At 35.4% G+C, this 105,050-nt stretch overlaps 8 protein-coding genes across 12 annotated transcripts; 1 reads left to right on the top strand and 7 right to left on the bottom strand.

Annotated features, from left to right (window-relative positions):
- Positions 1-13,645: 13,645 nt before the first annotated feature.
- On the bottom strand, positions 13,646-17,316 carry LOC120336235 (monocarboxylate transporter 2-like). The gene is made up of 4 exons (XM_039403863.2): positions 16,895-17,316; positions 16,184-16,327; positions 14,438-15,316; positions 13,646-14,010 (listed from the first exon to the last, which is right to left on the bottom strand). The coding sequence occupies exons 1-4, from the start codon at positions 17,121-17,123 to the stop codon at positions 13,856-13,858; spliced, it is 1,407 nt and encodes a 468-aa protein (XP_039259797.2). The 5' UTR covers positions 17,124-17,316; the 3' UTR covers positions 13,646-13,855.
- Positions 17,317-17,440: 124 nt separating this feature from the next.
- LOC120336646 (carbohydrate sulfotransferase 9-like) lies at positions 17,441-23,622 on the bottom strand. The gene is made up of 4 exons (XM_039404370.2): positions 23,485-23,622; positions 21,718-21,772; positions 19,684-19,844; positions 17,441-19,143 (listed from the first exon to the last, which is right to left on the bottom strand). The coding sequence occupies exons 1-4, from the start codon at positions 23,569-23,571 to the stop codon at positions 18,472-18,474; spliced, it is 975 nt and encodes a 324-aa protein (XP_039260304.2). The 5' UTR covers positions 23,572-23,622; the 3' UTR covers positions 17,441-18,471.
- Positions 23,623-25,150: 1,528 nt separating this feature from the next.
- On the bottom strand, positions 25,151-29,182 carry LOC120336082 (carbohydrate sulfotransferase 11-like). Its single transcript, XM_039403683.2, has 4 exons — positions 28,515-29,182; positions 27,377-27,428; positions 26,696-26,844; positions 25,151-25,990 (listed from the first exon to the last, which is right to left on the bottom strand). Exons 1-4 carry the CDS (start codon positions 28,602-28,604, stop codon positions 25,310-25,312), a joined length of 972 nt encoding a protein of 323 aa, XP_039259617.2. The 5' UTR covers positions 28,605-29,182; the 3' UTR covers positions 25,151-25,309.
- A 354-nt stretch (positions 29,183-29,536) lies between these two features.
- LOC120336208 (carbohydrate sulfotransferase 9-like) lies at positions 29,537-33,341 on the bottom strand. Its single transcript, XM_039403830.2, has 4 exons — positions 33,059-33,341; positions 32,449-32,596; positions 31,761-31,924; positions 29,537-31,420 (listed from the first exon to the last, which is right to left on the bottom strand). The coding sequence occupies exons 1-4, from the start codon at positions 33,146-33,148 to the stop codon at positions 30,728-30,730; spliced, it is 1,095 nt and encodes a 364-aa protein (XP_039259764.2). The 5' UTR covers positions 33,149-33,341; the 3' UTR covers positions 29,537-30,727.
- Positions 33,342-35,453: 2,112 nt separating this feature from the next.
- LOC120336429 (uncharacterized) lies at positions 35,454-41,160 on the top strand. Its single transcript, XM_039404109.2, has 4 exons — positions 35,454-35,682; positions 36,100-36,372; positions 40,349-40,555; positions 40,932-41,160. The coding sequence occupies exons 1-4, from the start codon at positions 35,509-35,511 to the stop codon at positions 41,010-41,012; spliced, it is 735 nt and encodes a 244-aa protein (XP_039260043.2). The 5' UTR covers positions 35,454-35,508; the 3' UTR covers positions 41,013-41,160.
- A 1,154-nt stretch (positions 41,161-42,314) lies between these two features.
- LOC120335975 (meiosis regulator and mRNA stability factor 1-like) lies at positions 42,315-70,564 on the bottom strand. Of its 2 annotated transcripts, XM_078119481.1 has the most exons (38): positions 69,479-70,564; positions 68,817-69,015; positions 67,952-68,361; positions 66,559-67,158; positions 65,935-66,024; positions 65,092-65,166; positions 64,774-64,887; positions 64,339-64,465; positions 64,007-64,089; positions 62,967-63,084; positions 62,351-62,451; positions 61,958-62,026; positions 61,198-61,373; positions 60,861-61,035; positions 60,039-60,372; positions 59,227-59,333; positions 58,380-58,570; positions 57,535-57,615; positions 56,472-56,582; positions 55,890-56,006; positions 55,537-55,650; positions 54,880-55,058; positions 54,179-54,270; positions 53,490-53,627; positions 52,435-52,577; positions 52,144-52,277; positions 51,505-51,707; positions 50,564-50,854; positions 49,809-49,957; positions 49,137-49,221; positions 48,954-49,057; positions 48,446-48,606; positions 48,174-48,259; positions 47,128-47,302; positions 46,612-46,702; positions 46,243-46,369; positions 45,335-45,561; positions 42,315-45,003 (listed from the first exon to the last, which is right to left on the bottom strand). In XM_078119481.1, the coding sequence occupies exons 1-38, from the start codon at positions 70,103-70,105 to the stop codon at positions 44,823-44,825; spliced, it is 6,585 nt and encodes a 2,194-aa protein (XP_077975607.1). In that variant the 5' UTR covers positions 70,106-70,564; the 3' UTR covers positions 42,315-44,822. The 2 variants fall into 2 exon arrangements, with proteins under 2 accessions (XP_077975607.1, XP_077975609.1); XM_078119483.1 differs by lacking the exon at positions 66,559-67,158 and having other exon boundaries at positions 69,479-70,563.
- A 525-nt stretch (positions 70,565-71,089) lies between these two features.
- LOC120335700 (protein transport protein Sec23A-like) lies at positions 71,090-81,394 on the bottom strand. Its single transcript, XM_039403280.2, has 18 exons — positions 81,091-81,394; positions 80,821-80,878; positions 80,434-80,589; positions 79,799-79,966; positions 79,594-79,694; positions 79,221-79,365; positions 78,749-78,907; positions 77,711-77,826; positions 77,283-77,406; positions 76,761-76,931; positions 75,615-75,721; positions 74,826-74,979; positions 74,392-74,469; positions 73,744-73,905; positions 73,172-73,258; positions 72,833-72,957; positions 72,356-72,452; positions 71,090-72,221 (listed from the first exon to the last, which is right to left on the bottom strand). Exons 1-18 carry the CDS (start codon positions 81,309-81,311, stop codon positions 72,132-72,134), a joined length of 2,319 nt encoding a protein of 772 aa, XP_039259214.2. The 5' UTR covers positions 81,312-81,394; the 3' UTR covers positions 71,090-72,131.
- Positions 81,395-87,627: 6,233 nt separating this feature from the next.
- Positions 87,628-90,912, bottom strand: LOC120336133 (uncharacterized). Of its 4 annotated transcripts, none has more exons than XM_078109712.1 (3): positions 89,453-90,912; positions 88,970-89,062; positions 87,628-88,520 (listed from the first exon to the last, which is right to left on the bottom strand). In XM_078109712.1, exons 1-3 carry the CDS (start codon positions 89,511-89,513, stop codon positions 87,748-87,750), a joined length of 927 nt encoding a protein of 308 aa, XP_077965838.1. In that variant the 5' UTR covers positions 89,514-90,912; the 3' UTR covers positions 87,628-87,747. The 4 variants fall into 4 exon arrangements, with proteins under 4 accessions (XP_077965838.1, XP_039259670.2, XP_039259671.2 ...); XM_039403736.2 differs by having other exon boundaries at positions 88,970-89,074; positions 89,453-90,908; XM_039403737.2 differs by having other exon boundaries at positions 87,628-88,497; positions 88,970-89,074; positions 89,453-89,482.
- Positions 90,913-105,050: the final 14,138 nt, after the last annotated feature.

Here is a 105,050-nt window from a genome sequence, read left to right on the forward strand (position 1 = left end):
GCCATATTTCAGGGTGAAGGAGACGCGAGAAACCAATACTGGTTATCGAGCAGCGGCACCTATAAAATAAGTCTAACACTATAATTTAAAAAACAAAAAAACGAACTAAGTTTAAATAAATTGAGGAAAAAAATACATAAAATATCTCGAGACGATCTGCTGTAACCAGCAATCGCTCGCTTCAACCAAAGTGACTATAATAGTCACTTAGGCTTCAACAAAAGAAAAGACAACTCCGAACACCACTGATTCGGTAGCCATGGAGATGGCGTTAGTGGATTGTGTCACAACAATGCTATTGTGATGCCCATTAGCTAACAATGGGCAATAAATGTCAAATTCTGATGGCGCATGGTTATTGGTTACAGTGGAACCCATGGTTTGCTGAGGGCGACAACAGGATCAGCAACGAATAAACCATACCTTTATGCTAGAAAGGAATTGAGGTACCTGTTAATGGGATCTAGTGATTGGCAGCTGGAGTCAGGGCTTCACATACCGTTACAGGAAATATAAAATCAGGGAAGACATGGAATATCAAAATGTGAAAGATATTCCATAACAGTCATTCAAAACGAATGTAACCTAGTATCAACATTCACAGTGGGAAACTAGATAGACTACAAGACATGAAACAGCAAAACTAAGAAGAGTCAAGTACCGTAGACTAATAGTTGAGTGAACCAATGAAGCAAAGTTTAAAAGTACATAAAAAAAATATTATTTATCAGGTAATACTTTTACAATGTTATATAAGAGTATAATGACAATCAGATAAACAATTTAGGCTTTACTGACTGCAAGAGAAAACAAGTCACAATGTTATGCTAATTAACCAAGATCTTGAGCAGATGGGCTTAGAATTTCAATGTGGTTAAATTCGTACAAAGCTTCATGAACCATCTCAAACATAAGAAAAGTAGTTTACTATATTGTGCAGGTTACGAACAAATACAGGTCATGCAATTAGCATGGCACACTTTACATAATTCAAATCACTGGCAAGAATGCAATAAGATAAGGACATGAAAAAATTGAAAAAAAAAAAAAGTATTATTATTACAGGTATAGGCCTAGCGGAGCAAGCGGGAAAGAGTGCCGAGGCCACATCATTTGGATGCAATCACAGCAGACTGGTAAGGTGACAGCAAGAATTTTTTATATTTTGTTTTGAAAGTTTCATAAGAAGAGTCACGTAAGATTTGGGGAATACTATTCCAAATTACAACACCCTTATACTTCAAGGAGTTTTGGGACTTGCTTAGCGAAAATCTGGGAACAAAAAAATTCGATTTTGTCGAAGAGCGTGTGTTATGCTCATGCACATTACTGAGAACAGTGAAATAATCAGCGAAAGCTGCAGGCAATTGGTTGTTGTGGAACTGGTGCATAATCTTAGAAATTTCTAATTTATAGATGTCAGACAATTTTAGCACCCTGGCTTTATGATATAGGGTGTTTATGTTTGAACGAACTGGTGCTCCGGAGAGAATTTTAACAGCCCTATTTTGTAAAATCTCTAATTTACGCAAGCTAGTTTGAGTAGCGGAGCCCCATGCAGCTAAGGCGTATTGGATATGTGATTGAAAAAGAGCAAAGTAAATAGTCCGCAGAGTTGGGCTCGGCACATAATACTTGAGTTTTCCCAGAATCCCTACTGATCTGGAGAGTTTCTTGTACATTTCAGTGATGTGGCTGTTCCATTTGAGTTGATGGTCAATATGAAGCCCAAGATATCTATAAGACTGGACGATTTCTAGTGGAATACCATTAATTTTAATTGAAAGACTTGAATTTCTAGTCCGGCTTTTAGGGCTGAATAACATGACTTTGGATTTTTCCACATTTACAGTGAGTTTATTGCATATCATCCACTCATATACTTTATTAATTCCAGTGTTCACTTTGGCTTGGAGTGTGATCAAATCCTTCGCACTATCGAGAAGGCAGGCATCATCGGCAAACAATTTTGTCAGGAAATTAGAGCTGTTCGATAAATCGTTTATAAAAAGTAAGAAACCAAGAGGTCCTAATACACTACCCTGTGGAATTCCATACTGGATGGGCAACATTGGAGATTTATGAGAATTGACCTCTACATATTGGTACCGACAAGACAGGTAATCAGTTAATAAGTTGCCTGAAACACCTCGAAAGCCATAATGTCTTAGTTTATGAGAAAGAATATGATGATCGACAGTATCAAAGGCTTTTTTTAAATCTAGAAAAGTACAACAAACAAATTCCCCCTTGTCAAGTTTGTCATAAATGGACGAAATTAAATCTAGAATAGCATGGTTGGTAGAGTGTTTGGTCTGAAATCCAAATTGGCACTTGTCGATCAAGTTAAATTTTGAACAAAAATTAATCATTCTCTTATACAATAATTTTTCTAGAATAATGCCGATTGCTGGTAGAATGGAAATGGGTCGGTAATTAGATGGATCATTTCTTTTGCCATTTTTAAATATAGGGATCACTCTAGCTATCTTAAGTGAGGAGGGAAAAATACCTAATCTAAATGAAGAGTTGAAAAAATGGCTTAGCGCTGGGGATATGATGTCTGCGACTATTTTTAAGAAGTGAGATGGAATACCATCAGGACCAACTGCTTTACCCTTTTTCAGATTCGAGATTATTTGAAGAATCTCTGTGGTTGACGTCGACTCAAGATAGAAAGAGTTTCCTAGGGGAACACCCAAGAAATCTGTGATTGTATTAGAGCTCTGAGAGATTTTTCTTGCAAGTCTCTCACCAACTGTTGAGAAGAATTTATTGAATTCATTGGCCACCAAGACAGGATCTGACACTGAGGTACCATTTTCAAGTTTTAATTCTAAGATGGAAATATCATCTCTGGACTTGATCTTAATAATGTCGTTAATAGTTTTCCATGTGCGTTTAACATCTCCTCGGTTATTCTCAAGGACGTTTTGGTAATATAATTGTTTTGATTTTCTCTGCAAGTGAGTAAGGATATTTTTATACTTTTTAAAATGGGAGCGCTGGTTTAAATTGCCCTGCAAGTACATTTTTTTGAACATATTGTTCTTGTGCCGAATTGACCTACGAATTCCTCTAGTGATCCACGGCTTGGAAAATAATTTATTTTCTTTACGTGATAAAGGACGTAAGGGGGCGTGTTTATTTATTAACCATTTTAAATGGCCAATGAAGGAGTCAAGAGAGAGATTGAAATTTTCTTTAGTTAGAGAAACACCCATATAATTATCACACATCGACTCAATTTCCGATCTGAAAGAGTCGCTACAAAAGTTTTTCATATCGCGCCTCATTCTGATTTTTGTTTTGGGGCCAACATTCATGCCCGAAATAGTACACATTACTGGAAAGTGGTCAGTTATATCGCTAAGCAAAATAAAGGTAGAGGAGAGAAGATTTATGGTATTTGTGTAAATATGATCTATGAGGGTGTGGGAGGATGGAGTGACTCTAGTTGGTTTTGTTATTACTGGCATTACAAAGTGGGATATTAGCATGTTGAAATAGTTGGTAGTGGAATTGTCGCAGGTGTCAAGTAAGTTGATATTGAAGTCACCTAACAGTACAAATTTCTTTTTCGCCACTGCCAGCTTCTCAAATACACCAGCCATTGCTTTAGTGAATGATGGAGTACTACATTTGGGATGTTTGTAAATCACACCGATTACAAGGCTCTGGTTGTTGGAATTTAGCCTTGTCTCAATCCACAAATCCTCACAATTTGGCAAAGTTAGATCAAATTCTTGGATCACTTGATATTCTAAATTGTTTCTTGTATAAAGTCCAACGCCACCTGCCATGGTTGGAGTGGGGACATGAAAAAATGCGTAACCAGGGATGTCTATATTGGTAACCGAAGACCCATCTTTTAATCTGGTTTCACTGAGAGCGATTATATGCGGAAGGACATAAAAATAAGATGCCAATTCAATAAGGCTATCAACATATTTTGACAGAGATCTGATATTAAGATGCATTAAAATTAACTCTGATGGTAGGAACATAGATGAAGTCTCATTTATCTCACTTATTTGGAGATATTGACACTGTGTTAAGCTAAAATGACTGTTAAGATTGGCAGATTCCCAGTTTATATTTGGGGGGTAGGAGGTTAAATTATTTACAGGCAACATTGATAATTGGACTTGGGATAATAAAAGTGCATATAAGCAATCGATTATGGGTCAGTAAATAAAACTTCAATGTAGAAGGGCCACAAGCAGTTACTCCACATATAAAATGACGAGCAGTTACGGATATTAGACTTTGAGTGAGGTCTGAGACAAGTGAAAAATGGCTTGAATTAGCCATAAATAGACAAATGGTTGAGACAATGAAGGCACTTATCTGATTTTTTTTAAGTCTTCTTCGTCAGATATTGATAGGGGACTGGTGTCCTTGTTTTTTTTCACTAGCACTCTTCCATTAGAAGTCCAAAGAAAAGCGTATCCGCATTGCTTTTTGAGGATTTTAGCTTGATAGAAAAGATTTTTGTTTTTTTCAGTTAGGTTTTCCACAATAAAAGCTTTTGATAAGTTTTTTGTTAATGGTCTATTGGCAGCAGTTCTGATAAGGTGCCGATTTTTCAGAATTTTGCTCCGTATTTTTCTGTTAGTAAACTTGACTATAATAGGTTTGTGAATATTAGTATTGTGAGTTGGACTACGGTGAGTGACAGAGATGTCTGAGGGTTTGATATCGACATGGATGGATTTGCCAATCTCCATTATTATTTTGTCTGTGTCTTCATTCACTGTAGGAGGAAGACCGTGAAACTCAAGGTTGTCGAGTCTGGATCGCCTTTCTTGTTCCTCGAGTTTTTCGGTGACAAAATAAAGATCTTCTTCGAGATCATATACTAATTCTTCAAGTTCGCGTATTCTTTTACTGCATGTTGTTAATTTAACATCCATTGATTTTTGTTTTGCAGAGAGATCATCATACATATCTGAATGAAAACTCTGAGATTCCTTAATTGATGTGATGTCATGTTTCAACTCGTTTATGGACAGCGTTTGCTCTTCCATACACTCTTTAAGCCCAGGGCTCAATGGTATGTAATCCGAAGTAAGGTTTGCCGGGTTAAATTTATCTTCGAGACACTTGGCAATTAAAGCTGGAAGCTGGATCTCGATTTGTCTCTGAATTACTTCTTGCAGGTTCCCTGGTCGTAGAAAGTTAATTCGAGGTTTAGCATGTAGAATAAATGCTAGGGATGGGCCGGGATACGGATCCGGACTCGGATTCGAGTCGAATCCAGGCATTTTTTGGACTCGGATTCGATTTCGAGTCCACGTCGTTTTTACCGAGTCTATAATCAATTCTGTTTTTACTAATTTACGCCTTTGTTCGTACTTTTACCCCTATAAATCTCACTACATACCTTAACTAATTAAAATTCGAGGTCAAATATGTAACAATATCACTCATGTGTAATATAAACACTCGTAATAAAAACGACGACAGATATCCAGATAATATAACCCAAGTTAAAAATTATTGATAGCTTATAACAATGATGCGCCAGTCACCTTCAAACTATCTATCCTTTTTGGTATACATGTGCTATACAATAAAATATGTGTTAGCGCAATATTTTTGAGTTTTCGATTCGCGTAAATAAATATGAAAGATGCGCAGATTCAACCCAAGGGGGAATTTCATCAATACCTCTTTTAAATCGAGTTTATTACGTGCAATCCTTTTCTCTAAAAAGGGAGCAATGGAATGCATCGAGCGTTTTAGAACGTTTTCTTGAACTACTGAATTGCAAGCATTGTGTTGACGACGAGTGGCATCTCTCTACCATTTACACACGCGACATAGTAAATTTAGGGCTAGAAATATTTGGAATTATGGGAAAGCATTGTAGTCAAAAGCTTTTTATTTTCATTTTATCATATTGACATGTAAGAATTTCTAAAAAGCCGCCCAGAATTGAAGCAAGGTGGTGGGCTGGAGATCCAGTTCACAGCCGAGGCGCACATTGACCCACGTTTACGTTTGTATTATGGCCGCCAAAAAAGAAGAAAAATATATTTTTAAATTGATCAAACAGCTATCTGCGGAACCTTTAGACAAAAAATATGAGCTACAACGTATGTTTGTGAGCGCGCGATGCTGTAGTATGGTCAAAAACGTGTTTTTCTACTTTTACATTGTGAGGTCACGGACTCGAAGGATTCGACTCGAGTCCTTGACCTATTACTCGGATTCGCCGAATCTCTGTAATGTCGGACTCGTCCCATCCCTAATAAATGCCAATGCACCTACGGTGAAAAAATTAACGAGTTAAAAAAAAAAATTGGTTTTTGTTTTATAGCGGTTTGAATGAAATCGTCCGCAGATTGGCTACACCGCCCTAGGCCTGGTGGGTGAGTTGTCCGTGTAGTCCAGGCCTGCACAACATACGGCCAGCGAAGCCTTTTATTGCGGCCCTCAAAATGGTTTCATGTGATATTATTAAAGCTAAAGAAAATTTCTTTTTAGCAATATATGTTTGTGTATTTGTATTGTGATGCGAGTGTCTGATACTATTGTGTGTATGTACGTAAAACGGGAATCTATGGTGCGTGCGTGTTTGACCAAAGACTCTCAGTTCTCATTAGTTCATTGTGATGAACAATTGGTGGTTTGACAAACATTTTCGCTTTCAGTTTATTTGACAGCAGTAAAATAGTAGTAGACTCAAAAATACTGTGTTTAGTTTGCCGAAACGTGGTTTCAGTTTCAAAAGAATATAATCTTAAGACGCCATTTTGAAACCAATCACCCGAACCTCGCTAACCTAAATGCAAATGAAAAGCGACTTGAAGCCGAAAGTTTACGAACCAATCGCTCTGAACAAATTCTTTTAAAACTTCCAAGCAATGATAGTGCTACTGCTACCAGAGTTAGCTTCGAAATTTCAAGGGAAATTGCTGCTGCGGGAAAGAGTTTTACTGAAGGAGACTTCATTAAAAATGCATGTTAAGTTAGGCTTACCATACGTCCCGGTTTAGCCGGGACAGTCCCGGTTTTGACGAGCTGTCCCGGCCGGTTGACTCAAATGTCCCGGTTTGTCAGCACGACTGTCGTGGGTAAAAAATTCATATTCATTATTATTACAATTTTTTTTAACGGTGGCAGCCCATTTACCACTGATTTGCGACACACTTCGCTAGTTCAGAGAGAGAGAAATTGCTCTATTGTTATGTCACAATCGGTATATGTTTTACTATCACACTGCTATTCATGGCCAAAGTTTTGACTGCACCTCTAAATTAATTTTTTTTAGCCTAAATTTGCGTTAACTTGTAAATATACACAGTTAGAATTTCTGATGTCCGCTGTCTGATAAGCGGATTCGCTGATTTTGCACGTTTAGCCAGAAATAAATGAGAGTCGGTGATTTTTAATTGCATTGTTCCGCTGTTCTCCTCTGAACCTAATGATGATTTACTTTAAACCAGTTTCGTATCAGTAACCTTTGATGCATCAAACAGAAAAAATTTAAAGCTTGTTCCAGTTGTGGTTCGTTATTTTTACCTGATGTTGGTGTGAAGATAAAACTATTAGAATTCAAATCTTTACCCGGGGAAACCGCCAAAACTTTTACTAAATCCTTGCTCTCTGTTCTTGGAAAAGTTGTTGGATTCTGTGCGGATAACTGCAACACCCACTTTGGAGGCGTAAAAAGACGAAAAACAAATAAGGCTTTTTTTTCAAACTAAAAGAAGTATAACCGGTATAGATTGTGCGGCTCATGTAGTTCAACACTGCACTGCTATGCCCTTTCCAACATGCCGTATATACTTTGCCTGTTTGTGTTGATGTGCGAATGTATGATAATATCTTACATTCACACTGTCCGAGTAAGAGAGCAGAAACCATTCTGCGATTTTGTTGATATTGAATATCAACGGCTATTACAGCATGGCAACACTCGGTTTCTCCTTTTATTACCTGCTTTGCAAAGGATTACGGAAATGTTTGAAAGCTTGATAAATTATTCGAATACTCAAGAAGGATGTCCTACTCTTATGCTTAAATGTTCCAACGTACGAACTTCACTTGAAATTTGTCCTTTGCCAGCTCACCTACTTCAACAAAATTATTTTAATTTTGGAAAAAGATAATAGTAATGCCGTAGATCAGGGGTCGGCAACCTACGGCCCCCGGGCCGGATCCGGCCCGCAGAGTATTATAATCCGGCTCGTGACGCTTCACTGAATTATAGTAACAAAACAGCGGTTTTGACGATTATATTTTTCAAACTAAATTATATTATAACCTTACAAGTATATAATTCACAATTACTCGTTTAATGTGCCTATAATTTAATTATAATTAGACAAATGGCAACAAAACGCAGAAAAGTTGATGTTAAGTGCAAATGGTTCAATGGCGCTGAAAATATTCAAATGGAATTTTTTGAGATGCAATGAAGAAATAAATCTATATTCTATTCGAGAGATGTATTACTGTTTGATTTTTATTATAAAAAGTATCATCCGTTCGGTTTCAGCTTTCTAAAAATATGTGCGGCCCGCCAATGACTCGCAACCCCTAATTTTGGCCCGCGATCGACAAAAGGTTACCGATCCCTGCCGTAGATGTCAGAGGTGAAGCTAAATTTGAAGGAAAAAGGGTAAAGTCTGTTAATTCCGTCGCAATCACTTGTACTTCTGGAATCCTTGGAACGCTCTGACGAAATCGACGTAACTCTATTTAAAAAGAATGTTTGCGATTTTTACGAGAAATGTCTATCGTAGCTGCATGATGAAGCCTACAATGCTGTCAGGCCAAACATATGAACAAATTTGAAGGGTGAAATAAACTGGACTGAAGTGTTTGGTCTTCAAAATTGATAAATGATATATATGTTTGGTTGGCTAGTCAGATTTTGAATAGCGATGCACTTTTCGACAAATACCGATGTAGAGATATTTATCTGAGCATGGTCCAAATCAATTTGGCTTGTTTAAGATGTTTAACGTTTTTTCTAACAGAAATATTAGCATTTCGAATTTGCAGAAACTCGTAGATTTTGTTTGCCGGAACATCGGCATCTGTTGAACGGATTTTCTCCATTGTTAAAAATTTTTGATCCGAAAGCAGGTTCAGAATGCCAGAAGAATATATAAAAGCACTCGTGAAGTGCAAATTTAATGGTGATGTCTCTTGTTATCAGTTTTATGAAAAAATCAGAACATGAATTTTTGAGAAGGGTTCCATCAGCGGACAATACTTTTGGTCTAAATAAATAATACAAACTATTTTTTTGTGTTTTTCCAAATTCAATGATCAGTAGAGATTTACAGCCGTATATACCCTTAATGACATGGTAGACGTTTCAATATTACAAAGACTGGCAATCGACCGAATGTTTGCCAAATTGCACCGTCCCGGTTTTTTGTTTCAGATTTATGGTAAGCCTATGTTAAGTGCAGTTTCTTTAATCTGCCCACGTGAGGAAGAAAGAAAAGTTTCAAAACGTAAGTCTTTCACGCACGACCGTACAACAAAGAATTGAAGATATTTCGGAGAATATAACTAAACAGTTGGACCACAAAGCAATGGAATTTTTATATTATTTTTTGGCTATTGATACAGCACAGCTTTTGCCTTTTAGTGTTTGTAAGAGGTATTGACGATAACTTTGACGCATCTGAGGAGCTTGCTAGTATGCAGTCTATGCAAGGTCGGACTACTGAAAAAGATATCTGCAGCGCTATTATAGATTGTGTTACCAAAAAGCTATCTAGTGATTTTGAAAAATTGGTTGGATTGTGCACTGACGGTGCTCCAGCTATGTGCGGAAAAAGAAATGGAGTCGCGGCTTTAATTACCGTCACGATTATGATATTCGTAACTTGATTTTTGAAATAAAAAATTAAAACAATGAATGTTTGTTTTTAGATAATATTTAGTGAAAAATCTATTTTTGATAAATAAACACAAAGGGACCTCCTGAAGTATGCGCACCAAGATGGCGCACAACCTGAACCAAGGTTGGGGTTCAGGTTGTGCGACATCTTGGTGCGCATATTCCAGGAGTACCCACAAAAGATCACTTTCAAAAAAAACATCGTGTTATTCTTTAAAAGAAAATAAATCTAAATTTCGGGGAAACACAGTAAGAAGTGCTGTACAGTGTACAAAACTGCTATGCGTAAAAAAGCCACATGGTTATTCTTTGTGTAGCAAATTTTTGTTCCTTCAAGAAGATCGTAAAAAGGAAACTTTCACAGACTAGAATTTCAATTTCTTCTGTTTTTTCGAAGATTTACGTATTCGAGTCGCCACTGATCCTAATAACCAGTATAATTAACCAAAGCTTTCTACTTTTCACCACCCACTAAGATTCCTCGGGCTAATCACCTGTTGTAGACTTTCAGTGTGTAAAATGATTCATGAAATTTTGGCTGATCCACTGCAGTCTTTTGTCTCCAGATGTTTCAGAGGGATTAGATTTCCGTTTTTAAGGTAGGCCACGTTTGTAGTGCTGCTGCATATGCCAAGAAAGGTATTCTGCAGTTTGCAATACTTGGCAGTTGCGACAAATTCAGACATTTCCAAAATCTCAGAAACAGATGCAGGAAGAACCTATAAAGAAAAATTTCCATCGGTTCATCTGTTATTAATGACCTGAATAATGTTGGTAATTTTAGAAAACATAATCATGCTCCAAGTACTTAAATGCTCAATAGGAGATAGATCCAATAAAAAAAAAAAAAATTAATATCTAAAACAATATTTTGTGCTATACCTCTGCTGAATATTTAACAGACATTTTTGTCAAGCTGTTGAGTTAAACCAACCCCATGTAACTCCCGATATTTGGTCCCGATGTTGGATTCGCCGTCACGCCCGACTAGGCGCAGACAGATTATTGCTTCTAAAATCACCGTGCGTTTTCCTTTGTTCTGACGGCGTTGTCTCACGACAAGATTAAGTGAGTGTCTTTATAAATATTCAAATTAGTTGTGCATCAACATTAATAAGGATTTTATTATAGAATGCAGATTACAAAACAAAATAGAAAAGCAATCATTTGAGAGGGAAGACCCTAGCACTTGAAAGCATGTTGACAAATTACAGTCTGAAGATTTTAAATTCACCTCAAGGCTCCAATGAGTAGATGTCGTAGAGAATCACTTTGTGCTACGATTGTTCAGCATAAAAAGAGTAAGTTGTGAATGTCCTAGGTAGCCAATACAGTAATGATTTGCCAAAGAATGTAAATTTTGATAAGAGATCAAGATATTATGTAACCTAATATGTATATTTTCAGGAAGAAAAGGATCAAAAAAAGTTGCAGTGTGAGGATTTATGCTGTGTAGCAGTAAGCAAGGATATAAATTGACTAATAGGTGATGATTTATCTCAAAAATCAGAATCAACTTACACCATTCAGCCATATCAATGAAAATTTTTGATTGAGGAACTAAAACTTTCGGCAAAAAAGATATATGGTGAACGATACCACCCTGTAATTGTAAGGTCGGTATGAAAACATAAATTGAACACACCTATTTTAACTCCAAATAATGAGTGTTTTATGATGGATTTTTTTTCATTCATTCTGTCATTGTATACGAAGTCACCAGCTGCATATGACAACTTGAGAGGTGCTTTACGTTTGTCATGTGAATCCATTTTGCTTGATTTCAGGATATACCCTTATTCACATAAATTGGATACCTATCATTGCTATTATCTAAACATGGCTTCAACATATATATATTCATAATTTTAGATATGCCAAAATAATTTTGCATTTTTTTGTCGAGTGTTTTTAAATTATTGATTTGTGATAAATAGCAAGAACTTTTTGCTACTGCAAAATCCACCACATTCATTGAATGCATGAATATTTCTTCTGGAACCGTTACATTTTATTAATTCCAATTTGTTTTATGAGGTATTCACATTTTTGTTTCAAATAACACTTTGTCAAAGTGGCTGTTATACTTATATATATATAAAAACACGCGTGCTTAGATGGTAGACAAGGCCCAAGCTCCAATTGTTGTAGGCAATTTATTTCAAAATATCTTAACTAAAATAAAAAATTTTGCAGACTGCTCGAAACTCACTTTTGAAGAATGATTTGCTGTCACCAGATGGGATTTTGGCATGGAAACACATCTATAGGGAATTTATGAAGATATGTCTACAAAAACATTTGAAACAGCCATGTAAACTAACAGACCAACATGTTTAACCGTAAATATATACTACATGAGAATTTTAGATTTAGCATGGAAAGTATTTGCTGCAGCTTTTGAATTGTCCGTGACAAACAAAGTTTGATGCTGCACTGGAAAGCAATTGGCAATCAAAGCAATATATATCCGTCCGGTACGTTTGCACAAACGAATGGAACCGCTGAAACATCATTTCTTTCATTTCCCTCGTTATGATCTACAATATGCCAATGCAGTGACATTGTCGCCACATATCGCAAAGCATACTACATCGAAATCTCGTTTTTCGCGCCGAAACTGAAAGGTAATATTAAGTACCCCCATCATGTTATAACTCGATCCCCCTGATAGAAACAGAGAGAATTATCCAATGTTTCTGACACACAGCCTGCCGGCATATTCTCATCCTAACTTTGAGGTTCCGACGACAACTGCTGTTGCCAGTTTTATTACGCAACTCAGTTGGTTGATTTAAAAATTAAGTTGGAAATCCGTAAAAACAAAGGCTACTTCTAATATAACTATTTTTATCTTGTGCGTGTGCGTTTTGTAATGTGAGACCAAAACTGATATTCATTCAGGGGATCTGCTCGTTTGAAAATATTTAGTGGCCGCCTCCGTAAGTGGAATTATTTTTCCCGATACTGGCACAGCGATACAGGCCAACATTTCAAATTTTTCAGCTATCATTTAGGCTGCTAAGTATGATTACTCAAAAGTATTCGATTCCTCGACATGGATTACCGAGAAACACACCACCTAAACAATACCATATGGAATAAAAAAACTGCTGTCAAATCAAAAATTTCATTTCGTTTTCATGTTTCCTGTGAGCAATTTGGAGTCGGTAAGTAGAGCTAAATGCTTCTTCCGATGCAGCGAATGTTGCTGGACCCGAAGTATTTTTAGACAACAATTGCGATAGTTGTAATTTTTCTTGTTTTATTTTGGAAAAACTTTTCGCGATGCCTCGAATCACCCTCGCGAAACAAGAAGTCGATGAACGCGCGCACAAATCAAAAGATTTGTCTCGTTCGAGCGTAGCAAGTCTAAACAAGAACGATCTGGAGCAAGTCTTGAAACCCAGATGATATGCAGCAACCGATAACGTGCGAGATGAAAAGTTAAGAGACATCACTAAGTCTCATTCACAATGAATAGGAGGTATGACGCAATAATTGAGAGGAAAAAAACGAATGATCCAAATGTGGCACGTACCCTTGACACGCACAAACGAGCGAGTGGGAGGGTAGTACGGAATTATAGCGAAGTTTGCGGCATCGTAGCAACTCATAGCGATACATATATCTGAAGGAACTGTCACGAAACGATGTACCTTGTTTGCAATCCAAGTTTTAGCATTAAGAATCGATTCCGCCATCCCTAGCTATCCTTAATAACTTTGAGCAATATTAAATGCAATTTTTATGTATATAAACTTTTTATTAGAAGCGATTACAAGAGGAATTGTTAATAACAAGATGAATGTCTCAGTGAGACAATATACCATGTCAAGTGCAAATAGTGCGTCAATAGGCATAGAATGTTGACTCAATATGGTTCTCTATTCCCGTGCTCATGAAATAAGTTCTGATTGGTTTGGAGAATGCCGTAAACTTTCATTAGTAAAATCCGCGCACATTTGTGCGTGAATATCAGTGTCACTTTGCCCTTTGTGATCTGTGTTCTGGAAGGACTGCACCGAGTTTTTGTACACATATTCCGCTAATTAGGAGTAGGAAAGAAGTCAATATGGAGCATCCCATTGAATAAAAATAAGCAGCTTTGTACGTTTCGTAGATGTCTACCAGATGTCCTGCAAAATTAAAGCAAATCATACTTTTAGTAAAAAGCTAACATCCAAACAGGGGGTTGCAAGATTATTAGAATGCAAATATCTGAATGTTGAAATTAGCTACGGCCTACGGGTAGCAGTATTTGATCAACATCTACTTGCTACAAAGTCGTAGGAAGAATTGAGTCCGGATTGTCAAGTCAAAACCTGTTTGGGGAATATCAGAAAACAAAACATTTCGAAAATAGAGACCTAAATAAATCTTAGGCTACTTGAGTGAAAATTTTGAAATATTTTGACCCTAAGCCTTTATGCAGAATATGACTCGGACATGTTGGTACGAAGTAAAACGATCTGATTTGATACATTATATCCACCCGTGCTGCAATTAACCAACTATGCCTAATCCCATACACCACAATGCAAAGTTAATCAAAAATAAACTTACCCGCAAGAGGCGCACTTATGGCGGCTGCCACTCCACCTGTTAGCAAAATCGGGCCAATGAATTTCACTACATTTTCTATTCCAAAGAGTGCTGGAATCGCTGTCGCATTTGTGGTAACAAACATTCCGAACAGACAACCATAACATATTGCAAAAATTGAAAGACTTTCGAAACCGGTCGCAAAAAGTACCATTGCACATATTCCAGCTTTAGCCAAGAAAATGAATCCCATTATAAATAAAATTTTTGTTTCCATGTTTTGATAACAAGAAAGCAAAAACCCGCTAAGTGGCCTGCATATCGCATCTCCGATTGCTGTCATGAACAGGAGTAACACAGCTTGTTCATTAGTACATCCCAAATCTTTTGCGAACGGGACCATAAAAATGATCGGGTGATAACCACAAAGTCCTATTCCAAATTCCGCACATGCAAGAAGCATGAGGAGCCAATAGTCATTTAACAATTTTAACACTCTGGCAGCTTTTGACTTGTTGACATCCACTACGTTTTGCTCTTCTGCTTGTTGAATGTAATCCAGAACTTCCAATGAAACAGTCATTGCCTGGATTTCATCGAGATTTGTAGCTTTATCAGCATATTGTAAATTTTTATATTTTGGCATCTGCTTTGCTGTGACCGTACTAATAGGTCTTACCAGAGACGCAAACACACAAATATTCAATTCAATGCCGGCGAAAACTATTAGAGCACCTCTCCATCCATACGTATAAATAAGATACTGCGCAAGAATGGGAATGAGCATCGAACCTACTGAACTTCCAGTAGCTGCGATTCCGTTAGCAATTCCTCTCCATCGACAGAAATATATGTTTATTTGGGCCATTATGGAAGAGTATGACCAACTGAATCCAATTCCTAAACCAAAAAATAAGTTTTAGTGGATTTCATGACAAAACTGAAGACAATAAAATGTAATAATGTAATATTCCTTTCGCGAAAAACGACATTTCCATTTTATTTACTCTACACTAGATTGAATTGTTTATTGGTGTCATAGAACTTTGTAGAAAACCTACAACATTACATAATATGTTATACACGAGGTAGGCTACTGGTGGGGTCTTAGGTATGAGGCAAATAATTGGAGACCCCGAAGAATGTGCACCAAGATGGCGCACAACCTGAACACATTATGTGTACCCAGTTAGAGTTCAGGTTGTGCGCCATCTTGGTGCACATACTCCGGTAGCGCCAAGTATTTTAATAAGATAACATCGGAATTTTTTTTACCATAGAGGGAAATAAAAATAACTTGACACAGAAATAACATGAATCCATAGCTGACATGGGCAAACTACGGCCCGCGCGCCAAATCCGGCCCGTGGAGTAATTCAATCTGGCCCGCCTGATGCTGCCACAACCAAACTAAAACCAAATTTCGATGTTTTAGCTGAAAAATAGCTGAAAGACTTGTTGAGATATCGAAAAATTTTAGCATTGGCGTGAGGCTTATTGTTTTCCACTTCTGCTTTTGTAACACTCTAAATATTGTTCATAAAAGGTAACTTTTTTTGCCACACAACTGACATGACCCAGTGGCCAGTGTAGGTGAGCAACATTTTTGGCCCCTAGACCGAAACCTTGCCCACCACCAATTTATAGACTATCATCAAGGCATGCCACATAATGTTATTATCAAAGTCAGTCTAGTATCGGTACTACGAAAATACGCTACCGGTGCAATTTCATTATTTACGCGGTAGGAATGTCGTAGTTATCTACCCCAGATTATGCCAACGCCCAAGTAAGCGGTCCATATGCCACTGCCAAATCCTGTCAGCAGTAGTCCAAGACAACACAGAACACCAGATGTCAGTAAAACTTTTCTGCCTCCAAACTTTCTCATCAATATACCTGCGATGGGAGCTGAAAGCAGAAAAATATTTGTGAATATGTCCTGAAGTTAGCAATTTGTCATTTATAAAGCCTATTTGAAATCTTTTATAAGATGTAAAAACCAGACATTATGAGTAGGATTAGATTCAAACTTAAAATTGTAAAAATATTTGATCAATTTAATATAATTCCGCCGTATATCCGCTTGCTAACGAAACTTATATGCATTTAACTCCAAAGCATTCATTTCTAATATTCCGGTTTCCGGATATAGTCAACTTGTCAGAATTCAAGTCCTAAGTGGCCTACTGCTCTATCACTGCATAAATTAATATGGTACTCCTGAAGTATGCGCACCAAGATGTCGCATAACCTTAACCTGGTACACAACCTGAGTTCAGGTTGTGCGCCATCTTGGTGCGCATACTTCAGGAGGTTCATAAACATGTATAGATAGCTCTTCACACGTCAAGCTGGTATGAAACTATGGCGATGTCCCTACTTTTTAGAGGTTTTGCGGTTTTCTGGAAAAATTAGAGAACTTCAATTTTAAAAATATTCTCTTCATAACACATCAAGCCCTAAGATTATTCAAACCTGCTAGTCCCATCATCGCGGCGGCCATTGAAGTTATTAATGAGGTCTGACTGTTTGTTGCATCGTACGATTCCATAAAATCATTGTAAAAAAGTCCCAAGCTTCGAATCCATGCAATCCCCATCCATTGGAGGAAGAAGGCAGAGACGAGGACAACCCAAGCCCAGCCACCATCTGGGGAATTGTGATACAAGACCTTTCCCCCCACTGTCCTTACAATTAACGTCATATTTTGGCTTTACGGGACTGACTGACTGACTAAACGAATATGCACGTACATATGAAGAACTATACTAAGCGATTGCTTGCATCCCTTTAAATCGGACCGGTGACGAAAGCTTGTTTTAATGATTAACTCCAGCTACTTTTATATATATTTTGTTCATTGACTAATTATGATCAATAGATTCATTCATTCGTATATTGCTAGAAATATAGAAGAAAATGGATAATTCACTCGGATTTCGCAGTAATTTATTTGTACTTTTCAAATGAAAAATGACTCATAACAGAGGTTGTTTCTCGAATTGCGGTTGTGGTAAAAATAATTGGCAGTTTGGAGGCGGACTGTCGTTTTTCAAGTAGAATATACTGTAATTTTATACTATATCAATTTAGTTGCTTTGACAAATTACACACAGTTAGTATTTGCTGATGCTGCTAGAAAATCTCGTTAAAGCTCGTTCCATCATTCACTGTACAGAGTTGCCAAACGCATTCTTGCATAATTTTGATTCGTCAGTGTTACCAAACTGTTTGCTCTGTATGTTTAAAGTTTTGAATTTACGTTAGGTTTCAATCTCACAATGTGATATATTTTCCGCTTTTACAAACGTTGGTGAAATGAGGAATATACTCGTATATACTTGATTCAGTAAAGAATATAGACTTATGTTTGACAGTGAGCCAGCACACCAATTTTTAAAGTACTGAAATAAATAAATGAAATACACATAAAATTATGAATAAATAACGTTTTATCAATTGGACTAATATTTGTTACTGAATATCATGCTGTAATTGGACTTGGGAATCAAAAATTTTCTATGTTACTCAGTTAATCTATAAATCTATGTAGGCTACGTTACTCCGCTTTCCAGAGAAGGATATCTCTGTACATATTAACTCTCTTCTTGCCTATGAAATATATTGAATCAATAATCTCACAAATTCTAAGTTACATGAACGTCAATCGCTATAGAGAAGGTCAACAGGAAATACTTTGATGAGCAAGGATACGACAACGCGCAAACACACGACTTCAATGATGTGTATCGTTTTCAATAACTGATTGATTCAATTTCATAGGTGCGTGTTTACTTTTTGCTCGTTATATAAAACGAGGACGGAACCCCCGAATCGTCACTGAATCAACACTATTACAATTTCTCTTCCCGGGGGCATATTGTATTTGGTTTTTCTTAACTTTCACACTGAGTAATTTTAGCAATACTATATCAGTACGAGATTTCAATTTTATCTTAAATCAAATGGGAAACTGAGAATGACACTTAATCGTGTGGCAAACTACGATCCATCGGTACGTCATCAAAGCAAAAGTATGTGCAGATTTGTTTTCAGAATAATGGAGGATACCCGAATAACTCAGAGTCATATTTGTATTTTTTAACTAATAATCCTCTTAAATCTGGTATTTCTTTGAAATATGTCTCAAGTTTTTCATCGTCGGTTCGTTTCTGAGGGGGATAATTTTGAGGAAATGTCATGTTGCTCATTCCAATGGTATTCATGATGAAAGGCATGTCGTCAGAAATTGTTTCTAGCTTAGCAATGAAATCGTATTTTACTGCACATGGCGAACATAGCTTGTAGAAAAGTTGCCAGTGTTCATTGTTGTCATCTGTTGAACTGACGTGAGTGGCAAATTCTTTAAAACTCAACAACGGTGAAGATTTGTCTGTCGGAATACTTGAATTTGAATATTTCTCGTGCAATTTTTTTGCCATTCTCTTGAAAAATTCGTTTTTGGAATTTTCAAATTTATTACGATACGCTGAAAGCATTCGATGTAGGGGTTCTCTGACCATGATGATTTTATAATAAGTATTCAGTCGATGCTTAATTTCTTTGACGTCACCCAAAGTTTGCAGATGCAAATTGAGATTTGCAATATCATGGATATCTCCGGATAACTCAGTGGCATCTGATGCATTCACAAGACCTTCTGCGACAAGTAATACCTTCTTGAAATTTGTGCAACCAACTTTGGGGATCAGGCAAGCCAGTAACTGTATTAAAAGTAAATGTTAGTTTTTCCTGTTCGATATTCTTATATCGCAGCCGCTCGCTAAATTTGGGACGATTGTCAAAATGGCAACACGTTATTCCGGCAGATAAGTGAATGCAATCGCAATGAACTGTTTAATGTGTATATATACTTCGATAATCAGAAAAATAAGGCTGCTTCATTCCATCGTGAATCCGTGCAAGAAGTTGCTTTCAATGCGTAGTTTTTGTTGCTAAACCAACGTCCAATATCTTTTACAATATTGGATTTGGTATAGGCTTATATTGCTGGATCAAAAAGAATTCCAGAATCATTGCTAAATCATCAGATCAACTTTGGACAAGAATGCGAACATCGCTACTCTCTCTGAAGTAATTTTGTGACTTATATATTGAATTAATGCAAGATGATGTACTATTTTTCAAACAACCCTCAAAGCCCCTATAGTAGAGCCGTTTTGAAAAGAAATGTTTCTTGAAAAATGTACATGTAAGTTACATAAATGTACTCAGCCGCTTCGAAACTGATTTAGATCATTTACCTTGTATTTGTCTGAAAAGTACAATTTCGTTTTACTGATGAACTTTATAAAACCTTTGTCATCTTTTGGAATGATTTTATTTATTTTCAATTTCCGACAGGACTTCTCTAAAGTTTGGAATCTTAGTTTTTGCTCTTCGACAACCGAATTTGGAGGGAAATCTAAAAAGAATAGGATAATATGGTATTTGCTTATTGTTGTCCTTCGAACTTAAAGATATATATGATATAGGAGTATAGGGTTTCAATCAATTTATCTATTTATTCCATATTTACAAAAGCGCTTCGATAAAATATAAAAAGGTATTCTGTCAGTGTTCGTGCGAATTTCATTTTTTAAAAATACATTGAAAACTTTCATATACTATAAGGAGAGAGAGACTCTTAGGGATAAAGACTACCCACCCCATGTATGTAAAGTTCGATTCCCGCGTTATTAGATTGACACGCGTTATGGAATGTGACTCCAATCTGAATTCCTTCAGACGTTAATGAGCACCACACTGAGCGAGGGAAATAAATCATGAAAGAAATGAATTAGAGCAACGACCTTGTTTCAGGCAAATAACATGTACTATTAACAATACGCGGTAAAAATATTGAAATACACAGTAACCTCGCTACAATACCAAACTTATGAATCACAGTTTTGAACTAATTAGGTAATAAACATCTACAGCAGTGGTTCCCAACCAGGGTGCCGCGGCACATTAGTGTGTCGCAAAAATATTTTGGTGTGCCGCGAAAAGATTTCATTTTTGAATTTATTTCAACTGATTCCATTCTCTTGAATTCCACAAGAATTACCCCACGGCTCTTGCTAACAAACAGAAACGACAAATTTGAGAAGTCGTATTTCAGGTATTTGGGTATTGTTTAAATCCCGAATTCACTCTTTATTAGCCAACCGTCTTTAACATATGTCGCCCATATGAACGCATAGTTCTCCCAGGAATATAAAACCAAACGTTGCGTAAAAAGTAGTACTTGTAAAAAAAGAGAGAACGGGCGGAAATAACTCACCAACATTAGAATGCCTAGCATTCTGGATGTCCGTTGTATGTGTATTAAAAATACCCGATATTCGACAATTCGTTAAGAGTATTCTAATTATTCGATTCGATAAGAATATTCTATTTCGCTCACCCTTGCGAACGGTAATTATGGTAAATCTGGCATGGTAACATAAACACTGATGCACTATTTCACGAAAGCGTGGTAGAATTGGCGACTATTACATATCTCGAACACAGAAACGGTTATTTTTCGGATAGCTTTTGCGGTCTGAAAAGTCGAATAAGCGGATCGACATAATAACTGCTACGATCTTCCCCATCAGATTAAGCTCGAGCCTTGCACGAAATTCATAACATGAAAAGATGATCGATTAAAATAGTTTATAACAACTTTAAACCTATTCAGTATTTTTAGCGATAATAAATAATTGTTGTAATGAAATACGGTTTGTTTGTCTCTTTCATATCTCTCGCAAGTGCCGACAATAACACTATTGAATGCTTTTGGCAATGAAGAAACATATTGAATTGTAACAAAAATGAAATAGGTTGTGCGAGATTGGAATACTTGTGATAATAATAAGGCGTAACATGGAACGGCGAAGGGCGAGAAAAACCAAAGCGTATTAGCGTCACGTATTACCCGTGCGGCCACGCATCTTTTACAATAATGGAATAATTACTATTAACCATTCAGGGTATGTTGTATTAACAAGAATAGATTTTCCCTCATCTGATCTTCTATGTTTTTTTTATTATTTTATAGCTAAATGGCTTCACGTGTATAGGATACGTTCCTATTTTGTGATATATGTGCCGCGAAAATTTAAATAGCTCAATAGTGTGACGCGAAATAAAAAAAGTTGCGAACCGCTGATCTACAGAGTAGACTGACAAGAAGTTCCCATCTTTAGAAATTTGAATTCTCGCAACTGACAACTCTGGGTCGACATTAAAACGTTTTTTTTTTTTTTGAATCGTTTATTAATTTATAATCTAATATTATGCATCCAAAATACCTGATTCTGAAAGTGATGATTTCTTGAAATACTGTATCTTTGTGTAGAATTCATTCTGTCAGAAACATGAGATATTCGAATTTATTACTCTTGCTAATTTGAATATCGTCACATTTATAAATTGCCAATGTCACTTTTAGTCGATTTGGAAAATTTGGTATCGCTGGATTTGTTGTACAAGGACGTGAGATATTCGAATTTATTACTGTTATCTGTTTCAAATATTATTCATCTAGGTGCATTACTAAACTCGGTTGATTGTTGGCGTATATATCATTTGTGTTGCTGTCCTATCTTTAATAATATGTCCGTTCGATAAAGATTATTGATGCGCATTGCGCTTGAAAGAAGCAAAATTTCGTTCAAAGTCAGTTTGCTTCTTTTCAAACGAACGAAGCATAAGCCACCGAATATAAGTGAATACATTGTATCGAAATATACCTTCTGTGATAAGTCAACGAGGCGATAATGCGCCTTTCTATCTAAAAGTGGCACCGAGTAAAGTCACACACAACCATTTATGATGATCACTTTTTATTCATACACTGAAATTCAAACGCCTTGAATCGTTATAATTATACATCATTATTTTGACATTCCCGCAGTGCTGGTGATTTTATTTTCCAACTCCATCGAAACATAGTTATTTAAACATTTGTAATTTCATAAGTATACAGGGTGTCTCAAAAGAAATATATACACTTTTAAATTTGATTTCCTTTTTAGGTACTCATCATAGAGCTTTCATTCTTTCAGAAAACATATTATGAATAAGTAGTAAAATTTAGGTATTGTTTGCATTTTTCATCAATCCACAGAATGTAAAAGAGATTAACTCAAGAAATGAGGTGCAAAATTGCTGTTTGACCTAAGCATATAAGCCAGTGCGGCAAACACAGCGTCTCTTACTCTCTTTAACAGAGAATTTGAAATTAATTCGGCTCCTACACGACGAACAATTCATGGAAACTGGATCTGTAGTTGATATAAATATATCAGAAAGACCAAGGAGCGGACGCTCTGAGGAAAACATTTAGCACCGAATTAATTCCAAATTTTCTGTTAAAGAGGCGCTGAGTTTGTCATACTGATTTATACGCTTCTTGCCAAACAGCAAGTTTGCACCTCATTTCTTGGGTTAATCACCTGGCCATTCTGTGGTTTGTTGAAAAATGCAAACAATACCCAAATTTTACTACTTATAAGTTTTCTGAAGAAATGACCGCTCTATGATTAGTAACTAAGAAAAAAATTAAAATTGAAAGTGTATACTTAGTACTTTATTTTGAGATACCCTGTATCAATGTAGGATCATTGGGATTGCCCATCCACGTGGAAAACATTCTTAAGGTAAGACTGAAAGTAGGGAGGCGGGGCAATATTCAGAGTTCTATTTATTCTTATACATAATAACGTATTAAATCATACAGCGCACAAATAGTGGTTTCTAATATGTCAGCAAAAAATTTAGGGAAGCAAATTCAATTCGATGTCAAGAAAGCTTTTATCAAACTATATTACAGTAAATGAAGCATGATCGTAACATTTAAAACATATCACATATAGTTCGGAAGAATTCATAGTATCTCAGTATCTTGTTAACTTGCAGACACTCCTTCCTATACTTCATTACATATTAGCACCAATTAAAAACTGTCAACTCCACATATATATATATATAAGAAAATCAGGGATACCAGATAATGATACTCAACGTTATTAAAAGAGCCAATTTCTTTATAGCAATGACCTGATTATCTAGTTTACCTGTAATATATTCGAGCTTAGTAATCCATACAATAAGATGCAAATTGCTGATGTGGCAATTGTAATAGCCAGATATATTCTTGCCATTCTTCATCAGTCGCACTTCAAAGCTGTTTGACATTATACAAGAACTGACGATTACGCCTCTCTTTTCTATTTTAATACATTTTCATTGAAGCGTTATAATGATTGTATATAGATAATCCGGACACAATAAATAAATATAAAATAAATTTCTGTGAATAAGCTTTAAGTTTACCTTTTCTGCATTTCTAATTCTATTTTTTTTTTGCAAAATTATGACTCTAGTAAATAAGTAATTATTTGAATTTTGAAATGACGTCGATTTTCAACATAATATAGAGAAGACGCATGTATGTTATTTCTCCTTAAAATATAACAACATCTGCCTAATAAATAATTATTATAGAGAAAGGATACGTGTACAAAACCTTACTGGCCTAAGATACAGTTGGGCAACATGTGCCATTCATAAATTTAATAACAACAGTTTGAGACTGTTACGTTATAATAGGACAATATGAACGAAATGCCGAATACATTCTGGTAAAACTCTAGCACGATATATACTCTCTTGAAATCTCTTTTTGCTGGCTAATGTCCGAATGAGCCTCGTTCATTAGGTCAAATGCAACTTGCTTCTTCGATGCCGTTGAACTGAGCTTCAAATAACGCTAATATAACATTAATCTCTGAGCCAGATGCGTTTTTAGGATTCTAAACTAAATGAATGAGACATCTCTTGACATAATTGACCAAGTTCATGTTATTTCGAAGAAAACCCCACGAATAAACTGACTTTATGTAACAACAGTGCAAAAATCACAGTATGTGGTTTATACATTAGAAAATATTGGAAAATCAATAAAAGTTTGAACACTCGAGTATATGATTGAAAAAAGACTGTTTATTCAACAACGAAAATGCACGATGTCATGGCTTACTTTTACGGACAAGTGCAGGCGTTCTTTGTATTTTTTTAGTCCGAGTCGGGTAAAGTGAAGGCTATAACCATATGATTCCAGACTTTTATACTTCCAAATGTGACTAGCGATAATGTGAATCTCTCTCTGCGATGACACGAAGACAAATAAATATCTTGAAATTTTGCATTCATCGATCAGCTTTGGGAAAGATGGAGACAATCCGATACTGACGCTTATTACGACGACCCTAGTATTAAGCAATTGCCATACAGCAGGGGTCGGCAACCTTTTATCGCTCGCGGGCCAAAGTTAAGGTTGCAAGTCATTGGCGCGCCGCACATATTTTTAGAAAGTTGAAAAACCGAACGGATGGTACTTTTTATAATAAAAATCAAGCAATGATACATCTCTCGAATAGAATATAGATTTATTTTCTCATTGCATCTCATAAAATTCCTTTGAATATTTTCAGCGCCATTGAACCCTTTGCACTTAGCATCAACTTTTTTGCGTTTTGTTGCCATTTGTCTGATTATAATTAAATTATATGCTCATTAAACGAGTAATTGTGAATTATATAATTGTTAAGTTATAATATAATTTAGTCTAAAGAATATATTCGTCAAAACGGATGTTTTGTTACTATAATTTAGTGAAGCGTCGCGGGCCGGATTATAGTGCTCCGCGGGCCGGATCCGGCCCGCGGGCCGTAGGTTGCCGACCCCTGCCATACAGTGTCCACTATTAAAGAAATCTTGGGGTTTCGCTTTACCAAAAAGGTTGAAAACCACTGATCTACAGTAACATCTATGTTTACATTTGAATATATGTAACAATTCTGTGAAATCATCCAATGAATTGAAAATATTTGAAAACTGTTATTTCAATTTCGGCGAATACCCAAATAATTCAAAATCGTATTTGTATTTTCGAATTAAAGATTTTTTCAGTTCTGGTAAATTTTTAAAATATTCAGCAACTTTTTTGTCGTTTGTTCGTTTTTGAGGGGGATAATTTTGTGGGAAACTTTTATTTGTCATTCCAACTTTGTCCATAATATAATCCATGTCTTCATCTACTGTTTCTAACTTAGCAATATAGTCGTATTTTATTATACACGGGGAACATAGCCTGTAGTAAAACTCCCAATGTCTATTATTAATCTTTGTTGAACTCATTTGCGAAACAAAATTTGCGAATTCTTCGAAGCTAATTGATTGAGATGAATTATCTATTTGCTCATGTGAATTTGTAAACTTGGAATGAATTTTATTTGCCATTTTCTGAAAAATAGGGTCCATATTACCCAGAAATTTGTCTCGGTAAGCTGAAAGTACACGATGCAAAGGCTCTCGAACCATCATCACTTTATAGTATGTCAATAACCGATGTTTGATTTCTGTGATATCTCCGAGATTCGATAAAAGTAGAAGCCTATTTGCTGTATCGTGAACGCCTTTTATTTTCTTCGGGTTTGTTTCATTTGTCAAACTCTCCGACATGAGTAAAACCTTCTTGAAGCTTGTACATCCAACTTTAGGGATGAGACATGCGAGAAGCTGAAAAAAAAATTCAATCATAACTTTATGCAGTGGAAAGTGGCAATTACCTTGAAGAATAGGATGCAATGACGATACGTTAGACGTAAGGATGGATATACTGTACCAATCGCCATCAAGGATAGGAGAGGAGGGGGGGAGGAATATCAATGAGAATAATCATATGACGAGCCACGGCCTCTCGTCCGGTTACCAGTCCATGCCGAGTAAGGTATTAGGTTTATCAGTTATATGTTTCGGACGCAGGAACTTTAAATGGCCCTTCTTTTCTGTAGATTGCTTATTGGGCTGCCATATAGACATGGGGTTTCATGTTCAGAGCTGCACAACACAAGACGGATAACAAGAGCAAAAGACTTGTTTTTTAAAGTGTTCCCAATTATCTAGCACTGCTTCGAAAAAAAAAATTTGTACAGTAACAGTGTCTCTGTCGCCAAGTGAATACACCCCCTGCCCATAGGCTTCAGTCCAGAGTAGGCGAACAAGATTAAATACATCATATTGGTACACACACTTCTGGAGCGCCCTTCAGACAATGTAATCCACCTATTTTCGATACAGCGATAGGAGTTCGTCAAGTAGAATTCAGTCCAAATCGGAGACACTAATTAGGCCAAAAATAAAAGGATCTAGTCTATTCTAGTTTATAAATCAAGCTTTCTAATTTCAAATCGAATCTTGAACTCAGCGGAAATTCAGATTTACCTTATATCGATCAGAGAAATACAATCTAGTTCTTCGAATGAGTTTCATAAATTCCTTGTTCTTCAGTGGTTTCTTCTTGTTTAATTTCAGATTCCTGCATGCACGTTCAAGTGTACTTTGCCTGAGCTGTTGTTCGATAGTTTTTTTTTCTAGATATAAAATCATTTTGTTCCTTGTAAGAAAACGCGAGTATGAAAATATCAGAAACAAATAAATAACATGACCTCCGCACTACAGGGCTTTACGTTGGGTTGCGAATTACATCTCCGAAATTACAAACAATCTCGTCCGGATATAAATGTTTCAAAACTGATTTCAGTTGTAAAAATCTTTTACACATCTATTACGCCGTTTCATCATTAATAAATTCAATTTCAGAAACAAATTGATTTTGTTATAACTGAAGCCTATAGCCTTATGCCTATCCAATAAATATGTTTTTAAAACACAAATGGCATTACAAGCATCGAAAATTTGATATGTTCGACTCGCTGAAACTTTTCGAGCACTACAGGTCATTTCTTTGGAAGTGCGGCTTGCAAATACATGATGTCGTAGACCGTTGGGCAGGTGTTTACCACCAATTTTAGCGTTAAGCCTTTGCTCCCAATTTTAATGTACAAGTTTAGACACGATCCTTAGAAGTAGTGCACACAAGTCAACTTAAAAATCTAATATCACCTGGAACTTTCGACGAATATTCGAAGTATCTTGTTTTTGTCGGGATGTTTTCCTAGCAAAACAAATAATCGGTATTAAGTTTGGTCAGAATCATTTTCCTGAGCATGGACATGTTCAACATAAAACAAAGCTAGATTAATGTCTACATCAAATCAGAAAATGGAGTTTCATGGTATATTCCTATCCATGATTCAACAATAGGCTCGACCCGAAACAACGGAATAATAATATGAATTATAAAGCAATTACTGGATCTTTTATACAAATACCCCGCCAAAAAATCCCGACAACTCTCAAAATAAAAAAAATTAGTAGTTATCTAGTTAAAGTTAGGAATACAAATTGCGCTGGAAATTCAAATTTCCGGATCATTCTGAACCCTAACCCCAATTGGATAATTACTAATTTGTTATTTTAAAACATGGCGGAAGTGTTTTTCTCAAATCTCACATTTTTGCATTATGGACAGTGGCTTTGTACAAAAGGTCCCAATTACTTTATCACGCAAAGTATCGTTAAACATTGTGATAACTGATAACTTGAAGTCAAATGTACTGAATACTATCTAGTTAGGCCAGTGGTTTTCAACCTTCTTGGTGGGGCGGAACCACAATGAAGATTAAAAATAGTTGCAAACCTGATATATCTGATCATAATTAAACAACATACATATCTCAGATTTAAATGGAAACATGTGGAATATGTGGACTGTAGCGGCGGAACCCCAGGTTGCCGCGGAACCCAGATTCGGGCGCAATGAGTTAGGCTGATAGTATCTAATCGAGTCACATGCCACTCATTGATTGCACCGTCATTATTTTCATTGAAATCCACATATCTGCACGAGTATATGTTAAACAGGATATTTTTCTGAATCATATTTCTATTATTAAACCTTGATCTAACTAAATGGAATCGACAATCGATCGATTACGATATTTCGTTTGTTTCGAATCTACTCAGGAAACGTGTTGTTTCGTATTCGAGTGAGACTGAATGAAGATCACAGAATGCAAGCTTGCGCAATTCTGCTTGGGAACGAAAGTAATAAGGTTATCAAAAGGAACCAATTCCATGTTCCAATAATAAGTAGTACGTTTCTTGCGGTCTGCTGCATGTAATTAGGCCTGATGATTACCTGATTTAGTGACAGTTTCTTGAACGATCCATATATTAGTATACTTGACGCTGCACAAAACATCAATAGAACAATCGAACGTTTGACCATTTTCTCATCATATTATCACGCACATAAGCTTTCCAAGGTAGATTGGTACTAAAATACTATACCTTGAAATTTGATATCACACAAATAGTGTACTTTTTAGTTTATAACTTTTATCTAAGTATTGTTTCGGTATAACTTTTTACGTGAATAAACTATATAATTCCAATGTTATCAAAAAAAAGAACTCACAAGCCCATGAGTATCATTTTTTGATGTTTATCTCTTAAAAAAAAACTGGAACATTTCATTTTACCGTACAAATGAATAAAAAAAAAACATCTAAGTTAAAGCAGTCTTTTCCTATTAAACATATCGGTGGGCCAATCTGCTTTCTTACCTTGGTAACTAAAATGATATGTAAAATTGAATGCAAACATCGAACATGAACCGTGCCTATACGCCAGCTTCTGTATAATGCCTCCCGATAGATATGATATAAAACTTAACAAACATATTAGCAAGGGAATCTAAGCTTTCGCCAAAACTTGTCTTTTTCCTACAATGCTAAAGTATTCTCCATCACATACCTACTTGTTCGATAACTTTTATATAGTCTAACTCCAACAACATTTCCTTGTTTAGCAACGCCAGCACGAAAATACCATCTTACAATCATTTCCGAAACATGTGAAAATTGAACTGTCATATTGCATTCAGCAATTGTTTGTATCAAGTTTCGCTTTACGCATGTGCTGACATGTTAAAATCATGTCACGATTTATGTCAAACGTATGTTGATGTCGTCAAATGAATCAGAAATATGTGATGGCCTTTTCACAATTAATATAATCATTTTTCTTCGCCTGTGCCAACTGAAAAAACTGCAGTTCAATAATAAATCTAAGTTGTGACGTGATTGTTGTACAGGTCGCTCACATACTAACAAGCGTAGCTAGGAAAAAACAACAGGATCAATATGCAACAAATACCATTGCATAACAAATCCGTTTCAGATATTTTTTACTTCACAGTACTAAGCTATTGACTCTACCTAAACATAATTCTTGCTTGTTAGGAAAAAAAACATAAAGCTTCTCAATCTTCGAATGGTAAAACCTGAAAAGCAACTAATTTAATACTAATAACACATATAGTGGCATTTTCTGTCAGCTATTGATCAATAATACTAGAAATTGAATATACGCGATGAACTTTAAACACAGTTTCATTTGTATCATTACATTAATATTGTCGTTATATCGACATGACATTTCAAACTGTAGTGTTTAATATTTGAATAAACATTTTTTGCCTTAATCAATTTTTTTTTCCGAATTACATTATTTTGGTCGAAAATAACAAATGAGATTTTTATGTCGATTTTGTAAAAATTAACTTATATTTGTATTTTCGTAATTTGAAGTTTTTTTTATATTTATGTATAATAAAAAAACGAGAAAATAGTCAAGCAATATAATAATACAGTCATACAACTTCTACCATCAAGATATTTTAACGGCCTAAATAGGTAAATAGGGCGGGTAAATAGTATTTTCCCCAAATAAAACAATAAGTATGATTTCATAGCAACATAAATACATCAGCGGCGATTGGACTCAATGTACTGGCACTTCACAGAAGCACTTAAGTATTTCACTTTTGGGCGCTCCAGAATTGTGTGTACCAATATGGAGGTAACTAATTTTGTTTGCCTATTTTACATCAGGTCGTGTAAAGGGACTGAAACCTATGGGCTATATATTCACTTGGTTAACACACTCAGTCTCCGAACTCGTTGTAGATCTAAAAAAAGGAAAATCGAAATAAAATTTCGGCGAAACCCTGACCTGGTACACACACTACGGGAGTACCCACTTTTGTGTAAGAAAATAAGTAAGTATTGAACAATTAAAAATATCATTTCATTAAATATATCATTGATTTTTGTTTTATTCGGTTTCATTCTTGATACCAGTTATTTTTCGTAGCATTGGCTCTTAAATTGATGGTTCTCCGTGGCTCTGAGCAAGAAATCATAAAATATTCAAATTATCTGATTTACTTTAAAAATATACTCTACCATGAGTCAGATGAATCAGATAGAATAAGATCAAATAGAGATACGTGCTATTAAAAAGTTCTATGAACAATTTAGTATATTTAAAATTTTAACGGTAATAAATTTAGGATTTTCCGTTATTTAGTGAATATCCAAATAACTCATAATCATTTTTATATCTTGAAATCAAATTTTTAGTTATATTTGATAATCCCTTAAAATATTTCGACACTTTTTCATCTGTAGTCCTCTGTGACACCGGATAATTTTGCGGGTATGTAATATTTTGTATTCCGACTGTTTGCATGACGTAATTCATGTCATCATCAACGGTCTCTAACTTGGCAATAAAATTGTATTTGATGGCACAAGGTGAACAAAGTTTATAATAATGATCCCAGTGCGGGTCATCAATATAAGTATCATCGCCCGAGTTCAAATATTTCACAAATTCCACGAAACTTAATTTATAAGAAGATTTTTCTTTCAAAAAGTTAGATTTGGATAAAAATAAATGTATTTCTCTTGCAATTTTAGAGTAATATTTATTGTCTGGAGCTTCAAACTTGTTTCTATATGCTGAAAGCACTCGATGCAATGGATCCCGAACCATCACGACTTTATAATAATTATTTAATCGACGTTTGATTTCTGTGACGTCACCAAGATTCTTCAGCTGCAGGACACGGTTTGCAATATCATGCGTGACGTGCCCAGATAACTCCTTCGGATTTGTATTGTTGACTAAACCTTCAGCTACTAATAGTACTTTCTTGAAATTAGTGCAACCGACTTTGGGTATTTGGCATGCAATCAGCTGTGGTAAAGAATAATATTGATGAATAGACATTCATAGTTTTAAAGTTTCCGTTCTTTGCAATTTGGGTGAATCTTTGGGGACTTTTCGCTGGGTAATCACAATATAATACAGAAGTATAGTTTAATTAAAAATGGTCTCCGTACATAAAATGGCACAATCAATGCTTTAATATATACTCTGTAAATAATATTGACTCTAAAATTACCAAATGTAGCCTATTACAGTATACTGATCGTATGGATAATAGTAATACTATCGACGGCGATAAACACTGATATCTACTGTCTATACTAAGTCGATGCTTGCTACTTTTAAATTAAATCATTATGATAATCACCTTGTATTTGTCAGAGAAGAATAACTTTGTTCTGTTTATGAATTCTAAAAATTCTTCGTCATTTTGTGGAATACTTCTAGTTAGATGCAACCTGGAACAGGATCGTTGAAGTGTTTCTTGTCTCGTTTTTTGCTCGTCAACCACCGAGTATTTCATAGTTGTTTCTGAAATAATAAAATGTTGCACGTTACACTACAAGCAATGGAGCTTAGATAGAAATATAGTGTTTTCGAACTAATTACTTCGTTGTGTTTGATCGCGTTGGTTTTTTCAAATGATATCGTATAAGTCTAAAATTCTCTAAAGTTTAAAAAAAATAATGCACTTGTAAAAATTATCTTATAATGAATTTGGTTTCTAGACACATTGTGTACAAGCTATTTAACACTTGGCCTATTTATCAAAACGCTTCACAAAAGACTACGTCACACAGATCCGGATACATGAGCTTAATGATTTGCGGTTTAAAGGCAAATATCCATCTCACTTTTTCAGACAGTCTAGCTAGACTAAGATAGTGCTTTCTTGCGCTGTGAATTTCATAACTTGGCCTTGGTAAATTTATGCTATATTTGTATATTTGTTCGTATCATATGCCAAGCCACATTCCCTCTCTTCCGAGGCGGCCCAAATGAAATATTCTATCCAGTTTTATTTACCGAAACATTAACTAAGACGATAATATTACCTTGCGTTGTTGGTATGGACGTTAGCGCAAGTGTTGGACTCGTTCGTTCCTTGTGTTCGTTTGTCGTATTCGCAATAGGTTTTACTGTTGGTAATGGCATTGACAAACTCATAAACTCGTGGGAGGTTTGCGAATATCTGTAACCTTTCTGAAAATATATGCATAATGGAAGAGTGCAATTTCGAAATATATCGTCTGCAAAGGATCAACTTCAAATTTGGATTGCAATCTCAGTATCACTAAACGATCGATCCCGAAATGAAGATCATTTTCATAATACTTATCCCTTATTGTCATCGTGATACTGATATATATGAACAGTTAGTGAGAACGGCGCTCCAGAAGTGTGTGTACCAATATGGAGGTAACTAATTTTATTTGCCTACTTTACATCAAGTTGTGTAAAGGGACTGAAACATATATATATATTCACTTGGATAACACAGACAGTCCCTGAACTCGTAATAGAACTAAAATGAGGAAAATCGAAAAAAATTATGGCCTAACCCTAACCTGGTACACACACTACCGGAGTACCTAAATAACACTGGCTTCCAATGCAAAAAACACGTCGTTTATAAAATCTAGTATGAAATAGTAAAATCGTCACCTGAATAACAAGATGCGAAGACGATGAATAGAACATCAGTGTGAATATTGCTATCAGAATGACTGCAAACATAACTGATTTCTTTTCCATTTTGATACCCTCGGTTTCTTCAGCGAGTCTAGTCACCTTACATAGCTTTCTTCAACAGGTAAATCCGTCAATGCCCATTTCATACAGAGCATCTAAACTCAGAAGCTACGTGGAAGCCATTCCCATCATTCGTCAATAGGTCACTATTTTGTTCATCATTTAACGCTTCAGAAAATTTTGTTTGATTTCGCCCTCATTTCAAACAAAAAAATCCGGGTTTGCGAGTGACGCCTGGGCGTGAAATTCCATTCTTCGCTTGTAAAGCTGAACAACAATCGAGGAAGACTCTTGTGGGTCACTCTTGACAGAAATTGTTGTAAATATATCAATCATTAACACTATCATTCAGTGTTAGACAATGCTAATGTTTAAAATTTCAAAACTCATGATATGAATGGCCAAGTTATATTTCCTGCTATAATACATGATTGTTTTTGGACGAGAAATGGCCATATGTATCGATTTGCTAAATAGTTGTTGTTGTTTGGCGATTTTTTTCCGGGAGGGGGAGATGAAATTGATGTCTCACTGTAATACTGCACATTCCGACAATTTCTCTCTGGAACGAAAGGTCAATTCATCATAAGTTATGTAGTTATTTTGTATATATTTTCGTGTTCACATATTTGAGCATTGCTCACTTGTTATTACTTCTGATTGGGCTATTGTGATATTGCTAATACTTAGTAAAACGCGTTTTTGAAGTAAATAAAATATTTTCTGGACTAATATTTTAACAAATATATATGATTTTTAAGAATAATTATGGTTGGAGAACAATGGTAAATAATTTATTAATCAGCATTTTAAAAATACTAAAAAGTTTCATAACACCATACCATATATGGGCATCCGAAACTGGCTGGCTAACTAATCACATACATGAGAATGGACTGGTAACCGGAAAATAGGCCGTGGTACGCCATGTGATTAGACCGTCTTATCGGCTTTCCTCTGCCGAGATAAATATGAAAATCTTATCCAGAAAATTTTCACCAACAAATTCACACAGCTGGCTTTTAACCATTTTTAACACTTTTGTTTAAAGTCCCAGTCGAGGAAAATGTCAATATACTGTTCTGCATTATAGAAATCAATGAGATTGTTTTAACATACAACGGAGCGACTTCCACCATATTAAACTCTGAATCGTAATGAAAGTTCAATACAGCAAACGTCTTCGTAGACGCCTTAATCAAACACCTTTATGTACAGAACCGACTATAGTTCCATACACGCCCATTTGATAAATACTAACTCTACAGGTTGTTTAATGTCAATATTATTCGAACGAGAGAAATAGTTTGCGACAGATTGATATGGGTTCAAAGCCTTATGATACTGCAGTTTAGTTAAGAGTGTAATATGGATGCGAATTTAAGCCTACAAAGTTTTGTAAACCTTGCCGCTACTATGCTCATATGTGCAAGATACTGTTAGGGATAGTGTGCTCGCTTTGAGAAAATATTCATGAAATGTTATTATTTTTCTCTGAAGTATGTCGCAGCTGAGCTTTGTGGCGAAGTTGAGTAATTAAGTGAAATGAGAAAAATTAAATTGATAAAATCTTTCCGATCGAAAAGTTATGAATTTGTAATTTTATTGCGAGTACTGTCAACCAAAGGAGTGAGACAATATTCAGAGTGGGCCAAGGTATTGAATGGTTCTCGAATGAAATAGCTTATAAAGCTAGTACGAATGGAAGTGGAATATCTGATGTGAATATAGAAGTTGAAACGGTCTTACAAGGTTCTTGTCAACATCTAACGTTAGTTGGTTTTTACAGCCTTGAAATAGTGGCATCACAAGTTCAAACGGTTACGACAGTAAAGGTTGTCTCAACATGTTTCTACGTTATTACATAAATTCTGCTGGAAACATTTCATTGGACGATAATGTTTGATTTTATGGAGTACAATTACAGCTGGGTGATTTGGATCGAGCTGGTTCTTATCACAATTTTTTTCGAAACTGTGATGATTTGACCAATTGAATTGCAAGTGCGTGAGCAGCCAGCCGCAGACTACTATGTTTTAAAAGTCGACCCAACGTAGCCCACCAAATGGTTACAGGTGTTACACTGTGGTTGAGGTGCTGTATATAGTTTGAACCACAGCATTCTTTCCACAGGAGAGGTCAATGGCTGTACGATAGGAACCGAAAACGTTTGTGCTATGTTGGATTCGATTATAATACATCTAGTTTCTACGATTCCTATTTTTCGGCCGCATGTATTGTAATTTATATATATATTTTTTTTTAAGCTTCGTATTGAAACAAAGTTTACAGTGGATGACAGTCCGCATAACTCCTTTTTCGATTTATTATGATTATTTGTTTCGCAGAATATACTTGAAGATATGAAATTGAATTTATTAATATCCTGTATAGTTGTTGTGTGCGGAGTCGCACATTCCTGGTATCAACAGGATGACGAACTGGTTGACCTGATATCAAGACGAGTGGTTGACATAATGGAAGAAGAAATGAAAATTCCGTTAGTTTACCTGCACACTTTGAAAATGGAAAAAGAGGTCAATATACTGTCGTTACAGTCAGTTTTTCTCGCTTGGTAGCTTACTGAAGGATAAATTTAATTAGAACTAACCGAGTCAAATCATATTTTAGATAACTGTAGCCCAAGTCTAACCAATCTTCAAACTAGGCTACACCTTCAGACTTCTCCGGCGGGCGGTTTATGACTTGAATTTAGTCCAAGTCAAATTATTTTTAAGTCCTAAAGTTAGCAGTGATGTAAAAGGTATTCGTACAAAAGACTACAAGGGTGATTTCCCGCGACACGCTTCGAGATAATCCACCTTTTATGACCAACCAAATAAATCAATTCGAATTCTAATAGAAACTTAATGACTCCTTTTTTTGTTCAACTTGTTCAATTTTTCGCGAGTATATCCTGGTTTTATATTAACCTGATCAAATCTTTCATTTAGGCAAAGCTCGGGGATGGTTCCCGATTCTTTCTCACATTTGAAGTGGCATCTCCAATAGATGGAAATAAGATATGCGATGCCGTGTATGTGGAAGACACCAAATCAGTACCTTATTACGAGTGTTATGAACCAGAAGAGATTGACGAGCCTGAGGAGGGAATCGACGATTCAGATCCTTTCGTGTACGAAAGGGATGACATTCCTCTTGATGACGGGGAGGCTGACGACGATGATGATTCCCAATATGATGATTGCTCGAGTGAAGACAGAGCGGTGAGTTTAAAATAGAAAAAAAAGAGTTCTGCTGCTTGCTTCCTCCCAAATCGACGAATCCTTCTTTTATTGCGATTTCAATTCATTACAGCATGATATACTCAATGGACAGCATAATAAATATGATATACTTTTGGAATGTAGCGATATCCACGAACCCGTTCTTGGAATGTTGCGGTATCAGCGAACCCGTTTTTGTTTTAGACGTTAGACGACCGCGGTGACCATACATTTGAACCCACGTACATTTGAACCCATGTGTATATCCGCGGGTTCAAAAACCCGTGGGTTAGGTTAGTATGGGTTCAAATATCCGCAAAACAAAAAAAATTTCCATAGGTGCAATAGTATGCAGGTGCAATTGTCGTGGGTTCAAATGTACGTGGGTTCAAATGTACGGGAACCGACGACCGCAGATGTCGGATAGCGTTATATTTGGCGTTTCAAAAGTTTTAGATTTATCTAAATATTCTAAAGCGTGCTATGTTAATGCAGCTTACGCGGTGACATGCGTATAGTTTCTGAAACGATAGAACCAATTGTTAGTGAGTTCCATATAAAAAAGAGCCCGTCCTTGAAATATTTGAATCCCACCACTGAATACAGTTGACTGAAGCGAGCCTGTTGGAGTAATAGCAATGCTTGCGACAGGATCCAACAACATTATAAATTGATTTAAAATACTGTTTTAGAATACATTGCCCATCTTCTGATGAAAATCATGACCGTCATAAGTTAAAATATAATCATTTTATAAATGAATAAACCCACATTTTTTCTCATCCACATATAATAATTGAGGATACATATATATATATATATATTAAGATTGAACTTGCTTTATATGTTGTATTTTTAATCGACGATTTCATATGTAAGGTACTGCGGTTGACATTCACCCGAACATCCTAAAACATAGATATATATAAAAAAAAAAATATCGCAAGCACTTTGGTATGTGGCATATATTGCTTTGCACCATTACGTTAAAAATGCAGTTCATTCGCTGTGAATTTACTTCACATTATTTCAATACTGTTTTAATAGTACCATAAAATGAAAAACAAGAAGACAAATATAACTGAATCTGCTTTTATGTTTTAAATTGTAAGTGTAAACTACCAAATTTTTTTTCGATGCCTTCCTCCAGGAGTAAAAACCATTTTAGAACAGATTTAATCAGAGTTGTGGAGTTTGGCATATTTTCACTGCAGTCACTGCCGGAATCGTTTTTGAATTCTTGAATTTTGAATTCTCCGGAGTCGGAATTTAGAACTTTCAATAGTGGTAGAAATCCCATTCGAAAACCATTAATTACACTGTGCAACACTAAAAAAAGTACAGGGTATCTGCAGCAATTTTTGTATACATAATAACTTAGAAAATTTGTTTCTGGCTTTCTTTTTGTTGAATTAGGTATAGTTTTTGCAAAATTGACACAGTCGTGAATTTCAGTAAAAACGTCAAAAATGGGTTACTGCCGTCTTTGCGGTCACATAATATGTGTATTATATTATAAATCTTGAGAGAAAAACACAGTTTAATATACACATATTATGTACATTATTTATTATTTGCAAAACACAACAGCCTGTTTCAACCAAAAGTCCATCAGGTGTTTTTTATTCAAATAGAATTGTAGTAGAATTTGTGTACATTAAACTGGCAGGGTAGTAACTAGCTGTAATGAGTTTACAACAGTGTAGCACCAAAAGAAAGTTTGTATGCTTAATGTTATACTTTTCTAGTTTCAGTTTATTGAATTATGTGACTTACCAGTTTGCAACAAATTACTACTCATAGCTAGGCCCCACTGCTACTACTGGAAAGACCTACCCTGATGTGCAGATGTAACATAAGTACTAGAGTGGAAGGCAAGGGTTATAGTATAGGCTTTGACGATGACTTCAAGACAGTGCAAAAATGATCCAAGCAAATTCTGCTACATATATGGCGAATTAACATTTGCTAAAGAAAGGCGCAGCATTACCAGCCATATCAAGAAATTGTACAAGGCGTACTTTCATTGTCATATAGGAGACCAAGACAAATCATGGGCTCCTCATGCCTGTTGCCTTACATGTGTGAAAACATTGAGCGCATGGTATGCAAAAAAGAATGTTCACATGAAGTTTGGTGTGCCAATGATTTGGCGAGAGCAGAAAGATCATTCTAATGATTGCTATTTTTGTCAGCAGGACTATACCGGCTGTACAACAGCAAAAAAGAAGAAACACATCGTTTACCCAAATTTGCAGTCAGCAATACGCCCAGTTGGGCACTCAAAAGAATTACCTGTACCAAAACCCCCTGATCAGGAAATGTGGAGTTCAAGCAGTGGGGATGAACATTGCAGTGATGGAACAGTAGGATTTTCTGATTCAGAAAGCAATGATAAACCAATACTATTTTCTCAAGATGCTCTAAATGACTTATGCAGAGATCTTTATTTAACCAAAGACAAAAGTGAACTTCTTGCATCAAGGCCTAAAGAACGAAATCTTCTTGGAAAAGGGGTGAAAATAACATTATACAGAAAACGTGCACAAAACTTGCATGTTTATTTCACTCTGGCAGATGATTTATGCTTCTGCAATGACATTGTTGGACTTTTTGAACAACTGGAAATACCATATGATAACACCAACTGGCGACTTTTCTTAGACGCATCCAAAGAAAGCATAAAAGCTGTTTTGCTCCACAATGGTAACACCCTGCCATCTGTTCCTACAGCTTACAGCACAACTATGAAAGAATCATATGAAAATTAAAAACAATTTTAACAAGCATACAGTATAACGTCTATAAATGGCATGTTTGTGCAGATTTCAGGGTTATAGCCATGCTCACTGGCCTTCAGTCAGGCTATACTAAATTTTGTTGCTTCTTGTGCTTATGGGACTCTAGAGCAAGAGTTGAACACTATGTACGCAAGCACTGGCCCGCTAGAGATGAAATTGAGCAAGGAAAACATAACATCAAACACAAACCACTTCTGCAAAGTGATAGAATCCATTTACCACCTTTGCATATTAAACTCGGTTTGTTCAAGCAGTTTGTGAAAGCACTGGACAAGGATTCCTTTGCATTTGCATATCTTGCAGAAAAGTTTCCTTCCTTAAGCCGAGCTAAAATAAAAGAAGGTATCTTCATAGGTCCCCAAATTCGAAAAATTGTTCTTGATGAAACTTTTGACACACATCTCACGAGAAAAGAAAAATGTGCCTTTGAGTCATTCAAGAAAGTTTGTGATAACTTCCTGAGAAAACATCGTTCAGAAGACTATGTGCAAGTTGTGAATGATCTAATGCGTCATTTTCATGATATTGGATGTAACATGTCTCTAAAAGTTCATGTGCTCCACTCTCATTTGGATTTTTTTGCTGCGAATCTTGGCAATGTGAGTGATGAACATGGCGAAAGATTCCATCAGGATATTTCAATAATAGAGAAACGTTTTAAAGGAAAATGGAACACTGGCATGTTGGCAGACTACTGCTGGAATTTAAAAAAGGATGCTGCCACTCTACACAAGAGGGTTAAGAGTACAAATGTTGTTTAAACTGGTGAATTCGGTTTTTTTTTTTCAAAATAAATATTAATAAAATACATGAAAATGGTACCTAATCCAGAGAAATAAATGTCAGATTTGGAATCAACATACTTTTCTTACACCGAGACAGGTCTTATATATCTTGTACTTTTTTTTCACTTCAAATTTGTTGCACAGTGTTATTTTAACTAAGCGTTCATATCAGAGGCAATGGACTTGTCAATCAAAATTTGATTTTTTCGGATTTCGGATCTAGAAAGGGAGTCAATTTTTATACCTCAAGTCGGAGTCTATTCTTGATTTCCCGGTTCCAAAGCCCTGATCATAATTTTAAAGTAGTTCTTAGTTTGTTCTTTCTTGCATTCAAAATAATGCATGTTGTTTAGGCTGCTTTATTTGGGCTTCGGCTGTAATTTTTTTTAGAGCTTGCTCAGGGAAATTGTGCACGACTTAAATAAACAAGTTGACGAAACAAACGATGAATTTGATATGCCGGATCCACTTGGAATGGATATGGGCAATTTCAAACAAGGTCATTTCGAAGGTGCATCGATATCATCGTGCAAAAAGATGGAAGTACAAGATGGAATGAAATACAAAGTAGAGATGAAGGCAAAACAAGACCACGTGGTGAGTGTGATGGCAAAATCAGAAGCTAGTTTTTCCTATCTTTATTAAATATACATTCTCTAAGCCAAATCCATGACTCTCAATCAAACAAATTGGTTAACTAATGGCTGAAAATCATATCATAAGCGCTATAAGCAGACAATGGACATGACCATTTGTTATTCAGCTCACTAACTGGCAAAACTTTCTCAGTTGATAACTACATCGCGACCTGGTTTTACTAGTGGACTATACATGTTTAGTTCGCTTTCGTTTTTATTAACTTAACAATCGGAAATAAAGATCTAGTGGCAAACCAAGCGTAATAACAAAGAAAATAGCACACGATGGGAATGTAAACTGGTTTACTTCATATTTGTATTAACAATATTTACAGAAGGAGACATGTCAAATCATTCTGGTAGGAAAAATCAATGCACTCAAGATCACCAAAAACCAGTGCCAAGGCCAGAACTGAGAACATGAAGATGGCGAAGATTTATTTTGTAGTGGATTTTGATCAGTGTTCAGAAGCCATTTTTTTAATTCTAACTATTAATCATTAGCATTAACATGACAAAATACATAATAATTCAAGATGCTGCTAATACATATAAACTATGTGATTATGAGTTTTAACTTTGAGGTTTGTTCAGTACTAGTCTAGAATAAAGCATTTTTATACGACTCACGACTCTGAGCTACTCCTTACTTAAACAAGGCAATGCTCAAATGTGCTGACACAAAAGCCAGAACGAAGTAGTATTTATTAAATCTTTTACAGTTCAAAGTAAAAAACGAATCCCACAGATCGCAAATTTTTTTTTAAATAAGTATAGTAATGGCCTTCTAACGACAACAGCAATCCTTAACCACTGAAAATTGGTCCAGTAGCTGAAGAGAAAGGTGAATTTTTTCGCAACAACAAGAAGAATACTAACTACAAACAATAATACTAACAAAACGATCCATAGATCCACTTTGTGTCTCAAAAACTCGCCTGTAATCGTTACTGGAACTTACGGATAACAAAATTTCGGTGAGCCGAAGCTGTTGAGGCGGAGAAGAGTTCCATCGTACTCTGAACTGTTATGAAAACTATGTCAAACATGAACCCATATGAAGTCATGGGTCAGATTGAAAATTGCGAATGAGAGTAGCTGAGATGAACACTTACAAGCATCAATGTTTAAGCAGTCAACATTTTGACATGCGGAGTCGGAAGTTAAATTTTCAATATGTCGGGACCGAAATTCCCCTGGATCCGACTACACCGATAGCAAGTCTGAAATCAAAACACAATCGATATTGAATGCAAAGTTCTTACGAATTCAAGCGGAGCTGCTCAGACTGACGAGCTGATTGCTACCACGCAATCGGAGATGTAATTTTCTCACAGCGTACCGTTTTCGGATTACAACCGTTTTAGTAATCATCAAATTCGGATTGTGCAATCGCGCAATCAAATTCTGATCGAAGAATCACCTCGACAACAGCCGTCAGAAGACTAAGATTAACTTGCTTGTTTTTAGCTTTACATATCCCAGGATTTGATATAACCAATAAAAATTCCCAACTAGAATGGCTCCACACACGAGCCTAGCACATTTTCATTGGAGTTTTAGCCCGATCATTTTTCTTAAATCCAATGAGTGGCAATTTCCAATTCCCGACGACCTTGCTACGGCGATGAGTCCATGAATCGTCTAGCACCCGATTGTTTTATGAATATGCGATATTTGAATACCAAAATCCACCCTAGACCACAATAAAACACATGTTCTTAATTTGATGGTTTTTCTTTTGCGATAATTCAGTTTAACAACAACGCTTCAGGTCACACTCGATCGACCAAGCACGAAAGAAAAGCTGGCAGAATCAAACATGCTTGATCGAGCACTGAAGCGTGAGAGATTGTAATCAAATAATGCAAAAAGCTCGAAGTTGTTGTACATAAGTACATTTTCGCCTTAAAAATACGATTCTGACAAATTCTTACTCAATAAAACACGAAACAAAGAAGTGAAGAAGATATTTAGATCAAAAAAGTTGCTACAATATGTCGACAAAAATAGAGAATTTCAGTATAAATGATATGGAGAAAAAGTAGACTTGGAAAAAGGGGGTATATTTGATCAACTACAAAAACTTTTCTGACAAATCTGCAAAGATGATTACGCAAATATAGTACCATGATTCAAACATATTCATCCAGATACAAAATTCTGAATCTCATACACATACACAGGGTGAAGGAGACAAGCCTGCCCTATCTATGCGCCATGCCTGGCATACAGGAGTTATATATGATATCAGCTTGATCTTGTAAGATAATCTTTCACTGATGAAAAAAAGTAGTTACTGATTTTATCAAAATATTGAAGAAAAAAGAAAATAATAAAATTCAAAGTGTGAACACCATGCTAATGGAAGAAGAAAAATAAATAGCTTGAATAGTAAAAAACAGCCACGCAAGTACAGCACTCTCATATTCATACAGACAAAAAATTTAGAGCAATAATCATGAAAAATTGTCACATTTCTTGAATACAAAATCTCTTCAATTTCCAAACAAATTGGAAAAAGTCCAAATTTGATTTTAAAATAAGAAAATACAGATTCAAAATATTACCCTAAAACAACATCATTTCCAGTGACTCATACAAGAGACATATTTTAATAGCAAATTAAGTTTTAAGGGTATGATGATTAAGAATAATGTCAAACTGAAAATATCCCTTCGAAAACCCAGTAGTTCCCTACGAAATAAAAGCTATGCTTGGAACAACAGCATGAAAAATTTTCCAGGAAGATACATAGCTGTCAACAATTTAACAGCGTATGTCCAGATTTTTTTGCATAACAAAAAATTATTGAAAAAATTGAAAAAGCTCTAACCTGGCTTTTGTGTATTGAGGTTACTAGCAATGATATAACTTGCTCGATCATACAACATGCACAGATTATTTGAATCTATGAAGGATACATTTATAAAAAGTGACACAGGAACAGAGTGGAAATATAGAAAAAGTTACAAAACAGCAGCAATGTAATATATTCGCTCCTGAAAAAGTGAGCAAATTGTCACCTTGTTCATGCTTGAGCAACAGTAGAACAATAGATGTTTAGAACAGCAATGATGCTTAAGTTAATCTTGGTTAATTGGTTAATTGAAGTCTATTTTCCATGTTGACATAAATATTTTTCAACATTTAATTCAAAAACTGACTAGGTACATTGGGCAAGAGATAACATTGGTTTCAAATTTAGAATGAACCAAATTGTTGCGGATGAACAAAGTTTTGAGTAAAAAATACACATCATAGGAGATAAAATATTACTACATTATGTCAATTATATCAGAAGTGTGAAATACATTTCTTGGAATATTTTTTTAAAATACATATAATTATTTTACGATTTAAATGAAAAGATGATGATTTCTTGACACAGTAAATTAGAAAATGATTTGAAAAACAAATGTAAACACCAATTCCCACATACCTACACCTCAGAATAAATAAAATAAATTTTTAACCAACACCAAAGTAGGAAAAAGTGCACAAAATGGAATGTGGCAGATTTGTATAGCAAAGCAAGCATAGAAAAAAATTGAAAATTTAATATAATTAACAAGTTATTCAACACTTCTTCCTAAAAATGCAATCCAATATCACATTGGATCACCTGGAAGATTGTTTCTGATAAAAAATATGTGCTAGGCACAATACTTGTGGAAAACAGCAAAATTTGCATTGAAAAAAGTGGAAACTCCCATACACTCACTTGCTCCAAAATTTTTACAATTTCTAAAAACTAAGATTTTTGTGATTCTGATCTATACGTGAAATTTTCTTTCTGATCACAAACTCTCCAGAAAGATGTCAATATTGAAATAATTCGAAATTCTGCCATGCGTGTGATTCAAATTCAAATAATATATGTTGCAAATACTTCAGAAGTCACAGAGAAATTAAGAGTCTTCAAAAAACATCATTTATTACAAAAAATACAGAATCTGACCAATGACCATGACCACAATAAATTTCTGGGTCATCAAAAATGATTTCCAAAATAATCAGGCTGGCAGGTGGTTGAAATTTGAAATCAAATTTATAGTTATGGAAAATGTAAACCAACTAGAGACCACCAACCCGCGAAGACACTCTTTTTCCAGTGCAAGAGTTTGAAAATGATCTACACATGATATTTCATAAAAAAACTTGTTATATATGGTGTATTCCGTACATAATTTGAAACAAATGCACCGAATCTCCATGATATTGTCTTACGTTTGTGAAAGTGTGGGGAAAGATGCTGCAAGTTGAAGTTGTCCAGGACTGCCGTGATCTGAACCTGTATGTCGATGATGATTACTTCTCATAGAAGGTAGAGGACCAACATACGCAGTCGCAGTTATTCTCCCAAACGGTGAATTTGGTAAACTGGAAATGCCATTGTTATTCAATCTGAAAAATGGAATGTAACGCAGTATAATTCACTTGTAAATTAATGATAATGCTTAATACAATCTCATAAAAAGTGTCTGTCATTACTTAAAACTATATTGCTATACTTATTACATCGTTCCTGAACAAAAGAATTTCCCAAATTACTTTTTTGACTGAAAATGATTCAAAATTAGTAATTTTAGTGTATTTGATCTCTACACTCAATGCATAATTATGGAACTAATCACCAACAAATACCAACAGCAAGATATAAAAAAGGCAATGCTGGCTCCCACCATTTTTTTCACCTACAAATAATATAATTCAATTCTAAAAGTCAAACACTTACTTCGGAAAATCATTGTTTAAAATAGCATTTTGCGATGGATAACTTTCATCTGATGAACAAATTCCATCCTCTGAATATTCCACAGATGATTCAGATGATCGACAACTCTTAGGAGTTGACTCAGAACTACATGAAGATGTTGATGCAATGGGTGTGCTGCCATTCGGAAGAGTGATTACACTGACACTTACACCTCGTCGAACTGGGGTACCCTGGTTTTCTTGGGACTTGAAAATAAAAGTTTAATTGAAATTGTGATGATTACTCATGTTATAGTGTGAATCATATTTTTCAAGATATACCGCAACAAATGATAAAAACATAGAAAGTAGAAATTTCAGAAAAATAAAATACTTGTATATACAGGAGCCTATCAACTTGAAAAAAAAAATGATATTGATGGCATTCCCATATCCTTAATGAAATATTTGCCAATTCATTGTCATTATCAATTCCATATCATGCCGAAATCTATGATGTGTAAGCAATATAAGAATTCTTTTTATCACAGAAAATGAAAACATGCAAAATACCACCAAACAAGATGTGCAATATGCAACAATTGATTGCATAAAATTACATCTTTTCATGGCCAAAAGAATTAGTAATCAGGAATCTAGGGTGCAAAAATAGGTACTCTGGAAGTATGTGAACCAAGATGGCGGACACCGGAACGTAGTATGTGTACCAGGTTAGGGTTACGCCATCTTGGTTCACATACTACGGGAGCACCCAAAATTATTTGTAATACATGGGACATTCCCATCTTTGACTTCAATTCAAACAGTAAAATTATAAGCAAAGTAATCCCTGCATTGAAAGGAAGAACAAAAAAGGCTCTGTCGCTGCTAGAATATAAAGATTCAAAATTTCAAGTCGAACTATTTTCTGTTATTGTTTTCACTTACCGAACTAGTATCGTTTGAATTTGATTCTCCAATAATGAAATTACACATTGAAGATGAAGTCGTGACCGGTGACGAATTTGTCTCATAATGACGTGACTTTGCAAATGTGTTCATAGGATGAGGTAGTCTACAAAAAATTAAAACGAGTTGTACATGAAGAAAAACACTTTCCACTGCATGAAAAAAACTATTTCATGGAGTACATGGATAGAGAAAATCAGTTTTAATATCAGAATACTTCAGTTTACTTGTATTCGATTTTGCTCATATCTGCTAAAAACGCAAGACCATGTTTAAAAATGTATTAAACCCGGGTAAATTAATTTGAACTTTCCCTGATACTTACATTACAAGACTTACATCACATACCTTGGTTTGGAATACTGAAATTGGAAAGAAGGTCCAGAATACAGTGGAACAGTGGGCCGAGTGGACGGGAGCCAGTTTGGAGCTGACCGCTCTGAAAATAAAGAATGAATCATACAAAAAAGGATCACGAATAAATACAAAAAAAAATGAGAAAATCTTGAGAAACATAAAACTAACGCTATTCATATCACTGTACATACACCCATTATAAAAACTCTAAACTGTGCAAAAATCGGAATACAAGTCTCGAGTATCCCTTGGTAATTAGCTATTCAAGATTGAACAACAAATATACCTAAACATAATGCGTAGTGAGGGAATAATGAAGAGTTTCAAAATAGACATTAAGAGGAATCTATCAAAAAAGGGTAACATAAGTTGTTTTATTAGGAAAATTAAATAACCACAATTGCATAATTCCTAATTGTAATTAACTATAAAATTCAATTGCAATGCGAACCAAAATGTTAATATCAGTATTGTCACCATGGTGATTAATAATAATAGGATATTTACCTGGATCCATTCTCTCTCTTCTTTTATTTTCTTCTTCAGATTTGAAATCTCCCATACTTGCAGAATTGACTAAATTCTTCTCATGTTTCCTACTGTTACCCCGTGCAAATTTCATCACATTTTGTGATACAATCGGAGCAGAGGATACAGAATTGAACTGAGATGAATCCATTGCCTTAAAAAAGTTTAAGCATTAGTCAAGATTAGCAATACGATACTAATTTAATATAATAAATCAATGGTTCTCGGACTTTTCAGGCCGGGCACCCTTTTTAGAATTTGTCAAGTATCCTCCCCACCTTCAAAAATAATTAGCTAACAATTGGCTACAAATAACAGATAGTAAGGCGAAAGTAAGCTTTATTCAAAAAACATGTTGGAAATACGTGGATGTAACGTAAATGTCCAAAATAAGACTGGCAAGATCAAATATAACTTTATTTTTAATTAGCTTCATGCCCCCTCAAAAAATTGTGGGACGCGCCCCAGTGTCTGAGAACCCCTGTAATAAATTATATTGGATAGGGTTTCTCAAACTGGATCCTTTGAGCACTAGGGAGACACTGAGTGGTCCTCTGAGGGGCATGAGTAAAGACCTTCACTGGGTGCAGTTCTCCATTGCTACATTAATTTTACATGAAGTAACTGAGAAATGCATTAAAGGCAAAACTAAGTATTTTTTAAAAAAAAGGGCAGGGAGGCCACTTGAAAGTTTGAGAAACACTGCTATGGGATAACAAAATATCTACAACCAATATTTGGCGTTTTCAAGTTACAGATAGAAATTTCTGTAAAAACTTTCTATAATTATGTTCAAAATTCATAATTGTCGAGCTCCATATTTAGGCAATCAAATAGCAAAGGCAAATGGTTACAGAATACCATATTGGGTCATCCAAATTTTCACTAATATTCTCCCAAAATATATGGAAACTGCTCCAAGACAAAATAATTTTTTTCTGCGATTTATTAAAAACAATAAATTCCCACTTTTCCAGCTGTTCAGCAAACTTTAAGTTAAAATATTCGGTGAATATAATTCGAACCTGCAAATCATCCATGCTAGCCGATCCACAAATAGTTTTTTCATTTGATTTATCTCCTCTGACTGATGTTGCTGTCAGGGGACCAACTAAGATAAAAAAAAAATAGTCAGAATCAGAAATATTTCTGTCTTTCCGAATTATACTAGCTCGTGAGTCGTGACATAATGTTTGATATTAGTGTCTGAATGCCGAGAAAATGGAACGAATAAGTGTAAAAAACTGTATTTGGAAAAAGCAAATTTATAAGACAAAGAATGAAGATGAAAACTCACACTGCATATGATTTCTCAGAGTCAATGTTCGATTGGCACCAAATCCTTTGACAACAAGAACGTTTGGTAAAGCACGAAGCAGAGATTCAAATGTAGGAAATCCATATCTTTCAAAATCAACTGGTCTTTGAAATGTTGTCAAGTATGCAAAATTGAATTCTCTGAAATAAACCCAAAGAGTGAAGTTAATGTTTGATTACTAAGATTTGTAAAAATTAACATATTTCAATATCATTTCAAGTTCCTGATTTGTCTCCATTTCAATTACTTTTTATGATTTGCCGAGGAAAAATTCTATTAATTAGTTTTTTGGAATTTTTTAATGTAAAAGAGTATAAGGTTATAGTATATATAAGGTGTGAAAATACAATATAACTGGCAAAATTGTGAAACGCTACTTTGCACTATATTTACTTTCAAAATTGATCATATAGTACTATCACGACTTTGTATTCAACTTAGAGAAGGATTTCATCATGAAACACAATTCTAGAAAAAAATCCATTACCCCATATTCATTGTTCCATTATTTTTCAGTAATACGGATCTGATAGATCTTGCTTCATTATAAAGTGGTTTCAAATGAAGGCATTCAGGTGCATCCAAATCCATCTGCAATAGAAATAAAAAGGATTAAATTAAATTAGTTCATTAAATTTTAAAAAATTGATAAAATCCGGAATACAAATACCTTTACTACTCCAGGTAATGCTTTTCTTATGATGTCAGAAAACAAAAGAAATCCGTATTCTGATGGATCGATATTCTCCTTGAATCTGAACAAGATGAAAAAAAAAAGATTTATATTTCCTATCCACAATTCAACATTGATATAAATTATATAACGATGAATAGATCACTGTAATAACGAAGATAGTTTTAACAAAAAATCAAAGAAATTGCAATAATTCACCAACAGAGTTGAGTTAGTCATAGTAACAATAGCATAAAACATTTTCAGGAAATGACTATGTTTGGATCTGACAGAATGAACTGACAGATATTATTAATAGGGGCAATGCTTGATAAGCTAACCAGTATCGCAGTAGATTGGCTAAGAGTGTGTGATATTGAATGCATGGTAATAAATATATCAATTACTGATTACCAGAAAGAAAACAATTTTGATTATCTTCAGAGTTATGAAGTTTAGAATTCCAATAAATAATAGTTCAGATTGAAATAATTAAGAAAGCTTGGCGATTTTATTAGTTTCCTTCATATGTTATGATATTGCAGAATACTAAAATATCAATATTGTGTACTTGATAAAAAGTTAATCATAAAGAAGAGAAGTCTAAAATAAATATTAATCAGAAACTATGATAACACAGGTGTAATGATCACCAAACTTCAGTCTTACCTTTCCATATACATTGTGTGCAGATGTTCAACATCAAGTTGATCTGATGTCTGATCAAGTAATAATGCAAGTAACTGAGCAGATAGAAGACGAATTGGTTTACGTTCTGCAAGTTTCACCATTTTATCTCCGGCTTTGTTGACAACAACCTGAAAGACATGAAATTTTGATAACTCAAATCATCACAATTTTACGGGAAAAAAATATAATGGGCATGCCGGAAAACAAATAAAATTCGGAGTCCTCAGTCAAGTTTCCATACATATATTTCAAGCTCGGATACTTCTAAAACAGTGCTCCACAAACGGTGGGGCGCAACCCAATAGGGAGGCGTAGACAATTTTTTGAGAAGGCGTAAAGCTAATTAAAAATATTTGTTAAATATGATCTTGCGTGCCGTATTTTTGATATTTACATTTCTTTATATTGGATATATTTAGTTTCATCCACGCATTTTCAACATATTTTTGAATAAAACATACTTTTGTTCTACTATATGGAATTTGTAGCCTATTGTTAGCTAGTTATTTTTGAGGTGGGGCGCGAAACTCAGTAAATTCTAAAAAAGGGGCGCGGCTTGAAAAGTTTGAGAACTGTTCCAAAATATGCAGTATGATTCAAACACTTTATATTCCACACAAAAAAAGGATATGTATATAAGTGTATTCACAACAAAATCAGAATGACATATTTTATGTGTCAGGGACAAAGGGATAGTTCGACATAGAAAGCAATACAACTTGAAATTCACAAACCTTAATCGCATGAGATAATTTTTTCATCAAATCATCAATGTCAACGGCATTAAAATCCTGTGGAACGAGAGGAAATCCATATTTTTGCTGAAATAGAGCTGGAACGCAAGCTAATGGCAATGTAGGTCCATCGAGATTATTTTTATGGCTGTTATCAGTAGAACGATTTGGAAGCATTGATAAGGCTGGCGGAATTTGTGCTCTCAATATACTGGTTATTTGAATGCTCAATATCTTTTGTTGTTCCGTATCGGTCAGCGCAATAAGCTTTTCAGTCCCCCTTTCTAAAACCTGAAAAATAAGTTGGATAAATGTGAACGGACCTTGCCACTAGGGCTGGTCATTTTGAATCGAATCGAATAGTAAATTATTCGAATCGCTCCAGGCAAAGATTTTAAATCACCGACATCTTGTTTTTATTTGGCCGCCAAACGTTAAGGTGAATTCCTCAATTTTTTTTACTGAAGTCATGTTTAAACGATGCAATTCAGACACATGATTCTATTCTTTCTAGCGAATTATCGATGTAACATGTTTCTTATTGTGTGTGAATGTTCAGCAAACTGTCTGGGTGATTGGTTCTATGTTTTCAATAATGTATATGCTTTTTGTGTGCCACCAAAATAGACTTGCCACCCAATTTACTGTGTGACATATAAACTTATAGCTATTTTGGTAAAATGTCGTAAATAAATCTCTTTATTCCGATTGCTAAACCGCAAGCCCCCATATTCTAAATAACGGGAATCCAAAAAAAAAATATTCCAAATATTCTTAAAATGAAGTTAAAAAAAAATTTTTGAGAAGTTGAATACGAATTCAAGCTTTTATCAAGTACTCTGATTTCTACCCATATTTTCATTCCAGAATTTCATTACGGATTACTAATACCTAAATTATTTTGAATATCGCTAGTTTCTACATTCAGTATCCAGACTTACCTGCACAACATGCGGTAAAGCTTCAAACAAATCTATCAATTTTGTAAATCCATAATTAGCAAGTTTACATTGTCGTCCAAACTGTCTGTGATAAGTCGGCACAAAATCAGTGAACGGCATACAATAATGAGGACGAGTTCGCAATATTTTGACAACTTCTCTTGCAAATTGATTTGTTCTCTCTTTCTCTTCGTGGGTTCGCTCTGAATTTTTTTTAAACATTTATATAAAAGATTTAAATATAACCTTTAGCCTTTTGTAAGACTAATCAAAACATGAGAATCTCTCCATTCAGTGTTTAATAGGTCAATGAGTAACAAGTCAAGGGAGCACAAAGTATAAGTATGCTAATCGTAGTCACATTTTTAGAGGTAGAAAACTTTTTTATGAGAATACTAGACATAAGGCAAGCATGTAAGATATTATACTCTTTTTCTTCTTTTCTCCACATCATTAACATATAGTTCGCAACATCGAAAAAAAATAAAAAAAATTTTGCAGTGGCAGACCTATTGATTGTTCTGGTAACATCAAATCAAATGCGCACAAACTTCGATTTCTATTTACAAATATTTGGTGCTCAAATAATCACTAAAACAAATTTTTGGTACTGGTACGAAATTAAGCAATTATATTTACCTCTGATTGGCAGTGATAAGACAATATTATCTCCTTCGCCTGTTGTACAAATATGACCTTCTGGAATATCATCAAGTAAATCAGATAGAACACTAACTCCATAATCACGATGACGCCAAGCTCGATTAAATGTCCTAAACAACAAAAAACTCCATTATCAAGAGATACTGTGTTCCAGTAGCGAACTGCCAATACTTTGTTCTATTTTCATGTACTTAATGATTTATATTTATCACCTCTGGGTTTGCGCATTCGAAGATCATTGTTAAAATCTTGAATAAAAAAATCTACCTGTTATATAGTTCAGGCATCTGAGCAACTAATATAGCTCGATCTGGCGTCGATTTTAAGATTTTAACAACTTCTTGCGTGAATCTTTTCACTTGAGCTCGATGTGTCAACGTCAGTATTCGGTTTGACAAACTTCCCATTATCTGGAATGCAGATGAAAACACAAATTAAAAGAACGAGCAATAATAAACAACATCTCGATATCTTGATGGCTTCTGCATATTTTGTACCTTTTTAGGAGATTTGGACTTGATCGACTCAAATTCAAAATATTTTTTTCCCAGTCTGAGCGGAATCAAAAATTTTGAATTCGTCAGGAGGACGCGCATAGTTCTAAAACCAGTGTGAATCTGTGTGACTCTACAGCTGACATGGGCAAACTATGGCCCACGGGCCAAATCCGGCCCGTTGGGTACATCAATCTGGCCCGCTTGATGCTGCCACAACCAAACTAAAAACAATTTTTGATGTTTTAATTAAAAATAGCTCAGGGAATTTGTTGAAATTGCAATTAAATTTAGTTTTTGCACGAGGCTTATTGTTTCCCATTTTGCTTCTGTGACACTGTAAATATTGGCCATAAAATGTAACTTTTTGCGTCACACTCACATGGCCAGTCTAGATGGGCAAAATTTTTGGCCCCTGGTCATAGAACCTTGCCCATTCCTGCTATACAGCCTTGTATATTAACTTGTTTACTACAATAAAAGCCCAAGGGGCTCCCGAAGTATGCGAACCAAGATGGCGGACATCGGAATGTAATATGTGTACTAGGTTAGGGTTAGGCCATAATTTTAGGTACGGGAGCCTCTGGGCTAGTCTTCGAACTGATAATAGGACTAAAATAAGCAAAATTGGAAAAAAACTATCGCCCAACCTTGGTTCGCATACTTCGGGAGCACCCAAGTTTCAAAAATGTAATATCATTTTCATATTAATAACTTTCATAGATTGTTAACAAATGAGCATAAGTTCTCGTCGAGGAAAATTCCAAAAAAAAACATTCTCACACCGCCTTTATTCACTGGTTATCGATAAGAAAGTTTGAAAACTACCTGTAAAACATGAGGAATTGCTGCAAGTAAGTCAGACAATCTTGTGAATCCATATTCAGCTACTCTGCATGCATGTCCGAATGTTCTTTGATAAGTTGAATTAAATTTATCATATGGCAGACAACAGTATGGCAGATCCTGAAAAATATAATACCACTGAATGATTGAAGTGGATCAAAGGCTCAGTGGATCAAAATAAAACTCCAACAGGTATGCAATGCTGAGCCAGAAGGATTCTGTTCCTTCCCAATAATAGAAGTTCCTTACATAACGATAGATATCAGTGACAGTGGTATAAGGCCCTACACTAACAGCTACTGATAAAGCCTTGTTTCGAGGGAAAGGCGTGTATTAAGCACTATATAAAATAAGAAAACAAAATTCTGATCTTCAGAAGCACAGTGAGGTGGATACAGTTGTGTAACTTGGAAGACATTTTTGAATTTTTAGGATCCTAAAATAAATTTTGTTATTTTTTATTCCAATTACCCGAATACACTTCTAAGGGCAATTTGATCAGAATTTCGACCTTAACTTGGGTCATTTTGCTAGTAACACCTCAGTCAAGAAACCCAAGAAAAATTGACCACTGACTTTTTAGGATAAGTTTGACTTGAGCCCAAAATTGATGATTTGATGCAAACCTGCCTGGAGTAGAAACATAGAAATCAACAGAGAAAGTAACTCACCTTGAGTAGTTCTACGACTTCTCGACTAAAATGAATTAAATTCGGACTTTTCCATCTTGAAGCTCCAGATGTGTCACTTGCCGTGTCTGACCCTGCCGCCGAAATAAAAACAAAATTTCAATATATAATTACTTAGTCTAAAGTCTGTGCTTGGGTTACAGTCTGATCGTATTCATAAATAGCAGTGATTCCCAAAGTTGATTGGCTGGGGGCCAAAATTAGAAGCGGAAGGATTTTTGCGGGCCAAGAGAGGGGAGCGCCCGCAGGGCGTCGATACCTAGCTAAGATACTGGTTCTATCAAATTGTTAGGAATATACATAACTATGATAATGTCTAAACAATTGGCAGAATCTTAAACGTAAAGAGGAATGGTTTAAACTATTTCACTCGAGTTCGGCGGGCCATATTAAATTGTTACACAGGCCATAATTGGCCGCAGTTTGGGAACCACTGATCTATAATATTAAAAATGTGTTTAGAGTTAGTCAGTAGGTTTTAAGATCTGTGAGTTGTATCATTCTAGGCCTAGTATGGCTATTGATAAACGAAATTTCAATGAACAAAAAGTAATCAGGATTAAAAGTTTTGCGTAAGAATTGCTATTATTGCAGGCCATTTACTGGGTAGCCCTATTTAAAATAATAGCAAAATTATTCTTGAATACTAAACTATTCACATTGCTGGTAAACAATATAAATACCTGTGTCACTTTGTGGTTGAGCCCATACTATTGCTTTTACTCCAAGGCAATGAGGCTGAGATGTGATGATTTGAACTCCTGGTACATATGATGCTTGGTGTTCTACAATAACACCTCCTTCTTCCATGTCAGCAGGAAATGGAAATATTCCATATTCAGCACGATAACAGTGTTCAAAACTAAAAGATTAACAGCGATGGTAAAGAAATGTCATGAATGTAAATGTTTATATTTATCCTGAAAAAAGAAATCAAAATAAGGGCTCAATCATATAGTGAACCTGCCTCTTGCCAGTCCATGGCAGGTGTGGGAAATAGTCAATCAGTTATTTGTTTCAGATACTTGAAATACTATAAAACGAGAATATGATAGTATTTACATAGTTATTTCGAAAGAGAGGAAAGGCGATAAGTGAGCTTAACCATATGAGGAATCACAACATGTCGACCGGTTTATGGGAAATGGGAAAAAGTTGATCAATTATTTGTTTCAAATGCATGGATTTGATGGTGGAGGAAGCCATAACCGACCAGCAGTTATGTGGACGACCATACGATCATGAGGCTAGCAATTCCCTCGCTCGTAATAATCCGCCCTCGTTTCGAACCTGCACCGAATATTCAAATGTGATGGAATGTGTGTATTGAACGAACTCACCCATCTAATTGAAGAATTCCATTATGGGAATGAAGTAATGCATGAAGTTTGGCAGAAAATTCTCGAAGACCCATCTCAATTTTCAATAAATCTCCACTTTCACCAGATGGTGGTCTACAAAGGTATAAATGTATATTAGTTCACATTCAATCACTAGCAAGACATTCATAACAACTGCAATCAGCGGAAAATCAAGATTTTTTCCATGAAGATTAAATAAAATTCCATATTTATATTTCTTGTATCAGTAATTAACCTCAAATACAAAAATAAGAAGACTGTTTCATAAGTATTGAAGTAAAAGTACTATAATATGAAAAAAAAAGTGTATTACCGTATATATAATCATATACCTGGGAGTATCAGTAGGATAATGCAATTTACAAACAGGCAGAAGAAAATCATGATTAATGTCAGGTGTGCTTCTTCCACTACGTGGACAAGATGTGATTATTTGTCCAAGAGATGACCTGAAAAATATATCTTTTTAGAAAAATTTCATCCAATCCAGCCAGACAGTATAAAATAATTACATTCATCCACTCCAGGTACATTTTTATAGACTAATAGGGTCAGGCTCAAAATTTCAGAAAAATACGGTAATTTTCAGCAAATGGGCAAAAAAATATCATTAGAATCTTTAAAGATCAGAGTGCAAAACCTCTGCATAAATATTTTGTGCCACAGCTGATTTAGAGCAGAATTCATGCATATAGATTGGATTTTATGATATGTCCTGAATTGCCATTGTAGGTAAAAACTTGTTAGTGTAGATCCTGATTTCAGTTCAAATATATTCAAAGTTTTGATATTGAATTCAATATTGCAAACTGTTCATTCCAAAACCATTTTCATTAGATAACTTCAGGCAATAAATTGTAAACTCTGGCTTTACTAACTCAAGTATAAAAGGAGACATAACAAGACCAACATACTCATCCTTAATTTGAGGATTGATATAAATTTCTCTTCCAGACGATCCATCACGAAACAGAACAACATCTGGTATTTGTTTCAATTCATCTAACCTTATCTTGTGTTCGAATCTGTAAAAATATATTCTCGTTTAATAAGGCACTTTCACATATTCAATCCATTTATTCACATTCATTCATTCTGTATATCTACAGTCTCTGATATGTAATGGTATTTTCAGTAAGAATCTTTATTTTGTCATTTCCTCCCCCATTTACTTAAAAGGTGAGATGATGAGCATTGGGTTCAAACAAGAGTAGCCAGCTAACTTTTCTACAATAAGTTCAATGTCCAAACAAGCGGATAAATATTATTTCTTCTAGAATCAACAATAGCTCATAATAAGCAACAAAAAACAGTTAGAGAAACAAGTACTGGCATGCAACATCATTTAGATTTTGAGCAATTGTAACAGAAAACGCAGCATGGCTTATACAATAAAATTTTACTGTAAATTTACCTTAAGCTCTGAAATTTTTTTGGTAATAATTAAAATCGATAACAAGTCTGTAATCATAAGATATATACAGGGTGATCAGACCAAGTGTACACAAATTGGCAAAAACATGTCCGCTTTGTTTTAGGTGGACAGTAACGGGTGAGAGCGATAAAAGACTAGAACTGGTAGTGCTATAAAGGCCGTTTAGCGAATACAAAAGTTAATTGTTGCAATAATTCAAAGCTGCTTTCATACCACTTGAAAAGCTTCGTGTATCGCTAGTGGTTTGCATAACTCAGATTGAGACAACTGCTCTAAGGAATAGATTGATGACTTGTTGGGACAAAATTTCAGAAAAAACCATACGAGCCTCGTGCAGTCAAGTTCCAAACAGATTGAGGCGTGTAGTGAAGGCAAAGGGAGGATATATCGAAAAATGACAATGTACTATATTATTTATCTCTATAATGCTATTTTCTAAAAAATAATTTTTTTCTCTCTCACATTTATATAGTAGGTAGATATTTTAATAAACATTTGTCTACACTTGGTCTGATCACCCTGTATTTATGAACACTAATTACCTCTTTTCATATAAATTGAAAAATCTGTACAAAGCCATTCTTCTTCCAACACAATCTTTCAGTAAGATGTAACAATCTCTCCTGAGAAATATCAACAAATATCAGTCCAGTTAAGCTTAACACATAATTTGCTACTAAAAAAATTGGAATGGGAACATACCTCCTGAAGTATGCGCACCAAGATGGCACACAACCTGAACTCGGGTTGTGTACCAGGTTAGGGTTCAGGTTATGCGACATCTTGGTGCGCATACTTCAGGAGTACCATGGCAACCATACAAAAATTACGAAATACAGGTGCTATTTTGAACTGAGAGTCTGAACTCAGAACTTTTCGTTCAGTTCACAGAGAATACGCTTTGCACTATTCAAATTCTCTCAGAAGTCAGAATTCTCATGATTCATCTTATCATTATATAATGAAAAAAAAAATCTCTTGCTGGCTTGAAGCAATCTATTAAAATTTGGAATTCATATAGATTAGTACCAAGTTTAAGTTATACTGATGTATTATAAGTGTAGGAAATTTTGGTAAAAAATGAAAGATAAAATTGGCAATAGCATGAAAAATAAACATTGCATTGCCCAATACTCAAATGATGCTTTTGCGCTGGCGAAGTTCAAACATATCTTTATCGATTAACCACATCGAGCTTTTATCACCTATTAAATTATCATTCAACATATGACAGGTGTTCCATTCACTGGATATTAACAAAGTTCTTTGGTAGCCACTTGGAAGAATCTAGATGGATCCACACAGCCTACTCAACTTATATACACTTCATGAGGTGAACAATGAATTATTTAGAATAAAATTTGCTGCAAGGAAACCATGAACTCACTTAAGACAAGATGCTTCTTCTGGTCCAAATTCTTCTCCATTTTGCTGTGCGAGAGTCACGAGAACACGTTTCGTACCAATCTTCTGCCTTTGTAAATGTTGTAAAACTCTTGACGCATCTTGAACGTGTGGTACAATGACATCACAAACAACAGTAAAACGATTGTGAGGGCGCACTTTCATATTCAATATCTAAAAAAATGATCATTTTTAAATCGGAATAAATTTATAGGAATTCTATAAAGACTTGCAACCAGGTAAGTAGTCAACCTACCATTGTTTCTGAGGTGAAGTTGTGAAATTGTGAATCAAAGAATATGGCAAATATAACGCAGTCAGTTACGATACCTAGGGCATGCCCACCAATGGACATGGACACTAATACAACAATTATTAACGTCTTTTCACTCTGAACGAGCCATATACAAAGCACCACTGATATTTAATAATATGCTAATACGATTTGGAAGAGTCCGAAGATGCCAACACAAGATGCCAAGTCAAATGCTTCAACCAGTGGGCTATCGCACAGCCCAAATTTTTATTAGGATTTCACTATAATATTATGCACAATCAGATTGAAGTTTTCAGAGTGATAAGTACTATATATATTCAATACATCTTCCTGTGATGTATTTTCTGACTAAAACCGGTCTTTTGAACTGATTTAATTCGAAAATGTTTTAAGGAATCGCTAAAAATCACAACTGAATTGTTCTGTACATACAAGTCATTTCTACCATTTTTGCAATTTTGGAAATTGTAAATAATTGCACAATCGTTTCCTTACCATTTGTTAAACATATCTCTATCCTTGTCTTTCATAAAAATCCTAAAATCAGTTTTACCTTGCAATGATCGGTTATCTGTTTCAGAAGACAATCTTGAATAGAGTTGATACCAATCTGAGCATCGATGTTACTTATAGTCAGTTTTACTCCAATGTCTTGGTTATCTGAAAAAAAGAGAATGAGCATTATAGCGTGGCTAGAACTAAATAAAAAGTTCATAAAAATAGCAAAAGATTATGCTCAAATGCAAAATAGTATCTATTGCTTTTATGGTCACTGAATCAAATTACTAATAGAAAACAATCTTTTTCACCAGAAATGACTTCAAAGTTGTACTAGTGCGAGAGTCACGATAAGCAAGTTTTTGAAATCATGGTATGGCTCTACCTAAGCATACCATAGCAAAATAGATGCTGTCAAGTTTTTGCGCCCTGATTCTTATATATACAATTATTGGTACTCCCGAAGTTTGTGAACCAAGATGGCGGATACGAAAGCGTAGTATGTGTACCAGGTTAGGGTATGGCTATAATTTTATTCCAATTTTCCTTATTTTAGTTCTATTACGAGTTCGGGGACTAGCCAAGTGACTCCCGTAGTATTTGTACCTGAAATTATGGCTTAATCCTAACCTGGTACACATACTACGTTCCGGCGTCCGCCATCTTGGTTCACATATTTCGGGAGTACCCAATTATTAGGTAACAGTTCAATATTGAATAAAAAACAAACAAGTAACATGATAGAAAATAAAAATAATAACTTTTATGTTGTTATTAAAAAGCATGAGACTCAAGAGATTCTCAGGAGGCTCAACGTTGCCCCATAACAGTTCAAAACAAGTATAAATATTAAAAATATTAACCCACCTATGATTTTTCGTTCTGGATTTGGGGGTTGAAATAGTTGAGGCTGGGGTGGCGGGGGAGGCATGGGGTTATAATCTGAATGTTGATAAACAGGGGAATGCCTTACCCGGTGGTACGGGACAGGTGGTGGGTTTAGTACAGGAGGCATAGGGAAGGGTGGTGGACCCATGCTACCAGGTGTCTGGTAATGGGGATGGGGCTGAAAAGGTGGTCTGAGATTTGCTGGCAGATCACAATGACCTGGAGTAAGATTCATAGTTGGTTTGATTTGATGATCAGAAGTAGGAACAATTGATTCAGATCTTTCTTGAATGTTGAAATTATCAATTCGATTCTGAATCAAAAAATATAGTATATTATCCTTTTACATTTTCTAAATTAAAGTATCTATGTCACCATATCAAAGCCATAAATTGGAGTCCAGATTTTCAGTTGTGACTCATGAGACAACCATTACGAAACGAAACATCGGCGCTCGAGAAGTATGTGTACCACTATGGAGGTAACTAATTTTGTTTGCCTACTTTACATCAAGTTGTGTAGAGGGACTGAAAAACCTATGGGAATGGGGGTATATTCATTTAACTAACACAGACAGTCCCCGAACTCGTAATAGAACTAAAATGAGGAAAATTGGAATAAACATATGCCCTAACCCTAACCTGGTACACACTCTACAATGAGTACCAAAATATCTATTTGTTATTACATGTCTAACGACCATTTTAGTGGTATTCTTGACTTGTCTGACAACCATTTTGTCTCTATTCATAATTTACTACGATGCTGGTCAATTTTGAGAATAAATGTACTTATGTTTACCTTTGGCTTGCTATGATATCCATTGTTATAATGTCGTGCTGGTGAAAAGTTGGAAAAGTTACTTTGATACGGTTTCCCATTCTTGAAAGCATTCATGTTTGGTGGACTTTGATGAAGAACTGAGACTTTGATGGAATGACCAAAAACATCTTCTCCGTCAAGTCTCTTGAGGGCTCTGAGAAAAAAAGGAAATTTAGTCACATATCTTGCAAAACAGATAAGATAAAGTGAAGTATTCACGCAATTACATCCTTTCACCTGTTATTCTTCTATTCTTGGGTCAGGGACAATCAACTTGCCCCAGACATCGCAAATAAAGACGAAGAAAACTACTTGCCTGTTGGCAGCATCAGCAGTAGCAAATTTCAACACAGCAGTTCCCATAGATAACTTGACAACTTTGCCTCCACAATTATCAGATAACTGACGTAATCTCATCCGTACTGCATTTGCATCGTTGTTCATTGGAAGATTGGAAACAAGCAATTGTGGTTGCGGTGATTCAGGTGACGTCTACGATGAATGGATTTTATTTTACTATCAAAAGTTGCATTTATTTTGAACTATTTTTGCTTCTTGTCCTTAATTGTAGTTAACATGATGCAATATTTTTTCAATTAATTTAGTAATGTCCAATATTATATGAGCGGGTTTATTGCATGTTCATAATGTGGCTATTTTTAATTTTTAGGCAGAAAATTTCTATTTCTAGTGGTACACCTGATATCATTTGTAAATTACCACGAGGGACACAGAAAATTGCTTCCTGATTCAGCACTGCCGACCTAATTTATTACATCCTGTGTGAGTTGATAGAATGAGATTTGAACCCAATATGAGTAACCTGCGACGTAAACATCAATGAGTCTTAAAGCTTTCACCGCTAGGCCCCGCCCCACTGAAGAGTTGAACTCAATAACTGTGAATGAATATAATGACGATTTTGAAAAAATCCTGATCAATGTTGTAATTTTTGAAGCAATGTTTGGGCAGTTACAACTTGATGTAAAATAAAACAAATTTTCGTCCACATTTCCACCTGGGATTTTTTTACAAATGAACTAGATCTCAAAATGAGTGATATAATTGAGTATTACCTTTGGAGAAACATGCACAATTGGTAGATCAGCAACAAGATGTTCGTAGCAGATGACAGTTGTAGCTGCCTGGAATGTTTATATTGAACAATTACAATAACTGGGATATTGAAGGCAGTAGGTGAATTTTAAATTAATAAGAAAAAATGTGTTGAGAATTCATATTAATTAATTCCAGATTGTTTTACTACTAGTAATATATTCAGAAAATAACGTTCAAATTTATTCAACATAACATGGTACTGAACTACTTAGAAAATGGGGATGATCAGATTAAATATCTTGGTTAAACTTGAAAAAACTGTCACTTACAACACCAAAAAATGCTTACTACAAGTTATCTTTAGGAGTCCTAACATAAATTTGAACAGAACAGAGATAAACAGAACTTACTTGAATCAAAGATGGACTCGCACTTGCTGGATGAATAAGAACAACGAAATATTTATGTCTGTGTCGGAGATCACTAACTTCCGATGTAAAATTGATATCACCTATAAAAGCAGAAAGAGCTTGAAGTTTTTTACTGATATAGAATATTTGCACCAAAATAGTCAAAATTAGCAGACTACAAATGTTTATAGGGTAGGGACGTGATCAGAGACTTTATATTTACCCCCCCCCCCCCCTCAAAAAAGGAGGGAAGGGGCTGAGGGGGAATACGACTCGATCATATAACAGACCTTATCCTCCCATCAGGTTACAGATGGGATTGGGATAAAAAAAAAATCTAACCAGTTTACTGTTCCGAATACATAGAAACGAACAATTATCAAAACCAAAATCGGGCAGCATTTAACTCATGAATCCCCTGATAAAAAATTATGGTATACAAACATTTTAAACTTGAAAATTTTTTTTTCTGAGGCTACCAAAAGTCACTATTTACTGTAAAAAGTGTGAAGTCAATCCATATTTATCCATGTATTAAAAAGTTTTGAATATTGTAGTTACAGAAAAAACTTTTATCAATTGAATAATTAGAAAATTTCAGCTAATTTTTTGGTACCTGTGATAAGAACTAGTGTAGCAGGAGCAGGATGGTTGTGAGCAAATCGTCTGATACTCTGTCTTAATTTATCATCGGCTGCGTTTTTTGCCGTTGCATTTATATGAACAACATTAACCTGAACACGAAACGAATAAACTTGAGTAATTTCAAAAATTCCAATTAGTAAATGGATACACAAGAATGCAGATAATAAAAACATATAGTTTTCATGAAATCTAGTTGATATTACAAACACAATTAGTGAAAAAAATTAAGCTTGTCCAAAAATATTGCAAGTATATCTTTAGAACAATAATGAACACGTCATAGAGTAACAAAAGCTGTTTTTAGAAAATCATGACTCATTCACTCAAGTAGGCGGTTAGGCTTTTCATGACGTTACATGGATGATGTGTAAGCAGGTAATTGACATTTTTAATTAAAAAATATATTGATATAACCAATCTATGTATTCTATGATCATTAGTCAGCCAATGACGTGGTGGCCTAATAGTTGGCTAATGCTTTAACTTGACTATGCTAGTATTATAGGGGGGAGATTCTATGTGTCATCAATGGTGAATCCAGTATATTTTAGCCAAAGCTCAGACAGTAAAATTTGGGTGGACCATGCATAACAAAAAATATGGTTCATATTCATCCTATATATGAGAGACTAGTACTGAGTAAAGTAGTAAAAGGCTTCATAATACGAGTTTAAAAAAAGCAAAGAACCAGCAAAGCTTGAATAGATCCCATAATGATTTTTGAACAAGAGTGTACATTTTATTATGTATTGTTTAATTGCTCGTTTTCTTGTGTTTTCCATTAAATATACTTTATACGATCAAAAACGATTTTGAGGTTTTAAAATTCGCCTAAACCACAACAAAATAATATAATATTATATTGAGAAACAAAGACCCACTTGAGTAAATATATATATCATTCATTTACACTGTCATGATAATAGTCTGCAAATATTCTAATCAAGAAAAACAAATAATTGATCAGTGAATGAAAAGCAAATCATTTACTTTCATCAATATCATGAATACCTGAGCATTATTGAGATCTTGTATGACATGACGACTTTCTTTGTTGATGTCACAAACACACATGAATTCAGCCTCTTTGTGCCCTGAAACAACACAAAATGAAATGTAGTATTTCATCAAGGCCATGTCTTGTATAAGATTGTAGTAATTATAACAAATAATTCAGAAAATCGAAATACGATAATGAAAACTTTGATAACAAAATGATATAATAAAACTAAATACCACTAAACCAGGCAAAGCAAATTATGTATATTTGAAATCGAAACCGAATGTGAAAAAAGAGTTCAGACAACAACGATAACAGTAAAGATGTAGTGAACATGATATACCTGCAAAAAATCTCTCTCTGACTCGCTGTACAATACTCAATGATGATTTGCCAGTAGGAACTGCACAATTCTCAATATCCCAGAACACTCCGATGGGATAAGTTGGTGGGATTTGTTGATCCTCATCCTTGAAATTAAATAGTTTTCAGATTTTGAACCGATAATTACGTTTTTTTCCTTTTATTGAATGGTGAATGGTGATATACCAATTTTGTCATAATATGAAACAGGTTTAACATATTATGCTTTTGGCTGATGATACAATTAACAAGGAAATAAATGACAGCACTCATGAGTCATGACAGTTCCCTTTGAATTGGGGTTACGTGACTCTAAAAAAGAGCATAAAAAATGTCATATTATAACTTTGAACCAGACAGTTGATTATTATACAGTCTATCCAACGATTGTGTGTCGCACACTATAAACACAAACCTGATTAATATTCTGGCAACATTCCGTCGGTTCATTGTGAAATAGAGCAGCAGCAAGAGGCAATGCATCAGCAACCAATTGATTTGAACTGCAAACACTTTGGCAGTCATCATCCTAAATTTAAATAAAATAATCTATTTGTAAACCTTCACTATGAATAAGACAGTGACTTTTACCACCTAAATTTGGAAACCTAAATTTTTTTCAAAAGGGCACTGGGGCGTTTGGAGGAGTTTCAGTCAAAACTTCGAAATATCTCTCATTAAAGAACTACTATAGTTCCCATATGAATGTCTTTCATTTATATTTGTAACTAACCTCTGCTGGTGGAGCAGGTGGTGGTGGTATGTTTGGCCATCTGTTAAACAAATCTGGTGTTGGATGCTTTATTTCCTGAAATGGATGAAAGTTGATGATTAAAAAAAATCAGATTATGGTTGACTATAGAGTAGTGTGCGCATAACTACTGATTCTTTCTGCCATTGTGTCAGTGAATCTGAGATTTCACGTTATCCTGGAACAGAGGAAAGCCGATATTGCTTCATTATATGGTGAACCACGGCCTCTCACCCTTTACTAAAACCAGGGTAAACCAAGATTTAGAACAGCGGTTCCTAATTGAGGCCACAGAGAAATTGAAGCGGGGACACACACAATTCTAGGCGCAAAACTCATTTTACTTTCTTGGGATGGGATTCGGAATCTATCAATCGAAAAAACACAGTCTATAAATACTACTGGAATGATGAACAGGGGGCCACGAGAGCTAAAAGCCTCCTCAAGGAGCCCACAAGTCCTAAAAGGTTGGAAACCACTGATTTAGAAATGACTCTCCCTTTGATAAATATAAAAAATCACAGCAAACAGTCACAGACATGCATGGCTAAAACACTAAATACTCAGTTAGAAGGCTCCCATGTTGCATAATCATAAAAACCTCTTTATTTTAATTAAATATTAATTACATAATATGCCTAGGGGAATGAAAGAAGGTAATGTCAAAATAGTAATAAATCAAAATTTATTTGAGTAGATTTAAATAAATAATATAAGCGCCACAGATAATGTTTGATCACATAGAATTCCCCTCAAGCATAATAAGTTGTTTAAATATTCAAATTATTCGATTTCAGAAGAACAAAAAATTTGCAATATACTCACTGGTGTCTTATCACTGGCCACACATTGCCAACATTGAGGTTGTTGTTGAAGTTCTGCAACTCTTTTGAACAATGGAGGACCTATCGCATGCTGAAACATAATAAAAAATAAATTATAACCAGTTAATCAAATCAAAGTCCTGTAGGATGAGACTTTCTACCTGTATTTGTATGCAAAAATACTTGTTGACAACATGATGGGTGATGGCCTTGAAAATTGTTATCAAAGCTTATCCATATTCTGGCAATTTGCGCAAATCAAAATTGTTTTTAGTACGAGAAGAAACTTGATGAGAAATTTGATTACTTGGAAACTTCATTATAAAAATCAATGTTGTAAATCCACCACATCAAATACTATGATAGGGTATCTATTGGTTAAAACATTGGACTAACTTATATTGAACATACAGGTAAAAAAATCAAACTCGAATCCCGTTCCCACCCCCTCACCCAAGGTGAAATAAATTGAGAATAATAAACCGGAACTCTGCTTGCACATAGCCTCGTTCAAAAAAAGGTGTGTAAAACCATTATATAAAAAATATTCCTCATATTTAGACATAATCTATATCACACACACCCGTAACTAAAAAACATGCAACAAAAACAAAGTTCCTGTTACCTTCATTGAACACACACAATTGTGGTTGGATCTGGAGCATCTTCGATGTGAAAAAGCACACTTTTTGTGTTTCGTACAATGTTTGACACTGTTCAAATTGCCATTAAAAAACTGGTTGGAAGCGGCAGAAAGATTAATGGCAGCATTTAATAGATATGTGTATAAAAGTTTAGTATCATTTTTCTGTCTTTTTCTCAATGCGTAGTTTGAAAGTGTTTGTGTTGCAACATCGACAGCATTCGATTGCATTGGATTTACTATACCAAGACTTTGAGATACTATCTCTTCAGGTTTTTTAAGGCTTATTCTGTTATACCTGGTTGCGTGACATTCAACAGATTTTTGAAATTTAGCATGACCTTGTATCAAATTATCTATCATTAACGGCGATTTGGAACGCGAGAAAATTTCATCTTGTTGATGTTGTTTAATTGTATTTTCAGACATTTTCCTGTCACATAAATAATCTAAAACTTCTGTGTCACGACTGTCGTAACCAGAATCAAAATCGTTTGGGGCTAAAAGTTGACCAGTAGATTCAACATCATCCTGTGATATTTTTGAAGACAAAAAGTCACTCGGCTTCAAAAGTGTTTTGTGCTGTAACAAAAATAAAGTAGTTTGTGGTGTGCAGAGTGCAAATAAAACTTGTGAAAATATAAAACAAATGTGAACAGTGATGAACAAATAACTTGAGTCAACAAAAAATAATTATTTAAAGCAGAGATCCAGTGAATCAGCAAGGATGTCGATAAAGAACACAATATTGAATACATTCAAAGTATTTAATATTCGAATTCCTGAGTTTAAATACAGGGTATCCTAAGAAAACTGAATACATAAATTTCTTAATTACTTCCATAAAAATGAAAAAAATTTATCTAACAACTTCGATTTGTGCCAAACCAAACCAAAAATCTGCCAACTTTACTGATTTATTAAAAGAAATTTAATTTCTACTTTCTTTGAATATACAAGTATCACAACTGCTATCTCCAATTTAGGATAAATATAATATGTATTCGTGGTGGCCAATATTGGTAAGAAAATTGATCAATATTGGTTTGCAAATTATTGATATTTGGTTCAATATAAAGCACCTGGCCACACTTTGACACTAAAAAAAATTCAAATTAGTCAAAAAACATATAGTATGCAACCTGGCAATGACTGCTGATTTAAATCCTTATTTAAAGTAAAGGCGTAAACCGATGTAAAAAATCAATACCAAAAGTATTTTTTCAAATGTATATTCTGTTTCTACCATCTTTGCATTGCTCACATTTGTACAGCCTTTAATACATCGGTAATTATGCCAATTTGGATAACACATACAGTATGTAAATATTTACATAAACAAAATAAAAACAAATCAACAGCACACATATCTTACTTGCTCAAACTGCATTACATTAACTGGAGGAGGCGGATGATCATTTGCTTGCATAGATTGATCACAGAAAACATCACAACTGCCGTTGTCTCGAGGTACATCCTGAATATGAGTCTGCTGCTGCATAGGGATGGGAGAGTTCTCGTAAAACGGAACAGGAGATACTACAAGTGCGGGTGAATCAATTTTCGGTGGCTCCGTGCCATTTATATGATTACCGACTGCTACACCAGTACCCATAGGGCCTACAACAGGGATTGCAATGCCAGTAACAGAAGGTACTCTAACATTGTGATACATCATAGGAGCATAGCTGATGATACTTGGATCCTGCTCTCCTACAGGCGGAGACATCAACCATTGAGGAACATCTGGTTTTCTTGGATGAATGAACTCTGGTGTGGCTGACACTAAAAACAGAACAAGACAATTTTTCAATGATTATTGAAACTAAAGTGAAGGTCTAAGACTCTAAGATGATTTCTAACAGTATTCAGTTGACTGACTTATTAGCGACTTGGTGGTACAGCGTATTGTGCTGAGAATTAAGACCACACTTCGCACCACTGTTTCCCCTAAGTGGATTCACTGGTTCGAATCCGGTGGGGGATAATTATATGCAAGAGGATAGTCGCACTTCTCACTGTCGTAGCGTTGTTCAAACAATTGGCCAACTAATCCCAGATAACTTGACCAATTTCCTATATACAATTCATCTCATGTTTACCCTTGACATGCTTCGTTTGTAAAAAGAGCAAGACAAGATTGACAATGTAAAAGTAAAACCCTAGAAGTATATGATAGCACAAAAATACCTTTTCAATTTGAAAAGTTTCTGTAAAAATACAAAAAACAAGCATTTTACCAATTCCAGCAAGATTGCAAGGTGGGCAGACATTTGTTGGAGTAACGACTGCTGAATCATCCATGATTGAATGACGACGCATAAAAGGTTGTGATGCCAAAGCAATACCATGAGCTTTGTCAGTAGTTGTCATAAAATGACCCCAGTAAAATGGGGGATTAGGAGGAATTGTGGACGGATGATTGGACCATGGTGCTTCCTGAAATAAAAAACACAAACCTGCAACTCAACTTGTAAAACTTTTAAGTGAAATAAGCAATAACTTGCGTAATGAACAATGAATTGAATACTTTTAAAATACTAAAACTCTTGCTTTATTTTTTTTTTTATTTAAAATGATACCAAATATTTTTTTCTATGAAATAACTGATTTTTCTGGTAGTTTTTCTATATCATAAATGGTCTTTCTAATATAGTAAGAGAATTGAATAGTAAGTTTGCAAAACAGTTCGCCACAAAGGTATAAGCAGATGCATCGATCTCATTATAAGCAGTAGGAACATGCACAATATCTTTCGATTACCCCGCGAAGGTAGAATTCGCATATTCAAATTTCACAGGGAGTAATAATAAATCACTAGACACAGCTTTCTTATCTCCTCGGATAAATATGAATAATTTCAATTAATTTAAAAAAATGAAAAAACTAAAACCATACATACTGGTATATTTGACGACGGTCGACTTTGCATATTTTGATCGACAGTTGGTTGTTGTTGAACTTGAATAAAAGCTTGGTTTGAATGCAATGCATCTCTTGACGATAATACATTGATTGGATACACAGGATGAAATTGAGACATCCCACCAGAAAGAGCAGGACTGAATTGATGATATGCTTGTGGAGGAACACTTCCTCCAATATGTTGAACGAACGATCCAGGCGGCAGAATAACAGAATAAGGGGGTGGAACTTGGTTGTCCATAATTTTAGCATTTTCGAGAGTTTCGGTTTGAATATTTTGTTTGGTATTATTATTAATATGTAGCGTATTTGCCATTGTGTCAGATATATCTGTAACACCTTCGTTGGTTGTTTCACCGCAGGTCTGATGAATAGCACCAATCTCACAGGTTAAATTGCTGGCTGTTTGCTGTATTGGAATATGCATAGGCATGCCACGACTGATTATGTGTTGTGTGTCAAGTGGTGATGGAGCGCAAGGCGGGGGTGGAAATGAAAAATAGACAGATCCAGTAAATTGAGGCGAAAATTCTGGGTAACTTGCAGTCATGTTTTGACATACTGTCTGTTCACCAACAGGTCCTGCACAAGATGCATTCTCCATGATTCTCTTTTTCAGAAAATGAAGTATGATAACTTCAATAACTGACAGAGGCTATGTCAAGTCAATAAAATACTCTAGCCGTTTGACCTGATCAGGTCTGCAGGTATCTACTGTTCATGTCCTAAATCACCATATTCCATGTCCATATCCGGTCCTTCAGTTTCAACTAAGACTAACTCAACCAAGCATTTGAGTGCTGGAGTGTGCGGGTGCATGCGCAACGCAGGGTTTTGAAGACTGAATTTGATTGTCAACAATTTCATGGAAATTTTGCTAGTACATCTTCAAGATAGCAAAAAGTAAACACTGATTGAGTCAGTAGCAAATCACTAATACGTGCTTCGTCGTATTTGAAAAGGACAATTCTAAACGCGCGGCCAGCTCTGCTTTGCAAATCTAAGTTGAACCTGCACGAAAAAGTAAGATTCCCGGCTATTTATTAGCATTAATCAATCAGCTGATTGGCGCATGGTTGAACAAGCAGGAAAACACTCTCTTCTGCATCAAGTGGTTGATTGAAGGGAAACAGAAGCTAATGGTAAGAACCCCAGGGGCCGATGATTAAAAGCACGTCATCATAATAGCTCGACGGTATAATCTGACCTGATGAGCTCCTTAATCCGAATACTTATCGTGACGCTGATCTGCGCAACATATTTTCAGTCCCGACAATGAAATAAAGTTTGTAAGAGTGCCTCATCCGAATTCATATGAACGAACAGACAGCTGATGCGTGGGAAATGCACGAAATATTTTAGGATTCGAAACACGGGCAACGCGAATCCTGCATGTCAGTTCATTTTACATCTCAATGACCGTCAGAAAATAAATTTTTATGGAGTTGGTACAAAAAAGTTATTAGCAAATTCAGCTTCCATTCTCCAGAATACCTACCTACAAGCCCAAAAACCCTAATCCGACAGACTTGCAAGACAGCTTCTGCATCAAAAACCCTTGGCAATTCACAGAAAACAGATTGATATGTTACTTGTAAACATTTATTTTTTTTTCAATATATATTTGTATATACAAGCAACTCAAATTTCTATAATATGCACTTTTATTCCTAGTCACAAACATAAAGTCGCAAAATAAACAGTCACATACATTTTAGTGAAACGGTCATGCAAATAATAAAGTAACCAGTGCTAACAAGATCAATAACCGTTCCATAACTAGGGAAGCATGTAACCATAACAATACTAATTTTGTTTCTACCTCTGCGCTATAAGACCAGAAAATGTGAAAAGACCTATAATTTGACAAATTTACATCTACTGCCAATGTGTGACCTCTACGAAAAATATATTGAGAATGAAGGCAAAAAGACACTACTTTTAGGCAGCTATTGCACAAGTCAATCCCCATTGAAAAACGAAAACATTGTGCGCAACAAACAAGGTCATTCCCAACAAAAAATTGTCATATTTTCGAAATATTTCGTTCAATGAACAAAACAAAAAATAAAAAAACCTCAATTCAATAGCAGCTTCCCATAACAATATTGCAATGTTCTGATAAGTTCCAACATCATCTAGATGTGCGTGATTTATATGAATGCAGATATAAAATGAGATGTTTTAAGTCATGCACTCAGTTGTTTGTTAGAATAGCAATGAACTGCTGGATCTAGAGCTGTGTTTTGCGGTGCTTGAGTCTGGGTTATTCCTCCGTGCAAGCCGAAGACAAATGGAATGATGATTCAGAAATGTGAAACTCCTTGTAAGCTCAAATGAAACCTAACAAGGCTTGGCAAGACAGGATTTTTAAAACAAATTTTCACCTAAGTATTTTTTGAGCAACTCAGATGAATTATTTTTTGATTCCACAATGTTGGATGAAACAGTAGTTTAAATTTATTCAAAATAACATCACTTTTTCTTTTGCGAATACAATACCCCCAATCACCCTATCACCTCCAAAACAACTTTGATAGAAGGGCATTTGGTTAATATTACATTTTAAATTCCATATTCTTGCAATGTTTAATTGAAAAACACGTAGTAGTTCAAATTTGTATTTGTCATTAAGTAGCGCTCGATACAGCTAGTTTCTTCAAATGATCCATAAATACTTGAAGACTGACATCATCGGTTAGAACTGGAGCTGAACCATCCTGCAAATACAGTAAGAAATATATTTAAATAGCTAAAAACACTTTGAAATTCACTAACATCACACTCTGAAAGTAAAAAAACCTTATGTGAATAAGCGTGTACCTCAATTATCAGGAAAATTAGTGTTAGTTACCTGTTGTCCCCACATCATGTTGTTGTGAGTTTGAGAAGGATTGACCTTAGAAAGTAGAAAACGTGCCTGACTTCCTCCATGCTGGGTTTCGATATATCTATGAGGAACAAAAAAAAATACAAATTAGAGTTATCAAGTTGATAGAGCATGATAGTCGAAAATGTGCAATATGTATAGCATACCAACTGTCAGAAATATAAGAATATTTCAGTTTGCAGCATAATAGAGCTTCTATCTTATTTGTGTATATGATTTACATACATCTACATCTACCCCCAACGTGGGTATTGAATAAACGAGCATCGATACATACAACATCATTGTGTTTTCAACAAATTTTCTTTCTCTTATGCTATACTTAACTCTTCTACATATGTGCTCCATAGTGGGCAAAATATAGTTTTATTTCAAACAAATTTATTTAAAAAAGTCGCCCAAATCTGCTATTATACGACTGTCTACAACTCAATAACTCACCTTGGAATAGGAAACCTAGTCGCCAGAATATCTTGAGCATCGTCAATAGGAGCCTGCATTAGTTGTCTGAAGTTTTCATATTGTGGTTGTTCATGGTAACCAGCTTTCTTCCATTGCGCTATTGTCTGGAAATAGAATTCAAAATACAAATTGGGCATGGAAGAACCAGAATCTTCAGCTTATGTAATGTCCCACATCATGGGTGAAGTGGTATGGAGGGAATGACCTCTAGTTTAACTGGAGTTCTACCCCAAGAAAACGTTTGAACTGTTTTTTGAACTATTTGTCGCGAAAAAAATGAATTTAATAAAATAATTCAGAAATTTTGTAATATCTTACCTCTCCATGGAAGATTAGAACTTGAAAAAACGTATCGAGCAACAAAATTTTGTCTGGTTGAATACTTGTGCTGTCGAGTAGTACAGGCTGTAAGACATAAAATACGATAAATATCTCAGAATAGGAACACAACAACAAAAGTCATCATAGTGCACTCAGGAAATAAACAAAGTGAACATTGCTAGCTTTTAATATATTGATGACACTAGATACAACTTCCCAATTTATTCTATCACAAACAAGCTAATTTTATACATAACAGAAAAGTTGGAAATATCTAGATTAATAAATAATAACTTCTAATAATTAGGTACACAAATTTTGAAGATATACTTTCGCGAAGTGTGCATCACCAATAATATAGAAATATGGAGGAAGTATTGCGGTAAGTGATCCTAAGCTTGAAAAAAAGAAAAAATATTTAGTTTGACATCAACATCAATGGCAGACTTTAATAGATTTCAGGACTATTCAGGATTTAAATTTAAAATCATCAAAAAATGTAATTGCAACATACCGGTGGTTAGCCCTAATTAAGATTTATAACAAAAAAATCCAATCAACCTAAATACCTCTGGTGGTCCATTGAATGAGTAGGAATACAAAACAGGTTGAATCATGATGAGAGAGTTTGTGAGATCTTGTCTGTTGACTTGGTATCTGTGATAAGCAGTTTCGTCAGGACTGTGACCAAACACTTGCAGAAAACCAGAACGTCGCAAATGAAACATGAACTGCAAGAAAATTTTAAGATGTAAATCAGAATAAGAAGTAGTTAAAGAGGAAGTTTGCATGTTTTCCCAGGTCCTATATAACCTGACAAAGAAGTGCTTAGGTAGTAATGAATATTTTGAAGTCTTATCTGAATTTTATTTTTACTTGAATGATTATTAAAACAAACCGTATCATAGGAATCACCACAAATCATGATTATACTGCAATAAAGAATTTTACAACTAGAGAGCATCCAAATTTTTGATGTTTGTTTCAGATAAGCCAATATCAAAATATAAATTATTACAATACATTTCATGCCTACAAATACAAACCATAATGTCTTGGACCAATCTGACAAAAGATTGATACACCTATAGAAAACATGGTACTCCTGAAGTATGCGCACCAATATGTCGCATAACCTGAAATCTAACTTGGTACACACCCGAGTTCAGGTTGTGCGCCATCTTGGTGCGCATACTTCAGGAGGTCCGAATACATACCTGTGGATAAAGTGAAAAATTTTCAGCAAATCTAAAGGTATCAGGTGCGTCCTTTGAAAATTCTCCAAATTTTTGGCACTGTAAAAAATGAAAGAACAAATTTGTAGAAATTATTTTTCGTACAAAAAAAAAAAAATTTTTTCAACTTTGTGTATGTTTATACCAAAGTCTCAGTAAGCTAGGACGCTTTGTACAAGAGTTGTTTATTCTTTGCCACATTTTTTCTTTTGAACAGAATTATTCTAATTCTTTGGACATATACTAATTTCTGTAAACAGTCAAAAGTCAAAAACTTGCGTATATTTTAAATCAATTTTTTTTTTATCTTGCACACACTGAATTTTGTTCACCAACAAAAATGTTTCAAAATTAGACAATCAGCTAATTATTTCATTATATATATTCAATTGTGTATTTCATATTTTTCCACTTACCAATCTAATAAGCATTCTATCAAGCCAACGCAAGACATCAGGACCTCCATCATCCTGTGATCTTGCTATTGCCATCCTTCCCATAATAACTGCAGCTGCTTCTTGATCAAAACTCGCTGATACATGAACTTGTCCTGCTGATGGATCAGCCCAACTAAGAAATGAAAATTTGTGTAATTCAAATCTTGTTGACAGGTTGGTTAAAGTAATAGATTCAACTATGATAGCATTGAATGTTAAAATATCAGGTTCAAATCCCATGTCCACCATGTTAAACCGGAAGTCCCCGTTCCCTCCAAACTATAGTAGCCTTCTTCAATGCAAAAGTATCGTATGATAAATATTTCCTACAAAAATTTATTATAAAAAAACTACGAAGAAAAATCCTGATTCAAAAAATTTGATAAAACCTTTAATTTATTTAAGGAAATTTGCTCGAAGCAAGGCCATGCGCACTCACTCTGAAATAAACGAGTATCATTTCTGGGCAGCAAGTTACGAGCTATCGCTGTAATGCGAAGAACTACTGAGTATGAAACTAGATAGACTGAGAAGCGCATTGCACACAAGCAAATGCCAATTAAGATAGAATAAGAACTTGAAGGCGAGTTGGAGCAATTCAAGTGAATATAATTAACACCTGAAGTGCTTGGTTTAACAATAATAATGGTTACAAATCTCTACAGTATTATACAGGTTCTCAAACCAAAAAGTTTATACGAGTCAAACCTAATCAAAGGCAATTGCAATATTCAGAGCCAAGACTCCAATAAAGTTTGTATACCATACCTGCGAGCTATTGTAGTTACACGAATACGACGCTGACCACTGGAATGAATATAATTTGTAATAAACTGGACAGTTCCTCTCCCACCTTGTGGTATCGGAGTATTGTGCTGAAAAAACAAATGAATGGGGTTGAAAATTAGAAAAGAATTAGTTCAATATTTCATGAAACTTCAACTCACAAAATGAGGAGTATTGACCGAACTGCGTCTGTATCAAAGAATAGATAGACATAGTGAAAGTTGAATAGGAAAACATTTTCTGGTTGTTACTTTATATTTTACAATATATTTAACTTGAAAATTTGATTTGAACATATTGAAAATGACCTATACAAGCCAGCTCCTTGTTCAGAGGGCTTTATTCCATTAACCATCTAAGAATATAGCATTTCAATACTATTTGGAAAATAATTGATCTCTAGATTGTACTTAGAACTTTGTACCAAACAGTATACAGTTTGATCATCAGTAAATACAGGTCAATACTATTTGTTTGCTCAGTAGCATTAACAAGCAGGCGTGAATGTCTAAAACTAATCCGAATCAGAGATGAATCATGCCTGATGGCACTTATCTTTCATGGACCACATAAGGTCATGGAAAACTAAAATAATTATGTCATCATTCAAAAAGCAAGGCAAAACAACTATAAGCTCAAAGTTCAATAATTGCTAAAGATATTAGTGTCACGGTTTACAAACTGATATTCGATTGCAGAACCAGTACTTAATAATTCCAATATACTGGTAGGAAGAATGACATTTTATCATATAACATTTCATATATATATGGTCATTGTTACGCTTATGTTTATGCATATATAATTTACAATATTGCATAAACGAAGTAAAGGATTGTGAGATTCATAAAAGATATATGTACATTTGAACAATACTGCATAAGATGGCCGAGGCCGAGTGCTTAAAGCGGTTGACTTAACAGTGTTGACATCAAAGGTTACACAAAGGTTCAAACCCCATGTCCGCCATCTCATGCGCAACAAATAAAAAATTGGGTAGGCAATGCTAACCACTAACCAGTAAGCAACTTCCATATCGATCGATATCAACGGCTGCTTGTGCAGAGCCTTGTTCAGATCAAGAGTGTGAATAAGCCTTGTAAAAAGATACAAAAACAAATGAAATACCTGATTCACTATTTCAAAATAAATAGCTAAAGTAGTTGATGAATCAAGTCCACACAATTTCCATTGTGATGTTCCTCCAATACCAATTTCATTTTCTGATACGCATGGACTTTTGACATTCAAACTTGTGCATGGGCCGATTATACCACTAACTTTTACTTCTCTGGATGTCTAGAAAAAAAGACGTACAGGATTGAATCTGATTTATAAAGGACGGAGGTAAGTTCTAATAAAGCTGAACACCAAATGTACAAAGTGTGAATCTGCCTGAAGAATTCTATTATATAAATTGAGAAAGATAACAAAAAAAAAAATTTTGACAAGAAGTTTTCATAATATATGCATTTATTTATTTATTAGGTGTATGATGGAAATTGAAACGAAAAGCAAGAACACAGATTATATTAAGAAGAACACACCTATATTACAGCAGTCCCAACATATTAATAGCCTGAATAAAGTAAGTTTAAATATGAATTCGCATCGATTAAAATAGAGTACATGTCATCAAAAAATTCTTACCTTAACTTCGAATGTTGCACCGAAAGCCATATTAAATTCTCCCTTGCTGTCTTTTGAAAATACTTTCTGAAATGTTTGTTTGAAGAGTGAAGTATTGAAGGAATCTCCCATCACCATGATTCCACTGTAAAAAAGTGAGATTTAAATAAAATATATATCGACTCAAACGTCAACAAAGTGATCCCATAAATTTTTTAGTTAAATATCATGCGTTGTAGGTTAAAAAATAATTAAAAGCAATAGGCTTCTACTGACTACTTCAGTCTTCAAGTACTGAAATCAATCTTGGTCGTTTAATTCTAGAGAAAATCTATTACTTCTAAAAGAGTTTTGGCAGACTAACCCATATGTACACTTTGTGTCCAAAATTATCTAGAATATTTTGGCAATCGAGGATTTCAAAATCTCGAAAAATTGAAAAAACATACCCAGTATAATTAGGACAACATTTGATTTCATGTAGTCCAGTTTGATCCAAGGCACAAGAATAAACATCAATAATATGGCCGCTCTTTGATGCCCGTGTGGCAAGAGATTCGTAATGCTGCAAACATAAGTATCGTAAATTAATATTGAATTATTTATGGAACAAAGATCTAAGTTTATAAAATCATCAACATGTCATGATCAAACTTTACATAAGCTGCGAAAAGTCAATTAATGAATTCGCGAATTTGACACTATTTTTTGCAGTCAAACTTGAAAGAAGTAAAAAAAAACATGATTGTTAATGAGTATTCTCATCTTATTATCTTTTTGATACAATCTCGTTCAAGACCCTTGCGACGAAGGACAAATACAGATCTAAAGTAGACAGGGACTGCAGTTCAATACACAATACCCCATTATCCCTTGTATAAATAGCACGATATTTCTACTGGGTGATTTGATTGAGAGTATTTGGAATCAAAGCAAGGACCTTTCCCCGACCGTTGATCCTCGGAAAATTCTCCCTAAACTTTACCATTGCAAAATTGTTAAGGCTATTTTAAGAGTGCTCTGCGAGTTGGCGTCTGTAAAATGGGGTATGTGTTTCAAACCATCATTGTGATTCATCGCATACAACAATCTGTTTTTTAAAAATACCGGTAAAGAATTTCAGGCTAATATATCACAGCTATTTCTACACTAATTTTTATTACTGCAATTAAATTAAAACTCCTAGAAAGACAGAGTGATCATTGAATTATCTGATTTTTATTTAAGTTCCCAAAACACAACTGAAAACTAACAAATAGAGTTCAAAAACGCGAAAACGAGGTAATGTTTACAATCACACTTGAAAATCTGTCTGAGTGAGAAAAGTGTCCGAGCGGATGCGAAAAGGGGGCATTGTTACGTCACCTTTTGCATCTTGCTGATTTGCCAATGTCACGAAGTAAACAAGGAAGTCGATGCTCGGGGAAAGGTCCATTGCGAGAAGGAATACCGAAATAACTATGGTATACCTATGGTATATGGTATACCTTGATTGATTTCTTCATATGGGGTGCGTTATCTTTCTCGACATCATACCAAGATCTGATCGTATGTTCCAAATTATCATCCACGATCATACCTGGTCCTTGAGTGCCAGGCCCTCCCATGAATAGCATGATACGAGATGGAATATTCGGGAAAGAACACTGTAAAATAATAAAAAAATGAATGAGAAAATGGTATGATACCTGTTAAATAATTACCCCAATTATTCAAGCTAGTGCCCCAATGTTATTTTGTTAGAATATATTTTATTAAATAAAAATCATGTCCATACATGTTTTGATCATAATGGAAAGTAACAATTTTTGACTGAAGATGTAGTATGATGATAATAAAAGAACACACATGAAAAAAATATTGTGATCTACTTCAAATAAACCCAGCTGTCAATGGAGTTTTACATCAAAGCCTCACTACATTACAAGTATCAAAAAATGTTAAATTAACAGAAATCACCTCAAGAAGTCCGACTGCTATTGCAAGGGCAGTTCCCACAGATCGTAATGGTCGTTTGCCTTGTGTTACTGGCCATGGATCCCTTTGTAGTTCACCAAGTAAATCGGTTACATACATGTCACATTTGTGGAGCGGCTGCAAAAACCTGAATACATATATGAAAGGTATCATATTTTAAATTGGGAGATGAATTAGAAGTATTGAATTATAAATTGGGTTTAGGAATAAAAATACTTGTATTGTATACTTCTGGAACACTTCATTTAACTTTTAAATGTTCCAACTTCATTTATTACTACTCATCAGCCTAGTGTATGAGTCATATTCAATCTGTAAACAATATTGTTATAATTTTATTGACAATATTTCTCACCTATTCAGAGGCGTAGCATTATTCTGAGGTTGAGCAGGTTGTCCTGGTGCACCAACTTTTGGTGCTGGAGCTCCTGAAACTTTATTCAGTCCAAGCATCTCCTGAAAAAAAAAATTATAAAATTTTCATAATAGCAAACATACAAAACTATGACCATGAATATGTACAATCTTTTGTCAATAATACAATCATAGATATTTCGTACCTGAATTTGTTTTGCAGTTAGATCCTTCGTTCCTCTGAAGACATAACTCTTAGAAATTCCTTCTGTTCCTAGTTCATGAACTTGAACCATTCTTCCAAAAGTTATTAAACCAATGATTGCATTGTTTGGTAAAAGACTGAGTGACATTTGCAAGGACTCTTTCATTGCCTGAAATAAGATTTTTTCAAAGATTTTTAGGCAGGTCAGTTGAGTGGGGTTATATTTACATCAGACATCACAATCCCAGAGTCATTTAAAAACTACTCTGGCTCCAACTCCCGACCTCGGATAGACAAAAAATTAACTCAGACTCCAGGGTAAGAAAATTTGACACCATTTTCAAAATACCAAAAGCTTTTGCATCTGGGTACATTCCTTGACTATCTATTGATAATCAAGTTAATGTTCTTTCAGCTTCTGTGGGAAATAAGAATGATTCTGCATTCTCGGCGAGAAAGAGACCTATATGTTTTTATTATTAGTCTGACAAGCTTAAATTTGATTAGACTCAAGACTCTAATCAAGTGAAGACAGCAGTTAATTTGACTCAAATTTTATACTTGAATTTGAGTGGGTGGGTACTGGCACGATGAGAAAATGAAGTTTCGTAATTTATTTATACAAATAATGTTTACCTGCAAATCTTCTTCGTCCATACAAGTATCTAATACAAACAAAAATACAGGTCCAACTGGCAGCGGTGAACGAATCTGATATTCCAATGTTGTAAATTGCGGAATTAATTCTGCTGGCTGATGACTTTCCGTAATGGCAGCATAACTAGCTGGAAACTAAATACATAGTGACACATTATAAATATTTGAATTGGTTACCAAAGGAATAGAAGGCACAGACAGCTATCATCATTAATCCAAAAAATTATACTTCTGTACTTAGGTATTTCCTATTGTAAAAGAAATTTCTGAAATACATAAATGATATGGAATATATTCAAGAATATTCATACTATATATTTACCAGGTAATTCCGACTAAATAAAAAATTTAAAATAGCCTACTCACAGGATTTCTTTGATAGCAGAAATTGCATGTCCATATTTTGCTTCTGTAGTCAACTTGGCTATAATGAATGATGAACAAGTTCAACAAAAGCGAACTTTAAATAAAAAAATTACGATGGCAAACAAACCAGAAGATTATTAGTAAGCCCTAAATTTCAATGCTGTAAAAAAAAAACTTCCGACTTGACATTGATATGGAAAATACACCCGGCTATAAAATTTATTATTAGCATCTTTCAAAATTCGGGATAAACATAAAATGCTGACATACCAGAGAGGGTTAAGAACGGCTCTGCAAGTTTGTCTATGGCAGCAAACTGGTTCATATTGTATAGGTGGCAGATCAGGTCTTTCCTTCAAAGGTGTAAAAAGAGATGCCACAGGAACAACAATTCTGGTAGCTTCAAGTCTTGATGACGGCCATACATTCCAACTCCATCTGATTCCATCTCTATCCTCATTTTGTTGGATGTATTCTTGGTACGTCGTCATTGTTATTCGGGAACCTTTGACTTGCGTAATTCACTTACAGGTATTTCAGTAGTTCACAATCGTGTAGTTCACAATCGTCTTATACTAGTAATATGTGAAATTTTATAATGTTCGCTAAAAATATTTGTAATAATAAATATTATGACATAAATTGACTAGAATAATCGTCTTCATATGTTTCGAGGGGTAACTCATATTTTTGTTCAAAACAGTGGAAAACTACTTTGAAGATTTGAAGGATCGGATATGTTTGGATTTGGCATAGTGTTTACAAATTTTTATTTCATAAATTATCTGTCAGATTTGACTAAAGATATCAATCTTATGACTATGACCCGGCACACTAACCACAAGGCCATCATGTCCACGTTATGTACTCGTTCAGCAGGGTTCACCTCTGATTCCAAGATGTCCAGACATTTTGTCCGATAAAACAAACTCCATTTGTCTCTGCACTGAAGACAAACGGCACGTCGGCAAATGCGTCAGATCGCGCCAAGCTTGTTTCAAAAATCAATCGCGACATGTGGCCAAAGCTGCATTTTTTTTTTTTTTAAATCTCCTGGATACTATGATCAAAAAATTTTTTTCTTTTCATTTATAAATTAAATTATTTTTTTTGCGGAATCCAATAGTGACATTTATAGATTGCGTTTCCTTTTAGTTTATTGCACAGTGCTAGTTCGCCTTTGATCCGATATGGAGATCAAACTGTGTCTCGCAAGAAGGGGTTCGCACTCGCTGTTATGATCGATGTCTTTTAATGTGGGGGACTTATTTGTGATTCTGAGAAATGTGCCCTACTGTCATTGTTGACAAAACATTCAGTAGAGATTAAATGAAACATATAACAATGAAAAAATCTTCAGTGCAACAGGAGACAAACAATGGTTTTAACTGAAACAAATTCAATAAAAAAATTTATAACTTTTCAAAGTCAAACAGCATTTATATGTTGTGGCTCCGCAGCTGGAGTGTTTTTATCTATAATAATAGTTAACTCCCATAAAGCTAAATCTCTCGTAAAGAAGGTGTTTGTAGTCACAGGTGTAAGAAGTGTCTTTAAAGAGGGGGTTACTCTTGGAATCAGAGAGCGGTGCCATACTGTACCTGCTGACCTGGCAATATTTTTATGAAGACAGGGACAGATCATAAATTAAATATCTGGTAGATTACTTGAAGCAGAAAAAGTGTGGGCCACATTTAATATTTATTAACTCGTAAGATATTTACCGAGCTTAGTGAAACGCAAAACGAGAGGAATCGCTGCGAGGGAAAATGTCGGCATTCAATCGACAACTGATCCGGGAATGTCGGCAGTGACAGTCCCAAGTTGAATTATTGTATGATGGCAAATGCTGACAAATAAAAATACAATAAAAAAACATATAGCTGTATAGCCTAATTGATGATTATAAAACTGAGTTGGCCAAGATGAGAATGGACTCTTTACCATATGTAGGGTGGCTTACCCACTTTGCGGCCATGACCTATCTGCGACCATCAACTTCATCGATTAGATTAATGCCGAAAAAATTAACGAACCGCGACAATATTTCTCACACGTTATCATCCACTTATCCCTCGTAGCTCTGCGAAATTACACTAAAATGCAGCCACAAATAAAAAAGTTACGACCGAAAACCTAACCGAAGAAAAAAAACGGACCATTTTACCATGTCGCCAACTACCCATTGTTCCTTCAAAAAAGCTTGAAAATCCATACAAATATAAGAGATGAAACTTGGCAGGTGGGTAGAGTTGTGTTTCTTTTAACCATATTTAAAGTTTCGCGTTTCTACCTTCAAAGGAGGGGGAGTAAGGGGGTGCGCGTTTCCAATACGTCAATAATATCTTTGTCAACAAATTTGCGACCACCGTGTTTTTGTCTGTTTGATTGCTGTGATGCGGTGCTTTGTTTATAATTTGAAGAATTTTGTTTGAAATAACCGTGTTCTTAAAATATATGACGGTCAAAAATGCAATTAAAAGCACATTTTTTCAGCATGGCTGCGTATGCCCTAGTCTCGACGCAGCAGAAACGATGTTCAAGGCTTGAAATCCGTGATCGGACACTGCTGCACTGGTCGTTCGGTCGCAAATACGTCTTCAGAGTGTCGTACTTTGGTGGTTTGTATAGCTTTAACCCCTGGTCGTAGAAAGTTAGTTCGAAGTTCAGCATGTAGAATAAATGCCAATGCACTTACGGTAAAAAAATTAACGGTTAGAAATATTGGTTTTTGTTTTATACCGTAAAACCGGCTAACTTCGGATGCCTTGTAACTTCGGATGAAATTTTCAATCATTCATATCTCAACTAAATTTCGTCGTATTGCGCTTCTGTCGGTTTCTATAGTAAGGCCTTACATATCTGAATCTGCCGTAGCCTCCAATCGCTCGATTTGATTTTTTATCATTCAAAAAATCATATTTTACCAAAAAAATGACACCGTTTTTTCGAGCGGCTCAAATCGTGACTTCTACAGACGCTACCTTCGTCAAATCACCGCCAAGCGCTAGAGAGCGTACACAATGTATACAAAAAAATACAGTGATCACAAGGTGTCGTACGAGATTCGAGTGAAATCGATTATTTTGATTTAAAAATTACATCAAAATATCGACGTTTTGATGATTACGTACAGCGTGACGTCAACGACGCAAATCCCGTTCTCTCTCTTCGTAGCCGACGTCACTTTGCGTAGCTCGTGCGTTACTCGCTGCGACATTTGAACGCCAGACATCGCGGCGCCCAGTTTTGTGAAATTTAAAAATTATGCTTATCCATGATCCTAGTCACTAAATCCTACAAAAACATCACTATCGTCTCAGTCATATGTTGTTTATTTAAAAATATGGGTCTGCATACGCTTAATGCATATGAAATTTGTCGATTTTTGTTTTTGCATACTTCCTCCGACACCGATAGATACCGTAGCAATTGGTAATACGTTAGGCCTGAAACATGTATCTATACGATCATAATGATTAGATATGTCTGTTTACGATCGGCAGATGATAATAATATCTTTAACAGGTGAGCGTAGAACTCTACATACATGCACACAGCAGGAGGTTGGACCACATACAGGTGAGGCGCAAAATGAAAAAAAGTGGCAAAGTTTCTTTTTGCCGTTTTTATCCGTTTATTGTCATTTGACTTTATTAAGTGAAACGAAAGCGAGGATCGTCACGTACAAACGTCAGTATTCAACACGCAAGACAGGTCGTGGCGGCGTAAGGTCTATTCAGCGACGTTGTCACGCGTCATTGCTTACGCAGACATTTCTCTCTCACGACGAGTTGACGCAAAGAGAAAAGTGGCCATCCGAAGTTAGATAATTTTAGAATAGACGAATAAAGACAATAATTTCAATGAAAAAAGGCTTTGATGGATATGGAACCGACTTTATCAAGACGAGAATAGCCACAATGTATTATATTCCAAATTTGGCTTCAGTTGAACAACATGCGGCGGAGATATTGTTCAAAATGTAGTGAAATCATCCGAAGTTAGCCGGTTTTACGGTAGCGGTTTGAATGAAATCGTCCGCAAACTGGCTACACCACATTATTTTGAATTTTAGACATAACATTAATTGAGTAATTAAGCTACCCTTCAGCACCGGTAATGCTGTAATGGGATGAGGCGCAACATTAGCCTGTTAGCGATTTTGCGTTTCTGGCTGCCTTCTGATTTACCGTACCGGTACCTGTACCGTCATTGAATTTCTAAGGCCCCAATATCCAGATATCTGAATATGGATTTTTTAGCTACAATATACAAAAGTTCAGAGCCTGGTATGACGCCACATATGTTAGTATATTATATTGCTATTTATATATCCTGTTTCCCGGTTCGACGATTTAATAGATCCACATATTCTTCGTCGACGTGGGACACGGCCGCATCCTGTCATCATAAACAGACGAAGTTGTAAAATGGATTTCACAAGCCAGATTCCTTCATGCGATCTAATTCGCTGTAGCAAAACCATTTCTTAAGACACGTCAGCTGTCGGCGTTGTATTCTGCAGAGCATCCAGCAGGCAGGGCGAAATGCGCATAAATGTAATGAAAATCAATCAAACATCATTCAAGACAGGTTCTCTTCGTAAGAGAACATATTAGTTTGGACTATTGCCTATTCTTACTTAATTAGGCTAGGATAGGACTTACATATTTATCCCGGGGGAGAGGAAAGCCGATGAGACGGCTCAATTATATGGCGAACCACGGCCTCTCGTTCCGCCATGGTTTTGCGGCAGTTGTAGACGCCATAAAATACTTGAAACTGCACCTGGAGAAATACGCAGTAGCTACTGTTTTTTTTTTAATTGCTTTACTTCTTTTGTGGCCATCGCCTCAAGTAGCAATTGTTGGGAAAAGGGACACTTTTCGAAGGTTTGTCCCAAAAAATATAGATAACAGTTGAAAACGGACACAGACAGCTGCACTGTACTTATCGACTATATGTTCTGGCAAAAGTACCTTTTACTGTAGTCTATCATTGGCAGTTTTCGAAAGTGACATTTGCCCTAGTCAACTCATGCAGTTCAGTGATGTTTATTGAGGCAAAATTAACTTTGTTATTTAAGTTAGTGGCGAATAGACTGGTCTCGTCGTTTTCTTCTTATGAACACATTGTATGCTTTGCTCGTAGCTGATGCCGAAGCTTCATCACTATTTGCTAATATTGATGTGAAATTTAAATGTTGTCAAAAACAGAAACTTGACACAATGGATTCTGTCAAGTCCCAATGTACTATATTGATTTTGAGATATTTATTCGGTAGAAGATCGATCAAATCCGATACCGATAAATTGAAGACTATTCAAAAAATTTCACAGCCAAATGATTGGCGTTCATATCATCGAGCACTGAAAATGTTTTTATATGTCGCAAAATAGATTCCAAAGTTAAATAATCAAAAATTAGTCCCGGCAACTCTGCGGTAGACTAAGCCAAAATTAGCCATCTGTACCTGTAAGACGCACCTGGCACATAAATTCTGATAAAATGATAGTTTTGAACACGTACACTAGCTGGTAAGTGCCAAATCTCCAAAATGTTCTCGGAATATTCATCATAGATTTCGCAATAGTAAAGTATACAATATAAAAAAAATTTTTGGAAACATCCATTAGCCTTTTAAAAACACGGCGCATTACCATCTTGTCTGAACATTCTATTTTATTGGATGACGCCAAAAAAAATAAAATTGGGCACCTTGTGGTCGTTTCGCGTTTGCGTCCACGATCGTTGCGTTCTGTTAGTGTCCGTTTTTATGTTGTGTATATATTTTTGGACTCGGAGTAGACATATCGATCGTTTTGCTATTATGTTGTTGGTATTCTTGTTGTTACTGATGGACCAATTGCTTTGAAATTTTCAGTGGTTGAGAATTGTATTTTTTGCTAGGAGGCAATTACTTTTATTTATTTATAAAATCTTATATTTCATCCACAATTTCTCTATATTTTTATATTTCATGGTAACACGGGTTTTATTTGGCCAAATGTGGGTGCTGTTTCCGATTTGACTCTACGCGGGGATTAATTAATACGGCTAGGTGCGGTACGAAAAGTACTTTGTTTCGGATTTCGTGTCCATCTCTTTGAGCATCGCTGTCTTGTTTGTTTATATACTATTATGCTACCCCTTATTCGAGGCTGTGTTAACATCTGAATATGTATTAATTAAAGGACTCCGACCACCCATTTGCACATGCGAGAGAAAATACATCTTGCTCTCTTCTTCGGCCACTGGCTTCTTTTCGTTTGTGTCTGTTACTCCTGCTATTCAAAGTGGCGAGTTTCTGTTTTTAGCGAATAACCATCTGGAATTCTTGGGTCTTCTGATCTAACAGTCACAGTGGTCAAAATCTAAACTGTGACACGTGCTGGTGGTCACTCGAAGTCGGGAAAACCACGGTAGCCTAACGTACCGTCAATGTGAAAGATTAGACACCCACAAACTGACAAAGGCGGCGATGGAAGACTGCTACACCAAGACTACTAAATCGCATGAAAGATTCTGGCTATTGAATCCCTTACGAAAAATGTGAAGCGGCTCAGGCAAAAACAGTTATGAACGATTGCAGGATGATGAAAACTTCGATGTATTCGATATAAAATTCATGCACCGTCGACCAAACGCGGGTGCTTCGGGGGCCATGAAATGTCAATTGATGACGCGGGGAATATTTATTTTACTCATAATATATATGTATATTAACTTGTAAAATAAGGATTCAATGTATAGCGTCAATTACCGGAAATGATCGCAATACCAAACCACGCGTTTTCACACATTTTGCATAGAGGTAATTTTATTGTCTCAACTTGTACGAATACCATAATAAATATGAATAGGCGATTCTCTATTTTTGCATACATGAACAATGCTGAAATTTGACAAATTAAAGTATAGCATTTATATAGTTTTAACTTTCATACGTCTCTCTTCCCTTTCCATTCTTTCTGCTTTTCCGTATGCGTCCAATGACTTTAAATAGGCCTCTTCCGCTGCGCAAAGATTGTTAGTTTCATGTAGCACCAGACCCATGTTTTTCAGAAGATCTCCAAGAATCTTGTATGTTGTCGCTTTGTGAAATTTCAGTTGTGATAAGACTTGGGCACCTTCTTTGAATGACATCGCAGATGTTTCATAATCTTTACAACAACGATATAAAAGACCCAAGTTGTTAAGACATCTGGCCTCATGCTCAAGCCGTATGTCTATATCTGCGATATTCACACAACGCAGTAATTTCAAAATGTCTTGAAGTAACATGGGTCCCCATTTCATAGTTAATTCATGCATACAACCACCTTGTTCAATCAAACTTTCAAATATGCAGTAAGTTTTATATGAACAATTTTCAATAGCAGCTACCACCACTTCATGTGCAGTCGTTTCTAACAGGAGGAGATGGCAGATGCACTGCAATAACACTAAAGCGCGAATATTATATGAAGTAATCATATACCCATCAATAAGTTCTGTGACATCATCGACATTTGGTCGTGGTGGTGACGTCATCAAAGCTATTAAACTTTTTATACAATGTTTCGCTTCGTCTTCTCTTTCGACTTCAAAGTAACATTCTATCAGCATCAGTCGCTGGCCTAGGCTAGGAGGCATTTCTTCCAGGAGAATAATAGCTTTATGAAATTCGAACATCTGTATGAAAAGACGCGCTCTTTCTAAACAATGTTTATTGAAATAGATCATTAATTACGTCATATTTTGGGTGCCATGAGAAAATAATGTGCTTTTATTTTAACCTTAGAAGGAGTTACATATTTTCCAAGGGCGTTAAAGTCAAAGATATTTTGCATTTGACTTTTTTGCTCTCAATTAAAATCTTGGGCACTCCAGTAATATGTGTACCAATATGGAGGTAACTTTTGGTCGCCTATTTTACATCAAGTTGTGTAAAGGGACTCAAACCTATGGACAGGGGGTATATTCACTCGGTTAACACAAACAGTCCCCGAACTCGTAATAGAACTTAAATAAGGAAAATCAGAATAAAATTATGGCCTAACCATGACCTGGTACACACACTACGGGAGTACAAAATCTTGTTTTTGACCCCATACTGAATAAATATAGCATACAAATCTAAAGATGCATCATACGAAGTTCGTACCTTCATTAACAGAATTATATTGCTTTTCGACTTCGGTTTCATTCAACGATAGTTTCCTCATTGCGTCATCGTCGTTAGGTTCATATGACGGATCTGATGCAGGAACTATTTAAAACGAATTATTGCAAGGCGAATTATTAACGAATAAACATGCCGTACATAAACGAATAAAGAATAAAAAGAATTATTACAAGAATTTTTGTTTACGGCATTTTGTAGTAAAAGAAAATGATTCTTTACACGTTTTTCTGTCTACTTTCAAACATTAATATAACGATTTCCTTGCTGTAAAGGAAGGTCCAACTACCAAATAGTTTAATAGAATAAACGCCAGTTCTTTTTACAATCAATTTCACAATAATTTGATTTTATTCATACGAAATTACGTGATAGTGAAATAAGTAGCTTATGAGATGTAAACCTCAAATTCGACGATTGTTTTGACCTTTTATATAGCTATGCAAAATATTTGTAAATATGTACCTTTTTTAATTCCTTTGCACCATCGTAAAACTTCTTTTTGCGCTCTGACATTATTTTGCATAATATGAAAAGTTCAGTGCAACGCTTGTTTGTAACACACTTCTCAGTTAAATGAGAAAAATTGAACAGAAAATACAAAAACGTATTCAATTTACAATAAATCAAAGAAATATCCAATCACAGTAATTACGCCAATCCAAGAATAAGGATTTAAATGTAGAGATAATTCTTTTCGATGTCGTAAATCCTCAAGCCCGGTACTACCGATACGTATAGTATTTCCCTGGTCAAGGAAATACCCTGCTGTGGGAATGAATTTTCACGAAAGAACGTGAGAAATTTCAGTTTCACGGAAATTTTCGTTTCAGTGGAACACAAAATTCGTTCTGAGTCCGCAGACCCCAACTTCACTAATGATTTTTGTGCTATGTTGACGGTTCTAATATATAGCAATTTTCAATGTGACGCAACCTGAACTACGTCATGTGACTCATTATCTGCTAGTTCTCAATTCATGTAATATGGCATATGCATACGGAAATGCTATCAATTTAGCTTAATACTAATTTTGCCCACCTTGTGGCAACCAACTTGTCACGCTACATCTCCACCATTTGGCTGCCATTGCGTCAGGTCATCGCGTATCTTCTTTATTTCCGCAATTCCTATTCGGCTAAATCAGTTTTGCTAGCTCAATTTCGCAACACTATAATATCGTATATATATTATGTTTTACCAGCCTTTGCCGGTTTCGGTGAAAGCGACAAATACCAACAGACGGCAGTCAAAAGTTATTATTTACAATGAAATATGTTTCGACATGGTTTGCGTTGGTTCTATTATTAAAAGATGAACATATTGAAATATTTATATATATTTCAAGTGTTAAAATTTAGTAATCTGTATATCGAATATAACCCATTCATTAAATATATATTTAGAAATGGTCACATTGAAGCGCACACTGCGGGGGATAAAGGTTCACTTGTTGAAACTACGATCAGTAGGTATGGACACAATTACCTGTTCGAAATTAATGCGTTAATAGGTTCATCTCACGCGTTCCCAATGCATACAAAGAAAATGACTAAAAGCAAGCGACTGTAAATCGTTTTGTTTGTTTCGAAAAAAGAAATTTAATATAACCAGACTTCATTACATTATCGGATAGCGGAATAAAGACGGCAAATACCCTGTTGACCCAAAGTAACTTTGAATAACTTTTTAAACAACTGCTATTTTTATCACTTTACGGTATCTGCTGTCGAACTACCAGCTGTCTATAATCCCACAAACCGCTCAAAATAGCAATAAGTTATCCCCTACCAACGTACCGCTTACAGGCTGTAGTAAATGAACGTTCGGTTTCATTTTCGTCATGTGACTCAGTTTCAGTCCATCAATTCATGAAATGTAGTAGCGTCAATGCCCGGAAATGATCCCAATCTCAAACCACGCGTTTCGAAGAGTTCATATTAATATAAGAAGATGTTTCATCACGTTATCAATCTTTGTGCGATTCTCAAATTTGACAATTACAGGAGACCACAAATGAAAATAGACTTTATAGATATATATATATAGGAACTCTGGTTATCACTGTTAGATACCCAGCATAGTCAGTTTGGATTAACTTTTTGAAGCTGACCTACGCTGATATTTTTGAGCAGTAGTGTTGGACTACAATGTAATAAAATTATAGCATTGTTGAACGATACAAAAGCACCTCATGATCTAATCTTAGTTCGTGACGGACAACTTTGAAAATGATTTATAACTCGGATTTTGACAAACTTTCCTAGACTGGCAAAATTTCCGCTGCTGAAAAAGCTCATGTAGCATGCAATGAGTAACAGTTACATGACGAGATTTCTGACTAAAGCGGCAAGTCCAAATCTGTTTCATGGCATGACCGGAGCATACCAATTATGCAAATCAAGGGTACTTTTTTCTTTCAGTTCAAAAATTCATTCACCATTCTAAACACATCGCCATCCCTCGTAGTTTTTTTTACATTTTATCGCCATTGCCAAAACATTCAAAACTTAAAAGGTGAACGACGTCAGCGATTCCGCCAATCCACATGCTAAATTTAAAAAGGAAAACTTGTTCGGGAATATTTTCTAAAATTTCATCTATTCGTGATTTATTCACGTTAACATTAGTAAGTAACCTTTAAGATTTTAGACGAAATCTCATAAATATACTCACTATTTCGTGAAAAGAGAATTTATATGTTATTCTGATTTATCCTCATATTTACACTTGGTTTTATCCATGCAGTTCTGTAAGAATCCTATTTTAGGAATCTTTTGTTTTCAGTATTTTAAAATTGTAATGTGTATATATATTTATCGCGATTGAATTATCAAAATAAATCAACAGTTGCATGTTGTCCGAAGTCTAAATGAGTAGCAGGTTTTTGTGGATCAACAGGAGTTAATGAAGGATCGATATATATCTGCTTTGTTTAGGTCCTGTTACACGATATTATAAATTTTAGTCGCCGTTTCGCCAGGATTGCACCTGTGTGTAATTTATGTTAGAAATCAGGATCACGATAATAAAAATATGTTGCCACGATACGACGTCAAAAATAGATATTCTCCAACGATGTCAGATATTAGTTGTGACCCAAATATTAGTAAAAACTAGTTACGACGGCTCTAAAATAATAGTTTCAGAAATCGTGACATCACATCCTATACCTTTTGTCGCCCTCGGTAGTATCTGTTTTGTGTGCAACACGATTTGAGTGTTTTAGGCGACCCACCACCAACTATAATCCTGTGCATTTGTTGAATAATAACTCAAAGTTTTATGCATAATATCACCGCATCTTCTTTACACAAAGCAAATAATTTTTCTCCCAAGCTCACCACAACAATGTTGAAGCAATGGACATGATTGGGTCAAAATATGAGGGCAGGATTTATATATTTTCCCGAGGGGAGAGGAAAGCCGATACGACGGTTTGCCGAGCGAAGGACAACCTAAATGAAAGTAGAACAATGTGAACAGTGAGTATAGAAACAAAAGGATTGTGGGATCTGTGGGAAACCTGAACATTCTTTTACCTTCTCATATTTTACGGTATAATTCGGTGCTGAGCATCCTACCATATATATAGATTTTTTTGTGGTACCTAGTCTATATACTTTAATAAAATGACAACCAGACTGAACAATTTAATATCAATCGAAGCAATATAAAAACTGGAGATATGCTACAGCGCGCGGCTAGGATGGATATCGCCTATTCGCTGGAAAAATCGTAACAACCAGAAAGCAACTAATTTGTGAATATGTATTATATTTACAGCACGCTCGCATACGCTTTCCACGAGTTGTGTTTTTTTCTAAAATGGCATTTTCATAAAGTTCGTCTTCACGTAACAATTGAAATTTATCCAGCAGACCAGGCACTTTTTTTACTCAGACAAATTTTCAAGCGCGATTGTAAGTAAACCTTGCCTCGATTATGTAGTTTTAGGTTTTGATTATATTCCCAAAATATAGGTATAAATAAAATAAATTGCTAGGATAGACGACGTTAAAATCAGTTGCCATTACTTTTTAATACCAGCTGTTTCATTAATTTTAAATAAAATGGTGTTTTTAAAGCGTTCAATCTGTCGGCACACGCCGGAACTTGAAAACCCTTTTCGGAATAAGCATGGAAAATATTATATTGATAAGGTATAGACCCAGAAAATTACTCTTTATACTTTACTTTTGGAAAAAAGTTACGCCTATTTTTGAGAGTATCTTGGAGTGTTAGTTCTTCTAAACTGGTTTACATGTTTGAAAACAAAATTTGTATTAGAATTGTCCAAAAATAATAATAGCTAATTTTAGCCTAGTCTGCGAACCTTATTTATGACAACTGCAACTAAAGTTAAGATTCCCGGGGAACCTACGAAAACGAGGCAATGTTTACAACCTTACTTGAATATCTGTATGATTGACAGAAGTGTCTGAGCGACCGCAAGAACTGCAACCTTTCTGTACTCGACCCACTGCCCTATTCTTTTCTCCTTTCCGACCCACTGCCCCATCTCCTCAACCTTCCTATCCTCCATGCACTACCTATCTTCCCTCTCCTTGACCCACTGCCCTATCTCCCTCAAACTTCCTAGCCTCGTTCCACTGCCCCATCTTGCCCATGCGTTTTCATCCTCTACCAACTACCCTAGCTCACTCAACTTACCTAACCTTGACCAACCGCCCAATACTAACCTTCACCCAAACTAACCGCCGATCGTCTCACTGAACCCGGTTTACTTGTGGTTATGCAAACTCTCGGGTTTTATACTGCTCGAGTATGCCAATGAGATGATTGAAGCGTACGTCGACTAAACAAGCTAATATGGTTGGCGGCATTCGTGACATATATATTATTATGGCTATATTTCAATATGAAACAAACGTATAGCTTCAGTGAGTGTAAATGATGACAGAAATGTTTGAAATCTTCGAAAGACACTTATTTACATCATTTGCCAGGCCATTTAAATGTAGGCTGCAATTGCAAATGGTAATCAATACCATAATAGGTAGCTCAAAAATTTGCTACTTGTTAGGCCACTGATGGCCCTGTTAGCGGAAGCACGGATAAAGCTATTTTGAAAAGTGAGTCAGATTTCGGGGAAGGGAACGATTTGTCAATTACACTAGTCTTATCACCGAGTCCGCACAATTGTCCTAGTTTTTGAAATGTTAATGATCTTCCAGCGCGCATCGGGTCATTCTCTGAATTTGGAGAAGTCATAAATTTTAATTGTATGTGAGAACAAAGAGGTCCCTTGAGAAAACAAATTGCGGAGCGGCGCGGTTGAAATTCTGGAAAAGGTACGACAAATCGAATATCATTCAAAGAATTAAGAATTAATCGGAACCAGTGGCGTAGCAAGACTCTCGTGCCCCCCACCCCGCAAAAATATTTCGTGGAAATGACTTTAAAAACTCTCGGACATACATGTCTCTATTAAAAGGTAATGGTAACCTAAAATTTGACGTTTATCTTGGTTTTTTCATACGTGCTTCCTCTTCTGCCATTTTTCTGCAGGTTTTGCTTTCGACATCATTCTGACAGCCTTCGTAATTTTGCCGGTGCGATCAAACCACAACACGCCGAAAATCGACGATTACCTGGCATAGTTACGTAACAAAACGGTTTAACCAGAACTAACATCAACGTTATAGAATGTGCATTACTGGTTTTGCAATGCAGCTTTTGGTTTTGCGGCTTAAATTTCTAAATTCTAACCGCTTGGGCCCCTTTGCGCTGTGGGCCCTCCCGCGACCGCGGGGGTGGATGCTACGCCACTGATCGGAACCATCACGCAATCCGAATAGACAGTCACTGGCAAAATCTAATAAACATCTGCCACACCATGGATTTAAATACAATCGAATGGGAAGACAAACGCTGAAAACAAAGGACATATAAATACAAGACAGCTATGCTCAAATAGCGCCACCCAATGGCAATAATTTTGATGACGTCATAGCGAAAAAAAAAGTATTAGCCTTCTGGAGAAAAATTTTATCTTTAACCACTGAAAATTTCAAAGCAATTAGTCCAGTATTCAAAGAGAAAAGCGATTTTTTTAAAAATGGAGACGGAGACAAATAACAATGACAACAAAATTTTGAAACGATCGTTATGTCCACTTCGTGTCCAATAATGATTCGGAATCTAATGATGGGCTGAAAATAAGTTTACTTGAGCAACTGGCAAATAGCCTGCCACATTTCACGAACCCAGAACGCCAAGCCGCCTACCGAATAAAAAGAGAGGCTCACCTATTTTTTGCATTTGACTCCAAGTATAATCAGCTTGGCAACATCTTTTTAATAAAAGTTAATCTTTACTGCAGTGTTCACTATTAGCGCACTTTTTTGCGAAAATTGCGAAGCACTTTCGCAACTTTTTTTAGGGACTGCGAAATAGCACTTTTTTCCGATTTTGAAGAGAAATAGCACTTTTTTTCGATTTTGAATGGAATAAAAATTCAAAGTTGACAAATATTTTTGTGTGCGTATTAAGTTGACAAATAAGTAACATACTAGTACTTTTGTAACTCAATTCTGCATATCATAACGATATTTACCAGAATTCTAACCTATGTGGTGAAGACATGGAAGATAAAGCTTTTGCATTAATGGCAAAATTCTTGTTTATAATATGATTATTATACAAGCACACTGATTCCGCTTCCACCGCGAAAACGCTCGGCGGCGTCTTTGAAACCAGATGTCCGAATGCAAGGCAGTGCGTTTCTCTAAACGAGAGTGGTCATGTGACTGTCAATGACATCGATGAATTGTGACCAAAGTACACGATTCTCTAGTACTGGTTTGACAGGTCTGTGTTCTCTTCTTAGTGAATTCACTGGAGCCATTCAGAAATTTCTGATACTCGACACGACATTGTTTAGTAATGGAATGTAAACTTGGGCCATTGTTTGTTAAATTAGAAGAAACTTTTAGCAGCATCTCACAGATTTGCAAAATCGCCAAATTGACAAAATACAAACGTCGTCGTATTAACATTTAACAGCCATTTTATTGTAACCACGAATGTTAAAAGCAAATGGCGTTTCGCGGAATTTTGCGATATTCAGTATTAGCTAGTCTAGTCATTCACGATAAATCAAACTCAGACCAGGGTCAAAAATCAATCTAAACTATTCCCTCATTAATATGCGAGTAGGGGTGGGCAAAATCGAATATTTTTTCGAATTGAATATTTTTAACGAATAAGGAATATTTTTTATGCACAGCAGGAGTCTAGAACGTCGGTCGAAAAATTAGCAAGGAAGCCTTTTCTACTGGTTAATTTCGTTATAATAGCTAATTGTTTTTGTCACCCAATCGTTTTGACGACTATATCCTGGGTTTGGCAATCCAGGCTTACGCGTGCGTTCACATCGGCAACAGCTGTTAAGGGCATTAACGACAAATTTCAAAACCAAAATAAACATTTGCGTTGACTTGATATTACATATCAACGTTTGTAAATTTACTGTCCCAATTTTAAGCGAATGGTATTATTAATATCGATGCCGGAATGCAGATATTTAAGACGATAATTAACTTTTATAATTTTTTTATGGTGTCTGTATTAATTTACAGATAAACCTTGCAAATCTGAGATTGTGCCAATCCTGAATGTTGATTTAAAATTGTGATTAAATAATTCGGCAATGAAGGCATTTCTGCGTGGCCATAAGACGAGATGACTTTAATAAACAGCACTTCTTTAAGGATATTTTACATATGCGACTAATGCTAAAAATATTGGGCTCGAGTGCTCTGGTGCCTAATCAGGCGCTAATTGCAACTAATTCAACTCAAGTTTCAACGACTTTTTTCGTCTTCACGATATGTTATCTTTTTTATTCGGCGCTGATAATGATAAATAAAAAATGTGTAATTGTTGATTGCAATTCCGGAAAGCGTATTTTCCTTCCTCACCATGAAACGAATTTAACCGCGGTTAACCGCGCATTGGAAAGCAAAACACAATTTATTAACATTACTTCACAACGAGTTACGGGTAAGAATTAACCATACGGCTATCGCTAACATGTAGAAACAATAAATTTGAAACGATTTTGTATGAAGCGTGTCAACATCGTTTTTGTAAATTTAGAAACGTCGATAAGTAAGACAAGTGAATAATGTATTTTATGGAACTTTCATGAGATATTGGTGAGAAATATTATTTTGACTGTGTCGAAATGCAATTATTGCCGATTTATTCACGTGTTTAGTTACTATCAGTGTTTTAACCCAAAGCTGAGTTACGTAAATACCTAACACTGAGTACTCAAGAGATAACCAATTTGCGGAGTTTTTCAATTATTATTTAATACGAAAGTAACACGGACACGATCTAAAATTAAAAGCATAGAAATGTCAACTATCTGCTTCACAAATATCGCATCCCGGGGTCAGTTATAATATTATTGTTCGCTTAAACTGGGGACCGTAATTTACGAACTGATACAAATCCTACACAGAAGATAAAAATCAGAACAAAATCAATTTTCGTTGTGAATGCGCTCATTAATAGTTGTCTTTAAAATCTTCGCCAATGTGAATTCACAATTCTATCCGAAATATAAAAACCAAACTACGATGCCCGCCGTTACGTGAGAATTAATATTTGCTAGTGAATAAAAACATGCTTTAATATAGTTTAACAACACCGCGGCGACAAAAAATTTACTGCATCCTTCGATTATGACAAAATTATGAAATAATCATTGAATGGCAATAAAAATTTAACTTCATTAACAATAATTTTCAAGTAATAGTTTCACATTTTCATGATTTTGATCGTCGCTACATGCGAGCCTGTTTTTGTACATATAAACCATGATGACACTACTGACATCAGCGAGTTATAGATCTCTCCAAATTTAATTTTCGCGATTTTTAATGTTTCATTTCTAGATGCGGATGCCCGCTGACTACGGATAAATGGTCGATGTTTTAAAATAGGACTTCGGACCGTTGGGCAAAGAGAGGCGGGCTACACGTAACTGCGAAATTTCGCCGTGAACGACCTTACATTTTAGTTATAAACGCATTACGTCGTCGCGAATTGCAGTTTTGGTGTAATGTTTTACCTTCCCCCTAATCTCCCGTTGAAAAAATCCTGGCTGCGCCCCTGCCCGGTGATAATTATAGCTAAAATGTTACAATTTTATTTACGGAATTTGCAAATTCACCATTTTGCTAATCACGCCCTAATTATTGGTGCAAAAATACGAATATAACGAATTTAATCATTTCCGATGTTAATAGGCGCAATTCATGACGGAGACAGTGTGCGTTGTTACATCGAAATTCACGATTGATTTTACGTTATACTCTTGTTCACGATTTCAACACTCCACCCGCCATGCATGGCTGAGTGGAAGGTTCACATTTTCGAAACATTACTTGGCCAAGGATGGGAGGGATCACTAACGAGCTAATTGAAAGCACATTAAAAGGATTATGACTTGTCATTTTTTCTGGTTATAGCCTGTACATGTTATACCATGTGTGGGCTCTCGGAACGTCAATTTAACTTTTAATTTTCGACAATCAATTGTATGTGCAGCTCCTACATGAAACGGCTAATTCATGCTGCCAATATACGGAGTTTGAAATCTGGGATATTTATTTCGAATAGTCTATTTATTTTGACTCTTCTAAAATTAGAAAGCTTTGTTGGTACCTTTTTTGGCGCAAAGTATGGAATTGAAACGATACGAATATTTTGCCCAGTCCTATAGGCGAGGTTATGATATTAACGCAGAGAATATTTGTAAGCATATCACTGGATGGAAATATTTTGCACCAAGACTGTTTGCAGAAGTTGATTTATCGAATACACGGAAAGTATTTATTTATCATCTCACTTGCGAACATAGGGGTTTGGGCGGAATTATACGATTATGTTGTTGTTCTTAAATAATAACTTTTTCGATGAATGTTTATTTTACTTTTGTGTATTAATTATGATATGTTGAGTTTTCGTTTATTTCAAATTCGAAATTGTCCGGAATACTCAAACAGGTGTAATAAGTGTAATATTGATAGTATAGTGTAATCGAGTAACCAACTTAGAAGTCTGTAGAGATGTCTAATGAACTTGATGTGTTACGGGTGTCGTAACCCCCGTTTGTTTTTTATTAAATTTGATTATTCTACCTTCCGCTTATAAAACAACATCGTTATACAGTCATCTAAGGTAACTCTCGCGACCAAATCTTTTTGTTCTGTATGGCATCACCTTAGCGCCATTTATTACCGACTGAATTTTAATTGTGTTTTATGATAAGTTATTTTCTGTTAGTTGGCGCTGATAACGTCGCTAATTTCTGTATAAAATGAAAAATTTTAAATATGTTCCTTACGTCTCTGCTATAATTGACAAGCGATAGCACAAGATTCAGCAGCAAATGATAAGCAAAGCTATTTTATAATCATGGGTTGCTTAATAAAGATTTGCTAATTATGGCAGGATATAAAGAACATGGCCTGAAATATATTATTAACAGAACGATGTTTATTTTTCAGTCGACGAAAACCCTTAATAATAACGATTGCCGAAATCGCGAAAAAAATGAATACGGATTTTTGATTGTGATCAGATGACTGAGAGGGCACATGTTTTTTTCTCTGTTCAAAGCAGATATAAAACGAATACCATGTTGCCGAAAAGCGGTTACGTGTTATCTTTCTTGAGCCAATCAAAATAGTGGTAATGGTATATACAAGAGGTTTCTAAACTTTACAAACTCGGAACGCAATTAATATTAAAATTACAAGTAATGGTGCATGGAAAAACGAATTTGATTTTATTGAAATTGAAACGCACACACATAAGAGTTTTACATTTCATGCACAACTAACCGATGCTACATGTGAGATTTGTGCACATGAACGATTATATATCGCGATTATTTATGTGAGAATGCGTACTTCTCTTTCAACTTTAATTTCCAGGATTTCGGCGTTCACGTGGTCGACTAAAAAAGATTTATCAAATGGATTGGTATTTCGCGTCACACTCAAAATTATTTGGGAACCACTATCATGTCATTCGTTTATTTTTTACATTCATGTTTTTTTTAAGAATCACCCTGTTGTATTTCCTGTACCTTCGCAAAGGAAAACTCTTTGGTGTCATCATTACTATTAGTGTAATTGAAAGTGTCGTTGAGATGCGAATATTTCATACTAGGTCTGCAGCATTAGAGAGAGCGTTATTTATAAATGCTGGAAGTACATGGCATTTCTAAAAAATTTGCAAATACGAGTATATGATGTTTTCTACCCGATTTGAACTAACTGGCACGCAAACCAATGCAAGTCGATATTTGAAAATTACACGTCTTAGCGTAATCCATGAGACAGTATAATATAAATTAGGCCAAGCTAGCTCATGAAAGGGATTTCAAAGTGATCTTGCATAATATTTCGGAAAAAAAATCTTCAATAGAAAGTAGGTCACTCTATCTATAAAAACAGCGGTACTTTCATGGTGATCTTGCGTTATTTCCCAAAGAAAAACTGGCCGGAGAAACATGACGTTAACCAATCTCTTAAAAGGGAAGAGGGCGGACTACTTTCAAGCATATTCTTTCGGACGAGGAAGCGTGTTATACTAAAGCGATATTGGTGATGGGTCATGGGGATGTCATTTTGCCTGGGTTTTGTACAAATGATCCCCCTCCCTAGCTATGGCCGGTAGTAACTAATATCTGCATGTATCAATCGGTGTCTGTTAGATGGAAGAAACAAGTTTGCAAGACTTGTCTGTTCAGGCGGGAGTGCGCTTCGTTACTGACGCTGGTGGTTGATTGCACGAAACTTTTATTCCCGACAAGTGTGCTTATCAGGTGTCCTTTGATGAATTCCCTTGTTTTTAACAAGGGTTTAAACGAAACTCCGTTAACGGAAAGACTTCAATTCACAATATTAACGGGAGGAGCGGCTTTTTCGAGTATCTATGCTGTTTGAAATGAGTTTAAACGAAAGCTAGGGCACCTAACTAGTTAAAATCAGAAAAAGCACTTTCGCACTTTTTTTTTCGACTGCGAAGCACTTTCGCACTCATAATTTTCTTAGAGTTAACACTGCTTTACTGTTCACACTGCGCAAATATTGTTTTACTGAGCAAGACTATTTTGAGGCTGAGCAGAATCCTAAATTATTTGCAAACTTTGTGAAATGTAGTAATAGTAGCTTATTATATATCATCGAAATGCGAGCAAAGCACACGTTTAACTCAAATAGCTTTTTTTTCGTTTTCGTGCCTTTCCAAGGTTTATACATTTTGTCCGTGTTTGTTGTGTTTATTACAATACTTGATGTTCAATCTCGAAATTTTTGTTGTTGAAATATCATTGCTTTCATCAAAATCAGAGTATAAAATTTTGCTTGTCTTATGCTTTGGATGATTTTTTTCCCTGGCGACAAAGTCTATGCTTATCAAAAATTCGAAGCCATAATTTTTGCTTCACCATGAATGTGGCAATTTCGTGTATGTTGACATGCGACTATTTATTAATTTGCGGGACAATATTGATGAATTCAGCTTAAAACGTGGTGGAACACTATCTATGTGAGGCTTCATTTCACTTGATGGGGTTTTCAAAACTTCACTTTCTTCAGCGGTCGGTATTGTGGTGAAAAAGTTCGAACAACCTCCTCTTGCTTCCACGTTTCGCTTAATCGTTAATGCATCTAGTGCGTCAATGTGCTTTTTATTATTCAAATGGCGTCCAAAATAATCAACTTCTTATTTCCTCCCATGATTTTCTTTTTACAAAGCACTAACAGGTGCCACTTCCCGACAAACTTTGTGGATTATCACATTCCTTGACGTGGAATAGCAATAAATTTGCAAAGTTTAGCAGTTGTTTTAGCTTATGCATACCGGTATCAAGATTGCAAATTAGTGTCGAACACTTCACTGTTGTATTTAGCCATTCCACTTTAAAATGAATTTTCTTAGCTTTACATCCCTGAATAGACATTTCACACACAAACGTCAGATAAAGAAAACTAGTATATTATTGGTTTTGGTTAATATGCTGAATATGAAAACGCTTAAAACTTTTTTTTAGTAATTTCTGGCGAAACATCGCTATATAACATCGGTATCATTCAGTATAAGCTCATGGCCACGTGTGTACCAATCTAGAGATTTAGGAGCCAACAGTGCTAGCACTCGCTTAAACTCAGCCCTTCTTCAAATTCCAACTAGTTTAGCCATATATTTACGGTTTAGCCTAACCATACGGCTACGAGCAACCAACTAATTTCCTGTAACAAACAATGGGCACCAGCTTTGCAACATTTGATACCTATTAAAATTCTCAATTTTCCCATATCTTCATCTGTTTGATTACACTACGAACAATAACAAGATTTAGCCGGGTCGACAACACGAAATTCAGAGCGGGCGATGAAAATTTTAAAAACCGACCCACGCTGGCATACAAAAATCAAGGTATTCGTGACAGACAGGTGTGTGACATCACAATGACTAGTGTTTACCAGAATACGCGCGAAACATAAAACGAGCATTCTAGTTGAGCGTTAATAAAAATGACATATGAAATATAAGCCACGATTTGAAAACGAAATGTTGCAACTGCGCGAGAATGAGATTTTACTGCGCAAATGTTCTGGTGGTACTGCGCAATTGCGCGGTTGCGCAGCTTAGAGGGAACCTTGGTTCACTCCCATTTATAAAATCGATCAAATCGGCAGTGGCTACCATTATAAAATTCTTAATATGGTGTGGCAAGTAATTTTTATTTTTTAATATTTACGACCATTATGTAATTTATCGGATTCTTTTTACTTTATAACTTCGCTATGGTTGTGTGAGTGTGTGTATGTATGGGTGCGTGCAACGACTACCATACCGGGTGCGTGTGAGCGTGTGTGAAATAATTCAATTATTTAAGGTGAGTGAACACGAACCACTTCTCCTTAGCAAAACCTTCCATCTTATATACATTCTGTACGTTTTAAACCGTATTATCTAAGGTTTTGTTTGCTCTCCTGATTTCATAATCAGTTTTTATTTATTTGTTTTTATCAATCATTTTATTGATATGATGTCGAAATAAACTAATGCTCATTTATAAACTTACTAATATTCGGTCATCAGAAGTGGAGATATGGGCTGACAAAAAACAGGAAACGCCACTCAGGATTTCTTGCGGGCAATAACGGAGGCGCAGTTCTTACCACTTCATGGCAGCTCCTGCCACGAACGAACCGCGGCAGCTCTTGCCATGGTTTCATAGCGCTTTTCAGTATTCAGTAATTAATATTAACGGTATATTTACAAATTAATGTACCAGAATTTAATTGATCATGTGGAATTATATCTACTTAAACCCTAACCCCAAATCCATCAAAACTGTATCCATAAGAAAAACGTTCCAACTTACCCAATATTTGTCACCATAAGGGACAGCCCTGTCTTTACAGCCCACCTGCCGTGGTTATGGCAGGAATATTTTACCTGCCATTCCCTCACCCAGCTGCACATCAAACCACCAAAGGAAACAGCCATGAAAAAATAGAGACCCGTATAGTGATATGCTTATGATGCTTCGCGATCGACGTGTTGGCCACCCCTGTTCTATAATAATTGCGGGTTAATGACATGCGAAGGAATTTCATTCTGGAAAAGTATATGACAGAACATCCGTTGAAAAACTATGAACAAGCGTGCAAATATTTCATTATTTTCTCATTGTTTTTCTTCGCACGGAAATATGGGTCACCTCAAATGAGTTTCTAAAACGAACTCAGATATGTCAAAAATTTATTAGTTTTTATATATATCATAATAATCCTTCTCAGTCTCAGTGAAATTAAAAGAAAGTTTATTGTAGGTTAATTCAACAAATTCTAGTTTGAACTTTGATTCATCAAAGATGCAATAGACTTTAGCAACGAATTTCAAAGTCATTATGATCCGAGCTACTCATAGACCCACAATGATATATTTATTGGGTGATATGGAAAGACGCAGTAAATCGGTGACGGTTCGGACACATTCCCGATTTTATTGATGCCTTATCAGTCAACAAAGTTTGTACGTTTGTTGCTCTGCTCGGCTTAATCATTAAATTCTGTGTAAAAGATATGATTAAAAGGGTTCCATTATCTTTGAACCCGCGTACATTTGAACCCGTAATTTGAACCCAGAACAATTGCACCTGTATACTATTGCACCTATGGACATTTGCACCTACGGACATTTGAACCCATACATTTCCACCCATGGATTTTAGCACCCGCATATAGATTGAACCCGCGGACATTTGAACCCGTGTACGTTTGCACCCGCGTACATTTGAACCCATGTACATTTGCACCCGCGGACATTTGAACCCGTGTACGTTTGCACCCGCGTACATTTAAACCCATGTACATTTGCACCTGCAGACATTTGAACCCATGTACATTTGAACCCACGAACATTTGCACCCGCGGACATTTGAACCCACGAACATTTGCACCCGCGGACATTTGAACCCATGTATATTTCCACCCACAGACATTTGAACCCACGTATATTTGAACCCGCGTACATTTGAACCCACGGACATTTGAACCCGCGTATATTTGAACCAACGTATATTATATTTGAACTCGCGTACATTTGAACCCGCGTACATTTGAACCCACGTACATTTTCACAAAAAATGTTTGCCCCAACGGCAATTTCCAGTCGCAAATAATTTTCATGTTACAGGCGCAAGCTCAATATTCTAAATTTCAACACTGTTTCCCTTGTAGTTAGTTTTGGTGTATATGCATTTACCCGCTTCTACGAAGCAAGCATTTTTGAGTGTCATTGTAGTCCGAGGGATAAACGTCTCTTAACGATATAAACAACATTGTTTTGCCAAGGTCTTTTTTCTTTTGCTGTTTTTTTTTACATTGACATTTGTAAATCCTTATCTCATTCGTTAGCCGCGATCTCCAAAACAGACGATGACCTAGAAAGCGGTATTTCTTTGGAATACCTGAAACCAGGGCTAATACGGAACAAATAT

This window comes from Styela clava, chromosome 2 (genome assembly GCF_964204865.1).
Source record: "Styela clava chromosome 2, kaStyClav1.hap1.2, whole genome shotgun sequence".
Lineage (NCBI taxonomy): Eukaryota > Metazoa > Chordata > Ascidiacea > Stolidobranchia > Styelidae > Styela > Styela clava.

What these genes read in the sequence shown, in the direction of transcription:
- LOC120336235 (XM_039403863.2), bottom strand. Translation starts at nt 17,123, where the DNA reads ATGACGTTAATTGTAAGGACAGTGGGGGGAAAGGTCTTGTATCACAAT. An exon ending in CGCGATGATGGGACTAGCAG is followed by an intron (nt 16,328 to 16,894) that starts GTTTGAATAATC and finishes TTCTGCTTTCAG; the next exon opens with CTCCCATCGCAGGTATATTG. An exon ending in CATAAGTGCGCCTCTTGCGG is followed by an intron (nt 14,011 to 14,437) that starts GTAAGTTTATTT and finishes TTAATTTTGCAG; the next exon opens with GACATCTGGTAGACATCTAC.
- LOC120336646 (XM_039404370.2), bottom strand. Translation starts at nt 23,571, where the DNA reads ATGGCAAGAATATATCTGGCTATTACAATTGCCACATCAGCAATTTGC. An exon ending in TAAGCTCGAATATATTACAG is followed by an intron (nt 21,773 to 23,484) that starts GTAAACTAGATA and finishes TGTTTCTGACAG; the next exon opens with AATGAATTCTACACAAAGAT. An exon ending in ACTTTTCAGACAAATACAAG is followed by an intron (nt 19,144 to 19,683) that starts GTAAATGATCTA and finishes CTTTTAATACAG; the next exon opens with TTACTGGCTTGCCTGATCCC.
- LOC120336082 (XM_039403683.2), bottom strand. Translation starts at nt 28,604, where the DNA reads ATGGTCAAACGTTCGATTGTTCTATTGATGTTTTGTGCAGCGTCAAGT. An exon ending in AGAAACTGTCACTAAATCAG is followed by an intron (nt 27,429 to 28,514) that starts GTAATCATCAGG and finishes TTGTTTTGCTAG; the next exon opens with GAAAACATCCCGACAAAAAC. An exon ending in ATTTCTCTGATCGATATAAG is followed by an intron (nt 25,991 to 26,695) that starts GTAAATCTGAAT and finishes TTTTTTTTTCAG; the next exon opens with CTTCTCGCATGTCTCATCCC.
- LOC120336208 (XM_039403830.2), bottom strand. Translation starts at nt 33,148, where the DNA reads ATGGAAAAGAAATCAGTTATGTTTGCAGTCATTCTGATAGCAATATTC. An exon ending in CTTCGCATCTTGTTATTCAG is followed by an intron (nt 32,597 to 33,058) that starts GTGACGATTTTA and finishes ATATATTTTCAG; the next exon opens with AAAGGTTACAGATATTCGCA. An exon ending in GTCCATACCAACAACGCAAG is followed by an intron (nt 31,925 to 32,448) that starts GTAATATTATCG and finishes TTATTATTTCAG; the next exon opens with AAACAACTATGAAATACTCG.
- LOC120336429 (XM_039404109.2), top strand. Translation starts at nt 35,509, where the DNA reads ATGAAATTGAATTTATTAATATCCTGTATAGTTGTTGTGTGCGGAGTC. An exon ending in GCTCGAGTGAAGACAGAGCG is followed by an intron (nt 36,373 to 40,348) that starts GTGAGTTTAAAA and finishes AATTTTTTTTAG; the next exon opens with AGCTTGCTCAGGGAAATTGT. An exon ending in AGGCAAAACAAGACCACGTG is followed by an intron (nt 40,556 to 40,931) that starts GTGAGTGTGATG and finishes CAATATTTACAG; the next exon opens with AAGGAGACATGTCAAATCAT.
- LOC120335975 (XM_078119481.1), bottom strand. Translation starts at nt 70,105, where the DNA reads ATGGAGAATGCATCTTGTGCAGGACCTGTTGGTGAACAGACAGTATGT. An exon ending in GAAGAAGCATCTTGTCTTAA is followed by an intron (nt 57,616 to 58,379) that starts GTGAGTTCATGG and finishes GATATTTCTCAG; the next exon opens with GAGAGATTGTTACATCTTAC. An exon ending in CTTTACCGCATGTTGTGCAG is followed by an intron (nt 50,855 to 51,504) that starts GTAAGTCTGGAT and finishes CTTATTTTTCAG; the next exon opens with GTTTTAGAAAGGGGGACTGA.
- LOC120335700 (XM_039403280.2), bottom strand. Translation starts at nt 81,311, where the DNA reads ATGACGACGTACCAAGAATACATCCAACAAAATGAGGATAGAGATGGA. An exon ending in GTGCAACATTCGAAGTTAAG is followed by an intron (nt 76,932 to 77,282) that starts GTAAGAATTTTT and finishes CTTTTTTTCTAG; the next exon opens with ACATCCAGAGAAGTAAAAGT. An exon ending in ATTTTGAAATAGTGAATCAG is followed by an intron (nt 75,722 to 76,760) that starts GTATTTCATTTG and finishes TTGTTTTTTCAG; the next exon opens with CACAATACTCCGATACCACA.
- LOC120336133 (XM_039403736.2), bottom strand. Translation starts at nt 89,513, where the DNA reads ATGCAAAATAATGTCAGAGCGCAAAAAGAAGTTTTACGATGGTGCAAA. An exon ending in GTGCAAAGGAATTAAAAAAG is followed by an intron (nt 89,075 to 89,452) that starts GTACATATTTAC and finishes CGTTTTAAATAG; the next exon opens with TTCCTGCATCAGATCCGTCA. An exon ending in ATATAATTCTGTTAATGAAG is followed by an intron (nt 88,521 to 88,969) that starts GTACGAACTTCG and finishes AACATTGTTTAG; the next exon opens with AAAGAGCGCGTCTTTTCATA.